The sequence below is a fragment of the Archocentrus centrarchus genome, chromosome 4 (genome assembly GCF_007364275.1).
Source record: "Archocentrus centrarchus isolate MPI-CPG fArcCen1 chromosome 4, fArcCen1, whole genome shotgun sequence".
NCBI classification, from domain to species: Eukaryota; Metazoa; Chordata; class Actinopteri; order Cichliformes; family Cichlidae; genus Archocentrus; species Archocentrus centrarchus.
Window position 1 is genome coordinate 17,578,526 of NC_044349.1, and position 144,179 is coordinate 17,722,704.

The 144,179-nt window shown below is 39.5% G+C and overlaps 4 protein-coding genes across 8 annotated transcripts; 2 read left to right on the plus strand and 2 right to left on the minus strand.

The window, feature by feature from the left end:
* Nucleotides 1-52,351: 52,351 nt before the first annotated feature.
* xxylt1 (xyloside xylosyltransferase 1) lies at nucleotides 52,352-78,910 on the minus strand. Its single transcript, XM_030727678.1, has 5 exons — nucleotides 78,475-78,910; nucleotides 77,229-77,841; nucleotides 71,823-71,970; nucleotides 65,196-65,328; nucleotides 52,352-54,391 (listed from the first exon to the last, which is right to left on the minus strand). The coding sequence occupies exons 2-5, from the start codon at nucleotides 77,748-77,750 to the stop codon at nucleotides 53,995-53,997; spliced, it is 1,200 nt and encodes a 399-aa protein (XP_030583538.1). The 5' UTR covers nucleotides 77,751-77,841; nucleotides 78,475-78,910; the 3' UTR covers nucleotides 52,352-53,994.
* Nucleotides 78,911-82,976: 4,066 nt separating this feature from the next.
* srsf11 (serine and arginine rich splicing factor 11) lies at nucleotides 82,977-90,940 on the plus strand. 3 transcript variants are annotated; one of them, XM_030726832.1, is made up of 12 exons: nucleotides 82,977-83,336; nucleotides 84,513-84,646; nucleotides 87,413-87,522; nucleotides 88,273-88,362; nucleotides 88,457-88,503; nucleotides 88,590-88,720; nucleotides 88,978-89,059; nucleotides 89,177-89,290; nucleotides 89,476-89,565; nucleotides 89,760-89,831; nucleotides 89,914-90,091; nucleotides 90,198-90,940. In XM_030726832.1, exons 1-12 carry the CDS (start codon nucleotides 83,215-83,217, stop codon nucleotides 90,396-90,398), a joined length of 1,371 nt encoding a protein of 456 aa, XP_030582692.1. In that variant the 5' UTR covers nucleotides 82,977-83,214; the 3' UTR covers nucleotides 90,399-90,940. The 3 variants fall into 3 exon arrangements, with proteins under 3 accessions (XP_030582692.1, XP_030582695.1, XP_030582693.1); XM_030726835.1 differs by lacking the exon at nucleotides 82,977-83,336 and adding an exon at nucleotides 87,030-87,149 and having other exon boundaries at nucleotides 84,508-84,646; XM_030726833.1 differs by lacking the exons at nucleotides 82,977-83,336; nucleotides 84,513-84,646 and adding an exon at nucleotides 86,649-87,149.
* A 2,798-nt stretch (nucleotides 90,941-93,738) lies between these two features.
* On the minus strand, nucleotides 93,739-117,747 carry ankrd13c (ankyrin repeat domain 13C). Of its 2 annotated transcripts, XM_030727352.1 has the most exons (13): nucleotides 116,944-117,743; nucleotides 115,128-115,169; nucleotides 109,369-109,473; nucleotides 104,481-104,566; nucleotides 102,647-102,692; nucleotides 101,638-101,704; nucleotides 100,225-100,369; nucleotides 99,729-99,860; nucleotides 98,822-98,983; nucleotides 95,139-95,218; nucleotides 94,853-94,951; nucleotides 94,564-94,664; nucleotides 93,739-94,406 (listed from the first exon to the last, which is right to left on the minus strand). In XM_030727352.1, the coding sequence occupies exons 1-13, from the start codon at nucleotides 117,332-117,334 to the stop codon at nucleotides 94,276-94,278; spliced, it is 1,587 nt and encodes a 528-aa protein (XP_030583212.1). In that variant the 5' UTR covers nucleotides 117,335-117,743; the 3' UTR covers nucleotides 93,739-94,275. The 2 variants fall into 2 exon arrangements, with proteins under 2 accessions (XP_030583212.1, XP_030583213.1); XM_030727353.1 differs by lacking the exon at nucleotides 94,564-94,664 and having other exon boundaries at nucleotides 93,739-94,407; nucleotides 94,871-94,951; nucleotides 116,944-117,747.
* Nucleotides 117,748-124,360: 6,613 nt separating this feature from the next.
* cth (cystathionase (cystathionine gamma-lyase)) lies at nucleotides 124,361-138,197 on the plus strand. 2 transcript variants are annotated; one of them, XM_030727168.1, is made up of 12 exons: nucleotides 124,361-124,649; nucleotides 129,242-129,323; nucleotides 129,522-129,617; nucleotides 129,762-129,871; nucleotides 130,188-130,322; nucleotides 130,459-130,516; nucleotides 130,995-131,072; nucleotides 131,316-131,468; nucleotides 131,989-132,110; nucleotides 133,242-133,294; nucleotides 133,840-133,978; nucleotides 136,039-136,176. In XM_030727168.1, exons 1-12 carry the CDS (start codon nucleotides 124,464-124,466, stop codon nucleotides 136,060-136,062), a joined length of 1,236 nt encoding a protein of 411 aa, XP_030583028.1. In that variant the 5' UTR covers nucleotides 124,361-124,463; the 3' UTR covers nucleotides 136,063-136,176. The 2 variants fall into 2 exon arrangements, with proteins under 2 accessions (XP_030583028.1, XP_030583029.1); XM_030727169.1 differs by lacking the exon at nucleotides 136,039-136,176 and adding an exon at nucleotides 137,932-138,197 and having other exon boundaries at nucleotides 124,464-124,649.
* The last annotated feature ends 5,982 nt before the right edge of the window (nucleotides 138,198-144,179 follow it).

The window sequence follows — 144,179 nt, forward strand, 5'->3', positions numbered from 1 at the left end:
TGCAGGGGCCAAATTAAGAATCGCGATGGTGGAGGCACGAAACCCCAGTGGGGTTCGATTTGATGGCGATGAGTGGGATACATAGTATGCCCCACATAAATAAAGGCTGGCCAAACTGTGCTACAAAATATCTTAATGTCAACAGCCCCCCCCCCCCCCCCCCCCATTTACTTATTTACTTTACTTTCTTACCCCCCCCCCCCCCCCTTTTTTTTTGTTTTGCTTTTTTTTTGTTTTCTGTCTACTGTTTAGTGTGTGTTCTCCATTACTCTCGCTGTGCTGATGTAATTGCTGGTAGATGTTGCCAGCTTACAGCATTTGCAGATAACCCGTCGAAAAAGCTTTTAATGCAGAAGAGGTATCATTTCTATACCTTGAAGTGTAAGGGAACACATATTACAGCCAACATTAATTGAAAACTCTAACTCTCGTGTTTTTCTGTTCAGAAATGTACAAACAGCTTCCATCTGGTCATAGGACAACAAGTTCAGCTCATAATCAAAACATGTTCATCTTACCCAACCATAAATATTAATAATAATAATAATAATGAATGGATGCCAGTATTCCTTTTTGCTGTGTCATAGGAAGGCATGACAGTGAGTCAGCATGCACAAAAGCAGAACCTCCCATAATTAATAGATAGAAGAATAGAATAGAATAGAATGCCTTTATTGTCATTATACAGGATGTACAATGAGATTGGAGGGCCACTCCTGTTCAGTGCCATGTAACAGAAAATCAAACTCTCTAAAATAAAAATATTATAAAAATATTATAATCTAGTATGATCAATATAATCAAGAGATATACAGAAATAAACAATGTGTAAAATATACAAAAAATAGAATGTATAAAAATATATACATACATTGGTGCATCTGTACATTGTAAGAAAAGTAAATATGTGTATACATATAATAATGAAGATGATGAATATTGCACTTGGTGAATGAATATTGCACTAGTGAATGAATACTGGATATTACACAATATAGGAATGTCAGATATTGTTCAGTATGAATAATATAATATTGCACAGTCACAGTGGGTGAGTGTGTGAGTTCAGGGTGGTGATTGCTCTGGCGAAGAAACTGTTCTTGAGTCTGTTTGTTCTGGCTTTGATGCACCTGTAGCGCCTGCCAGAGGGCAGCAGGTCAAACAGGTCAAAGCCAGGGTGTGAGCTGTCCTTGATGATGTTCCTGGCTCTGCTGATGCAGCGGGAGGTGTAGATGTCCATCAGTGAGGGGAGAGGGCAGCCAACGATTCTTTGTGCTGTCTTGACTACCCTCTGAAGCCTGACCCTGTCTGCCTCAGTGCAGCTGCCGTACCATACTGTGATACAGTACGTCAGCAGGCTCTCAATAGATGAGCGGTAGAAGGTCAGCAGCAGGTTTGAGTCCAAGTTGTTCTTCCTGAGGACCCTCAGGAAGTGAAGTCGCTGCTGAGCCTTCTTGATAACAGCTGTGATGTTATCTGACCAAGAGAGATCAGCAGAGATGAGGACACCAAGAAACCTGAAGGTGTGGACCCTCTCCACATGCTCGCCGTTGATGTAGAGGGGAGCTGGGTCAGTCCTGTGCTTCCTGAAGTCGATGATGATCTCTTTGGTTTTCATGGTGTTCAGTACCAGGTTGTTCTCTGAACACCAGGCTGTCAACTTCAAGACCTCCTCTCTGTAAGCTGCCTCATCTCCCTTCGAGATGAGTCCGACCACTGTGGTGTCGTCAGCAAATTTGACGATGAGGTTGTTATTGTGGGCCGGGCTGCAGTCATGGGTGTAGAGGCAGTACAGGAGGGGGCTCAGCACACAGCCCTGTGGGGAGCCAGTGCTCAGTGTGCGGGTGGAGGAGAGATGGGGGCCAAGTCTCACAGTCTGGGGCCGGTTGGTTAAGAAGTCCTTGATCCAGGAACATGTGAGAGGGGGGAGGCCCAGGGTGTGCAGTTTGGTGGTGAGAATGTCCGGGATGATTGTGTTGAACGCTGAGCTGTAATCCACAAAGAGCATGCGAGCGTAGCTCTGCTGCTGCTCCAAGTGGCTCAACACAGAGTGGAGAGCTACAGCGATGGCGTCCTCTGTGGATCTGTTTGCACGATATGCAAACTGATGGGTGTCGAAAGTGGGGGGCAGGTGGTCTTTGATGTGCTGGAGAACCAGCCTCTCAAAGCACTTCATGATTACCGGTGTGAGGGCCACAGGGCGGTAATCATTTAGGCTGGTGACAGATGACCTTTTGGGGACGGGGATGATTGTGGCTGTTTTTAGGCAGGGGGGGATGACTGCTTGGGCCAGGGAGAGGTTGAAAATCCTGGTGAGAATCAGGGTGAGCTGGTGGGCACACGCTCTGATCACCTTGCCAGGTACTCCGTCTGGTCCGGTAGCCTTCCTGGGGTTCACTGCCAGGAGCGCGCGCCGTACCTCATGCTCCTGGACGGTGAGTGGGGTGCAGCCTGGTGGGGGGGGGCAGGACTGGAGCAGATGGGTGGTCCTGAGGCATCTCAAAGCGAGCAAAGAAACAGTTAAGTTCCTCTGCTAGTGACACACTCAGGTCTCCTGCAGTCACATCACAGCCTCTGAAGTTTGTGATGTTCTGAATGCCCTGCCACACCTCCCGTGTGTTATTGCTGGACAGATGGGACTCTATTCTCCTCCTGTAGTCCGTTTTGGCTTTTTTAATTCCTCTTTTCAGGTCAGCTCGAGCAGCACTGTACAGAGCTCTGTCGCCTGACCTGAAGGCAGCATCACGGGTTTTGAGGAGTGAACGGACCTGGCTGTTCATCCAGGGTTTCTGGTTAGGGAAAACCCGGATGTTTTTGCTGACAGTCACATTTCCGATACAGAACTTAATGTAGTCCAGTACCGTCCCTGTGAATGTTTCTAGGTCCTCGTGTTCGAATAAGTCCCAGTCTGTGTATGCAAAGCAGTCCTGTAGGTCGGAGAGTGCGTTTTCAGGCCAGGTTGTAATGGTTTTTACAGTAGGCCTGGCTCTCCGTCTGAGGGGGGTGTATGCTGGGGTGAGCAGCAGGGAAAGATGGTCGGACTGGCCGAGGTGGGGGAGGGGTTTGGCTCTGTAAGCATGCTTAATGTTGGAGTAAACATGGTCAAAGTGTTCTCCCCTCTTGTGGAACATTTGACATGTTGGTGGAATTTCGGGAGTACAGTCTTTAAGTTGGCCTTGTTAAAGTCTCCCGCGATAATAAGAACACCGTCGGGGTGGACCCGCTGCTGTTCGTTAATGGCGTTCAGCAGGAGAGAGAGCGCCATGCTAACGTTAGCATCGGGAGCTATATACACAGCTGTGACGATCACTACTGTTAGCTCTCTGGGTAGAAAAAAGGGCCGACATCTTACAGACATGTACTCGAGGTCTGGGGAACAATGTTTGTCTATGATTGTTCCGTTGTTACACCAGTCCTCATGCACGTAAATACGGAGACCCCCTCCCCTGCCCTTACCAGAGTCCTTGGTCCGATCTCCGCGTAGCAGAGTGCGGCCTGCTAGCTGCACGCTAGCATCGGGAATGTGGGGGTTTAGCCAGGTCTCGGTGATAATCATTACACAGCAGTCACGAACATAGCGATTTACAGCCAGCTCTAACTCTAGGTTGTCCGTTTTATTTACCATGGACCTGGCGTTGGAGAGATACAGGCTCGGCAGAGGAGGCCTGTGTGGTTGGCATTTCAGCTTCAGCATAAAGCCGGACCTGCAACCCCGCTTCTGCTTCCTCTCCCTCCGCCGTCGGCAGCGCCTTCCAGACCCGATAACAATCCACGGAGCCCCCGGCGGTCTCGCTATGTTGTCTGGGATGTTATGAGTGTAGTGAAAATCACTCGATACTGATATCTTGTGCCGGTAGCCAATGTCCACAAGATCCTGGCGTGTGTAGCAGTTGTTTGTGGAGACAAATGCACCAAAACTAACAAATATGAAATACAAGAAGTACACAAAAGAGCACCGAAAGGAAGAGCCGTGAGCCGCTGCGTCTGTGCGCGCCGCCATCTTTAAATCATCTTTAAATCATCTTTAAATCTATTAATGTTCCTATGCCATAACTACTGTGACAAGTCAAAATGTCTGCCATGACAAAGGTCTTTTACAAATGTCAATACAAAAATCCTTTTCATTTTAAATTGAAAAAATATCACACATTGCAGTGCTTAGTTTCCCTAATGGCCTTTTTTAGAGAGAGCTGTTTACTTTTGAGTCATATACCCAAAGGTAATAGCACAACCACAAACCTTAACAATCAAACTCAACAATAGTTGACAAATGCTCTGATGAAGGCTACACAGACGAAACATTAGCATGAGTGTTGGCATGGCTTAATAAATGGGTGTAATTGAGATTTGTCAGTTTGAAGTTTTGTGCTTGTGCTACCTCTTATCTTTGGGTATTTGACATTGGAGTTATATGATTTTAGTTTAGCACATGAACAAATGAATGGGGAAGGAGCATCCTCTTCAGAGACTGAATAGAGCTATTCACGTTTGTTAGTGAAAGAGAAGGATATGATTTTCTTCTGTTGCTCTGTTTATGAATAAACTGGGTGATAAAAAGGAGGTAGCTTAAACTGGGAGCCAAAGATGCTGTGAAACATGCATGTTTATTCACAGAGTATGTTGTCTATCACTCAACCTTAGATGCCAATCAAATGAACATCAAAAGTGTGGAGCAAGAGTTGCCCTATAAAGTAAAAATGGTTACATTGAATGAAACCAGGTAAGGTTTATTGAAAAGATCTCTTGCAAAATGAGCGAAATGTGTATATAGTTACCCATCCATCCATCCAGCCATCCATCCAGCCATCCAATTTATCAGCAAATTACAAACAAATGAAAACAAACAAACCAAAAGCATCACTTCCTAGTTCATCTTATGCACTCCTTTCCATCTCTTCAGCATTTAGCCTGTTTTAGTTTTGTAAAAACACTTCTCTGGATTTAGTACTATTCTTACTATAATCTCACACCAACTCCATGATACTGAGATCACGAATCTGTGGGGGGCATGCCATCTGTTTTGGAACTTCCTGTTCTTGTGGCTGAAGATAGGTCTTTATGTGTGGATGTCTTCATGTGCATGTTTGAGCTGATAGGCATGCTGCAAAGTGAAATGATTCCTCCTAAATTTATGGATGCATTAAAATCTAAATGTCAGACAAGGGTTTGAAACTGTTGCACAATACTACATGTCTTACAATGAAAGTAGATAAAAGAAGCTAGTAAAAAAAATCAGTTTGAATAGAAGATATTTTACATATTCACTGTCATCAGTAAATATCACCTTATTGCAGATATTAGCAAGGCAAGAATAAAGTGTCATATATGTAGTTTACATCATCTTGATTACATTTATATGACGCCAGGTTTTAAATACAACCGCAGGTGAATACGTCTGAATCATTTTTCTTTTATAACAAGTAAAGTTTTACAACACAATGATGTTTGTCAGCCCTCAACTGCCACTGCAGCATAACCCATGTCTGTTTTTATAAATGGTGCATCATACACACACTGAAAGCCCACGTGAAGTTTTCAAATCATCTTTTTCAAGGTCTGAGAACACTTTTATTTTTAAGTGCTGACTGAGAGTGTTCGCTGCCAACTGATTTTAATTTGTGGCAACATGCAGTCTGGATTCACAGTCACATTCACATGTGTTATGATTATGGGTGCCAGACTTGTCACATAAGCCCATTTCATTTTCTATAAAAGCTTATTCATGGTGGTTTATCAGTGGATCCTTGCCAGGTCTGATTTGTGTGTGTGTGTGTGTGTGTGTGTGTGATGATGTCAAGGGGCACAGAGAGGAAGAAAAAAAGCATCTGCTGTTTCTGAAGTTGCAGAAGGCTTGTGCTAGTGTTGCTATACCTACCTACAGTTTCATAAAAACAGAAAATGCTATCAGCTTGAGGTGAAGCAGATTGTTTTTCTATGTTCATGCTGTATAAAATGGAGACTATTTTAATCTAGCAGTTGGAAACTGATGATAATTTTAGGCCTCCTTGAGCTTCTGTGCAAATATGACAGTCAAAAACAAGACAAACATCTAGAAAACAGCAGCTGCTGTGAGGTGCTCCTGGTCTGCAGGGGCAATATTTATCAAAAGTGGTCAAAGGAAGGAACAGTGGTGAACCTGTAACAGGGTCATGAGTGGCCAAGATTCATTGATACACATGGGGAGCAAAGGCTGGTCCGTGTGGTCCGATCCAACAGACGAGCTACTGTAGTTCAAATTGCCCAAAAAAATTCATGCTGGTTCTGATAGAAAAGTGTCAGAATACACAATGCATCACAGTTTGTTGCGTATGGAGCTTCATATCTGCAGACCAGTCAGGGTGCCCATGCTGATCACTGTCCACCCCTGAAAGTGCCAGCAATGGGCATGTGAGCATCAGAATTGCCCTGCGACTACTGTGATAGGCTCCTGAAGTAGATAAGTGGAAGAAAATGGATGGACATGCTAAACGCAATGTTTACCACTTGTTTAAATCTCTTTTTTCCCAGATTGTCTGAGTGACAATCCTGAGCCTGGGTTCTTTGCACTGTCATTAGCACTATTGGCTCACAGCAAAAGGTCCTGGGTTCAAATCCACCATCTAGCGGGGGCTGTTCTGTGTGGAGTTTGTATGTTCTCCCCGTGTCTGCGTGGGTTCTCACCAGACACGGTGATAGCCCACAATCCAAAGACATGCAGTTACTGGGGTTAGGCATAGGTGTAGTAGATGTGAATGTGAGTGTGAATGGTTGTCTGTCTCTCTGTGTTAGCCCTGCAACAGACTGGCGACCTGTCCAGGGTGTACCCAGCTGGGATAGGCTCCAGCCACCCCACAAAATCAGGTTTTTTAATTATTTGAATACTTTGCAACAGGTTTGTGTTTAGAGTTATATTTGAGCCTTTTTGTTTTAGTTTATTCCAAGCTCCCCCAGTTTCCGCTTGTACCTTGTTGTCAAATCTTTGTCTTTGTCTTTCTTAGGTGTTTTGCAGTTTCTGTGTTGCTTTCTGTCTTATTTTTATTTATTCATTTTTAAACGTACTACATGATGGTAAATATCCCTTTCTTTGAAGGTTCTCTGCACACAGTTAACCCCAGATCTCCACCACCAGCAGACATGAATCTCCAGGACTTTAAGGAGCTTGACGGTGGATGTTGTGATGAAACTCCAACAGCCAACCTCCACTGGGCGGACTCTCTCGATCCTCGCTGTTCTGCCTCCACCTTCAGCTCTGTGTAACACAGCATCTTCCTCTCATAGGCCTCATCCGTGGCATCCTCTATAAAGTAAACAGTGTGGAGGATGTTGGACCAGAGTACCAGGTCTGGCCTTAAGGTGGAGGTAACTATTTGTGGTGGAATTGCAAACTGTTGGCCTACGTCCACCAACATTTCCCAGTCCCATGCATCTTCCTTCTGACCTTTCCTGGTCTGCATTGGAATTCTCTGCTGTCCTTGTTCCCCTTTACGGATGAAGGATACTGAGGGGACTGCTGCAGGTGTTCTAAGGGGATTGGCGTTGATGGCTTTTCTTTTCACCTTGATAGATGTGGCCAGGGATAGTTATTTGTATCTTATATCTTGTTTTACTTCCCTGTTATTAGATTTGGCTCAGCTGTGTCTTGTTCCCCAGGTGTTTCCACTCAGCCCTGTTTCTGTCTGTTTGTTGTGCCTCGTTTGCTCAGGAAGATTTTTTCTTTTTGACTGACTTTTGTACTTCATCTAAATAAAGGTTGTTTTTTTTTTGTTTATTAAGTTATATCATGGGAGTACTGCATTTGGTTCCCTTTTCTGCCTCTCATAGAACACACACACACACACACACACACACACACACACACACAAAGCTTGTCTGAATAGACAAATTCACAACTGACTTTAATCAGCTTCAAGTACTGAGAAAGTTTCTACCTCACTGATTCACCTACAGTAACCTCAGTATCTCTTAGCACTATGCCATATCATATTGTCTGCGATAATACAGGTATAAATTCTTACACTATAAAGCGTAAGACTATGATATCAATGAAGGAGCGACACCATGTGTTTATTTTTACTAGTGCGTGCAACAAGGAGACAAGCCTAGAAATGTCTGACAGCAAGAGCCTTTCATCCACCAATAAAGATTTATTGAAAAGGGAGCTACTTTGACAACCTCCAACAAAGCACAATCCGCAAGAAAACTGTTCCTGCTGAAACAAACCTGTTTCACCACTTGAGGAAAAAACATTGTTAAATACAACCAGGCTTTGAGGGAGGCGATGATAGCACCTGGTGATGTGTGACCCAAAAGTAAACAAATGACTCCACCGAGCATCGCTGGAACACTCGGTAGGTGCATATGTCAGGAACGGTGAATAAAAATTACTGATGCAGTTACGTAATGGAAAATCAGGGCTTTAAGCAATTTATCAAAGAGCTTGACCCAAGATAAAACATTCCAGGTAGAAAATATTTTTCAGTTTTATTATGAGACAATATTGTGCTGTTACTTTAGTTACTTAAACTAAAGGTGCTAGGCACTTATTTTTATACAGGGTAAACACTACCTAGGCTACTTTTGTTCTTACATTTGACTTATGCTGTGCCGCTGGTTATAATGCTGTGTCACTAATATTGACATCTTATAATAATACATTCACAGTAGGTCACTGGAAAAGTAGGATGAAAAATGCCATTCATTTAGTTACACTTATAAATGCTGCTGACTGCAAACTGCAAGCAAAATGTTCAGTATTTTTTTTCTATATCATCATTAATATCACAAATTTCCTTGAAATGCCGTGATATAATTTTGAGGCTATATCACCCACCCCTGGTCTCTCTTCAATCCCTTTATCCCTGACTAAATCTTTTGGTGCCATCCATCATTGCTCTACACCCTCAGCCTATTGGCAAGCTGTCAGTCAGCCATGGGTAAATGCAACACCGATTTGATTAATCAAAAAGCAAATCGAGGACAAATGTGTGCAGAGAGGTCATCCCTGCAACTAGATGTGCTTGTCGGTGCAAATGCACCTATCTGAGTTTTGGCATGAGGAAGACTGAAAGACAAAACAAGAGGAAAGAGAATGAAAATACACCGTAATACTAAAAAAATTACTTATATGTAAAGGGTTCACTTGAATGCTAATGAGATCAAAGCAGGTGTCAAAAACTTTAACAATCAAAAATGTGAAACACTAGAATAATAGTTATACCTAAAAAAGAAAAACCCTCAAATTCACTGGCTAAGAATACAAACTGCAACATTAACATGATAATCTAGACTTTGTATGTTTGGGGTGTTTAACAAATAAAGAATGAAACTGAAGCCACCTTGAACTGTACTGTGGATATAAGTATCACAACAGCATGTGCTTAGAACTTTTGAACAGCAAGTTCTTTGTTTAAGCTGCTCTGAAAAAGAATAAGAAGAGCAGACATGATTAGTATTGTGTCCCTGCCTCTGCTCTTTATCAAGGTTCCTGCATTGATCACTAAAAAACCCTTGTCTTTCCTGAGCATAAAAGGACATGGTGAACCTCAGTGGCGTGTGGCAGCATATGGAGTGATAATTGAAATGCTGATGCTTAATGTTAAGGGTAATCTTGAATAGGAAAGCATTAAGTTCCTGCAGGTTTGTATTGGACTGACTTTGGTCAGATGTCTGCCAAATCCAGCTGTACTGAGGAAGCTAACCGTACATCATGTCCTCTGAAGATAACACATTTATTTGCAGTCTGAGAACTCATCATGCAGTCTGTTGAGTTCGTCTCTAAGGCAACGGACAATTTTTTTTTGGCGTGTCCAGTGCCACAAGTTTATCCAGATAGTGGCTTGTCTTCCATCTTGTATTATGTATAAATGCAGATGCATTTTTGAAATATATTTCAAAAATGGTCGATGGTTTTGAGATTCCATCAAATACAATCTGTCCTCTGCTCTGAACCCAAAGTGTTTACAACCAAAGCCTGCTCATGAATGGTCAATAGAAAAAAAAAAAAAAAAAAAAAAGAGAGAGAGAGAGAGAGAGAGAGAGAGAGAGAATAGGAAGCATCTTGCCTAAAAGTTATGGCAATTACACTGGAATTTGCACGTCTCTTTTTTTAAGGGTAATTTTGTTTGTCTTTGTTTAACATTCATCAGAGACCTTTCTTACTTTTGTAAGAATATAAATTCCCCTTTGGTATAGTTATTTGGTAATTTCATATTGTATATTTGTGCAATGATAATTGGACAACACTGTATTTTCTGTTTTAAAATTCTGAAAAAGTAGCAGTACCATCATATTAACACAAACACTGTCTGAAATCCACATGAACATATACAAGTATAAAATTAAATAAATCTTCAAATGTAGTGTCTATACTTTGGGTTGTTTTGTTTGTTTGATTCAGATTAAAGTAAATTACCAACAGAAAGAATTGATAGAAAGAATGCCTGAAGTTGAAGGGACATTCAGAACATCAACACATAATTGCCAGCTTATTATCATATTTTAAAACGAAGCCCTCACGATTCTTCTCTGCCTTGCTCTCTGACACAGTCTGTCCTCCTCTCTCCTCATCACTTTGATGCCAAATTGTCTATTTGAAGTAGTGACTGAGTGCAAGTTAATTATGAGAAAGACTGACAGAGGAAAAGAGGGACAACCGTGACTTGTCTGGCCAAACTCCACTTTTCCCAATTGGATACCAGGCGGAGAGCTGCCCCTGGCTGACTGGAGCACCAATTAACATCCACAAAGAGAGGCATGAGGAAACCTCTCTAACTCAGAGCTTTGACCTGACATTCACCCTGGCAACATTGTATATTTACAGCCTGCCAATGAGGCCATAATCAGATCACACCCAGGCAGGACAGAACTTTGGCACAACATACTGACTGAAACTCTTACATGAGCTTCAGTAAAGTCAATTTTATATTATGGTGCTCACAAAAGTGTAATGCAGGATGAGCATTTTGGCAGGTTGGAACAACAGCCACATGCATACTTCTTTAATGCCACCACAGGATGCATGAGTCTTTTACTTGTACATCTACTGCATGCAGAAAACATAGAAACTCACTAATCTGCTTTCTTTTGAAGCGTTTGGCTGCAGTTTTTCTTTATTGCAAATGTGTCATTTGTTATGTGACTGAGTTTCCAAGTGATATGCAGTCATGTGAAAAAGAAAGTTTTCCCAGGACTCTTGTGCAGTTCTAGGAATTATGATGATAAGTAAAAGCCAAGTGCTGCTAATCAGACACACTTGATTAACAGATCATCAGCAAGTGTGAGCACCTATATAAAAGCAGAAGTTTTGGCAGTTTGCTGGTCTAAAGCATTCAGGTGTGTGTTAACACAATACCAGCAAATTCACCCCAAGTTCAGACTTACTCGAAGGACAGCTTTAATGCCGGAGTCTTCTTAATGATACAAAAACTTGAAATACAAAATCTCAATGAGCAATATCAAACCTGGGAGACAGAAGGGGAAATCACTAAACAAGGAATCACACAGCTATGGGAAACATAGACATTGAAAACACTAGCAACATATACACACACAAGGTAACGAGACAAGAGGAAACAGTTAGGAAGGACAGGTGGACTGAATGACACTAAAGAGACAAGGAAAGCAAAACTGAACACAACACACAGGGAACAGGAGACTGTCAAAATAAAACAGGAAGAGATCAAATATGATACAACTGTAGACTCAACACAGGGAATACAACTAAATATAGAACACACGAGACAAGGGACAATGACACAGAGAAACAAAACAGACACTGAAACATAGAGACGTGGAGAATACAAGAAGAACAAAGGGAAACAGGAATGAAATACAATAACTAAAACTATAACCAACCAAGGATCAAAACCCATAAGCAAACTCAGAAGACAGAAGAAATACATCAATGACAGAACTTCAAAAGAACAAAACACAAATCACTGGGCAAAAAGACCCAGGACCATGACAGATTCTACAATCTACTGAGTCATGGGGTGTACAGAGTTTTTTACAGGACTGCATACAGGACTCAGTCTGTGAAAATAGTTTTTCACATGACTGTAGCCTTATTCACCAAATCAAAACCCTGAAATGAACATTTATAACCTGTAAGCGAATATATGGATTTTTGAACTTTAAAATTAGAGATTGTCTGAGGCTGGCACCATTTTCTTTCTGTTGTTTACTTAAATATTCTCTCCTTTTTGTCATTTATTCCCCTCTTTCTGCCAGAGAATCACAGAAATGTCCTCTACAAAAATAAACATAACTGTTTCAAAGTCATTATGTTTTTCATCTCACTATCTGTGACATTTAGCCAGCACACAACAGATATGATACACTAGCTGCTGTTAGATTCCAGAAGCTAAGAATCTGCCAGAATCCAAACTGTGAGAAACAAACATAGGACACCAGTAGTGATTAGTCAATTAACTTGGGAAACATTACATTCGTCTGTGAGGAGTTGTGAGATGGCTTTTGAAGAAAAAACCTGTAATTGATAATGAAAATACTCATGAGTTCCAAAGTTGTTCCACTTTCTAAAAAGACTTAATGCTCCTGTACTGATGCACACAGACATTCAGGTGTTTCACTCACTTGTTTTTAGGCAACTGTTGTCTAATCATGCTCAAAGGATGGATTAGGTGGATTTAAATGTCTGTCTTTTTAATTCATACAGCATTTGAATCTTTAATCTGCCTACTTTGCATTTACACTACAAATCATAGCAATTGGTTCATAAATCTTGTACAAACATGTAAGACCTCCATAGTTTGAGCCACACCGTAGTTAACACCACCATAAATGACTGCACTAAATACAATCTAAATAACCATGACAGAAAGACAAACAAACAAACAAACAAATAAACAAACAAAAACTGAAGAAATTAGCACCATCAAAAAAAAGGGCAAAATGTACAGATAATGAGACATTAGGGTATTGCTAATCCACAGCACTTGTTAATATTTATTAATTTTGTATTTTATATATTTTATGACTTTGATGCTTCCCATTACACCCCTGGGAGCCCAGCTGAACTGGAGTGTGCACAAAATGCCAGAGCAGTTATGAAAAATAGTTATGCAACTGTTGAATCCACATGAAATGCAGGAAATACTACTGCAGGAATGTGGAGCACTGTTTGATGTTGCAGGTGAAGGTTTCCATTCAGCCTTTTTGAAATGAGAGAGAGAGAGAGAAAGAGAGAGAGAGTTGCTTATTATATGGTGTTGCTCAGTACTGACTGACCTGAAAAATAAGCACAAAGTGTTCCCTCCTGTCTCACCACAGAGATCCATGTCAGCTCAACAGTATGTGGAGATGTGTAAAGATATGGTGCCCCTTTCTTTTGCTTTCCCTCTCTATGCCTCTCTTCTTGTCTTACACCCTCCCCCTTCTATCTTTTCTCTCCCCATTAAAAGACTGAAATTAAAACTTTGGCAAAGCGCCTGCAGTAATCCTGGATTCCAGGACTCTGCACTCAGGTTGATCTCAGACTGACCTCAGTTTATTCTCTTTTCAGCTCACTGTGACTATTTTATTTTCCCCACCTCTTATTGTCATGTACACTAAAGACAGTAACTGAGAGACACAATCTTTTTTTTTTTTTGTCACACCAATCCTATTCATCCATGTATGACAGAAAACTGATGAATCACAGTTTGGTACATTGTTGAAGGGGTTCTTAAGTTTCACTGATACATAATGGCAAACAAATATTAGAAAAACTATCAGAGTGGGAGCAAAATCTTAAACAAAGAGCAAAAAAGGTATTCATTTTCATCCCCTTATTGGGGCTCACGAATTAAGACATATTTCTTACTAGATTATAACTGTATAATATAAATGGGGCAAGGATGCTGTGCTAAAAATTTATGGCAATGCATCAAACTGGAATTGACTCACAGTTCCTTTGACAGATTATGTTAAATGGTGCAAGTTTATATCAGAAGATTATGTCATCTGGTTTAGAGATACTCAGCTTGTGTATTTTTAGCCTCTCACTCAGACAGGAGAAACACTGAATATCGTCTCACTGCTATGAGAACAGATCAGCCCAGGAGACATGTGAAGGCGATAAAGTGGTGCAAAATTCAACGCCACACCAACAAAACTAACCATGACAGCAAAGTCGTGATACAATTTCCTGACACCTTCCATTCTCTCATTCACTTCCAAATACAGCAAAGAAGGAAAAATGTGGTGAAAGTCTTTCGCTTGTTTCCATGTACTGCAGTTTATTACACTCATATTCTTCAGTGACATAAAATTGTTCTACTCCATGTGAAGCATGTCCGTTGTAAATTGTTCAGTATAACTTGCATGTCTGATATAAAGGGAAGGAAAAAAATAAGGTGTGTATATTGCAGTGGAATATTGCAGAGCATGATTTTTGGGGCTTTCTGCATATTTTCCCAGTATGTGAATTTGGCACTTATGCCACACACTGCAAGGCATTTGAGAACTCTGACCTATACTATGCCCACTTGAAAGCATGTCACACTATTTTTTTTAATCACCAGCAACATTTACACAGCTGCTCAAATTGGGTCAAATTCAACAGGCAAGACATTATCAAGGTCAACAATTGTGATTTTTTTTCTTTTAAATACATATAATTGTCCATCTGCAGCAATTTTACTCTATAAGCCCTGTGGCTTTCTAGCTGCTGATTTGGTGAAGTTACAGACTGTAGATAATAGATGGAGATAAGTTAAGTTAAGATTAAGTTCAGAAAAGTTAAGCCCATGTGGAAGTGTCTTGTTCTATAAGATGCATTCCTTCTAATAGCCAGCAGGGGGTGACTCCTCTGGCTAGGAAAAGGCATCCAATTGGAAGTCAGTGTTAAAATAAGTCTCATAATAGTTTTCTATTGTGAGCTCCAGTACATGTGTCTTCTTTGTGGACAAGCTATGGTCAGCTGACCTGTCTGGCCCTGAGGTTCACTCCTTTCAGTGGATTTAGCCAACTATATGAGCAGATGTTACATGAGGCATCATGGCTGTTTTCCAAACCCCAGGCAGTTTAAATGCAGATTTTGGCAGATGCTACTAAAGAACATCAAATTCAAATTGATGACTCTTAACAGTCCTTCTAGAACCATGCCCTGTTACTCAGCAGCCATATTGAAACACAACTCAGCACTTATTCTGGCAATGCTCAAAAATAACTGCTGGAGTTATTTTTAAGCATTGTCTAAAATATAAACTGTACAGAATATCCTGTTAAATCTGATATATAGAGTAGAATTGTGTCAGTTTGACTGTGTGGCAGGCAAAGTAGGACCCAATTGCAGGACTTGGAAGACAAGGAATTAACGTGGAACTCAGTTTTCATTGCTGACAACTCACAGGTAAAGTTAACACATCCACTGCGCAGGGCAGGACCAAAAAAGAAAAGAAAAGAAAACTAAGACTAAAACACAGTGTGCGGGAGGATGTAACAAAAAACAGAGGAAAAGTTAGACAATAAATACAAACACCAAATAACGAGTGGATGGGAAACGGGTGGAAACACAGCTGGGGATAATTAACCACAAAAGACGAGACCAGGGAAATAAAATTAAATACCGAGCACACAAGACAGGAGACTAGCAAACTAAAACAGGAAGTTACTACACATGACTCCCACAGAAACACAGATTTGACATGGAGAACACAGGGGAAACAGGGGAATTGAATACAGATATTCTATAACCAAGACCAGAAAACTGAACTCAGAATGCTTGAAGATATAAATTAAAAAAAAAACAAACAACAACCAGGAAGTGCAAAAGTGCAAAAACCACAGCAAACTAAGAATCAGAGACCTTTGACTTATCCTAACAATTCCACAGTCTCCACTGTAAACTGTTCCACAACACTGCAAACTGGCCAGTTTAGTCTGCACTTACTGTCCAGTTTAATCCTTGGATAACATAAAATTATTATTTTTTGTTGTTGGAGACATTTCTCAATATGAAATAACAAACTTCAACAATACATCATGCACAGATCCACTGTCTGGTTTAAAAAAAAAAGCCAGATGTCACTTGCTGAGCAGTTCTCACCTTTAAAAATAATCTTTCATCTTCCTCTCCTTCTTACATCTTTCTCCATATCTGAGAGAATCACACATTAACCTTTTTTCTTCCTAGAAAATACCACATCTGAAGACCACTGTAGCTAGCAGTCCTGTTTGGTGATATTTATTGAGCTGTCAGAAATGCTGCATTTGAAATTACCTGGTGTTTCTGGGGGAAAAAAAAATACTCTGTTTATGCTTGCTCCTCTTTTGTAGGGCTAGCTCTGAAGTAACACTATATTATTGACATCTACATGCATGAACATGACAAGGATGAGAAAGAAAAAAGAATGTGTGAAAACAGGACTGCATGGCGACTTACGTCTTTGTGGCATCAGCTGGAAAGACATTCAGCCTGCGGCACATGAAATGAAAAATAATCTCACCTGACAGTATTTTGCATTAAACTTCCAGTCAGATTTAATTACTCATTAAGTGAAAGTGCTGAAATGCCATTCGAGGTCATTTGGGCCCACTTTCAATACTTGTGGTTAATAAGTCACCAACAGTGCGGTGTCCCTCACTTTCTCAGTCACCTCCACTCTTCACACATCGCATCTGGTTTCAAAACAGCAAGGTTAGACCTTGCTTACCAGTGGGTGATGTCACTGTGGCTTTGTCCATCTTTTATTCACAGTGTGTGGTTGAAGAGACCTGGAAGCATTTGACTCCATGCTTCCCAAGGCTCCTCCAAAAAGTTGGATTAACCATCCTTCTTTCATGCGAGTTAACAATCTAATATTTTTGACCAAACTGACATGTCATCTGGCCACCTTCAAGACTTACTTTCATAGTATGCCATTGCTGGGGGATACCAAACTGCTAAAAGAATGCACACGAAAAGATTTGTGACGGCTACTATTTGGTTCACAGTTTGGCTCACTGGGTTGCATAAGCTCACTGTTACACACTAGAGCTGGTTTCATCTTCTTACAGTTTTACATTCTCACACACACACTACAGTACATCACGCCAAGTGTAAGGCCATAACACAAACCTTCCTCAGCTCCTCAACTGTCCAAATTCATGTGTAAGAGTACATATACAGCTAGGAATGACTAATAAGATAGACCTCAGAGCTGGTGCTGTGGGGAAAATAAGGACAAAAACTCGCAGCAGCATTAACAGAATAATGACAAAGGGCAACATGCTGAACTGCTTCAGGAAAGTTCCACTGCGCTGTTTTGTAATAGTGTGTGGGCATGAATATAGACGATGAAGCCTGTGTGAAGCAAAAGTAATTATGCGGCACTCAAACAGACATGTGTGAGATTTTACTTGCGACCAGCTGGCTGGAAACTGTTGCTAAGGATTTATAAACAATGCTATATTTTCAAGCCAAAATTCCAAAGAAATTGTTCACATTAAATTCATGTTTACATTTATAAGAGCACCAATGTGATTCATTTAACCTGTTTACCATTATATTATTACAGAACTATACAGACTGCACCTGTAATGTAAAATGAAGCTCATGTGTCAAACAAAACCATATTTGAATCATTACCTTCCTCTCAACAGCTCTTTGCTTTCATTATGTTCTGCTGGCTTAATATGTTTTGTTTCTTGTCTATTTTTTTTAATGCCAGTGTCATATCATAATAAGAACATATGTAGTCTTGCTCACTGAATTAAAGATAAAGAAACCATTGCGCTCATTTTTCAAAACAGCATGCTCTGAAAGGAACTGGTTACAATTGAAATCAAAAAGTGCCGCGTGAACAGGATAAATACTTTATGAACACCCACAGGCAAACAACAAACACTGTCAAGGGCACACAGACAGCTAAGCCAGAGAGATAGGGTGTGTGCATCTGTGAGTGCATGCGTCAGGGTTGTGGTGTGTCGCAGCGGGCACGGCACTAGCACGTGTTACGGCCGCTTGCTGTGGCGTCGTGGTGCCTTGAGGGAAGTGGGGGGAAAGGGCTGATTGATCACCTGCTGCACAGAGAGGCATCAGTCAGCATCACACAGAAAAGGGCAAAAGAATGGAAGTGTAGAGACTGAGATAGGAAAATACTAATCATGAGGGCAGGAATAAAAGAAATAACAAGGAGAGAACAGGATGGAACATTAAGAGAAAAGTGTAAAATTATAGCAACTATAAAGAGCAGGGAGGATAGGAGATTAAACGTGCTGTAAAGGTGTTTTTTCATTGTCAGTTACACCACGTCATGTTCACAGGTTGACTGAATAACTGATGGCTGCACAGGAAAAATGCAAACACTTCAAGGTAGACATAACAGATTAAATTACAAGATACATGGAAATACAGTATAGAAGGCAAAAACAGTTTGTACAATTCTAATGAGCTTGAATGTCAATATTGATGTGATGACCTTTATGCTTCAACACAGCCTGAACTTTCTTGTAATTTCTTTCAGTAGTCTGCAGAAACAGTTTTTCAGGCTTCTTGAAGGACATTCAAAGCTCTTCTTTTGATATTGGCTGCCTTTTTTTCTGTTCTCTGTCAGGATGATCCTGGGCTATGGCAGTGGTTCTCAAATCCAGGCCTCATGGCCCAGTGTCCTGCAGGTTTTAGATGTGTCTCTGCTTCAACACACCTGAATCACATATAGAAGTCATTAGCAGGACTCTGGAGAACTTGACTGCATACTGAGGAGGTATTCCAAACAATTCCTCTGAAAATGGTCAAATACAAGGACTGGACTGAAAAAAGCAGCCAATGTCGAAAAAAACCTTTGAAATAAATTCAGAAAGCCTGAAGAACTACTGCTCAAGATCACTTTTAAAATTACAAAGGTCTGCCTCCTTGGTGGCAAAAAAATGAGGGGTGGATCAAGACTTTTTCACAGCACAGTATTCTGTCACTAGTTGCCAGTACAAACAGATTGAAAAAGGCATGCAAGCTATATCTTCATCTGATTAAGCTGCTCTCCTGCAGATCCACATGGTGTGAGGCAACAGCATGAAGCCACTATAGTATGATGATGAATGCCATTTGTGAAACATTTCCATTGCACAGCTGTAGGTTCTGATACAGATACTGTAAAGCACCGAAAAAGCGCAACTCCAAAAGAACAACATCTCATCTCAGTCAACCAGAAATTTAAATTTGGATGCTTGTGAATACACTTCATTTACATACATTGTAAATTAAGTGTTCAGGTAGGTTGCCACAAAGGCATAATGACACAATAATCAGGCATACACAACCACAAACATCTGCTCCTTAAAAACAATATTGAGATCTGCACTTTCTGTGGAAACTTTGTTATTATTTATTTTATATTTTAGGGTGGCAGGAGGCAGTAGTGAAAATATAAAAATTTTTTTCACAGGCAAAAGTTGCAAACGCAACCACGAACTAGGGAAAAACAGATAATATAAACAGGTGCTGGTCATAAAATTTATTTCAGTAATTCCATTCAAAAAGTGAAACTTGTACATTATATTCATTCATTACACACAGACTGATATATTTCAAATGTTTATTTCTTTTAATTTTGATGATTATAACTGACAACTAATGAAAAGCCCAAATTCAGCAATTCAGCAAAATTAGAATATTGTGAAAAGGTTCAATATTGAAGACACCTGGTGGCCACACTCTAATCAACTAATTAACTCAAAACACCTGCAAAGGCCCTTAAATGGTCTCTCAGTCTAGGTATGTAGGCTACACAATCGTGGGGAAGACTGCTGACTTGACCGTTGTCCAAAAGGTGACCTTTGAAACCTTGCACAAGGAGGGCAAGACACAAAAGGTCACTGCTAAAGAGGCTGGCCGTTCACAGAGCTCCGTGTCCAAGCACATTAATAGAGAGGCGAAGGGAAGGAAAAGATGTGGTAGAAAAAAAGTGTCCAAGCAATAGGGACAACCGCACCCTGGAGAGGATTGTGAAACAAAGCCATTCAAAAATGTCCTGCTGTAAAAAGCTCCTATTATCTCAGTAAGGTGGTGTTAATGATAAGGTGTGTGGGAAGCAGGTGAAACGCTAATGTTAATATTATTAATAATATTTAATTTTGTGTAAGTGTGTATAATGACTAATTTAAGGGAACTGAAGAAAAAGCATTTACATTTTACACCCTTTAGTCGACTAAATCGACTGTAGATTTAGTCGACTATATTCTTATGACAATTCGTTGACTAAAACTAGACTAAAACTATTCAGATGAATAAAACTAAATTACATTTTCATCAAAAGATAATGACTAAAACTAAATCAAAATTTGCTGTCAGAATTAACACTGCAGCCCAGCCAGCACACCATTAGGAGAAGTGAAGGGTGAGAACCAGCTAAGGGGCGGTTGATCCTTTTTTCCCCCTTTTGCTGCTCTGTTGTACAATTGGATAAAAGGCCTCTCAAACCAAGCTCCCGGGCTGAATTTCAACCCCTGCCCGCCCCTGCCAGCACCTGTATATATACATGGGCTATCGGGGAATTAGGCCACACCAGGGAGCACAGCTGAACAGAATCTAACTAACAAGACCAAGAAAGCAAAACTGAATACAGAACCCACGATACAAAGGACTGTCAAAGCAAAACAGGAAATGACTAAATACAGAGACCAGAACTAAGACATGCGAACTTGACCTGATGACAGAAGATAAAGCAGAAAGGAGACAAACTAAACACAGGACACAGAAACAGACAGAAACATCAGGGAGTCAAGAAATATAACATAAGCAGAAACCATGAATGAAAGTAAGAACTAGGAACCAGCATTTCAAAAACCCTGCATCCTAGACCCAGGGACCATGACAAAAACAGAGAAATTTGAGGAAAAATAAATGTGCTTTCATCAGTATTTTTAATTATAAAATTAATTCAAATTATAGTTTATATTGGGAAGGCATAGTGGTATCACTATTCAGAATCATTACCCAACTGGAGCTCATAGCCATTTATTTTTGAATCATTACTTGCTAATATCACAGCTGCTCCTATTAACCATGCAGAAAGGTGTTTTCAGTTTTTTGTTTTGTTTTGTTTTTCAGTAAAAGCTGATAGAAAAGCTTCTATTGGGAATTCGTTAGCCTGGTGTTCAGAAACACGACAGGTGAGTGGTAATGCAAGCTCCTGCATTACTGCTGTGTCCCCTGTGTCTGCTGTGTAACTGCGCAATTACTTAGCATAATGACTGATCCTGATTCTATCAACACTGAAAAAGTCTGCCAAGAGCACCAATGCTCACTAATGAACGTTTGTTTACTTTCTTTGTAGCCAAACACAAATGTAAAAATTACAGTTTCATGATTTAAGGGGAGCTGTGCTTTAATGTGGTCAACATATTGGCTCACTCACTTTTACCACAGTTTTCTGGAATTTTGTGGTCAGTGATATTGCAGTTTGACACAGTCTCTGCCTTTGGTGGGCATCTGTGTGGAGACCTGCCAAACACCTTGTTTAATGTAACTACAACAGTAACGTAGCTGGAGATGCTGCACTGAATTACCAGGGGAATTATAATAATATTGCTGTTTGTCACGACATACTACTGATACTACTGATGAAAATAATGGGATGGCTGAATATCAGCAAAGCACGTGTTACGGACAGAGGATACATAGGAGGTGAAGAGAGCTAAAGAAGAGAGGGAGGCTGCTGTCGTGAATGATGGAAGACTAGAGTCATAAATGTAGGTCACCAATTCACAAATGTATGTCAGTGTGTTAAAAACAAGGGATGCAACCTCAAATAGTAGAGCATGAGACACAGAAACAAAACAGCAAAAAAGAAAGTCTGACAAAAGTAAACAAATGATTAGTTCAGTATTTGAAGGAAGCATTATTAAAGAGAGCCGCAGAGCTAAAGGAACTAAAAGACAAGACAGAAGTAGGTAAAGGAAAAAGAGATACAATTAATTGAAAGAATGTTGTCATACATTATAAGGTAAATCAATTCTCTGTTTAATTATGTATGGCGCCGCATGCGCCAGAGATCACACTGCACAACAATGCAATTAGCAGTCCTGCGGTAGGTCAGCTGTTCAACAATCAATAATGGAAAGTTGCTAAGATATAAAGTTCAGCTGTATACAGACAGAATCAGTTCAAATTTATGCCTTTTGTTACTGCTTCTTTACTGCAGACAATCTTTGTGTTTTAATGCGTGGTTATCAATTTCGTAATGAATGTTTTGCACTGCCTGATGACCTCTGCTCCTTAAAAACTAAAAAACAAGTTCTAATAAACTAGATACTAAGTAAACTACCACAGGTATTCCCAAGTAATAGGCCACAGCATTATACATTTATATTAATATTTATGCTGTTACCTTTTAACAAAGAAGAATTCTGGGGATATACAGTAGGATTAATTGTAATGTTATATAATATGGTAATAGTATCCTAATATTACATAATTTTGTGTATATATATATATATATAGCGAGAGTGATAGATAATTTTATATATATATATATATATATATATATATATATATATATATATATATATATATATATATATATATATATATATATATATATATATAGCGAGAGTGATAGATAATTTTATATATATATATATATATATATATAATAATTATGTAATATATGTGTGTGTGTGTGTATATAGTGAGAGTCCTGCTAATGACTTCTATATGCGAGAGTGATAGATAAATATAGATATATAGATTTTATTGCTAGTGGGTCATTTTCTTACTAATACATAATTAAATTATTATTAATTGGTTTTAACCTCATAGGTATATGTTTGTTTGTGGTGGAGTGAAAAATGACTTATGCTGATATTTTTATAAAAGTAAGTAAGAGAAAAGAGACACTTCATTACAATGGATCAAAGACAACTACACTTCTAGCGCCGGTAGCGCCGGTCTCTGGCTGCATGACCGCAGATGCTCATCTCTGAATGAGTGATTTGGAACGATCATTTCGTTGTGTACCTTGTAGACACAATGACAATGAGTTGAATCTAACATCTAACATCTAACTTCTCAGTGTGAGAGCACAAATTCAGTATACATAAGTAAAATTCAAAAATTTGTATAAAAAGTTAAATGCATACATTTAAATTAAGTGGGGGCATTGTTTGCATTGCCAGTTAATTCACTGTGGGCAAGGCTATCCATTTCATTTCATGGTTTAATTTGTTTTTGTTACAAATGAAATGAAAATCAGGCTAGAAGAGTTTGATACATGCTTGCTGGCTCATTTAAAATCATCGTTGTGAACTGCGGAATCCAAAGCCCTACATCACTTTAAGGAACAAGAAGAAAGTCTTTTAAACAGACAAACAATGGTTAACTGTAATTTCCCCATTGTGGGACTAATAAAGGTATTCGTATTTGTATTCGTATTCATATATAATAGTAATAAATGACAGGCCAGTATAAACCGAAAGTACCTTGTAACCACCAGGTTGGGTATCTGGTCCACATAATCTGCTCTTTAGCTGCTCACCAACAGTCAAACACTGATTACATGGGGTGCACCTTATGGCTGCAGTGGCTTCAGTCAAAGTGTGTGCATACAAATGGATTATCCCATGTCATGAACAGCAACAGTGCTTCCATCAGAGTACAGCAGCGCCTCCGATAGGTGGCCCGAAGGATGTCTGTGGCCTATTTTATCCACTGTGTGAACGGAACACAATGTGCCTATTTATATATCAGTCTGTCTATCAATGAGTGGTTCATAAGATGGATGGATGGATGGATGGATGGATGGATGGATGGATGGATGGATGGATGGATGGATGGATAGACAGATAGATAGATAGATAGATAGATAGATAGATAGATAGATAGATAGATAGATAGATAGATAGATAGATAGATAGATAGATAGATAGATAGATAGATAGATAGATAGATAAAAACTCTGTTTTGAGAAACTTGAAACTAGAGACACCAGCAACCATTGTTGATAGTCTTCCAGGGGCCAGAGCAGGCAACAAAGAAGGAAATCTGAAACTGCTGGCTTTCTAGACCTAGATCTCGTAAAATAATAATTCACGTCAGCAGTAATGACACCCAGTTACACCAACTAAATTTAATATCCAATCAGTGTGTAACTTTGTCAAAACAATGTGGCACTCTGTAGTATTTTTCTTCCCATTTGGACCAGGAGTGACATGTTTGGTCACATGTTCTCCTCAAATTGCTTTCTGTCTGAGTGGTGTCCAAAAAACAATGTGGACTTCATAGATATTTGGGAAACTTTCTGGGGAAAACCTGGTCTTGTTGGGAGAGACAGCATCCATCCCACTTTGGATGGAGTAGGTCTCATTTCTAGAAATCTGGCCAAATTTATTAAACCCCTCAAAACGTGACTATCCAGGGTTGCAGTCTTACACAGCTGTCTGCTGCTTCTCTCCTCCTGTCATTTCCACAAAACCTCATCCCCATAGAGACTGTGTCTGCTCCCAGGCCACCAAAAAAAAAAAAAAAAAATCAGCAAAAAACTATTTAAGCACAAAAATTCACAAAGAAAGAACAAAGCATCCTAGACTGCACCAAAGATAAAATGTGCATTATTAAAGATTAGGTCTCTCGCTTCTTAATCCCTGTTAGTAAATTATTTAATAATTGATCAACATATTTTATTCTGCCTTACAGAGACCTAGTTTCAGCAGAATGAATATGTTAGTTTAAGTGAATCAACACTCCCGAGTCATACTAAAAGTAAAAATCTCTGAAGCACAGGCTGAAGAGGAGGAGTAGCAGCAATCTTTCACTCCAGCATATTAATCAACCAAAGACCCAGGCAGCATTTTAATTAATTTGAAAGCCTGAGTCTTAGCCTTGTACACCCTAAACTCAAAAAATGTTTTTCATCATGTAGTTCTGTGTGGCAGGCAGGATTTGGACCCCAATGCAGCTCTTATTTGCTAGAAGTCATTCAAAGGTCAAAAACCTCACCACAGTTTGTTCATGTTTGCTATACACTGCCAGCTAACTGATACTGTCGCATGCAGTGGCGTCACTGGCTTCCAGGTAACTTCCGGAAATGAAGTTTCACTGAGGTTTGTGATACACAAAGCTAACTTGAAATTTAGACTTATTAATGTCAAATTTTGAGAAAATATCTCCTCTGCAATGGTTTATTTGAAGAGTTTCAGTCTCAGAATTCATCACAGCACAGAAAGAGCATTAGTGAAGCTTACAAATGATCTTCTTATGGCCTCTGACAGTGGACTCATCTCTGCGCTTATCCTGCTAGACATTAGGTTCAAGGTTCGAGGTTTTTATTTGCCATTTGTGCATGAACCAAGGTCTAGGCACATTGGAATTTTTTGTGCAGGGCTCTCTCGCAGTCAACCAAGTATAAAAGTGGAGCAATAAGTATAAGATATAGAACAAAAATATAGAAATTAAAAGCAATATAGAAATAGACAATGTAGAAGTTAAAAATCTCAATAGAATATCAAAACAACTGTTGAAACTATATACAATAAGAGTTAGAAAGTATAGAGGACAAAAATATAGAAATTAAAAACAATATAGAAATAGATAATATAGAAATTAAAAATCTCAATGGCAGAATATCAAAACAACAACTATTGAAACTATATAGAAACTATATATAACTATATAGAAAGTATAGAGGTGTATATTATAAATGATGTACAAAGGCTGGTGATATGCGCGGAGAGGACAATGGTTGGTGACAGTAATAAATAATAATAAATAGACTGGTACTGGGACTGTTTTGGGGGGACAGAAAGAGAGACAGGGATTCTGTGGGAGTATTGCACTGGTAGGATTATTTCACTGATAATTGCAAATGTAAGTAAAGTGAGGTAGTGCAGCGTTTGTAATGTTTTATCACAGAGATTAGAGTATGGCATAGGTATTAAAGGTACTGCGCTGCAGTACCTTTAATACCTATGCAGTTTGTTCATGTCAATGAGGAGTTTTCTTCATACACTGAGGTTAATGATGGAGTTCCACAAGGTTCGGTGCTAGGAACAGTTTTATTTACATTATACATGCTTCCTTTAGGCAGTATTATACATGCTTCCTTTAGGCAGCACATTATACATGCTTCCTTTAGGCAGCATGTATAATGTAGAAGGCCTTGCATACATTTTCAATGCTATGCAGATGATACCCAGCTTTATTTATCCACAAAGCCAGATGACACACACCAAATAGTTAAACTGCAGGAATTTCTTAAAGACATAAAGGCCTGGATGACCTCTTATTTCTTGTTTCTAAATTCAGATAAAACTCAGATTACTGTACTCAGCCCTACAAATCATAGAACCATGGTGTCTAACCAGATACTAACACTGTGAGAAATTCTGTAGTCATTTTTGACCAGGATATGTCCTTCAATGTACATATTAAGCAAATACAGGACTGCTTTCTTGCATTTGCACAATATCTCTAAAATTAAAAAACATCTTGTCTCACAGTGATGCTGAAAAGCTACTGTAGTCTATGCATTCAGCACTTCTAGGCTGGACTGACAGGGACTAGAAAGAGAGAGCATATTTCTCCCATATTGGCTTCTCTTCATTTGCTCCCTGTTAAATCTAGAATAGAATTTAAAATCTTTTTTCTAACATACAAGGTCTTGAATGATCAGGCCCCATCTTATCTTATCCAAGTGCAATATTCATTCACCAAGTGCAATACTCATCATCTTCATTATTATATATATGCACTTATTTTATTTTTTACAACGTATATATTTGTATACATTCTCTTGTTTTCTGTATTTTTTATACATTTTATTTTCAGAATATATTTGTATGCATTCTTTTATTTTCTGTATATTTTATACATATGATTGTAGTTTCTGTATATTTTTATACATTCTTTTATTTTCTGCATATTTTTAGAAGTTCTAATTTATATTTTAGAAAGTCTGACTTTCTACTGCATGGCACTGAACAGGAGTGGCCCTCCAATCTCATTGTATATCCTGTATAATGACAATAAAGGCATTCTATTCTATCTTAAAGACCTCATAGTGCTGTGTCACCACAGTAGAGTGCTCTCAGACTGCTGACTTACTTGTGGTTCTTAGGATAATTAAAAACCCCTTTTCTGTGGAATCAGTTCGCAGTTTGGATTCAGGAGACAGACACCCTCTCTACCTTTAATATTAGGCTTAAAACTTTCCTTTTTGATTAAGCTTATTGTTAGGCTTGGATCATATCACCCCGGCTCTCTTCCGCAGTGTGCCTTTTGTCCTGTCTCCCTCCCCTCACCCCCAGCTGGTCACAGCAGGTGGCTGCTCCCCTGATTCTGCCAGAGGTCTCTTCCTGTCAAAAGGGAGTTTTTTCCTTCCCACTGTCACCAAGCACTTGCTCACAGGGGGCAATTTGATTGTTTTAATTTGATTTAATTTTGATTTAATTTGATTTTCTCTGTATTAATTTAGGGTGTTTACCTTACAACATGAACATCTTGAGGCAATTGTTGTTGTTATTTGGTGCTATATACATTGAATTGAATTGAATTGAATTGAATTGAATTGAATTGAATTGAATTGAATTGAATTGAATTGAATTGAATTGAATTGAATTGAATTGAACAGAAGGACAGATGGATAGATAGCTGTTCAGCCATGTACTGCTACCGAGGCCTTTAGTCCAAACCAAGGCCAAGGCTGGTGGCATACACTAAAGCAGCTGTGATCAAACTGACACTGATGAATGAAACCTATTCTGCAGCAATGGGCATAAAAAAATAAGCCATGACCAAAGTTATCCAATACTATTATCTGGAAGCACAGCAGCAACCATTTACAGTTCCAAGAAGAATCAAACACCTTCACCCTAATAACTGCAGCTTCAGTGTAAGTGACACTGATGAATATGTGTGTATTTCATATATATGTGGGTTTCTGAAGCAGCTCTACATGTTTGCATGTATTCATGTGAGGGGTCTACTGGACAAAGATATTTGAGATCTTTCATATTTCATATTATCTTTCTAGGTTTCAACCAATACTGCATCAGACTACATATAAATATATGTGAATCACACTATGTAGCCAACACAAAGCAAGAAATCTCATTACTGAAAACAAAACGGTGTGTACACAAATCCTTTGCCTCAGAGGAAATTTGTTTGTATATGTCTGCATGGTAAATCAGAGTTTTCATGGCTGGTGTGACTCGAGCCAAAGTCACAGCAGAGATGAGTGTTTGGATCAAGCACTGTGCCAGGGCTGAACTGGCAGCTGCTCTGGGGCAGAAGGAGGAAGTGGCACTGCCATCGGGGTGGCACGGGTGGCTGTACTGCTATTGCTCTGAAATAGAGTGTTTTGAGGCATCACAAAGTGAAAAAGGAAAAAATAATTTATTTTTTTGCATTTTTTTTTAAATCAAAAGATACTCCCTAACAGCACCACATATGCACATAAAAAGTGAGACAAGAGAAAACAGATGCACAAAAACAGAGCAGTAACCACATACTGGACTATATATTTATATATATATATTGTGTTTTTAGTTGCCCCATCACCACCCACAGCTTTAAACTAACAGAAACTGACAACTGGTATTGTCTTGACTACAAAGACATCAGACAACATCTTGATAATATATTAAATGATTGTGATATAAAAAATTTCAGCAGGACACAGGAAAAATTGGACAGCTTGACACTGTACAATATGGTGGACATTTTCACCCAGCACACCTTATATCATCTGTGAAAAAAAGCCAAATATATAGTCACTACCTCCATCAGTGGTGGCAATCAGCACAACTGTAACTAAATTTCCAGTGTTGACCAATAGGCTATTAAACTGCCTGCTCTTTCACAGGTTAGGCATCCCAAAAGTCTAAAATGAATAAATAAAACTATCAATGTTTATTAGCTTTGTTGCATCATAAACTTGTACTGAACCCCCCTTTTCCATGGAATAAATACTCCAGAGATATGGTTTGAAAACTGTGTAAACTTTTTGTCAGTTTGTGAGTAAGAAAGGTAACAGGCTTGCTGGATGACAATTAGCAATGTAACAGTTTGAAAGCTTGTTAGCAAAAACAGAGCCTTCCATCTACTTTAATGAAGAAAATCAATGACAGTACAGTCCTGACACCAAATAACCAGAATGTTTTGACTCTTAGGTCAGGTTGGTTCAGGGGGACTGGTAGGAGTTGCTCCTGCCCTGAGCTACTTTCTCTTTTTCTTTTTTTTTAATGTTGTGTTGGTGTGTCTGCATTGGGACCAATTACATGTGATGACAAGATAATTTTGTTATGCTATTTTTGAAACTATTATGCTATTAGCAGCTTTATCATTAGTATTCTATAATACATTAATGTTTTTAAACCAAACAATATTTATTCTGGTTACTGTAAGGTTTATTATAATTACATAGAGTAATATAATTGGCATTATGTACCTATACCAACCATGGCTTAAAACAGTGTTAAATTTTGCTGAAGTTGTACGTAAAGAAGCACAATTAAGGAGCCAAAAGAGCCTACTCTTACTGCTGAGCTGCAGAGAGAATCTCAAAAAAAAAAAAAAAAAGTCTCACCACTACATGTGAACAAGAAAGGGCAGCAGGTGCTGCTATGACTGAATAGCGGTACCATTTAGCAGCCTGGCTAGTTTGCTAACAGGAAGCTCATCCACTGCAGTGGATCACCAAATAGATTATTCCTGTGAGTAATCACTATGTATTCAATCTCAAAGTATCAAAGACACATGGACACATTAGAACCACTTTGAGTTGTCACTTGTGTTTCACAATACTGTTTTTTGTTCATTACATACAGTACTGTGTGTAAGTCTTGAGCCCCTCTTCATTCTTTTATATTTCTCTTCCAAGGAGCCAGACTTTCTTGTAATTTTTTAAATGATCCTGAGGGGCTTCCAAAGTGGACATTGGCTGCTTTTTCCACTCATTTTCAGTCCAGTCCTTGTAGCTGACCATTTTCACAGGAATGTTATTTTGTTTGTTGAGTCACATAACTTGTAAAGCATTTGGGCATAAAAAAAAGAGATGCCTAACTCAAGGGATGAATCAGTGTGGCATCTTTAAATAACAGACAACTTATCAAAGAACCAATTTTAAATTGTAGCTTTAGGCAGTTTATTACTAGCAGCCTGTCATAAAAAACACATCATTTGTTCCCATTTCTTTAGTTGAATCTATGGAAAATTTCCAAGATAACAGAGTTTGACAGACATAAAATATTATTTTTACACTAACAGTGTGATTTCCAAAGAACTATTTACTAAAAATTTGGCATATCTCAGCATGGTGTGCAGTGTATCCTTGAGGACCTGAGAGATGCATCTGTCCTTTCAGTTGATCCATCTACTGTTCACTGAAGCCTCAGAAAGCCATCAGAAATGGTCTCAATGGGATGGTGGCTGTCAAGAAGCCATTCTTAAGGAAGAGAAACAGGGAGAAAAGGCTGAGGTATGCCAAATTACACAAGAACTGGACTGAAAATCAGTAGCAACGGGTCTTATGGAGTGATGGGTGATGCTCTGTCATTGTTTGGGGCTGCATTTCAGCCAGTGGTATTGGGGATCTTGTCAAAATTTACTTGTCAAAATTTTCAGAATGACAATGATCCCAAACACATTGTCAATGCAGTAAAGGCATAGAAAAACACACAATGGAGCCTCCCCAGAGCCCAGACCTCAACATCATTGAAGCAGTGAGGAATCATCGACGGATAACAGAACAAAAGCCAGCCAGCATCCAAAGAAGAGCTTTGAATATCATTCAAGAAGCCTGGAGAACTATTCCTGAAGACCACTTGAAGAAATTAAAAGAAAGCTTGTCTAAGAGTTCAGGTTGTGTTAAATGATAATGGAAATCACACCAAACTCCTTCATTCATTCATCCTTTCAAGCTCATCCTTTCAAGCTCATTAGAATTGTACAAAATCTCAATTGTACAAAACTCTTTTTCCCTTATATACTGTATTCCATGTGTGTTTCTAGGTTTCAATAAATTGCTGCATTTATTTCCCGTCTTCCTGACAAAACATAAAGAAATGAGGGAAGGCTCAAGAGATTTCACAGTACTGTAGTGCAACATTTTCATTTCCCTTCCTATGGAGCTTGTGAAGTATGGAAAATAAGGTGAGAAGGTGCCCTATCTTACCTATTTGTTTATTGACAATGTGCAGTTAACACAAATAGGTAAAATAGACCTTAGTGCAATGATCAAATTGAATTAAATAAACTATTCTGTTTCAGGGCCTGAAGTATACCAGACAAAGTTGTAAGGATGGCTAAATCTGCTTATTATAGCAAATTTCTGTCTTTCTGAGGGTCCGGGGATGAAAAGAAAATTGTAACCTGGTCAGCTACAGTTTTCCTCTGATATTGGTTCAGAGTAGTGAGCAATTGAGCCATCATGAAGCACACATTATGGATAAATCTGTGGAGTAAAGTAACAGCTGTTGATGGATCTTACAGCTGGAACATGACTTTAGGTATAAAACAAGTCTGTGTCTGGATGCGATTGAAGAAAAATGTGTAGCACCACGTGCATGTCAGGTTACATTCACACTGGGGTTTGAGATGCTAATACACACACACATTTTCTTATACACACAAACACAAGGGCACTCTGTTGCCTTAAACTGCAAGCAGCACGGGCTGATTCCATCATATGCAACAAGGTCGCCTGTGTCGAAGAAAGTCATATTAAAGCCCCTTTGGGCTTACTTAAGTTCAAACAGGTAGCCTTGTCAATTACAACAAATTGAAAAAATAATTTCTTCCTCCCCTCCTAATTTCAAAGGTTTTACGCCGATGTGGAACAAAATGTTCTGAGCACACCACTGATGACACATTTGAAGCAGTGTCAGTATTTTCCACGTCACCTTGCTGTTTTCCAAAGCACCTTCCAAAGGAGAGGAATCATTTTCATTAGTCATCCCTCTTTTTAAATGACAGGCTCATTTCTGAGAGAAGAAATAAAAACAACAAAGAGTGGAGTGAGACTGAAGCAGTATGGGGCATCTGTTTGTTGTTTGGATGCAGAATGTGGGTCAAACTGGTGGAAGGCAACACTTTTCACCAGCAGTGTCTACAGAACACCCTTCTGCATGCCAGGAGTGATTATTCTGTAGCCTTTACAGCTTGGGGTGTTCGGTCTGTGTATTTCTCACACAGACATTTCATTTTGCATCTTTTTATCTTCAGCCTGAGAGATTTAATCAGTCAGATGCACACCTCAGTGTATCCTCCCTTGTCATTTTCTTCTTCTTTTTTTGCACTCTGCATCTGCATCAGGTATAATGTCAATCTTTGCCTTTTTCTTTCATCCCTGGTGTTCATCATTTTTCTTTCCTCATACATGGCAAGCGTGTTTAAAATCACAATATTCCCATAAGAAAATAGAAATCTTAAGTGAGTACCATGACCTACATTATTGTGTAACCCCTCTTTGACACCTGATAGAAAAGAGAAATGAAACAGCATGTGGATGAACACTTATATAAAAAACTATGTTTTAGATGCAAACATAGATAAAACTGGAGTAATACAGGACAACAGGCAGATATGTGTACTTTTTTTTTTTTTCCATCACGCAGCATAAAAAACTGATAACAACATCTCAGCGGGTGTAATGCTATTGAACATAGATGAATGTGGAAACAGGCTGAGCTGAGCTGCCAAATGATCACCACCTGGTGGTGAGTTGGATCAGGTGGCGGGGGAGGATGCTAGACAGTCTGGCGCACATAAAAGTATTATGAGGGTGTGCTGGGAATGCCTTACAGAGGCCCCAGCCCATAAAATCCTCAACTCCCACCTCCGGCAGAACTTCAACATCATTCTGAGGGAGGCTGAGGACATTGAGTCCGAATGGACCATGTTCCGCACCTCCACTGTTGATGATGCTGCACAGAGTTGTGGCTGCAAGGTGGCTGGTGCCTGTCATGGTGGTAATCGTCAAACCATATGACTTGGTTAGCCTATGGGACTTTGGAGGCAGCTGCTGGGTACTGGCAGGCCAAGGAGAATGCAGCTTGGGTGGTGGCTAGAGCAAAAATTTAGGTCTGAGAGGAGTTTGGTGAGGCTACGGAAAAAGACTTTCAGACTACCTCAAAGCAATTCTGGCAATCTGTCAGGTGACTCAGGAGGGGAAAGTGGTGCTCTACTTACACACTGTATAGTGTGGGTGGGGCACTGCTGACTTCAACTGAGGATGTAGTTGAGAGGTGGAAGGAATACTTCAAGGGCCTCCTTAATCCCACTGGCACACCTTCTGTAGAGGAAGCACAGTCTCTGGATGGTTGGGACGACTTGCCCATCACTGGGGGTGAGGTAACTGAGGTGGTTAGACAACTCCTTGGAACTAGGGCCCCTGGGGTGGATGAGAGTCCCCCTGAGTTCCCGAAAGCTCTTTATGTTGTAGGACCATCTTGGTTGACAGAGATTAGACCTCTCCAGCTCGGGTGCTTGGTTGGACTGGGGACGCCTTGGTGTTCCCCCAATAAGCTGGAGGAGGTGGCTGGGGACAACGAGGTCTGGGTTTCTCTGCTTGGGCTGCTGCCCCAGATAACCAGAAGAAAATGGATGGATGGATGGATGGATGGATGGATGGATGGATGGATGGATGGATGGATGGATGGATGGATGTTTTCCTTTTCTGCCCACTAGCAACATATTATTCAGGTCACTGGACATCAGACTAATGCTTACTCATCAGAATTTTTTTTTTGCAAGGCTCAGTCATAGAAATGAAGCAGAGGGAAAGAAATAGAAAATAGCTGACAAAATGAAAAAGAAAGTCTACTGTACATCCACCATGGATGACCTTTAATGTCTACACTTCCTATTGCATGTATAAAACATTTCAGGGTTTTTTTGAGCTTTTTGGTTTTTAAGCCACGTCCATCAACCATTTCCAGCTGTTTTTAGAAGTTCAGGTTTTACATTCTCAATCTTTATATAATTTTAACTGTGACATTTAGAAATATTCATTTGACATTTAGTCACGTTCCCCACATGCCTTCAATTCCAGCTTGCTGCCTTCTCTCTTTTCTTCTCTCTACCTCTCTTGCTAAGTGTGTGTATATGAACAGTTTCCTTTGTATTTGTATGTAGTCTACACACTGGTACCAGGATCTCTAGCAGCCACATCTCGTCTTCATCACCTAATAATTCATAGTAGTATTGTTGCAGCACTCATGCTTGTAGAAACTGTTTGTTGTTATATAAATAAAATTTAATTCAATTTCATTCATGGCCCTGGTTGCTTTTCTGGTTATTTGGTCATACCTATAATACTACTTTTGCCCTAGACCTCCTTTGGGTTACATTAATCTTTCTGGAAACTCACTAGTTCATTATTTTCTTTGTGTCAACATCTTGCATTTGACTCTGCCAGTTGACAGGCCTGCAGGATTTGGTCTTACTCAGGTAACTTCAGGGTTAACCCTGGATTTTCTGTACTACGAAGATGGTTCACGTCTTACCAGGGTGTATCACCATGGTAATTTACACTGTGAACCTAACCTGCTGCAGAGCAGGTCATGAAATCACCACCTACTGACCAATCAATTCTCCAGAAATAGTGTCACCATTCCTGGAAGATCCCTCAGATGTCTGTGGATGGATTGTAGGAGGGTCTACAGTTATTTAAAAGCATATAAAGTCTTTGTGTTTCCCTGTGTACAATAATTTTATTGTTCTATAAACATTAATATAGGATCTTAAAACAGGATGCCTGTCTGTACTTGTGGACCTTGTATCAAATTTGCACACAGACGAAGCCTATCATTGAATTCTGTTGTTTTATAGTCTATTTAGCTAAAAGAATAAAAACTAAAACAGTCTTTTAAACATTAATTTCATGAAATATTTGATCATAACCCAACAGATTCTCTTGTGTCTTAATGAGAATGATATTAATAAGTCTGTTAACTTGTACAGTCTGGCTTTCTTTCCTGGCTTCAAATAAGCTAAAAGTAATCAATTATACAGTTGCTCTTTTCCAGTCTTACTGACCAAAGTGCATAAAGTGCTCACACATTCATGCAGCGCTTTTAATACTAAACTACTGTACAGTGCTTCTCCTCTCTCACACACTCATGCAACTGCTTTATCTGCAGCAGCTATCAGTCTGTATTATGTGTTTAATTTCTTTATATTTTTCCCATAGTATACTTTTATCTTTTTAAAATCATTTGCTTGTCTATAACCTTTCCGTGAATTATCCATAAAAGTGAATCATTTTTTTTTTCCAGAAACCCTTTGACAGCCTGCACCATGAAACCCTATGGAAGATCCTAAGATCCTATGGACTACCTTGTAAGATAGTGACCTTGATAAGGTTGTTTTACCATCACTTTGAGTGCAGCGTCAAACTTCATGGAAAGCTGTCCGATTGGTTCCTGGTAAAGTCTGGTGTTAGACAAGGCTGTATCATCTCTTCCATCTTATTCCTAGTTGCCATCGACTGGATCATGCAAAAGACCACAGCAGACAAACCAAGAGGCATCCAGTGGACTCTAGTTTCCCATCTTGAGAATCTTGATTTCGCTGATGATCTTGCTGTCCTGTCCTCAAAAGTGAGCCATCTACAGTAAAAGACAAACAGACTGCACTGCTTTGCTCAACAGACAGGCCTGAACATTAGTACCACCAAAACCCAAGTCATGTGTATCAACCCAACATCAGACGCACCTGTCACTGTGGATGACAAACCACTCGAAGTCGTTCAGGAGTTTTCCTACCTTGGAAGTCTTATAAGCACTGACAACGCAGCCGGCAAAGACATTTCAGCACGGTTGGGAAAAGCCCGTGTCACTATTGCCAGACTTCAGCCTATCTGGAAGTCAAAGCAATAACACCTCAAAACCAAGCTGAGGCTGTACAATAGTAATGTGAAATCTGTTTTGCTGTATGGTTCAGAGTGTTGGAGAGTAACATAGACTGACATGAGAAAACTGGATGTCTTTCACAACAGCTGTTTGAGGAGAATATGTGGTACATTCTGGCCCATGAGAATAACAAATGACGATCTATATCAGAAGACCAAGTGTGAAAGTTTGAGGGTGGATATAAAACGCCGTCGTCTCAAATGGCTGGGGCATGTACTTAGGATGGATAGTCAGCGTATCCCTAAAGTAGCATTGCGATGGACACCACCTGGTAAAAGGAAGCAGGGAAGGCCAAGAACAACATGGTGAAGGACGGTGACATCAGAGCTGCAGGAGATGAACCTTACCTGGGGTGAAGTGCAACATGTGGCCAATGACAGGAACAAATGTAGGCAGCTGATAGTGGCCTTATGTCCCAAAACAAAGGAAGAGGACTAAGTAAGTAATCCATAAAAGTGCTGCCCTGTTCATGTGAACGTGCAGGGGAAACCCTGGGTCAGCTTTGTGTGACTGCTTACCCTGACTACTGACGTTAGGGTAAGTTCAATTAAATTTTATTTTATTTATACAGCGCCAAATCAAAACAAACAGTCGTCTCAAGGCATATTAAGTAAATCCAGATAACTTAAAGATAACCTTGCAAAGCGTATCATCTTGATGGTTCATTCACACATTCATCAGTTAAAAGAATAAACAGAGGGTTCAAGCTAAACAAGATAAACTAGAACAAGGTACAGTTAGTATCAGTGTTTGGCAGTCTTCAGTCCTCCTGCAAGTCTGGGGCAGAGGCTGCTGTCAAGTTGGTCATGACTAGTAGGGGACAGACTCAGGTACAGACTGAGGGAAAAGTTCACAAGTTTATTTACACCGAAGTAAGCAAGAAGCCAAAAATAAATCCAGTTCCACCAGTAGAGGCTCGGGTGTCAGCGTGGCCACGCTCCAATATTAAGCAAAATATTAAGCAAAAAACACTTCCTCTCCGCAGTCCTCTCAGCTCTCTCAGGGTTTCCAGCGCAGAGGAGAACAGAAGATGAGGGAAAGCAAACACAGAAGCAGCTATTGAAGCACAATCTACCCTACTGTAGTAGGTGCAATGACCCAGCATCGACTAAAGGTCTCCTCCTCATCTAAATAGGGCTTCCATAATTAGCTGATGGTCACCAGGTGAGTAACTAGGAAGGCAGGCCAGAGGTTGGTTCTGACCCTGAAACACAAGGTGAGATAAAGAAAAGCACATATGATAGAGAGGAGGGAGAGAGGAACTGAGAGGAGAAAAAAGAAAGAAAAAGGGTGGATCAGCCCAAGAGGAACAGAGGGCCATGATATCGATTGACATCGCGTCAAACAGGTGATATCAAGGATGGGATTGGTCTTTAAATATGACTCTTCTACTGAGGCACCAAGGTCTGAATAAGTCCTTCAGATAGGGCAGTGAGCAACAAATTTTGGGGGTGGAAATAATGAATAATGACCCTTTGAAAGGTCATACTCCCCCTGCAGCTGGCATATCTTTTGTTTTTGAGATTGTTTTCATTATTGCTCACCGTTGTCTCCAGCAAATGCCCTCCTGACCTTAAAAACTCAGAGTTTCTAATCAAAGTCAGATGTGATGAATAAGAATTGACTATGGGGCTTGAATGGATTTCTGCTGAGAAATTTCTGAGAAATTCCTCACTCTGAAGCCTCTGACTCTGCGACCATTATGTATGACTTCAGGTGGTTCATGAATGTGAAATTTGAGGTTGTGAATATAAAATAGATGATTTCTCTAAATACAAGATAATTCATTATTTAACATTTACCATGTCTATTGTGGATGTAGCTGCAACCTACAATGTACTCTCACTTTTCACTAATATAAGATATCAACTAAGATTAATGTAGATATTCTGTACATGTATACATGCACGTTATTTACGCCACATATTGGCATTTATGCAGTGTGTAATTCAAGTCATTGCTTATTTGAGTTATTTTTGTATACTGTGTCAAAATAATTCATATAATAAAATCTGATTTTAATAATGAAGGAGTTTGTTTAAGAGTCATTTCACCACGTTGCGGTGCGGGCGGCGTGGGTTCAAGTCCCGACCTGTCGCCATTTTGCCCGCGTGTCTTCCACTGCATCTTTCCCTCATTTCCTGTCTCTCTCCACTACTGATAAAAGCCACTGTGGCCAAAAAATGCAAAAAAAAAAAAAAAAATCACACCATGACTAAAGTCCATGGTCATATCTTCCATTTGGTGTCCTGCACATAGGCAGAACTTATGATTAACATGCTTCCATAGCAGCGATGTCAGTCCAACAACAGCATGTTTACCAGCTCAGAAGGCTTTGACTATTTGACTCCATAAATGCCAGTGAGTCACCACCACTGTTTTGGCAGAGATGGAGGCTGTGGACACTAGCCATCTGGGCCAAGGAATCAGGACAGACCCTTTGAGCATATGGCCCTTTGGTGGTGGCTTATAATGATGTTCCAGACAACAGAGACTGCCCTTATTGAAACGTTACAGCATGATTGTTTGTCAAAGCAATGTTGACTGTTTCTACAAACCATCTTATTCAGTTGATAATTGATTTGCTGATAAGCACTTCTTTACCAGGATGATTGTTAACTACATGTGAGCACATTCCAGACATCTCATTAAAGCATGACAATGACTGCGGTATCTGGTTGTTATTTCTGCTGAGCTGCAGAAAAACGGGTGGGGCAGAAAGGCTGTGTCAGGGAGGACTGATTGACACAACTGCTCCACATTGACTAGCCACTGCTCCCGTCTTACGCAGTAGCATACTGGGACCTCGAGAACTCTTGTGCACAGACTGGATGATGTAGTCATGCCAAGCTGTGTGGCCTGGTCAAGCCAGAAGGGTTTAGTTATCATGATTTGCATGTGCTCCACTGTGCCAGGCAATTTAGGGGTGTGCATAGCATTTCTGATCTTCATATGCTGTTTGTGAGCAACTGTGTGTGAATAAAGAGTGTCTGAGTTAAATTTGGGTTTATGCTGGGGAACCTTACAGGCCTGCGGACTTTTGGGAGAGGAATTTTGTCCCATTCTTGTCTGATATAGTCCACTTTATCATATTTCTTGTTTTATGATGCTCCAATGTTTTCAGCTGTTGAAAGGTCAGTTCAGCGCCCAGGCTCTGCTGCTACAAATCTATGCTGTTGTAATAGATGCAGTATGTAGTTTAGCAGTGTCTTGCTGAAATATGCAAGGCTTTCCATGAAAAAGAAGTCATCTGGACAGGAGCAGGGTTTTGAACTGAGCATCGATAACAAGTTTGATAGTCCCTCTCCTCTTTTCAAATTTTATGTGACCACAGAACCGTTTTTCTCTTTGCCTCAGTCCATTTTAAATGAGGTTTGGCTCAGAGAAGATGGCTGCATTTCTGGATCATGTATGGCTTCTTCTTTGTATGATAGAGCATTAACCTGTATTTGTGCATGGCACAATGAACTGTGTTCACAGAGAGTGGTTCTGGAAGTGTTCCTGAGCCTGTGCAGTGACTTCATGCCCTCAGCAGCTTCAACTTTAGCATACAGAGTAACCAAATTTGTTATGCTGAAGTTTTATATGTCTCATTCAGCATGTTGGTGAACTACCAATGGCATGCTCCAGCATCCCTCAGATGTGCCTTTACTTTTCTGAAATAATTACTTTAGTGAACTCTGTGACATCTGTGGCAACATCCACTCAGAAATCATTTGACACTGGATTTCAATATTAGCATCACATTTCTGGAAAAACTCCGTAATTGTGTCATTGTATCTGTAAATGTAGGTGATTTCATACTAAACTTGCTTAAAACATTGATTATGAGTCCATTATATATAAGTGCAATGATATTTATTTCATATTAAGTCATTCCTTTAGCCTATGTGATTGCCCTTTCACACGCAACATTGCAGTGGTGGTGGTTCCAGAATGACAGCACTTGCGCTGGGAGATCAGCTCAATTTCTGAGTCACTGTCTCCATCTGCTCATTGTGCCAACCTGCAGCCCATTGAAGAATTTTAAGCTTCGATTTGATTAAAAAAAAGCAAAACAGACCAGCAGATCTGTGATGAACTACCCGCAGATGGTCTTCTGACAGTGACCTCAATACCTTTGTCCTGTTACAATGATTGCCAATTTTGTAATACGTGCAATGACTGGCTGTTAATCACTCCTGGAGCTTCTCCACTGCTAACCTGTTGCATGTTCTGCAGCACACTGACCTACATACGGTATGAGGTCTGCTTTTTGTGTTTTTTATCAAGCCTGACATTTTGCGTCAAGGGCCAATATATAAAGGCTTCATTATCACAACCTTTCAGCCAGCTTGTGTAAGGTAAATGGTATGCGTATGTGTATGATTACATGTGCCAGAGTATGTGTGTGTGTGTGTGTGAATTCAATGGCTCCATTATATATGTGACCAAGAACGCTGTGCAGTCCCAGTGTTTTTAAATCAGTAGAGTCACATCAAGGTTGTTCTGTAATTATCTTTTAGCACTGACTGACTTCCTGCTAGACAGAAATGCTCCCAGAAATCTTATGATCTCTTCAGAAGTCACCCGTATGTCCTCAGTAAGCACTGGACTTTATGTTACCAACATATGCCACAAAATGGGGTCAACATTTTCTGTCTTGTCATGTAACCAATACATGAAGTTTTGAATTATCTGAGAAGCTCAAACTATCGAGATGGCAGTTCTCAGCATGCACGCACGCACACACACACACACACACACACACGTACACACACACACAGTGGATTAACTTGGTATATAACCATAAGAGAATTATCTCAGACAGCTCTCACTCTTTCAGAGCTAGCTAGATGTAGTGTTTGCTCTCTGTGGTTGTTTCAACACTCATCCCAGACTTCATCAGCTCTGGTGGTCAGTCGTCTCGGGCATTTTAACATTTGGGTCATTCATATTCTGATGCCTTACTGGAGTTGTAAAGGTCATATTACAATCTTATTAAATTGTTTTGTTGAGTTTTACAATTAAAGTAAATACATTTTAAATTGTCTCTGATAAAACTAGTGGGAGATTCATTGTCTGTTTAGTCAGAGTAATCATCCACAGAACAGACAGAACCTAACAGAGTTTAGTCACCATAGAAGAAATGGGTCATATAAACAGTTATCATCACTTTCATGTTAAAATCAAGTGTGTTTTTTTAATAACCGCACATCTCAAATTCTCCAGAATCCTAAAAACAGCACTTTCATCTGTTTTTAAAGGAAAAATGATACTAAAGCAGACTAAAGTACAGCACTTAACAAAATTATTAGACCGCCACCCATTTATGCCACAGCTCCCTGAAATTAACAATATTGGTAATTACCAAAACCATTTTTTATGTTTCTGAAATGGTTAATCAACCAGCATGCAAAAGTTCTTTAATCAAAATATTTGTAACGCTAAAATATAATTATGTTATTCATGAATTTTCAAATGTACTGTTTCGCTAAAAAGCAGTAAAATAATAAAGCATATTGTTTTATCTTTATTTTTTTAAAGCTATTTCCTTGCATTCCTGAACAAAAAAAAATCAATTTTAGTGGTCGAATGTGAGGCTTGATTAATACCTCACTGCTCAGGGAAGTGAGCCAGTGTGCCGGCTCAAATTTTTGTGTGTTTCTTTAGCTGTTTTTATGACAGATGGTCTAATAAATTTGTTAAGCACCATATGTCCCTGTATTACCAATGAAATGCATTAATAAATGGCAGTACAGGGAACCAGGTAGGCGTAGCTGGCAAGCAACGGGTGAAAAGGAAGTCAATTAAATTACTAACATTAAATCTGAGTTAAATCAGGTATATGAAAGCTCAGCACAGAAGCTGGAGTGTGGGGTGGTAAAGGCGCTGGCATGAGTGTATTATTAACATTAGTGGCCATGCTGTACTGCATATAATGAAATGTAACCAGTCTGCTATTAGCCACAATGAATGAGCCACTGATGCTGAAGCCTGAATGTAGCACCTTTGCAAATAGAACTTTATTGTATTCTGCATTATCAAAGTCAGGCAGTAACACTTTACTTTATTAGTGTAATGAAATTACATTTTGTAATGAGAAGTTTAAGGGTTTAAAATGAGAAATTTAGCAATCACATGAACTAATTCCAAACTGCTGATCTGCTGCCACAGTACCTTTTTTTAAAAATTTTTTTTATGTGTTATTCGCAACATGTGAGGTGTCACTGTTAAAGTGTTACTACAGTTACTTTGGCCTACTCCCTTATTCACAAGGGGTTGCCACAGCAGCTAGTTTCACATGCAAATATTTTATACCAGATATTTTTCCTGGTGCAGCCCCCAAGGGATTTGCATCCCCTCCTGGAATCGAAACAGGGATCTCTCACTTGTTAGACAAATATGTAAACCACTTCACTGTAGACTAGAGGTGATGAGTAACTATTAAAGAAAGCTTTTGGCTTTTAGCTGTTCCCTTATTTAAAAGGAATCGCCACAGCAGGTAGCTCTGCACGTTTGATTTTGGCAGTTTTTATGCTGGAATCCCTTCCTGATGCAACCTCAAAGGGAAGTTTCTCTCCTCCCGGGATCAAACCAGGGATCTTTTGCTTGTTAAATGATGTGTAATGAATAACTGCTAAATTAATATGTTTACTTTACCATTTTCAAGGAACTCGCTCAGCACATTTTTACCTAATGATGCCTGTGCAGGGAAAGTCAAAAATCTCTGAATGTCTGTACAAAAAATGACATCCTGCAGTCCCACTTACACCCTCAACACTTACACCCTGAACAAAGATCCTTCTGATCTTTGTTTAGGGTGCTAATGTAAATAAAGTTGGGGTTGCAGAAATTGCTTTTTTTTTTTTAGGTCTCTGTTCTCCGGTGTTTCCCATGTTCTTCTGATCTGTCTTTGTTCCTGTGTCTGCTTTGTTTCTCTGTGTCTTAGTCCCTTGATAAACTGTCAGTATTTGTAGATAGTGGTAGTATAAAGTGTTTTAGCCTAGAATCTGCGCCCTTCTCGGGAGGGGAGTCACAGCCAGCTGCTTGGATGACCTGTGATTTCCTGAATCGAGAGTGCCCATGTACATGTGATATCTTCTGATTCTTTAATATATTAAATGTTTTAATTTTAAACTAAAGTTATTTAAATGTCTTCCTTCACAAATAAAAAAAAAAACACAACTTATTTTTGCCAGTCTCCTGTTACATGTGTGTTGTGTTTAGTTTTCCTTCCTTTGTCTCATTAGTGTAATTTTGTTCAACTGTTCTCTCCTCTCGTTACCTCCTGCGTATATATATTGTCTGCATTTCCCCTTGTTCCTTGTCGCGTCCTTGCTGTTGGCTTCCCTGTTGTGTGCCCTTATGTCCATGTCTGAGTTCATGATAAAGTTAGTTTAGAGTTTTTGTGCTGCTGGCTCCTGACCAGCCTTGTTATGTCCTTTGTTCTGGCTAATATGCTGAAGCCTAAATTTAGCTTTTGTCTCCTGAGTCCTGCGTTGGGGTAAAATCCTGCTGGCCACAGCAGTACATGACTCTCACTAAATTCTTCCTTTTACACTAACTTCATATTGTCCAGGAGTTGAAAATCAGCCCTGACAGCTCATGTAAGATCTGCCTATGTCTTGAATTCAGATGGCTCAGAGCAGCAACACAAGTCAGCGGATCACAGCCGGCACACAAAGAAAAGTCTATCGGTGCTCACAGTACAAGTTATTGTAACTTATTTCTAAGTGATTCTTTTCCCCACCCCTCCACTACTACACCCAGTCTTGGAGTTTTCCCACCTGCCAAATCCCACTTTAAACCCAGAGGTTAAGCCAAAGTCTGCAGGTTCATGCAGATGACCATGTTTGTATGAAATAATGTATTAATAGCAAGGCATCCACTAGTTAATTTAGATTTTTATCCAGAACAAACTCATGTAAGTCATATGAGCCTTATCAGATTAATATACAAGCTAAATGGCTTGCATGCAGCATTATGGTGCTATGGGTTTCTTATAAAACAGAATTGTTAGAATTTTGTACTTAATCACTTTTTATAGTCATTTTGAGTTTGTGTTTTTTGTCCAGTTTCATTTTGGTCAGTTGCCAGACTGGATTTGCTTATTTCACTTTAGTTTTAATTGTTTAGATGATTCAGAATTACAGATATTACAAGAAAAACACTTTTTGAAGGCAGTTGTCATGCAGAAAATAAACAAATGCACCAAAGTCTCATCATGAAGGTTGTGATAACAGATTGAAACTCAAGACATTTCCTATGTGCTTTTATTGAATTTAAATTAGTTTTATGAATACAAATATTGTTCTAGTTAGTTCTTGTTTTTATTTCAAAAGTATTGTTTTAATTTCGGTTGACTAAAATATGTTTTCACACTTCTTTTAAGTTTCATTTTAGCTTAGAATTTGTACTGAAACACTTAAAAAATGATATTTCTTTCCAACAAAATAATCCAACTGTCTCTTGACTTAGTTCAATAAACTGGACCTAAAGTGAATTGCACTGAAGATAAGTTCAGTCCGTATGACCTCAACATGAAGGGAGTAGTGTGTCACCTCAGAGTGTAAATCAGATTCTGCAGTTGAATACAAGATTAGAAGTCAGTGTGGACACATCTCCCGGTGGAGAAGTAGGGCGACACAGAGACCTAATTTCAGCTAGACAGAGTCATATATTATATGGGTCAGCCTCCCGGCCAGTGTTCACAGTTTGCATCCTTCCAGAAGGCATTGTGATTCCATATCTTGTCTATTAATGGCTGTAATATGTCTAGGTGTAGCTATTGAGACAGGGAGCTAAAGTATCCCACTGTCTGCCCATTGTGAGATGTTGTATTCCCTGTGGTTTGTGACGCATCTCCCAAATGACTCAATCCCCTGTTCCCAACTGAAAATTCACATGAAGGAAAACTTTGAAAACACATCAGGTTTCAATGGAAAAAAAAATTATGCTGGATATCTATACTGATATGGACTGGATAATGTGTAAGGAATAAAAGCCACATAGATTGATGAAAATGAAAATTATCAATCTACAGAGGGCTGAATTCAAAGACACCCTGAAAATCAAAGTGAAAAAATTATGTGGCAAACTAGTCCATTTAGCCAAAATTTAATTGCAGCAACTCAAAATGGTACTCAGAAATTTGTATGGCTTGTATGAATGCCTGACAATGTTGGGGCATGCTTCTAATGAGACAATCATTACTGGATAGGAGCTCCTTGGCAGTACTGGATGGACTGAAAAATAATGTCCCAGAGGTGTGTTATTGTAGGGTCTTTACCCACAATACAAAGCGCCTTGAGGCGACAGTTTGTTGTGATTTGGCGCTATATAAATAAAATTGAATTGAATTGAATTGAATTGTTCTATTTGATTTAGGTCAGGCAAATGTCAGCCAGTCAATGGACCACCAGCATAGGGTCCGACAATTGGTCCAAGGATTTCATCCCAGTACCTAATGGCAGTCTGTGTGCCATTGCCTAGCCTGTAAAGGTATGTCCATCCCTCCATGGACCCACCACAAAACTGGTCATGCTGAATGAATGATGTTACAAACAACATAATGTTCTCCAAGCAGCTGAAACTGATGAATAACCCCCTCTGCTACTTAACTGACCAGATCAACATCCCAGAAGTTTAACTGACTTGATGTTATACTCTGATTAAAACATGTTCCTTTAAATTTTTGTTTTGTTTTGTTTTTTGTTTTTTGAGCAGTATAGAGGAAAAAACAGTCAGTCCCCTACAAGCAAGCACAGAAGGCCACTGGCAACAGTGGAAAGAAGGAACTTACTTTCAACTCACTTTTCCAGCTGAACCAGGTTCAGAAGGGGCAGCCATCTCCTGTGACCAGGCTGTGTGACACACACACACTTTTTATGGATTTAGCCAACTGAATTCAACAAGCTATAAGCTAATGTTGCACAAGCTATCACGCATGTGAGAATTCAGTAAATGACTCTAATCAGCACCATCACCTGAAATTTAATTTACTGCTACTTTTGATGTAACTCAACACTGATCACGAACACCACCGCTGCTCTGCACCAGTCCAGCACAGTGCATCAATGTAAACTTGTAAAACCGGTGCAGCCTGCACTAAAATGCCAAGCAGTTTCATGCAACCTGTGAATACCACAAAGTTCGTATGTTTGAAGGTGTTTTGCAGGATGTTTCACAAGATAAACAACATAACCTCAGTAACACATCATGTAGGTTATAAATCTAATATCTGTTAAAAACAAACTCTAAAATAATAATAAGCTTTAAATTTTCAGTCTATCAAATGTCACTAAGTCATTACCTTTGAAATAATCTCTCTTCCTCCTCTCCTGTCTTACATCTTTCTACATTTCTGACATTATCACATTGTTTTTACTGGGAAATCTATGTCATCAGCAAGTGTCAGATAGGACAATAGCTCTTTACCTTACTGTGTAGACAAGATGAGTTTTAATATTGCACAGCTCAAATCTGCTGTTTACCTAATCTAATGAGCCACTGAAATGGTGTTGACAGTCCATGGCCCAATTTCGGGTGGTGTCATTCACACTGATGTTTCATCTGTTGTGATTCATGCAATGATCCTCTGCTGTCATCATAATCTTCCCTCTTGTTTAGAAGTTACAGCTGTTGTGACATCGAGAGGCTGAAAACAGGGCGATCTCCAAAGGCCACAGATGGCGGTGGCGTGTGTGAGCGCATGTTAATTTGTGTCCTGTTATGCATATGCAAAACCTTGAGTGCCAAGATAGGAGCATGATGAAAAATAGTAATGGAGAGAGAGAAAGAAGGAGAGGGAAGAATACATGCATAATTTGCATATGGAGCATTGTCCTCTCTTGCTATTGTTCTTGTCTGAAGGTTTCGTCTGTTTAATAATCCACAAAAAATCGATATTTCATTTGCCAAGGAAGGAGCCAAGCTGGAGGTGTTTGATCATGTCATTTATTTGTCTCTTGGTCTGTTTGTTAGCAACATTATGGAAGACCTACATACCCCAAAATTTTAGGAAACTTGTTGGAGCGATAAAACATGTCCAAAGGAGAAATGTGTTTAATGTTGGTGCTGTTTTGGATTACTTTGTTTAAACCTGGTAAATTTGGGCCTTGGTATTTAAGTCTTCTGGGCTAAGTTAGGTGTGAAATAGTAAGTCTGAGTTTGATGAGAATCTGAATGAAACCACAGGATTCACAATCACGTTGGAGCTTTTTTTTTTTTTATGAGAGAGCAGCTACATTTAATGTTGTTCATTATTTACACTCACCTTGAGACTGACTATTGTTAGAAATTGTTGGAGTTATCACAGAACAATAAGAGTTCAGCAGCTTTTGTGGCAGTCCTCTGAATGAAACTCTTTTGTGCATATGAAGGTGAGTCAGATGCACTTGTAAAGCACAGCGCTGTTGTAGGAACTTACACACAGCATCAGACAACCATTGAAGGGTACGTGAAATTAATTGAAATATGGTATGTTCACTCTAATTGTGCTTCTAACATGAAGCAATAGCTATGTGATGGACTTGCTACAAAAGAAAACATGGGATGAAAATTTCAGGATGCTTTTGTGAGACAGCAGAGAGTGTAAAGATCTTCCAGGGAGGGGAAAGGGCATCCAATAATCTTCTGGGCGGAAGTGATGACCATCTGGAGCATTTTCCTCTCTGCCATTCTACAGCTGGCACACCACACACTATTGAGTATGTCAATATACTCTCTATGGACCAGTGAGAGAAGGACACAAGCAGTTTTTGGCTAAGGTGGTTCTTCCTGAGGATCCTCAGGAAGTGAAGTCTCTGCTGTCTATATTATTGCTGTGGTGTCAGTCCTCCAGGTCAGGTCCTCCTTGATGTGCACACCCGGAAGTCCAAAACCCTCTCCACACATTCCCTGCTGATGAAAATGGACTGAATGTCTGTTTTCTTCCCCCTGTAATCAATAATCCGTTCCTCAATCTTAGTGGTGTTAAGGATCAGGTTATTATCCCTAAATCAATCAGACAGCTACTTCACCTCATCCCACTAAGGAGGCTCATCCCTCCCTTGAGATGAGGGCCACTACGGTGGTGTCATCTGCAAATCTGATGATGCTGTTGCTGGAGTGGATGGGGATAAATAAAAATAAATAAAGAGTGTGAAGAATAGAGGGATCATCACAAAGCCCTGTGGGAAGTGAGTCCTGAGACTGAGGGCTGAGGAGATGTGGCGGCTTACTCTCACCCTCTGGGAGCATTCAAACAGGAAGTCTTTTATTCCGAGGCAGATGGAGAGAGACAGTCGTAGGTCTGTCAGTTTGGTCACCAGTTTGCGAGGGAGAATGGTATTGAATGCTGTGCTAAAGTCCCCATTATCTTAACATTGCACACATGCACAGAGTGTACATAATGCAGATTTGTATTTACTTCATTGTACCATTCATGTAGGTTGCCTGTTGTGTTTTGCCTCCAGTCTTTGTCGGAGATTTTATTAATATCAATTCTGGGTAAAAGAATAAAAACTAAACAAATGTTACCCTGCATACTGAGTTCTACAATTATGGAGTGAGGGTGAGCAAAGACGAGTACAGAACAAACTGTACAGATGGATGAAGGCCACTTATTGTTCAGCTGTTTAGTGGGCAGGATGCCTGGTTTATGGGTGGGAGAGATACTAGAGAGAAAGTGGGTGAGGGAGAGAGAATGTGGAGGAGCTATCAGGAAGGTACTGGCCTACATTTTTTATTCAAGTGGAGCATCGTGCCAGCTACACTCTCATACACATAAACAATCACACACAGGTTAAAGTAAAACTACTCCACGTACACAGATTTACGTACAGAATGCTGTCACATGGGTCATGTGGAGCTTCTGTCAGCTAAATGTGTTTCAGAAGCAGCAAAGGCAATATAGTTTTGATTCAATATGGTCTGAATGTTCAAATTGGACAGACTGTCAACCAAGTCTGCTGAATTTCAGTTACTTGTCTCTTTCTACGAACACAGCTGTCAACATAAGTCAGCAGTGTAAACGTTCAGTGCTAATCACACATGTACATTAGCTTGTATTTTCAATCATACAATCAAGTGTTGGTGTGAAGCTGACTGGAGAAAAGGATTCAATGATTTTTCGTGGTGGCCGTCTGTCCCCCTCTGATGAGAGTTGAGTATATCAAACAACAAGCAAGAAGCACTGAAGGTCCACAACCGCTGCAGCCTTCTTTGTGCTCGAGCTCATTTAAGCTGGACTGAGGTGGAGTGGAAAACTGTCCTGCCATTTGAATCAAAATGAGAAAATCTTGGGGAACAGCTTGCTTGTTACCAGCTTAGAGTTCAAAACCAGCATTTGTGGTGGTATGGAGGTGCATTCGTGCACGTGGCATGGCCATTTGACAATCTGTGAAGGCACCATTAACACTGAACACACTGAAAACATTTGGCTGCTCGAAAAGCAAAATGCAAAATGCAAAAAAAAAAAAAAAGGGTGTCCCCACACTACTGTCTGCATTCAATTCGAAGAGAGCAGAATTTAAAAAAAAAACAAGTTTCAACCTAAGGTATGCTGTCTTCACACTTTTTTAAATTAAATGCAGCATTTAAATTTGCAAGTCACTGGGGTCTTATTATCACTGCAATCTCTGCTGTCAGTTTAAATTCTATAAAAAGCAAAAGAATGAACCTGTCATCTCCTCACCGATTGTCACATTAACACAACAGGATGGCTACAATACACTGCACCCTGTTGTATGACAAAATATCATTCAAAAGAATGCAGATGTTTACAAGGACATCAATGAAAACTGTCACTGAGGACAAAGATAACATCACATTCCTGCAAATCTTTTGCCTATGGAGCTTTAACTGACTGTGTTGGCAAATTTGAGTGACAGAAATAGGTCGTGTCTGGCTTGCAGCAGATAAACAAGAGCACAGACATGAGCTGTTGTAATGACATAAGTGAGGTTGCTCTATTATCATATGCACATGCTTTTTACCTTTAAGTGAGCAAAAACATCCTTTTTGTGGTGGCAGCGTTCCCTCCTACACACACAATAACGTAACAATAACTATAAGGACAAAAAATAACAACAGCATAAAATTTTATTTAGGAAAGGGAAACACAAATGTAACAACATTTAAAAAAAAATGAGAATGTATTTCTGTCACGGGAAAACTTTAAATGAAAAGAGCATGTAAAGCTTCTTTCTCATTGTAGTTATGGTAAGTACAGTGATAGCACATTAATCCCACACACAGAAATCATTTGTACTCTTCTACATCTCAACCAGAATGTCAAAGATGTAGCAGCTCATCCGTCTCACACTCCTTCACAACTTACAGATGTGTGAAGTACAGAAAAGAAAGTTATAGGATTTGTTGTCACTGCTTGGCTGTACCTGCACAAACTAATGAGAATTAACATCCACTGAGAGATCGAGGAGGCTCGCAAACAGGGACAGATGACGGATGCCTCACCACTGCACGGCCAGATGAGCTAAAAATGTTTTATACAAAATTTGAAGGGGCCAACAAAAACAGAAAAATGGCAACGGATGCATATAATACAGAAATAAATACATGATAACACCAGAGATGCACTGATTGACCGACCAGGGACCAGAATCAACTGACTGCCAGTGTTCTCTGCCCTGACCAGTGATCTGCTGGTTAGCCTTCCGTTGTCCGGTCTGTTTCATTCATGTTCAACACACGGACAGCGGTGCAGGCAAGCAGTCACACACACACTCACTGCCACATGTTAACAAGCCGTTAATGTGGAAGTTCTTCACTGAGTGAACACACAAAGTTCACCAAAGTAAACCGCAGGGGGAGGGGGGAGGGGGGGGGGGGGGGGGGGGGGCGCACCACGAAGACGTTCATACCAACAGAGCGAATTAGACACTTCAATCACCTTCATCCAGCTGAACATGGACATTTTAAAGAAGATAACAATGGTAAATTGGCTAAAGCTAAAGCTATCCAGATCTCAGAGCCAGCATCCTTGGTATGAGCCTCAATAGGAGCAAAGGATCAAAGCAGTTACGGGAAAGTTGTGGAAATGAGGAAAAAAAAGGGTCAATGTCTTGTTATTTATGTATATGCAGTCAGGTATAGTCCTTAGAAAGAAAATCAGAATTGGCAAAAACTGGTATCAAGGGGTCACGCTTACAAAATCAGAAATTGGAACCGACCGAGAAAACTGCAATCAATGAATCTCTGCATGATACAGAAATAACATTTTTTTCTGAGGAAGATACCAAAAGCTTTGGATGTTTTAGCTAATTGGCAACAATAAATTGATATTTTACAATGATGCCAACAGGCAACTTTTTAGATCACACACAGCCATCCATCACATGGACAAAAACATAAGAATGTGTGCTTTACTATTATATTACAGTACAGTTGTTATTGGTTGCAAAAGCAATGACAGAAGAATCTTCTCCTCTACAGCATGTTTTCATACCACAATCTTATCCAGTTCCCTGTTTTATAGCAGCAGTGACTTTATACTGATTTCCTCTTGAACATGTGGTTTCACTGATATCCTTAATTATCTATCCTTTCTGGTACATAAGTGTACTTCAAAAATTTGATATGTTCTCTAACAGATTATTAATATCAAGCACTTCTGTCATTTTAAACACTGCAATGCACTGAAAGAAGTTGTTAATCAGCCTGATGTACAGATGATAGTGGCATAATAATAAGTCCATTAAAACTAATGTAATCAGCATTTAGCCAATAAAGTAATTAATGATAAAACATCTGTTTCAAGGTCAAAAAAGCTGTTGAGAACTGACATTTTTCATAGTCTTTTTACACTATTCCTTTTCTCCTCTGCAACATGTCCCAGTGCAAAATAAAGTGATTCAGTTTCTGATTAATACTGAGCGTTGACATTTCTTTGAATCTAAGCATGACTTCAGAGAGCACAGCAAGAAAATTCAAAAGTGGGTCAGTGTCTGCAGTCACGCTTATGGCCGTAATACTCCTTCAGAAACGTGTGTCTGAATGAAGTGCGTCTGTTTGGCCTCAGCTACACTGCAAATACAGGGCACAAACAACAGCCTTCAGTGCCATCATTGCTAATCGTTATCTCTCCAATCCCAGTGGCCACCTTGTGAATGTGGCCTCCCAGCCCTCTGCTTTTCATCCTGCAAAGATGCGTTTCAAAGGAACTGTGGCAGTAAAAAATGATCCCTCCGGTTGTAAAAAATAAAAAAAATATAACCCTCAGTTCTTCTGCAAGTCACTTAGGCAGAAAGTAAATGGCACGGATTAGCCCTCACCTGGTGTAGTGTGATGCAGGGTGAACTTGGGCCACTGATGGAAAGTCTGAGGTGTTGGAGAATGAAGTGAGCCAAGGTCAATCAATGCATTTGCTAAGTTCATTTCATAAAAATTTCAAAATTATTTCATGATTTTGGAGTTACTGTGTTGAAAATACTGTACACTACTGCTATACTTGATACTCTTGTTTTTCCAGTTTGTTAAAAAAACATTCTGAAATTGAATATATATATATATATATATATATATATATATATATATATATATATATATAAAATAATTACTTCACAACAGCACCATGAGCATTTTCATGGCAGAGTAGGTTTTTTAGAACGCTGATTTTTTTCTTTTTTTTGTCACAAACATAAAACACTTGAGGTTTCTCATGTGACGTCATGCGCACATTGCTTAAGAGTTGTCTACCGTATGGGATGCGATACAACCACCGGTTTCTAAATGTATATTCCCCAACAAGTTGGCAGTGGTTCCTGGAGGTTGCTGGCTCTCACTGGAGCCCCTTTTCCATTGACACGGTGCTGGTTCCAAGTTCTCGAACCGTTCAGAGCTTTTTCTACAGCAAACTCACTTGGTGCTCAGCCAAAAAATAGGTTCTGTAAATCTGGTCTGGAACCATGGAATGTGTGACGCAAGTGGCAGAAGGGCTATTCTTCTCTCTGCCATCTCGACGTAAAGTTTTCCACCGCCATTTCACCGTAGGGTGTGTATTACACGAGAAAAGTGATGTGATTTTCACGACCATGAATTAGGTTCAGCCCTGAGGCTGAACTTGCTGCTTTGTATCAGTTCATATCAGATAAAAGGAAGTAAAGTGCATACTTGTCTTGCTCGTAATCACTGTCTGTGACTATCTCTCTGTGGCCGCTTTTCCACCGACGGGGTTCCAGTGTCGGTGCCAGTATTTGAACCAGTATTGCTTTGGTTGCTACCAGATTTCCACTTTTTTTGTGTGTTTGTCTTCAAACACCTGCTAACTACTAGCCAAGCTGTAATAAAAATTGAAAAAGTGCATGGCAAACTAGAAATGGAGATGATTCGCCTTCAAAGTAAGAGATGTGCCTCAGCGCTGCCGCCAACGTGTTTTAAAAGGAAAACATTTCACACACTTTTACTAGAGCTCGGAGAAATAGCAGATCAGTGTTTACAGACATCTTCATCACTTCCACGCAAACTACAGGTGACAATATGTTAGTGACCAAAGCAATCACAAGGAGGTTTTTGCCATCTGGTCAGGGAATACACAGTTTTGCCTAGGGACAAGTGGGTTGCTAGGGAAACATGGGGGGTCACTGACCAGTCTCTATGCTTGTGCGGCTGGGGCATTTTCCCAGTGATTGCCATCAACCTCCAGCAACCACTCACAATTGGTCAGGGAATACTCATTTTTCCCTTGCAAACAGATGGTCACGGAGTTTTCTCTAAGCCCGTGAGACTGGGGCCTTATTCACGTGATGTTTGTTACATCCAAAACGGCTGACAAATTAATGCCATGCGTCTGCAAAACCTCTATAAAGTGGTAAAATCCTGATAATGGTAGGAACCATTCTGCAGTGCTTGGCTCAAATGAATGGATCTCATATGGAACTGTATAAATTACGGGGTATTCATAATCTCATCTGTGTAGTACCTGAACAAACAAGCTCCAGCTAATACACTACTCTGTACTGCTGTTTTCACCCCTAATGCCCACTTACGCTAAAATGACTTCCACAAACACCACATATTGTCTGAGATGGCTTTTCAGTAACCCCTTGGCCAGCAGGGGGGCAGGGTATGTGACTGTTGTCATAAAAGGAAACTGCCACAAAAGTAAAAAATTCTTCCTCCCAATACACATAAGAAGAAATTCCCTTAAACAATATCATAGACGTCACAAAGTCTTTTTTCAGCAGCAGCATCAGGCCAGTCTGAATCTCAGTCCTCTGGTATAGGGGTATTACAGTTTCCATGATAGATATAGACAGGTCCATCACAACGATAATACAACTGAAATATGTCTCCATATCCGTGATCCCTCCACCAGGTGCACAGCTGCCGGTTCCAGCCACAGGCCAAGGAATAAAACAGTTCAGGATGCTCCATGCCGATCATGCTAAAGAAGTCTTGATCACCCAGATGGCCTCTAAAGCGATACTGGTCTGCTAGTTTGGCCACATTGCTGGGCTCCAACAGCTTATTGTAAAGAGCTGAGGCCCTCATAGCACGTAGGTCCAACAACATCACACCACTGTTGAAGCCTGGGAGGCCGTCGGGAGGAGGTTCTCCTACTTTGGTCTCAGGGTTCTCCTTACGGTACTGCCAGAAAGTGTGTCTGAGGAAAGAAGAAAAGGTGTCAGGATAAGATCTGATCTGTATGTCAAAGTGCCTTTGGACAAGATACGGAACCTCAAATTGCATGTAAGAGTCTAAGTGATAGTTAAAACACTTAAAATGTAAAGAATAAATGGTATATGAATGCATGAATGTGGCCGTTGTTTACCATTTACACACAAATGCAGCTCACACTACACTTCCTCTGTAGACATGCTGGAGGGTTGGGGTAAGGGATAGCTGCCTTTTTTTTTTTTTTTTATTAAACTTAAGTGTTTGTGTTTGGCTGCCTGTTGAACTGAGTTTATTTCATTTGAAGGAAAAAAAATATGTAGTCATGACCTTTTGTTTTTTTTTTCTCCCATGTATCTGTCTGGAAAAGTATTGCTGTGGTTTAAGCTTCCCTATCAAATTTAGGGAGATCATGATTTTTATGGTGTGCTTGTACCATTTTTATTTTTAGGGAGTGGGGGTGGGGATGAAGCGTTCGCTTCAAGAAAGTACAAAATGCTCCTTCCGTGTACTGACAGCTGGTGCAAAGATGTTTCATGCCAATTGAAGACGAGGGCGAAGGGAAATTTACTCTTACTTGCATGCTCGTGTACACGTACATGCTGGTGTAGCTTATTCTTAGCTTGGGCCAAAGTGGAGGAAAGCTACAGTAGAGGAAACAATAATAGAGAAATGTGCTTAAACATGTGGTGATAGAAAAACAGAGCTGTTGAAGTGAGGTCAGTGTTGTTAAAAAAAAAATAGCCAATCACTTCATCTGTGCACTGCCCGACTTCTTGGATAAATCAATACACATCGGGGGAGAGAGAAAGAAAAAACACACACACACACACACACACACACACACACACACACACACACACACACACACACACACACACACACACACAGTATACATCCGTCTTTCCCTCCCTGTGTGTGGAGTTTGATCAAATCTTGGGGGAGCAGCAGATTCTGAGTCACGCTTTCATATTATTACTGACCTATATTCAGCAGCTGTAGCTTATCCTCACAGTTTTATAGTCTGTCGGTTAGTGGTTGGGGACTTGGGGCCCCTGTGGAGCATTTATCATTTTAAAGACATTCACTGGGTCTACGTGCACTGAGATGCATGCAGTGTAAACATGGTCAAGTAAGGGAACATGTACACAGACTTCTCCATTCAGCTGCTTTGACAGAAGTATGCATTAAGTGGAATACATAAGTTAAATAAATTGCATTTACTTCAGAATCATGATGGCCAGAAATATATGACTGTCACCATACTTGTTATAGATAGGATACAGTCATTTATTTAGGGTGAAAAATGCATTACAGAGTTTGTGTGATTTGGCTTCAGCAGCTTGAGCTAGTCAAATTTTCCTGTTCTTAGCTGTTGGCCAAGACCAGGAAAGCTGAGGCTACAGTTTGCTTGGGATCATCAATATTGGACAATAGAACATTGGAAAAACATTGCCTGGTCTGATTAGTCTCAACTTCTGCTGCACCATTGGAATGGCAGAGTCAGAATTTGGCATAAACAATATGAAAGCATGGATCCTGAACTAACAGTTCAGGGTAGTGATGGTATACCCATCCTTTGGTGGTTGCTTCCAGGAAGATAAATGCCACAAAGCTTAAATCATCTCAAACTGGTTTCTTGAACATGACAGTGAGTTCACTGTACTCAAATGACCTCCACAGTCACCAGATCTAAGTCCAATAGCGCACCTTTGGGTTGTGGTGGAATCATCATGGATCTGCAGCCAGCAAACCTCTAGCAACTGTGTGATGCTATCATGTCAAAATGGACTAAATGGACTACTCCTCTGAGGAATGTGCACAGCACCTTGTTGAATCTATGCCATGCAAAATCTAGGCACATCTGAAGGCAAAAAGGGGGTCCAACCAGGTACTAGCAAAGTGTACTAAGACATGGTTTTGGAAAAGGTTAGAAAATTGAGCAAATGATAGAATTAAGGTGTACTCTGTGTCACAAAGACTCTCTCCCTTTGTACCAGTACACTCAAACCACATTCAAAGTGAGCAAATAACCTTGTAGCTTAGATCAGGGCTCCTGCTCTGTTAGTTCTCACCTCCATCCTCTCCTGCCCTGAATTTTCACTGCCAACCTTTCAAGTCAAGTGTCTCTCTCACTTGTAAAAGAATGACAAACAGTAGCTGGTGACAAGGGCAGTCTGTGCTGCCATTCCATCCAATTGCATGCTTCAATTTCTTCAGGATATGAAACGGCCTGGTGTCTGATAACTGTAAAAAGCTCTCACTGACAGAAGGGACTCTGGTTCTTGGGTGCACAAATGAAAAGTGTGGCCTTTTAACATCTGTAGTTCAGATGCACAAAAACAATCAATTCTGAGCACTGATGTAAACGAGGAGCTTTAAAAAAGAAATCATAGACCGTAAACTTAACATCAAAGGATATAGAGTCTTTACTAAGCATGATTAAAATCATTTAGGGCTTGACTTGTTAAACATGGTTTATTCTAGTCTTTTGAAGATTATGTTAAGTGACTGAAGGTATTATGGTAGACATACTGTTCTTGCTGATGATGCTGACTACCAGGTGCAAAATCTGATTTTTTTAAGAATAATGACAAAGTGTCTCAATGACTGCACTACATTAGTCATTATTTCATATTAACCATTCAACATCATCTTTCAGCAAAAAGTGGAAATATGTGGGATGTATCACACAATGGAGACTCAAAACACAAAACATAAGGAGAGCAATTTCCTTGTTGCTCATTGTGTGTGCTCGTGGCTATGACACTTATGTAAGTATGCCTCCTGGGCTTTAAAACATTACAAAGACAGCTGCAAGGGAAGAGACACAGGGTTTTCTTTTTTTCAATAATAAACTTTTCAAGGGCAGGATGTGCTCTCAGTGTGGCTGGTGGGAGGACGCATTCTCCTGCATAATGCTTGGTCCATTAGCACCAAAACACAGTGTGAGCTGAGAGCCCTCTCTACTCAGCACAGGAAAACACTCCAGTGGAGAGGATGCACACTGTGCTTCGCTAATAGCAAGTCTGAAAAATTTAAATATTATCAAGTCCATTAGCTAACAGCCAATTAACAGGGCAGCATACAGGAATAAACTAATTACAGATTACAGATACAGTTTCTCAAATGTCCACCCTGTCCGGGTTACATTTTTAATAAAAGGCTCCTTTCTTTTGGGCTGCTAAGTGGATGGTACTCATTTAATTTGCAGGTTGTATCCTGACATTACACTGGACATGACCAGCCACTACAATTTGTGCATAAATCCTCCAAAAAACAAACAAAAATAAAATAGGATTCTCTGATTTTTTTTTTTTTTTTATTAATCTCAGCCAGTAGCTATAGCAATATCCTTCAGAATTTCAGTGACGTAAAACACAAGTGCTGTCAACGCTTTTTAATTTCCTTTAAAAAGGAAAGAAGAAAAATCAATTGCAGGTCAGGGAATGTGCTTTGAAACCCTCAAGTCTTTCATACCACTCCAAAACTTCGGATACACAAAAACATATCATCACATGTCAATGCACACGACTGCCTGTGTACAAAGACAGATGCTCAACTTATGTGGAAATTTTTTACTTGTTGAGACACGATTTCTTCCTAGTCTGCTGTCCTATTCAAATAGGTTCATGGGACAACATTAGCAGGGATTCCCAGGGTTGGTGAACCACTGAGCCGATGCACCGCCAGAGCAGAGATACAGATCTGTTTGGAGAAGCTGAGGCAACAGCAGCAAGGCAGAAAAACTGCAGAACGACTGACGTTCAAACCTTATTCAAACAAACGCAACATTACTTACAGTACATAAGTTAGGAACAACAAATGTAGAAGTAGTAACACATTTGTTACAGGAGAATACTATAACACAAATTCAACATGGCTTGGAGTGGGCTGTTAAAAGCAATTCAAGTTGCAGAGAAGATATACTCAATATCACATGCACTTGAACTTCTCAAAATTTTAATAACTTCATGTTGATAAGATTTTCTGTACTTTATCATACACGAGCAATCTATGTAAGATATGAAGAATTTTCTCAAAACAAGACTGAGAAATAAGGCTCCTGGCAAATGAAATGAAGAAAACAGTTTAAAAACAGTACAAAAAAAACAAACTATGACTTATTATCCTTACTTGGCTTCTCACGAAAATCAAACACTTTCCGATTAATTGTTTCATTCATACAGTCTTTAAGAGCCCAAAGGAAACCACCTGCCTGTGTGTTTGTACCAGTATCGCAGCTGCTACATGAAACTTCCCACCTGGCCTTGCCTCATTTAGTTTTAGTGTCACACACACACAACATTGACACACACATACACACAGTGACGTCCTGTTTTGATGCTGCGCTGGGGTGGAAAACAGTGAGGCTGTCTAAACGGACCTGGTGTGTTTGTTTTATTATCTTGGAGAGAGACAGAAAAATCAGCTGAGGAACAAAGAGCTTGAAAGTTGGGGGCTCTTGTTTACGTGTATACTTGTTCTCACACACACACACACACACACACACACACACACACACACACACACACACACACACACACACACACACACACACACACACACACACACACACACACAGTTGTGTTTCCATCACTTCAGAGAACAGTGCCTGATGTCTGATTTACAGTGCTGAATTAAATCTATGGCTTAGCATACAGAGCTGTGCCACAATTTGATATGTACCTTCCCAGAAATGTAATTACACTTTGCAGAATTTTTTCTTTGCAGATTGTGATTGGTCAGTTTGGTAGTAATATGCAGTAGTACAATATAGTGATTAGCGCAAAGATTATACCTCTGTGAAACAAAGTAATTATAGGCTGTAATTGTGTCTTACTTGCTCATTATGCTAGGCAACAGCCAGTATTCAGCCAGTGTATATGCATTTTTCTAGTTTCCCTAGTTCTGACAATCCATGTATACTTTCAGTGGATTCTGAAGTCTTCTCTCCTTCATGTTTCCCTAAAAGTAACTGATTTATTAGCTCCCAGTCCAGCACAAACCGCTCAGTTTCACTTGTGATGGTACAGACACCAGTGCATAAGTTACAAACCTAAGCACTGATGTCACCCATTATGGCAGAGATTCAGCGCAGTGCTATAAATTACAATTTACATTCATTACATTATTCTAACCATGACGAAAAGCACTACTTGTCCAATCCAGACTGATAAAAGAAGGCCTACTTTGTAAAAAGGATTATCTTAACTGCCAAAAGACATTATCAGCTGACATGAGACATTTGCCAATCTGTATCTGCATTTATAATAACTGATAAAATCAAGTACCAAAGAAACACCCTTCAATTATGTTGTCTAGTTTGTCCACTGGAGGGCGCTCTGCAACTTCCCTGTTGGCAACACATGTATTTGGATCACCACAAATGCAGCAACCAGTGAGTAAATAAATAACTACATATAGCAATTGTTAGGGAAATCTGTTTATGTTTTGTGTGTCTGAAAGGACAAAAAGTACATATACATGGGCTGATTTTTAGATCACTCAGTACTAGCCTTATAAATCCTATATTGGTCCGGCTCTGTTCTCTCTATTTTCAACTTCTTGGTAACTTCTGATCTCTGCATCAATGCTGCTCACTGTATCATCAAGCAGCAGCTCAAAAACGTCTCATTCATAAAATTCAGAACTGCCACTAAAAGAAAGCTGGTTGAAGAATCCTGGAAAGAATCTGACCAGACATCTGTTTAGGGCTGCAACCATTCCTTGAGAAACTCAAATAATTGGATTATAAAAAAAATCCTCGACACAAATTTGTTGCTTCGATGCTTCATTTAAACTCTGCAATGCTCAGGTGTCACCGTGTAAGCAGAGCGTTTCATCCACATTAGCAGCATTAAAGTTCTCTGTTGCTGCGACGGACTTCCATCTTGGAAAAAAATGACCCTTTAACACGGAGTGGATCATCGCCACACGTTTTTCCATGCCTCCACTGCTCTCTACACCCTTGTGTGTATGTTGTGCTGAGAATTTCAGCTGTTATTTTTATTCTTTATTTCGGCTGTTAGCTACCAGACAGATCGCTATAATCACAGTTTGCTAGCTGGCGCTGCCATTAGCAATAGCGCTTGTTTGGTAATAGAAGGACCCCCCTCCCCCCAGTACTTATTTAATCCCTGATTAGCGACAACATTACGCCCGTGCAGCCCCCAGTTTTTCAACAAAAACACAGATAACACAACAGCAGCAGTTGTTTTACATGCAGTCTGTCTGCACATGCGCAGGAAGCACAAAGAAGCCGAGCTGTTATCAAGACGGTGAGTTTAGGTAGAGCAAAAGGAAATGTTTTTCTAGCGTCCAAAGCAGCAGCGCTTTTTTCTGTAACCATTAAACCTTTACTGGGAAACAGCTGAAGGAGCCCTTCATCAACTACCTGATCTGCAAGTGAACTTCGAGAGCTGCTCCATCACCACTGTTTTTTTCACACAGCAAAAAACTGCTGTAAAGCTATGAAAGTTAAAATATGCAGATGAACTTTTAATACAACAAAAAAAATTCTCATCCGATTAATCGATGGAACAATCGATAGAATACTTGATTACTAAAATAAATCGATAGTTGCACCCCTACATGTGTTAACCAGTTGCTTTGGTGCTTGTTTTGTTGTGACACCTTTGTATGCATGTCAATAAAATATGATCAGCTTTTAATGAAAATACAAACAAGTTGACGACCACCCAGACAGTTTTGTACTGTATGGATCCCATTGGTGTGTTGTTTACTGTTGCTGTCGTTGTTGTTTGTTTACTCCTGGTAGATCCGACAAAGGAGATAAATATGAATTACAGGAGCATTCCTTAACAGGTGACTCATCTTGGTTCCTGCCAAATAGTTATTTTTCTGCTATGAAGATTTCAAAATAACATTTTCAGTCATAACTTGGGGCTCCGAGTCTGACCTCATAGTTACAGAATCTCGTCTTAATCTGGTTATAAATCTGGCTCCACAGCTCCATTCAGGAGCAGGTGTAAAGCCATAATCTAGGTTATTTCTCAACAGTATCACGTAACTTTTAAACAAGCCAGATTTTAGAAAGGACAGAGTTTTTAGGGCAGGATATATACAGCAATGAGAAGCAGACTGTGAGGCTAAAAAACAGTTGGACTAACTTAGTAAAGAGCTCTTACCACATGTGGAGTTTGTGTTAGAGGAACACCAAGCAGTCGCTTTGCACTGTAAATCCTTTCCAAAAAATTCATTTAAATTTTTGTATACTGGTGTTTTTAAAAGAAGGACCCCTGCTGGTTTGATTGATTTCTTTTTTTTCAATGAAACATGCTTCTTTTCCCTCCTCTGAAGTTTTTTTTTTTTTTTTGCATTTGTTTTTAAATCGTTTTCTGAATCTCGGTTGTGAAGTGACAACAATTATTTATGAACTGTGTTGTTTCTTTCCAGTTCAATTGCTGTTTCTTGTTTATCTTATTGGACTGCCAGTCATTGTTTAACTTTCAGATTTCAGCATCGGTAAAACGGTCTTTTCTTTTTCTTCAATTCTCCAGAGTTGATGCCATCACAAAGGGCAAATCAGCACCAAGTCTTGCTGAGTGGCAGAACTTGCTTCGAGAAATAAATCCATTTTCATGAACTCAGGCGTGGGCCGCTGGTCTGGTTGGTTCAACTGAAGTAAAGTCCAGCACTCTTAGTAAAGACCAGTTATGCAACTAATGCCTGAGTTTCAAGTTTCATTTGAAGACTAGATGGGGATGTAAAAATAATATACTTGCAACACAATGCCGAAACTGTTAACGTTCAAAGGGATTCAACTTGGAAAGGATGCAAAAAGCTTAAGCATACTAGGATGATGCTGACATGACAGAGGTGAAATGTGTTTCTCTACAGACATGAGAGCCCTGTGTTACTGTATAAACAGAGAAAGTCTGTCTCAAGCTTCCAGCAAATCAAGTTCTTCTATATCTCCCAAACACATAACACATCTCTTTTTCAAGAACCTGAAAAACCTTGATGCAGTCTCATAGATCATACCCACCTTTGAAAACTACTTCAGATTCTGCAGATACTTCACTTTGTGTAGATATTTTACAAGTTTGGCATTTCCCTTACCATAAAATTCCTGAAACTACAATCAGAAGGGCCACTTGTTTTCTGTTAAAGGCTGCATTACAACTTTTTAATTTCTGCTTGTATCTGAGAAAGACCAACAGCATTTAGGTTCCTGTGAATCAGTCTGGACAACAGACTTCTGATGTTCCTTCTCACTTAGGAACTGTGAGAGATGCTAACTGTGAATATGCAAGCGAAGTGCAAAAAAAAGCTTAAATCCATCTGGGGTCAACAAGAGTGACTGAGATTTGAACAGTGGGTTTAACCTGTTATTAATATTACATTAAAAATAGGATATTTACACTCACACCCCTTTCACACATGTATGTATGATGCAGATCAATTCAAGGTTGCTTGTAATTGTTTGAGACTTTACACTAAATTTGACGGAACAATCACCAGATGAAGATGAGCAACCCATTTGTCTCTCTGTCTGTTCCCTCTCTTGACTGACCATGTGCACATGCTTTCTATTTCTGTCCCTTACTTTTTCAGGCCAGTGGGTTAAATGATGTCAATATCAGCATCATGGACTTTTCCATATTTCTGTATCAGTTGAAAGGGGTACTCGTGACCAAAACAAATGTACAACAGGATTTGATATGTATGTGAGTTAAGCAATGAGGCCTTAGTCACTCACAACAGCACTTAGTATTTGCTGTCACTACTGCTGATGTACTGTCATGGAAAAAAGAAATTCTAAGGGTTCTTTTTCTAAGGTTTTCCATATCATGATCTATTAACAAAAATCATCTGGTTCTAAAATTAGGTAAATGCAACTTAAAATGAACAACAACAGATGATATTACACTGTGTAAAATGTCAGGCTTTTCTGTCAAATTGTTTAACAAAAAAGCCGAAATGCAGAAGCAGTGTGTGAATAAACTAAGCGTGATTCAGTAGCTTGTAGAACCACCTTTAGCAGCAGTACCTTGAAGTAATCATTTCTGTATGACTTTATCAGTCTCTCACAATGTTGTAGAGGAGTTTTCTTCTACTCCTCTTGACAGTGTTGATTCAGTTAATTGAGGTTAATGGGCATTTGTTTATGCATGGCTCTCTTAAAGCCCTGCTACAGCATTTCAATCAGTTAGACGTCTGGACTCTGACTGGGCCATTGCAGCACCTTGATTCTTTTTTAGCTGTTGTAGATTTGCTGCTGTGCTGTTGCATGACCGAGTTTGGGCAAGTTTTAGCTGTTGGACAGACGGCTGCACATTCTAGAATACTTTAGTATACAGAGGAGTTCATGGTTGACTCAGTGATTGCAAGGTGTCCAGTTACTGTGGCTGGAAAATAAATCCGAATCATTACCCCTCCACCACCGTTCTTGACAGTTGGTATGAAGTGTTTGTGCTGATACGCTGTATTTTTGCCAAACGTGGTGCTGTGCATTATGGCCAAACGCTCTTGTCTGTCCGAAGGACATTGTTCCAGGAGTCTTGTGGTTCGCTCAGATGCAACTTTGCAAGCCTAAGCCACGCTGACATGCTTTATGAGGGGGTTTTTGGGTTGGTTTTTTTTGTTTGTTTTGTTTTTGCTTTTTAGACAGAAGAGGCTTTCTCCTGGTAACCCATCCAAACAAGCCACACTTGTTCAGTTTTTTTTCTAACTGTACTGTCATGAACTTTAGCATTTAACATGCTAACTGAGGCCTGTAGAGCAGGGGTGCCCAAACTTGGCCTGTGGGCCGCTTCCGGCCCTGCCCCTACTTCTGGTCCGTGAATTGCTGTCAAAAATACTGTACAATTTGGCCCTTTGAGTTACTTTTTTGACATTTCGCCTTCCCCTCCAATTAAGCAAAATGTCAAAAAAATAACTTAAAGGGCCAAATTGTATGTTACTTTTGACATCAATTTGTGGACCAGAAGGGGGCAGGACCAGGAGTTTGGGCACCCCTGCTGTACAGTCTGAGATGTAGTGCTTGTGAGATTTTCTGTTTTTTTCTTTTGTAGTTTCTCTGAGCATTGCATGGTCTGACGTTGGGGTGAATTCGCTGGAACGTCCAGTCCTGTGAAGGCTGGCAATTGTCTGAATAATCTTTCTCACTTCAAATTGTTTGGAAATGGCCTTATGACCCTTCCCAGATTGATGGGCAGCAACAATAGCTTCTCTAACATCATTGCTGACGTCTTTCCTCCTTGGCATTGTCTGAATGGCCCAGACCAGCAAAATGCCAAAACTCCTCAATTAATCAAGAGCACCAGGCTGTTACTTACCGTCTTAATTAGTTTTTGTTAAATACATAATGACACAGTATATGTTGGGTGCTGTTGTTAATCTGAGGTTGTACTAATTCATTTTAAGACTTGCCAAGGACCAGATTAATTTTTTTAGGTCTACAGTCTAATGCTGAAGACAAATGTCAATTTAATTTCTCATGAACGGAACCTAAGTCTGAATTTTACTTTGACACAATTTAAAAACAAAGTGAGTGCTTTCTCGCTGAAAGCAGTTGAGCAGTTGAGTCTTTTCTCATGACAGACGATAGCCTTTGATCTAGCCTGAGCTGGAAATTTCACTGCCATACCGAGAGAACACTTGAAAGCAAGAGCACCAAAGTAAAAGCAGAAAGTGTCACTTTGATTCATGTGCATGTCAAGATGCAGTAGACTGGTGTCAGTCCGAAGCTTCCCAAGATTGGAAGGTTCAGATTTTAATATCCTGCTTGCATCATTAGTAGGTGATTTGTAGTAATGCACAGTTACCTGTATACTGGCTGCATCTCTCTCGCGATCCCTATTACCGCTCCTGGAGGAAACCGGTCAAACTCTTGAAAAAGGTCCCTGATGTTGGTCCTGTATTTCAGGTCCAAATCGAGCTGCACTATGTGTGTAAGACCTGAAAGAGGAGCACAAAACACTATGTGACATGATGGCTGATGACTGACAAAGAATCTTTGTTCATCCTGAGATTTATTTTTTTTAACTAAGTTTAACAGACAACGGAAATAAGTTGTCTATTTTTAAAATGATGCCAAGAAAATGTACTTCTGAGTAAAATCTCACTGGAGGATCCATTTCCGTGACCACTAGCACATCATCCAGCTTGGATAATAACATTTAGCGAGAAAACGGGTCCTTCCAGGAATACTGTGTTAGTGGAAATAGGCCAAATGAGCCACTGCGGACACTGACAGCGTTTGAACTCTGCAGTGGCTCATTTAGCCTTTATTTTTTTTAATGCTACCACTGACCTAAAAGCAAGAAACATGCCATAGGAAGAAAATGTGATCAGAAATATGATGAAACTTGAGTACAGTGTTAATTCTTAACACCGTACCTTGTGGTCTGGGAAAGAACCTGTAATAACAGTAACCAGGATATTCAGGCCCTCATCAGTTCATTGTTTCAGCTTCCTATATTATTCTGGTTGGCATAGTGATGAAAGGATGGGAAATAGTCAGGAATGAGGCACTGTGGTCACAACACTATTACAAACTGATGAAAACTTTGATCTATGTCAACTTCACATGTAAAGTCAACTATGACCACCTATAGGCTGCTGATTTAAGAAGAGTCGATGGACTGAAAAGACGTGCTGACTTAAAAAAATAATGAGTGACATTATTTAGCCAGCTGGCATTTATTAATAACACAAGTTCACAAACCTTTTTTCAGTCAGTTATTATCTTATCTGAGATCCAGCATACTACAGATGTATATTTTTTTGGGTCTCTGGGCACTGCTTCTCAGTCTTACTAATGCAAATGTGTAAAGTAAGACAGCTGCCTTTTTCTTTAAATTAAGGTTGCTCAAGTCATATCAGCAGTGTGTTGTCTAATTTCACTCAGCTAGGTCAAAAAATAAATAACAAATAAAACCCCAACATATTTAAGTGCTGCTGTCTGTCAAATTAAGTAACATGAAAAGACGGCTGAGCAATGTGGTAGCAACCTGTTTTCTGTGCTCTCCAAACAAGGAAGCTGCCCATTACAATGCCCTCATATACTGTAGCAACACAGAGCGGCTAGGACGCATAATCTCTGCATTGTCAGCACTGTTGTTTGTACTAACAAGACTTAACTTGTGAGAGTGTAACAGGAAGAGGGCCTTCAGTTCTTACATCACTGTAATGTGGTGGGTTTGATGTTGGACCAATAATTCCACACAAAGTCCTGTGAAGGTGAAAGTGGAGATGGTGTCTTTAATCAATATATTTTTATATTAGTCAGTAATGACAACACAAATAAACCTGTTGTAGCACCTACATCTTTATATGTCTTTGTATTCATTCTGTGAACAGTACCGGATGTTATCTTTATTTACAATTAGGCTTTAATTTTGCTTCTAATTATGCTCTTTGTTTTTGTTTATGTTCTCTTCCTGTTTTGTAATTATGTTTTTCCTAATTGTTTTACTGATTGTTGTGCAGCGCTTTGCTCAGCATATGTTGAGCTTAAATATGCTATATACACTGCTTTTATTAAAAAGGAATCATTGATTAAACTACTTTTCACCTGTATTTACAAATCTCTCTCAGCACATTGAAGAGAGCACATCTTTAATGATGGAGGCCTTATCTGAATTCGAAATCATGGAACATGTGAAATTAAACGCACTTAAAAAGACAGAGTAGGAAACTACTGTAGAACGTAGACAGTAGATGAACAGCATATTTGTTAGTTTATTTTTTTTTAAAAAGTCTATAATAGATATAAGATGTTTTGAAAAGAATGAGCCCATGTGTGACGAAAAAGTAGAAAGCTTGCATATTTTTCAAAAAAACAAAAAACGGTTAAACGGAAAATATGTGAGTTGAGGTCAAGCTCAGCCAGGTGTGTGGGTGCTGTATTTACTTACTGCAGGAATAATGTTATTAGTGTGGCTTAGAGCTCGCCTGAGGCCCTGGTTAGAGCTGGTCAAACCTTAATTCAGGCATGGCAGCAAAACAACGGGAACACTGTTATCTAACACAATTTTATTTATTTATTTCAAGCATGAAAGTGGGTCAACCTCATTAAGCTGTAATAATAGTCTTGATGTGAGCACTTATAGCTTATTTGTATGGGACATTGTTTTCTTCTTTTACCAACATTCATTAGAAAATACCACAAAAACAGTGCATTTCCTGACTCAGTATGAACTGCAAGGTCCTACAGTCGTAGTCACGAACAGTACACATAAAAGAGGAAAACAAGAAAATAAATACACCTCAGATAAGAAAGCAACTGTATTGTGTTTCACAAGTCTAAGTGACAATTTTTCAGGCTTGTAAATATGGGGTCCGTCATCTTTGGGCAGGAACGTTGTCTTTTAATTCATGCGCAGTATGACGTTCGATCGTTAAGAGATTTGTACTCGTAAATTTGTGATTTGTACTTGTATTGTTGCAAAGTTGTAACTTTGTAGCTTGTATTCGTAACTTGTAAACTTGTATTCCTCAGAGAAAAAACCTCGGATTTCACATGTATGTATGAGTTGGAAAACAGAACAAATACAAATCTTAAATTTATGCACATTTATTGACTTACATTTACAAAATTAGACTCCTACATACTTTTTTTTGACAGTTATCTTACCCCATATGTAAACTGCAAAACTTTATAGACTTGAAACTAATTCCTGAATGTTACTATCTACCAGTACGATGCTAATGAGGTCAACATTTTATCTAAAATTGATGAAAATGTTGTGGCTAGCAACCATTTAAACCTAAACTTATGCGGTGGACACTTAAGTCAGTTTTCTTGACTACAAACAGTAAACAGAGCTGATACTGTTAATGTGACAATACAGTTCAATTTAGAGGCCTTCCAGATATCACAGACTGCACTGAAACTAAGTAACATGATCATAGACAAAAACTGCCCATATCATTAACTACAAAAGGCATTAAAATGTAGCTTCAGTGATTGTGGTCATTGTGCCAATGAAAAAAATTTTTGAAGTCAAGAAATTTAAATTTATAGTCAGTCAATTTATAGTCAGTAAGTATGATAAGGGCACCTCCTAAAATACTTCCAGTTAGGTAATTAAAGACAGAACCTTAAACTTAATAAAACTGGCATATATCTGGGATATACAGTACTGTGCAAAAGTCTTGAGCCACCCTTCATTTCTTTATATTTTACTAGGAATATGAAAAGTGCAGCAATTTATTGAAACTTGTGCAGACATACATGAAATACAGTATATAAGGCAAAAACAGAGTTTGTACATTTCTAACAAACTTGCAAGTCGATAGTTGGTATGCCCACCACCTTTATTAATCAACGCAGCCTGAACTCTCTTTGGCAAGTTTTCTTTTAATTTCTTTAAGTAATCTTCAGGAATAGTTCTCCAGGTTTCTTTAAAGACACTGAAAACTCTCTTTGGATGCTGGCTGACCCCCCCCCCCCCCCCCCCCCCCCATTCTCTGTCAAAATGATCCCACACCACTTCAACAATATTGAGGTCTGAGTTCTTGGGAGGCCAATCCATGACTGATAGTGTTCCACTGTGTATTTTTCTATCCAGGTATGCTTTTACCACATTGGCAGTGTGTTTAGGATCGTTGTCATGCTGAAAATGGCGCTGTTGTCAATTAGATACTTTTCAGATGGTATTGCCCTGTGGATCAATAATCTGTCTATACATTTCTGCATACATAGTTCCATCAATATTGACAAGACCTCCAACACCACTGGCTCAAATGGAGCCCAAACCATGACAGAGCTTCCACTGCATTTTACAGATGGCTGTAGACACTCACTGTTGTACCTCTCTCCTGACCTCCTCTGTACATATTGATGATGATGTGAAGCAAAATTTTCAAATTTGGATTCATCACTCTATCAGACCTGTTTCCATTGATTTTCAGTCCAGTTCTTGTGTACTCTGCCACACCTCAGCCTTTCCCCCATTTCCCTTCCTTAAAAGTGACTTCTTGACAGCCATTCTTCCACTGAGACCATTTGTGATGAGGCTTCCGTGAACAGTAGATGGATTAACCCAAGGGTCACGTGCATCTCTCAGGTCCTGTGTCAGGTCTTTGCTGGATTTTTTTTTCCCTATTTCTCAAGGACATGACTTTTAAATACTGTTCATCTGCTGTAGAGAGTTTTTCAGGCCTGAAACTGCTTCTTTTATTCCCCACTTGTCCAGTTTCCTCAAATCTTTCAACAACACACTGCACACCATGCTGAGATATGCCAGGTTTTCAGCTAATAGCTCTTTGGGAATCACCTTGTTGGTGGAAACACACTATTTTATGCCTGCCAAACTGTTATCTTTTTCATTTTTCATAGATTCAACTTAAGAAATGGGAACTAATTATGTGTTCATGGAACAGGATGCTCGTAACAAAGTGCCTAAAGATACAATTTAAAATGTATTCTTTGCCAAGTTGTTATTTGTGGACACAACACTAGTTCATCCCTTGAGTAAGATGCCTTTTTATGCTGGGATGATTCATAGGTCAGTGTTAAGTGTCTTAAACAAAAAAAGAAGGAATAAAGAAAACAATCTTGTGAAAATGGTCAGCTACAAGGACTGCACTGAAAATGATCCACTCAGCAGGTGCTATTGCTCAACACCACTTTATAAAATGCTTTATTAAAAAAAATTACAAGAAAGTCTGGCTCCTTGGAAGTAAAATATAAAGAAATGAGAGGGGGCTCAAAACCTTTGCATAGTACTGTAATTTGAACAGAAAACTGATCAACTCCTTCCTGACACACATCTTTGTCGCGTTTGCAAAGCAGTTCACACATTAACGCTGTCACTTTTCCCCTGTGTGGAAAATAAAAGATGAGGTTGTAGTAGAGACTCAAGTAGCAGCATGTTTACCTCTCAAGAGGGTACAAAAACACGTAACACCTTTCCCCTAACAGAATGAGTGTTTAGGAACCTTGTCATTAATTAACAGCTTTCCATTGTGCAATTTTATTTCTCTTCCACTCTCTTAGGACAAAGAATACGGAGATCTGTTTTCAAGACATTTAATGACTTACATGCTTTTTTTTTTTTGTACTGTAAGCTGTTAAGTGCGACTCTTACAAGGACAATATGCAATATGGTTATCATGTTCCAATGAAATCTAGTGCAGGATCAACATGTCCATGACCTGCACCTAAATTAATCCAAATAAAATAAAGACCTCAAAAACATTTTCATTTCCCATAAACGCCTTCCTGTTCAGGCTGCGTATAGGAAAGTATAATAGTGCTGACAACTTCTATGAATTCTCTTCTGACATCAACAATGTAAACCATTGTTTAATAAAACTTCCATCCTTCTCACTTGCAGGTGCCTTTCACTGTGTCATTAATCAGAAATTTCTTTGTCTGCTACTCATCTCGCTGAATGACGAGACTTTTTCAGAGAGATGGTTACATCAAAGAATGGCGCTTAGAAAAAAACACTGCTGTAGCTTTGTGCATCACATGCTCTCATCCCCCACCTCTCCCCAAACTACCACATTATGCCCTTTCTAGATAAAAGCATTCTTTAAATAGAAATGTGTGACCACTTGGACACACAGAGCAGACAGGCAACAGATGGTTGATCAATAAGCGCTTTAAGGACACAACTGTGGATACCCTGATCCTTTTTTTTACCCCTTTCAGTTCTGATATATAATATAGATACCTTGTCTCATGCAGTGGTGAAGTGGCAAGTAAGCCAAGCTCCAGCATTAAACCAATTCTCCAGTGGGATTTTAATTCTGTTCTAAACCAACAACCAACGTCTCTTAAAATTGCTAAAAGGGTCATCTCTTCAGCTTTCCCCTGAACAACTGCCATCCACAACCAAAAAGCTGAAGATGCTTCAGCTTCATCCCCTGTTATTGATGTTAGGATCATTTTAAAAATGGAATTGGAAAATGTAAGTAGTTCTCTAATTTTCTGTACTGCATACCCCATGCTGCGCATCCACTGAAGTGATCCACAACAGTCCACAACAGAAGAGATCGCTGCCCACAGTCAGCACCCACACAGGAGGCACCGGTATGGACAGCAATGACAGATCCTTCCTTCCTCACTCCCCAGGGCCTCTGCAGTATGCCACGTGTATGTTAGATACCTGCCCAACCTGCTTTTTCCAGCTGTGCACAAGCAGTGCTAAATTAGAAAAGCAAGCGCCCGAGTGAATTTAAAGTATGCCGTATGCCAGAGAACTAAAGCAGAATATTTTGACATATTACAAAATATTTTTGTCAGCCAAAAGCAAATTTGGGGTTGCAGTGTTAAAGATTTCCTCCCACAACAGCTTGGAAACTGTATGCGAGAAAGTATCTGTTACGTACAGTTCTCTCCCCAATCAGAGGAACAAATTAATCACTGTGGCGACAGTTGCTGTCAGAAAGGATCAGAACTAAAGTGACTAAATGGGATAAAATTTTGCACGTCTTACTTTCAGGCATGATGTGATGCATAGCTACGGAGAGAAAGAAGATGGCGTCACTGTAATAGGCTCCAGAGCCAGCGCTGAAATACTTCTGCATGGCCTCCACAATAGGGAAGAGCTTCTGGGTGAGCGCTACGACATCATGAAACACCACCTGCAGGGAAAATGGACAAAATGCAGTCATAAAGAAAAGCAGGGGAAATTTTTTTTGTTTTAGACGACTGGTGCAGCTTTCTAGATTGGATAAGTTTAGTGGTCAAATCAACTTTAACTAAAACCCTTTTTCCCCACTTACCATGTGGGTTATTGTCTTCTTAAGGAACAGATACTCATTATTAAAAGACAAGCATGATATACAGAAATATATTTACAGCACACTATTTGGTCAAAATTATGACAAGTACTTTAAGTAGTGAGCAATGGCGAGATACACATGGTGAAAAGAGTCAGGGGTCCATGAAAATCTGGATTTAACCTAATGTGAGGTAAACAAATGCAGCAGCTGTCTATTTGCGTGCCCCACCAAAGCAAATTTGTACTCCACCATGGAAATTCTCTGTAAAATCAAGGCTCACAAGCAGCAATGAAAGTCTACATTTGAACCAACCAGCCTTGTTTGGTTGCTGAAGCGTCAGATTGAGAATATATGTCCATTTAAAATTTTGAAAATCTTTCCGTTCCTTTATGTGATTTCAGTTCATAATGATGGCTGAATAGAGTTGTACCAGTCCACGACCCAAATTCCATTAAGTGCCGCCTTCTTGTGTCCAAGTTTCCTGCCTCTCATGCTGCCTCTGTGAGCTTCAAATCCCACAACAGCTGTGAGGCAGCAGTTTCTGCTCTGATCTCGTACAGTAGATATCTCTACAGATTAGGGCAAGAGGATTTAAAAAAATACACTAAGTAGTGATTATCATTAAAGTTTTCTTGCAGGAGGAAAAATAAATAAGTCGCTTTGGGTTGGGTTATTTTCTGTTAAGGCCAGGCACGTGCCAGTGTGTACATTAGCATCAGCAGGACTTCATTACTCAGAAAATTTGAGCGTCTTATACAGCATAATTACAGACAAGCACAATCTGACTAAACCATAGTTAATCAATCAATGAATCAACCGATATCTCTCTCTCCCATAGCGTGCCTTTTGTCTTGTCTCTCTGCTCCATCCCAGCAGATGGCTACCCCTCCCTGAGCCTGGTTCTTCAGAGGTTTCTTCCTATTAAAGGGAGTTTCTCCTTCCCGCTGTCACCAAATGCTTGCTCGTAGAGGGTCATCTGATTGTTTTTGTTTTTTCCTTTCTAATATTTTAGGGACTTTACCCTACAATACCCTACAATATAAAGCACATTGAGGCAACTGTTGTTGTGAACTGATGCTATATAAATAAAACTGAATTGAAATGAATTGAATCTGATGCTAGTCCACTGGTTAGTGACATTTCATTTTACAGGCTCGAGTTGAACATTTTATCTGTCGACATTTTGCTGTTTTGAAACTGAACAAGGCAAACACAGAGGGGCCCAAAAAAAAAAAAAAGAGAGAGAAACTATTTATTTACACGGTTCCAACTGATGGGCAAGTTGGAACCGTTAGCCTGGCCTGCTTTATCAACCTTTTTGCTTCTCGTGGGGGAACATAATTTGTAAAATGAACACGATGTTACATTGCATAAGATGTGAAAGTCGTGACAGGTACCTTAAACCTATGAGTATTTACTGAGGTCACAGATTAAGGGAGAAGTAAGGAGTTTTCCCATCAGAGGGGTTGCTGGTTTAAGGCATTAAAAAAAAAAAAGAGCATAAAAATTAAAAGCCCAGATAACCTAAAGTGGTACAGGAAAAGCTTAACAATGCACAGTCCAGGCTTATGTGGAAGTATTAAAATACTATGGCCCGGCTGTCAACTTTAAAGAAACAGTAATTATTTTTGCAACACACCCAGTTCCAGCTTTCAAAGCCCCAAAAACTTCACACTGTCGTGTGCATTTTTTTTACTTTCACACACATCCATATAATCTTACCTGTGGACACCCTCACCCATTCATATGTGTGAGTGTGTCCAAACTTTTGACTGGTACTGTAAATGGAAAGCCTGGCAGTTTTTGTTTTTGTTTGACTGACAAAACCAGACACAGAGACTTGAGCACTTGAGCTCTGATGCTTTAAAATATCAGTTGTTCAAGTAATATTAGAAGTGGACTTGAAAGGCTGGACATGTTTGGCAGTCGTCGTGTTGCTTTTGAAGGCATGCCAGTACTGAGCAAAATCTCCTTTTTTGACTTCTGTGGTCTGACTTGATCAGCGCTCCCTCTGGAGCAATAGAGTTTGAAAGGTAAAAACTGAGAACATTCGGACTTAGCACTTGCTTAATGAGCATATTAATGATACAAACAACTTTTTGAATAACATGTTAGAGAAATGATGGATATACATAACCTAAACATGGAGGACAGATGCTTAAAAAGTAGATTTAATAATATGGGCAAAAGAGTCTATGTCAGCATGACATTAACTTCAGAGGATCTCCAGGAATACAAGATACTAACCTGCTCCTTTAACCTGAACTTTACTGGATAAACATGGTTCAATAGCCTCAAAAAGCCTTCATGACTTTTATTAAATCTATTCTATGAGCTGAGAGCCGTTGTTGTATTTGCTCGTCTCCCAAATGACTTATTGCTTTTTGTCTGCTCTTATCAGCAACAGAATACTCAGAGTGGATATTAACCCAGGAATTATATCACAACACTTCTTAATTCCTGTGAACTATTAGCACTACAGGACACACTCCTCAAGTGAGCTTAATGAAGTATGGTCTGGGAGTAAAGAGGGTAGCCTCTGGGCAGCGTGACTGCAGGCTCTCTGTGGCAAATATCAAGTGGGTCATTTAATGTGCTGCCGCTAGAAAGTAATGGAGGCTAAAACACACACTTATTTAATCCTCGTGCTCCTTAAAGTTAAATCATTAAAAGGAATGAGTCTCCAGATGAGCAGACAAGGATGCCAACGCTGCCTCTGTCAGACCCTGAGGAGTCTTTGTTCCAGCTAAACTAGTGGCATGCACGTCCGCCGCTGTTTCTAAGCAGGAAAAAGCGGCTGTGCTCGTTTCAGTGACGGCAGAAGGCTGTTTTAATGATTCATGACCTAGAAACATGTTTAAAAATTGCCAGTCTGTAATGATACTATGAGAGACTGGTTAAAAACCTTTGAATTTATGGAGCATTTAAGTTAAATTTAAAAAAAAAAAAAAAAAGCACTGTCAAGATGAGTCTATGTCAGAATAAAGGTGACGGAGTATTGCAGTACAGAAAGCTACTGTGGGTCATTTAGTGTCTTACGGCGAGAGCTTACTGAGCGGAAACCAGGGGAGAGGGAGGCATGAAACAACATTTGTGGTAGGCCAAAGATGTTTGAGATAATTACAGATTTTGAGTCTAGGCCATTGCACACACAAAATGTGACACAGACATAACCTTCCAGACTCGCACATGACTCACTCCAGTTTTCTCCCAAATGATAAAAATGCAACAACTGCAACTGCTGGAAAAGCAAAAGAGGATGAAAAGTATAGGAGCTTCACCATTTAAATATAAAAACCCAATTGTCCAGAAAACTAAAGTGTGACCTGTGACGTTTTGATGCCATGACTTCATGGATAGAACTCTGACAGGTATAAAATATTTTTTTGCACCAACAAAGTGATTCCAAAAGAGCTATAAGCTGAAAAACTGGCATATCTCAGCATCGTGTGCAGTGTGTCGTTAAAAAAAATATTCAACAACTATTCTTGAAGACTACTTAAAGAAATTACAAGAAAACTGCCAAAGAGAGTTCAGGCTATGTTGAAGGATAAAGGTGATCATAAAAAATATTGAATTGTATAAACTCAGTTTTTTTGCCTTCTAAACTGTATTTCCATGTATGTTTACACATGCTTCAATGAACTGCTTTCCCATTTTAAATAATGCATGGTGGCCCAAAACCTTTGCACAGTACTGTACATGAACAGTACGAGGACATACCTTCCTGACAGAAACAGTAAATCAATATAGCTATAAATGTAAAAGAAAAAAAAAATCCCAAACAAGCAAAAGTGGGGTTCTGGTATGTAAATATTTGCAAAGCATTTCCACAGCAACACAGAGGAACTCTTGTCTGACCAAATTCTTGCTAATGCTTTAAGCAAATATCACCAAAAATGTGTTTGACTCAACATTTTTTATATTCATGCAGCAGATCTCTGAGGACAGTAAACTTGTCCACTACTTGCACTTCAGCTGTGTGCCTGGAAAAGTCTAAGTACGGTCTGATTGCAAAAGACTTAAACAAATGGGATGCAATCCAACCTGCAGCCACAAAACTGCCAAGATGCCAAGCTGAGCAGATCCTTGACCAATCTCAGCGGGAATGTGATCAGCCTAAGATAAAAGAGCGCTGGAACATCCACAGCAGATGTTTTATAAGATGAGACATTCCTGAGAAAAGAGGCGATGCCTGTTGAGCAAGATTTGAAAAGGGAGACGTAATTTGTAAACGAGTTTATGATGGTGTGCTCTGTGAGAAATACAAAAGAGGAGAAAGTGGGTAGGACAGGCATGCAACAGAAAGAGCACAAGAGAGGGGGAAATAATCCTGTTTTTTGGCAGGAAGAACATAGTAAGGGAGGGATATTCCCATGAGTGAGGCATCAATTTACCAGGCAAACACTGCCCCCTTGTGTTTCAACTTTAAACAGCAAGTACAGAACCATTTTGATTAAGATTAAATGGTCAGGTAGCTTCATATTAAGTACTTCTCAAACCAAATAGAACCAACTCTATTTAGTGATTAGTCAAGGTCCCACACAAGGTCCCTTTTTTTATATAATCTTTACTCATCTTTTCAATGTAAGACTATGAATACCTTCCCACAAATTGTGTGCCTTTGCCCTTATTTTAGGAGACTACTGACTTTTGCTGCTGTCAGTCTTAGTATATCAAGGCATTTGTCTTCCAATGTGTTACCTAAGTAAGAGGATTTTCTCATTTCTGGGGTCAGGTGTACTTTGGGCTCTAAAATGGGATCACAGTGTCATGTATCTGTTTCCAAATGAAGAATTTATATAATATCTACAGTTGTTAAAATATTTTTCCCTATCTTATTCCTCCCTCTTGTCTATCAGTGAGTGTTTATCTGCATAAATCATTTACCCCTTTGTGTTAATAACATATTAACAAAATAAATATATACTTGGTCAGAAACACAGACTCTGTTACTAGTCTGTCACATGAACCTGTGCTATTTAAATATAAGATAGAAAAGAAAATAGCTAACAGATGACATTAATGGTAAAGATGTAACGAGAATCAATACTAAATATCTTGATGCATACTTTTTCCTGTAATCAGCAGTTACTGGAGACAGGGTCAAGAAATACCTCATATTTAAATGTTGCGTCGAGGACAAATTCCTGCAGCATCCTCTTGCCCAGTTCTTGGCTGGCCTGGTCACTCACAAAGTGGAGAACTAACACCTCTCCTTCCAAGAACTGTCCGTGTTTCACCATGGACAGCATGGCCACTCGGAATTTATCCTGCAGGCTCCGGCTCTTGTCCACTTTGGTGAACATCATTAGCACATGATAATTGTGGTAACCAGCCTCACTGTCCGCTTTCCTGGATCTCAGAGGGTTGCTCTCTCCTTCTAAACCTCGCTCTTCTGGCTCATCTGGGTGTGAGAGCCTCGTGTCCACGGTGAGGTCCGCATCGTTTCTGTTGGTGTTGTGGCTGGCCTGGGTTTGCTTGATCCTCTTTGTGGTGCTGGAGAAATTCTGCCTCTCTGAGCCAAAGTAGTAAAAAGCTGCAACAGCAAGCGCAGCAGCCAGGAGAAGCACCAGCTGATAGGACCTGAATGTACTTATCCTACCCATGATTCTGGCTACCACCCTTAAAAAGCCCATATCTCCCTGCTGGTGTCATGAGAATGGGAGTGTAAGCAGGAAAACATTCACCATTTCATGTTCTTTAACTTCACTGATTTCCAGCATATTCCTGCAAATAAATAAATGTTTTAGTTTTAAACAATGGTGCATCCCACAAAGAGCTGAAAGACTTTAAGATGCCACATTTATTTTGTATACTGGATATGTTTTTGTTTACCTGGCACAGAAAATAGAATAAATGACAGAAAACCCAAATATGAATCAAACAAAATAACTGGTTTAAACAGCCAAACTGTTTTTTATTTTTTAAAGAAATCTAAGTATCATAATGATTAATGATCTATCATTAAAAGATGTTCCTTCAATGCTCTTACAAGTACACCTTTAGATATTTTTCATGCTGTTGTCATCCTTTTACTAAATACTAAGTTGACAAAACAGCTGATTTATGGTTAATAATTACACTTCATATGAATATTTTTACTGAATATTGTCCATTCAGATTTTGGTTAAACCTGCATTTCTGTTGGCTCACTTTTTAACATCTTAAGACAATGTTACAAGCAAGTGTCCTCACTTTAACATGTTATTGTTTGGATCAGGGTGTAGTAATATAGAGCAAATTACTCAAATCAAATGTTATTATAGGGCAACCGGTGACTACATGCAACACAAACACCAACTGTTACCAAGCACAAAAATAAATCGGACTTTGGTAGAGCACAGGGGTGCATCTGCTTGCCTGTATCATGATCCTGATCTTTGTGGTTCCACCTTAATCAGCTCATCCTCGGTGTAAACTATCCTGAGATCCCCGGGTTTATGTAGCAGGTTCTGCCAGTGCTTCATTTACTAAATTTCCTCCTCTCGTTCTGAAAGATGAAACTAAGGCAAACACTACGGAAACCTGCTGACATCCCGCCTAAGAACGGGGCTAAGCTAGCAAGCAACGAATTTGCGCCTAGATGTGAGTCGTTGACCAGCCCCTCCGGCAATGATTATTTAGCACACCCAAGGACAGAACTAAACTGGGTTTGCTTGTTAAAACTGCCTTTGTATGTGTGCATACCACTGTCGTTTTAAAAACCGCCCCAGTGCGTGTATAATAGCGTACTTTCAGTGAGGAAAAAAAGCACTAACATCATTTGAAGGAGCCACCAGCTAACAGCCTAGCAACAAGATCATGTGACACAACCTTAAACACACCCACTCGGTTTCCGCCGTATTCTGACTCACGTTTGCTTTACGTGCTGTCGGAAAAATAGATATTTACGCTCCTCAGCTCATTTATCTACTTTTAGCTTTATCTGATCATAATTTTATGCATTTTAAAGTACTTTAGTCAAGTCAAGTTTATTTATATAGCAAATTTAAGCACAAAAGACATTGACAGTAAGTACCTCAAGATGAGGTAGGCTACAGTACAACTTTGGCTGCTCATTATGATCATTAATACAATCATTAACTTCTGAGATGTAAATTCAACTACTGGCTTCCAATGAAAGCATCAAAGGGAAATCTTTGCTTTTTTTACCCATCATTTACTTTGCCAACAACATCAGGCTGTGTGTATTTATAAAAATCTATATAGAGTTTGAGACTTTTAGTACCAGAGTTAATTACACTATGGGAAATATAAATTTACTCCACCTTGTAAAGATCACCTTAAACGTAAGGGTTGAAGCAATACTATGGTCCTTTTAGCAGTTGTGTTCAGAAGTTTAATACACTCATTATAGGAAAGAATGTCATGGTAATTGGGAATTTTAATTATTATTTTTAAAGTTCTTTTTCCAGGGTGCAATGGTTGTACAGCATACATCTTTAATGACTTTGAAAGACAAGAATTGGCTGCACACATTGGAATTTATTTTTGATTTTCTCTAATCCACACAGGGTCAAACGTATTGCACCATTCTCTTCCGCTTATCCTTTTTTTCAGGGTCGGGGGGGCTGGAGATATATACATTATATCTCTTAATAAGTGATGCTTCAATGTCTTTTAACTTGACAAGGCCAAGGCCTGTTAACTTCTCATTAGTGATCATGACTGACTACAACTGGCAGTTTCTCATTGCCAGCATAACAAGGATTTGTTTGACAGCACTGATTAGATTGACTGATACTCAGAACAATGAGAAAGTCCAAGGAACTCAGTGAAGATCTGAGAAGAAGGATTGTAGATTTACACAAGTTGCAAAGGTCTCTTGGGGGTCATTTCTAAACAACTGCAGATTCTAAGATCATCAGTTCAAACAACTGTACCCAGGGGCATAGGAATGAGTTTCCTATTGGGGGGGGACACATATCGGAAACCTGACAGATCTATAAATACTCTGAGAAACGCATTTAAAAAATGCTATTTGATCTTTTACTTTCTTATTTTTCAAATGTTTCTTGGAAAAATAGTGTTGTGTACACTTATATGATTGCATGTATAATTTACATATGTATATGTTTTATAATCGTAGGACGTGGGCAAACTGGCTTGATCACAGATAAATGTTACCAGTGCATAGATAAATGTTACCAGTGCACAGATAAATGTTACCATTGCACAGATAATTGTTACCAATGCACAGATAAATGTTACCAATGCACAGATAAATGATACCAATGCACAGATAAATGTTACCAGTGCACAGATAAATGTTACCAGTGCACAGATAATTGTTACCAGTGCACAGATAAATGTTACTAATGCACAGATAAATGTTACCAGTGCACAGATAAATGTTACCAATGGACAGATAAATGTTACTAATGCACAGACAAATGTTACCAGTCCACAGTGCACAGATAAATGTTAACAATGCACAGATAAATGTTACCAGTGCACAGATAAATGTTAACAATGCACAGATAAATGTTACCAGTGCACAGATAAATGATACCAATTCACAGATAAATGTTACCAGTGCACAGATAAATGTTAACAATGCACAGATAAATGTTACCATTGCACAGATAAATGATACCAATTCACAGATAAATGTTACCAGTGCACAGATAAATGTTAACAATGCACAGATAAATGTTACCAGTGCACAGATAAATGTTACCAGTGCACAGATAAATGATACCAATGCACAGATAAATGTTACCATTGCACAGTGCACAGATAAATATTAACAATGCACAGATAAATGTTACCAGTGCACAGAGAAATGTTACCAATACACAGATAAATCGTCACCAATACACAGATAAATCGTCCCCTTAGAATTATAAGGTTCAGACATTTTTGACGAAACTGAGTTATTGTCATATACTTATTTTGCTGACCACTTATGAACAATATGATACATAATAATATACACATATAGGGTGTGTTTCATAATCATGTGTCAACAAGACTTATTCCATGTGTAATTTTTGCTATACAGAGTGCAAAACTTTAAAGCTCAATATCTCAAAACTGCTCAGAACGTAGATAGAACCTTATAATTCTAAGGGGACAAAATGTTACCAGTGCACAGATAATTGTTACCAGTGCACAGATAAATGTTACCAGTGCACAGATAAATGTTACCAGTGCACAGATAAATGTTACCAGTGCACAGATAATTGTTACCAGTGCACAGATAAATGTTACCAGTGCACAGATAATTGTTACCAGTGCACAGATAAATGTTACCAGTGCACAGATAATTGTTACCAGTGCACAGATAAATGTTACCAATGCACAGATAAATGTTACCAGTGCACAGATAAATGTTACCAGTGCACAGATAATTGTTACCAATGCACAGATAAATGTTACCAATGCACAGATAAATGATACCAATGCACAGATAAATGTTACCAGTGCACAGATAATTGTTACCAGTGCACAGATAATTGTTACCAATGCACAGATAATTGTTACCAGTGCATAGACAAATGTTACCAGTGCACTAGCATAAAGTTTCATTACAAATGTATGTGAGCTTGGGGGCCCCCTGGTGGTGGTAGCCGCATATGTCACCTATGCCTCAGTCCGGCTCTGTTCATGGCAACGATCCCGAAAGACTGTTTTACCTCATTCAAGAGTTTCTGACTCCTGCCGCTGTCTCCCACCTCCCAAACACTCAGAGCCGTTCAGAGAAAGGGGGGGAGCGCATGTTGTGTCTTCAAAATAAAAGCACGTGAGTTAAAGATTTCAAAATCAAGTATTTTTCTCCTCTGCTGTGTAATTTTTGGTTGGGACAAATGCGCCTGTCTCCAATATTTGGGGGGACACATCCCCTCCATCCCCCCCGGTTCCTACGCCTATGACTGTACCTAAGTTCAAGTTATTTGGATGTGTCACCACTTTGCCAAGGTCTGGAAAAAGACCCAAACTGTCAATCATAATTGAGAGAAAATTAGTTAGGATGTTCAGGAACAACTGAGGAAAGCTGAAATTTGCAGCTATACACATGGACAAGCCAAATGCCTTCTGGAGAGAAGTTTTATGGTCAGGTGAGACAAAGAGCTATTTGGCCTCATTGACAAGAGGTATGTTTGGAGTAGTAAAGGTGAGACTTTCAAACCGAAGAACCCTGTACCAGCTGTCAAACATGGTGGTGGTATCATCATGCTCTAGGGCTGTTTTGCTGCCAGTGGTATTGGTACATTGCAAAAAGTGGATAGAATAATGAAGAATGAGGACTACCTCCAAATTTTTCAACTTCACCTCAAACAGCTAGACAGTTGAAACTTGGACCCAGTTGGGTGTTTTAACAGGACGGTGATCCCAAACACATATCAAAGCTGGTTTTGGAATGGCTAACATTAAGTTTCTATTGAAAATGTGTGGACTATGCTTAAAAGTTGGATCCATACCAGGAAACCAGCTAATTTAAATGAACACTCCCATTAACTCTGCCAAGAAGAGTGTCAAATATCCAGCAAGAATTATGTCAGAAGCTTGTTGATCGATACCAAAAGTATCTGGTTAATTGCTAAGAGACATTTAACCAATTATTAGTGAGGGTGTATGTGTATATTTTAGCCTGTATGTATACCTCTGACCCTGTGTGGATTAGAGAAAATCCAAAATAAAATTCAAACTTGTGTACCCAATTCTTGTTTTTAAAAACGATTAAAGATGTATGCTGTACAATCATTCCTATCTGGAAAAAGTTCAAAGAAATCATTAGAAGCCCGAAATTATCATGACATTCATGCCCATGATGAGTTTATGTAAACTGACAACTGTTTACGGAGGGGGAGGTCTCGCAAGAACGAGCCTACAAACTGTACCTGAAGTGGGCATAGCAGCCTCACGACAGTTTGGGCAGCGGCATTGTTGTTCTCTGCTCACGGCTATTGGGTTGTCTGCAGTAAAAAAAAACAAAAGAACAAAAAACAACCACCACCTTCTTTCTGTGGAAAGAATGCTAGCTTATGTGCTCGCCTGATGTTTTTCTGGTTGTGAACGTTCAGGGATTTTTCTTTTCTTTTTTAAATTCGGGGACGCTGCTAGCATACAGCTAGCTACATTATAGCACTCGCGAAAATGAATTCCAGCACGCACGTTATCCAGGTGACAAATGTTTCACCGAGCACGACGTCCGAACAGATGAGGACTCTGTTCGGATTCCTCGGAACCATAGAGGAGCTCAAACTGTTCCCGCCCGAGTGAGTATTGTGAACTATGAACTGGTAAAATGTCCTCTCCTCCAAAGTCTCTCGCGGTTAACGCTGAGGCCTACATCTGCGAGCAGGCCTCGCTGCACGGCGGTGCTAATGCTAACGTCCCGCGTCTTTAGTGAACGCGGCTCTGGTAGCTTCACTCGGTTTTACCGCACTAGACACATATTTAACAATGCTTCAATCGCTCATCCTTTATATAAGATATAACATGTGTATTTTGTTCCGTAACAGTTGATTAATCATTCGGGAAAAAAAAATGTGATCGTTTGTGTAACGCAGTTATCTAACACACACATGGCAGCTAAACATCCTGTTTGTCGATTCATCCGTAATCTACCTGTTGATTCAACATTACAAAAGAAATGCCTTGTCAAAAAAATTAAGTAATTAAACTTTTACACATGAGAAATTATTACAAATGGTTTAATTCAGTCATTTGGTAGCCTGTGGGATTTAAAGTGGGACTTTTGTACAGGTTTTCGTACAAAAGAAGCTGACAGTATCAGATTGTTCAAATGTCACATACTAAATCAGCAACAGAGTAAAGGAACATCAGGTTCTGACTTTTATTGAGCAGTGGAAATGTTGGTTGCGTGCCTGGATGAGCTAAATTGGAATATTTTCTTATGTGGGTGCCTTTATTTAGGTGGTAAGACACATAAATTAAATTTCACTAATTTCTCTTTCGTAAGCCTGATCCACAGTGGACGTTAATGAGCTGTAATTAACAATACACAGTGTTTTCTTACCTTAATTCTCTCTGTGTTGTTTTCTCTGTCCGTGACTACTGGACAGGTAGGAAATGTTAAGGAGGTGCTTTTCCGGATAGATGTAGTCACAGCAATGTAGTTACTGTCTTAAAGTTTACTCGCCACCAGTCTTAACTACTCCGGGGCTGGGGGTGGATTGATAGCATTAGTGATTTGAGTTTTATTCTCATACTGTGATGCTAAGTGTACAATAGGCTCAGAATAAGAAGGCTTTATTTCACCTCTGGGTGATGCTGTGTTGTGCTATGCCGAGGCTGCAGGGAATGAGAGTCACTCCTGTGCTTATATTATTAGCTTGCTTGTCCCTGTGGACGCAGACAGAGTTTGAAGAAGGCATTGTTGTCTCTCTTTGTTTGTATTCTTTGCACAACATATCTGTATTTTCTTCCAGTGACTCTCCCTTGCCTGTGACTTCACGTGTCTGTTTTGTAAAATTCCTTGAGGCTGAGTCCGTGGGAGTTTCTCAGCACCTGACGAACACAGTCTTCGTGGACAGAGCCTTGATCGTGGTCCCTTTTGCTGAAGGTGGGTGTCTGTTTTATTCCATTGGCTGTGGTCGTCTCTGAACATACATCACAATGTGTAGGTGTATTTGATAGACTTGCAAGCACTGTCTGAGACACTGAGTTTTTTTTCCCTCTACTGACCAAATTTAAAAAAAAAACACACACACACAAAAAAAGGCTAAGCTTTTTAGTGCTTGGCATTTCTAGGTATGTAAAAGGGAAATGTACATTTGTGTCTGTGTCTTACAATCTAGCTGTAAACTTCTCTCTCTGTTATTTGTGTTGTGGTTTTCATAGTGGACAAGTCATTTGCAGAGAGCCCCTTCCTTGCTGGCTGAAAGTGGTCCTCTGATGCCATCAGGAGATTAGAAAAAATAATGGCACCAGGCTCGCAAGCCCCTTCTCTCTCTTGTTCTGCAGTAAAATATTAACTTTTTTTTCCCCCTCTCTGTTCAAGGCATCTTTTCTTTAAAAAAATAACCTCACAACTCCTTAATCAAATTAGGGGATGGGGAAGAAAGGGTGCAGGGCAGTCTCATTTCCTCACATGTTCAAAGGATTTTAATATTTTCAGATAAAATGTGAGTCATTTAGTAGGCATGCGCCAATTAAGGGATACCCCGAGCAAGTGGAACATTGTCATGGCAATCCAAGCATATTTGAACCATTTCTGATCCTCTATTTATATTTTAACTGTTTGCAATCTGCTGACCAGATGTTAAAACTTGGCAGTACGGGGTAATCAGTATTGTCTGACGTACTTTGAAATGGCTTGCTGCCTCATCAGATTCACAGTGACATTCCTCTGTGCAGTCACAAAGCATTAAATGCACTGCATGTACACACAGGTGTTTTGGCTACTGGTTGATTTGACCATGTTTTTAGGATCAGGTTGGGTGGGGCTGTGATGGTTGGGTCAGCAGACTCCAGGAGTAAGTTGCCCCACTGCAGTAGTTGCAAGAAATAGGAATAGAGTTGGGGTGAGGTCACTCGTGCACAGTGCAATGAATCCACAGAGTCCTGAGAACAGGTCTGATCAGCTTAATAAGTGAAAATACCTGTGTGGGTATTTTGAGTCAGTCCCCTTCATACACACACAAACAAAAATGGCTGAATTGGACTGGCTTTTTTTTCTTTCTTTTTTTTAATTTAAATGTAAACGTGTTTGGCTGGGAATTTATCATGCAGTTACATTACAAGGAAAATATAAATACTGGATCAAGACTTGGTCTGTTATTAATATCTGATTGGGCACCCAAAAAAAAGTGTTCGGGACATCCCTACACCAGCACAAAGCATGCAAGATAGATGAACTAATCAGCTGTGCATGCTAGACTAGATTTTAAAGGTGTTTGCCATCATCTACTGAGTTTTGGCCAGCAGGTGTTGTGGAAGTTAATTTTAATTTGCCTTTTAATCATAATAAGCACAGGAAGTGCCCTTGGCATTTACTGGCTTAATTTCCCAAGGCCTTTTGTTGTTGTTGTTATTATTGTTGTTATGATTATTACACTGTGAATTTGTATTCCCCAACTTTCACTAACATACAAGAGATAAAAGTACTTTTAAGACTCTTGATGTTGCAGTAGAAATGCATTTATATTAAATTTTTTTATTGACCCTTTCCAAACATGACTCTGAACGAGTTGAGTGAATCTCACGTTTAACAGTGGTGTTTCTTTTGTTGTTGTGTTTTACAGTTCTTTTTCCTGGTTCAGCCAGCCCTATTTACCAGGCCCTGCTGAAAATGCCACCAACAGTTTTGTCTTCTGCAGCCTTATCCTGTTTCTCAAGTGTCCTTTCTGTTGTGTGTGTGTGTGTGTGTGTGTGGGTGTGGGCGCATGTCTCCTCTCTCTCTCTCCCCCTCTCTCTCTCTCTCTCCCCCCTTTAAAATGTAAAAAAAAAAAAAAAGAAGAAAAAATCATGTCAGATTAAAAATAGCCTGTTTTCAGATTGCACAGCTATGGATGGTCATCTCTGATGAGATTTTTTTTTTTTTTTTTTCTGTGATTTCTTTTTTTTTTTTTTTTTTTTTACCGTTTGGTTCTCTTCAGCTTTGGGAATATTTTTCATGATTTTTATCACTACCTTTGCTGGCAATAGCCTGTAACTGTACAGTGCAGATTATTGTATAGTTTTTTTTTGTTGTTGTTGTTTTTTGTGTGTTGGCTAAAACCTAGCAGTACTGTATCTGATTATCAGTACTTTACCTGGTTACTAAGTGTTTTTTGTGGTGGGGTTGTACAAAATGACCACCAGCAAAAGACCAGAAAAGGTAAAATGACTAAGCCTTTTCTGTTTTTGTATTGGTAATGGTAAGTGATGTTAATATGTACCCTTGTCTCTACACCCAAATCATGAACTTTGTTTTCTGTATCTCAATGTTTTTGTGTGCTTTATAGCGAAGCAGCCGGCGCGAGTCGCTTGTTCATAAAACATCTAATGAAAGTTGAGAGCACATCCCACGGGACAACTGGCTGTGCTTGCTTACGTTTGGTTCATGACTTAAAAAACAAGTACAGGTGATAAAATCTTGGCAGTGTTGACCACAGTGTGTATTGTGACTTTGAAACTCATAGCTGCTAATCCTACAATCATACTTTGACAACAAAACAAAAACAAAGTCAGGGATCAAGATTTACAGACAAGACAAAAAGTGGATTTTTGTTTTTCATTTCTTTACTACAGAGTAGTTAGACTGAGGTGGCTTGTCTGCAAGTCTTGTCTGAGTGTTGTCGATGTCGTCTTGGAACGTGAACTGAAATATTCTTGGTTTTTCCTCTAGGAGTCATTCCCGATGAATCGAAAGCTATGTCGCTGCTGGCTCCAGCCAATGCTGTGGCAGGAATGATGCCTGGGGGAGGCCTTCTTCCAACACCCAATCCTCTGGCATCTGTGAGTTTTTACATTTTCATGTAAATATATCATAAAATATTAATGTATTTTGGCCTTCTCTTTCCCATTTCTAAGTATTATTAAATCTTGATGATTTTCCGAAGCTACCTCTACCTTCTATGCAGCCGTCACTCTGAGCAAAGTTTTTATGGTCAAGTAAACACTATGTCATTGTGGTCCATCCTCTGGTGTAGCTGTAGAGGCCAACTATGAAAACACCACGCTGTCAATTGTATTATTGCTACATAAAAATCAGAATCTGACTGAAATTGGCATAAATCTCCCTCATTGCAGTAAAAGAAGACATGCCTGGCTTTTTTCTCCTTTATTGAGGGAATTTGGTAACAAACGCAATAATTCATTTAAACAGAACAAGCTGCTGATGGTTTAGAGTTAGTAATGCCTCCATTTTAACAGATTAAGTTATTAAACCACAAAATTTGAATGTGGCATGCTGAACACAGTTTTCTGTGATCTGTCACACAGCCTGAGGCGCAGTTACAATCACCGTCTTCTTTCTAAAGCACAAATCACTGGAAATGAGAGAGAGTACATCTAAAAGCATCCTATAAAAGCCCCCCACCCCCTAATTAATATATATATATATATATATATATATATATATATATATATATATATATATATATATATATATATATATATATATATATATATATATATATATATATATATATAAAAAATATGGTATGCTGCGCTTTTAGCTCTGAATATCTATGTTCAACATTTCAGATGGGAGGGACGCCATTTGGAGGTCTTGGAGCTCCCAGCATTGAGCAAATGGCTGCTATGGGAATGCCTGGACCTAATATGAACCCTCAGGTAAGGATCACTTACCTTCATAGCAGAATTATGTTGAAGCAGAAAAATTCTTTCTGAAAATAATAGCAATATTTTTGCCTTCCTTGTTTTCCAGGCTCTTTCTGCAGATTTCCTGAAGCTCATGCAATCCATGGACCCAAAGTAAGAGAACTACACACTCAAACAGGGTGTGCAGTCCAGTCAGCATACATATTTATTTGAGTTTAAATAATTGATGTCACTTGCAGATTGAATCTTGCGGCCGGATTGAACTTGAATCCAGGGCTGAAGGCTGACGCATCAAATAAAGAGATTGAAGAGGCCATGAAGAGAGTCCGCGAGGCCCAGTCTCTCATTTCTGCAGCTATTGAACCAGGAAGTGAGTATTTGTTCAGCATGCTCTTCACCTAAAACTCACTGGTTCAGTCCTCAAGACTGTAGGGACCAGGCCTGCTTGTTTCATAGAGCAGTTTGTGTATTTTCAGAAATGAAATTCCAATTAAATTTACCTGTGTACTGATGTTCAGTGAGCTTTGAAATTTTTTATTTTATTTTTTAAAATATTTTATTTTTTATTTTTTTATCATGTGAGCAGTAAGTTACTACTGCCTCATAATTGTGTCTTTATTGTTGCAGGTAAGAAAGATGACAAGCGCAAACATTCCCGCTCCCGCTCCCGTTCCCGACGTAGGCGATCCAGATCTCGTTCAAGACACAGGTACTGTAGAGGCGAATCTATGACTGTGTTGGATAAAGCAAAATTAACAGTTCTGGTTTCATGATTAGTGTATTTGTAGTAATTGTTGTAAAATGTGCTGCTGCTTGTTTTGAACAGACGTTCGAAGAGCAGATCTCGGCGTAGGTCTCATTCGAGGAGCAGGCGGCGGTCCAAGAGCCCACGAAGGAGGAGGTCCTACTCCCGGGATAGAAACCGTCGCAGTAGATCTAGGTCAGCAACGCCACTGTTATCTCAAAGAGCAAAATGATTGTTCTGACCATATGTTGATCATTGCAAAAATGTTGGCAATATACGTCTCCAATGTTCTTATGTGTTCCTCACTGGCACTGTTAGGAGGCTGCTTTTCCCTGTTGCCTGTTGTTTGGTAATGTTTTGTTTGCTTTCATCTTGTACAGGGACAGGAGGAAGGAGGAAAAGTCCAAGAAAAGATCCAAGACTCCCCCAAAAAGCTACAGCAGTGCCCGGAGGTCTCGGAGCATTAGTCGGTGAGTAGTCTGGATACAGTGTGATGATGATGATGGAATGCAGGTGATAGGCACAGCCGTAGACTCTGAAAAGGTGGATAAAGTCAGCGTGACAACACGGTTTGTGATGTAAAAATGTAGCTGCTGCTACATTTTTAAAAATTAACTTTATTTTTAATGAAACCAAATGTGTTTGCTCCTCTTGTGTGTCTCAGGAGGCACAGGCGAAGTCGTAGTGCTTCTCGGTCCCCTAAGAGAAGGGTCTCCAGGTCTCCGTCTCCCAGACGGTGAGTTTTCCCCATTTAATGTACAGTTAAATATAGTTTATTTTGAGTGCTAAGGCTAAAAATGTTTTTATTATCTTTACAGCCACAAGAAGGAAAAAAAGAAGGACAAGGACCGCGAGAAGGAACGGGATAGAGACAGGCGAGAGGACAGGGACCGGAGCAGAGACGAACGAGAACGCTCCACCAGTAAGAAGAAAAAAAGCAAAGATAAAGAACGAGATCGGGACCGCAAGTCCGACAGTGAGAAAGGAGATGTTAAGGTACACCCAGAGCAGGGAATTTCTTACCGACAGTTGGCTAGATGCATTACTCAATACCATCTTGAGCATGTAGAAATTTTAATTAACATGATTAAATGTGACACAGGTGACCCGGGACTATGACGAGGAGGAGCAAGGTTATGATAGTGAAAAAGGAGAGGAGGAGGAGGATGAGAGGAAGAGCGACTCTGACTCCGTCTCATCCCCCAAAAGCCAGGAGATGGAGAGGTCTGAGGGCCAAATCCCGAAAAAGTCCAAACTGAATGGAGACGATCACCATCAAGAAGATATGGAAATGAGCGACTAAGAACATCCGAACCAGATAGCATCATCTTTCCACTGTCCTTTTTATATTTTTAATATAGGCCACAATATGTCTGTGCCTGATCGCTCAAAGTTACAGATTTTGTCTTAACCGTAGAAACACTGCGAAGGAGGGGGGGGGTGAATTTTTGTAAAGTTATAAGAAACCAATTACTAAAATATGAAGAACATGAAACTTGGTTTTAAATTGTCATTGCTGTACTTTTTAAAGGTTTTGTTATTGTTGGGATTTCTGTTTGTCTTCCTGACAGTAGGATACAGTGTTTTCCTCTAAAACGCTGGATCTGTACATATTTTACTGGTTGGGATTTTGTCCTTATTTAGACTGTTAGTTGTTTTCCACCCACCATTTTCAAATGAACCGTTTTGCTTCAACTGTAACGCACCCAGCTGTGTTTCATCTCTGCTGACCTATTTACAACCCTTTATTATTGTACATTGTAGGTTGAAATGTGTTGTGGCAATGAAATATGTTGTCTGCAATAGATTTTCCAGAGGAAACAAATAAAATTGGGTTAAACTGTTTTGGGTTTTGTTATTTCAACAATAACATTTATTCAGTGGTTATTTCTCTTTAAATGTAAAATTGTTGGGTACCTGTGAACTGCTCACAAATATCCCTCAGCCAACTGCCTAAAAATGACCCGTTGTCCTTGTCTTTGGTGTCCACATTCATGGAGTTTTCACTGTGAAGGGCTCAAATGCATGAGGACTCTCGAGGGACAGCGGTATATTTCAGCCAGTGGTGTTGGGGATCTTGTCAAAATTGATTGGATTATGAACATAGACAAGTGTCATCAGATTTTGGTCCTCCATGCAATACCATCTGGGAAGTGTCCTATTGGCAGTGGCTTCAAACACACTTCCAGTGCAGTAAAAGCATACCTGGATATACAATAGAGCACTAATCAGTCATAGATTGGCTCCCCAGAACCCAAACCTCAACATTATTGAAGCAGTGTGGGATCATCCTGACACAATGAAACAAAATGCAAAGAGAGCTTTGAATGTCCTGGTGAACTATTCCTAAAGAAATTACAAGAAAGCTGCCTAAGAGAGTTCAGGCTGTGCTGAAGAATAAAGGTGATAATATTGACTTTAAGCGCATTCGAATAGTACAAACTCTTTTTGCTTTATATACTGTATTTCCATGTCTGCTTCTGATTTTCCTAACAAAAAAGAAATGAGAAATAAAGAAATGAAGGGTTCCACTGTAGTACTCTCAACCACTTTTACTTTGCAGTAGTTTGAACTGTTGTCAGAATTATTTGTAAATAAAGCCCCTCCCACCACAGGTACGAGTGCCTGTGCATCAAAACTAAAGGTTTCAGGCCAGATTCAAACTCCACTCTCTCATATGAGTTTGCTTCTTACACAACGTGCCCAATTATGTATCATTTCAGCTCAGGTGGCCTGAAAGCACTTGAATAACAGTCTTCTTAAAGGTCACTATGGATTTTCTATTCTACCCAGCCAAAAACTATCCTGCCTACCTCAGTTTCATTTTTAACAAAAAATCCCCCCAAAACAATCAATTGAATGTTGTGGCTGATCAGTGAATTTGCCTATTAGAAAACATGGAGTCCAAACTCTGTTAGATATGTGGCTTTTTATTTCAGTACATTTTATATGAAAATAGTGTCGCAGACTTATACAACAGTTTTTGCTGTACAATTGACATTTAGACATGGATGAATAATTTCCTACAGAAAACGTCAAATTCAAGCAGCTGAAGTCAGGAAGGAGCATCAAATAAATGTAAAGCATAATGTCAGTAAAGAGGCACACTTCCACTCGCTGCACCTGAACTATGGAATGTAATGTGAAAAGTCAAACTGCATCAGGTTATACTAAATATGCATATAATATGGTGTTTCAATAGGATGCTGAACAACTCTGAGCCACCAGTACAATAGCAACATCCTGCAGAAAGCTGTCTGTATCAACATTAAGAGCTCGTGAACCATAGCAGCACCTACGATAACTCCTTACACTGTAACCTTTCCTTCCTTCCTTTTTTTTAGCATCCACCTTTTGGCTTTTTACAGAGCGATTTTGAGCTTTTCAGACAGCTGAAAGGTTACTGGTTCCACGCATCTCTATTGTGGTTCACCCCCCCCCCCCCCCCCCCCAAAAAAAAAAACTAACAAAAGAATTAAGAGATTCATTTTTTTTTTCTTATGTTTTGTTAAAACAACATATGTACAAAAAAAAAAAGCAACTGTTGCCATTTACAAACCAACAGTCTCAAATTATGTCACATGATGCTACATGGAAAAAAAATACACAACTCTTCTTGTAGAAAATGTCAGAAAGCCATCAACACAGGATAAAAAAAAAAAAAAAGAAAGTAAAAGACTAATCAGCAACTCAAACATTTATACAGAGCACAGGGAAAAGCCTGGTTTTTAAAAAAAAGGATGCTGTACCTGCTCTTTCCCAAACACCTACTCACTATACAATCCACAGTTTTTCTCTTTTAGAGGGACTGTACAGTTTGTTCCGTGGTTTAAAAAACAAAGGAAAAAAAAAAAAAAAAAAAAGGTGAAGTAACAAACAAAAGGCTTTATTAGCATAACTTGCACTGCCCTGCCACTCAGACTTTGCAGTACCGTTAAAATCTGCAGCACTGCCGCGTTTAAATGTCCATATTTCAAATGCAGGATTAAAGATTCAGTTTCACAAAATGAGTGTCTAAGGAGTCGGCTGGAAGGCGAGTAGGTGTAGTGGATCTAAATAGTGCCCCGAACGTTCAGTGACTCCATGCCAATAAAAAAAACAAAACAGTAAACACACTCACACACACGCGCGCGCACACACACATTCACACACAATTTAAAATGTGCACAGTTAAAGTGGAATTCTACAGAAAACTGATTTTTAGGTTTTTGATCTACAAAAGCACTCAGCCTTTTACAAAACAAACTTCTCAAAGGATTATTGGGGCCACATTATGGCGAAAAAAATCATTTCACATTTTGAGAAAGAGTTCAAGAATCTGAGTAAAACATACTCATAAAAAGTCAGGCTTATTCTTTCAAATTTATTCTCAAAACATAAAATGCCAAATCTTGAATTTTTCTTTAACTTAATGTGGCCCTTATAATCCAGTGTACGCTTTTCAAAATTTTAAACTAACATTTTTTTGTAACAATTCGACCACTTTTGATAACTAAATTTCATCCTTATAAGAATAATTTAGTGTTCTTTAGTAGAGTTCTTTTACAGACTTGCAACATAGATTACACATAACAATTTTGTCTTAACGACCCTAAACCTAAGATCATAAAATTAAAAAATGATTGATGAGTTTGTTTTTTTTTAATCTAATTTGTTTGAGTAAGAAGAAAAAGCATCTCAAAATCGATTTCGAGTGGAATTCCTCTCCAGCGTCTCACACAGTTATCTCAGTGCTTTACTACAGGTCAGTTTAAAACAGTCCCTTTATGAACGTTACTTACATACTTAAATACAAAGCATCAGCTGAACGGCTCTTTTTCCTACTCATACCTAATATACAGACAATTCACGTACTCTGTTTCTCATATTAACTTCAATGCCCTTTCAGTGGTGAGATGATTAAATTCTCAGTTACCTGTACTTCCTGCCTCGGATATTGCGTTACATCAAACCTGCGACACAAAGACATGTCGACCAGCCCGTCGCCTCTTTTTTGCTTTCTGCGTGTTGGGCTGTTTTGTTGCTGTTCTGTATTCAGAGTCGGGGTGGATGAGGGGATTCATAAATTGTCACAAAACTTTTTTTTTTTTCCTTTTTTTGCCTCATGATTTTTGTAATTCAAAAAGTACCCTCTGTAGCATAACGTTGCTTGTTTGCTGTTCAATGTCCAGTGCGCGAGGTTAAAGGTCAGGGAAGCGGCTAGGGTCTTCTTTATAATCGTTGGGAATGGTAAAAATTGAGTCCTCAAACTCATCGTAGCGAAACTCCTGAAATGTCACCGTAGCTGTGATCGTTGGAAACACGGGGATGTCTGCAGGGAGGCAAGAGCACAATTAGGAATTCCTGATTTAAATCTCTTAGAGACAACTTACAATCTTAGATACATAAAGAAAACATGAAAAGGAAAAAGTAATCCCCATCAATTTAGCAGACTGCTATTTGCCATGCCATATTAAATCTCTGCTTACCAAGCTTGACAGGAAAGCCAGGGGGGAGCTTCATCTGAACAAACTCCCTGAGTTTATTAAAGTGCTTGAAGGGTGCAATCACCTCCAGAACATTCAGTAACCTGAGGGAGACAGGAAACCAAATCAACTAACAAAACAAAGTCTACTTCACTAAAGCATTTAGATTTCAACAAATTAATAATTTCCCTCTTTATCACCACTAAACACAAACCCGGGAAAATTCCATTAGAGAATTGTGCTGCCTACATTTTAATAACCATCTGCGGGGCAGCTTAAAGTCAAGACTTACGATTCGATGCTCAGAGGGAAGTCTTGACTCATGGCTATCGTGGCTTTGAAGTTTTTCTTGCTCTCTTTGCACACCAGCTCTCTTCCTAGATGAGGAGCTCTGAGATAGAACATTTTAGCTCATGATGAACACAGTTCAGTGTGGAAGAGCTCACACTACATTAATGCACACGTGGCAAACTACAAGTATTTTTCCAATAACCAAAACACGTTTAGCTTTGCAAATACTGCATTTGACACACATGAAATTCCTGCATTATTTATTCCTAAACACTTTAGACACCTACTTTCCATTGTCAGCAGTTATGTATTCTTCCCAGGATATAGTGTTGGGTAAAGGGGGAGTAAGAGATTGCCTTCTTGCCGGCTAAAAGTCAGGAAAAAAAAAGTTATGATTAGATATAAAGAGCAAAATACTCCAAGGTCACACTTAGAAACAGCATGCGATGACACTAAAACAAAATGTTAGAACTGATAATCAAGCAGTCAAAATCCATATCTGTGAGCTGCCAACTTCTGAGCAGCTGCCAGTCTGATAAGTCAAAACCTCAATAAGTTTTTTTTTGTTCCACATTAGTCCTTCAATTTTTCCCCACAGAGAAATGACATGCACAGCAACCACCACTAGAGGGCCCCAATGCATCACTAAGCAGTATACTTTATTGTGTAGTTTACTTTTGTTCAAGTTGTCACATACTAACAGCCATCCAAACCACAGAATAAAGTGAATTCATACCATAAGCTGCATAGAAACATACTATAAAATATAAGAATCAGTAATGTATTAAGGATATGACATCTGGAATAAAAGGTATGTTAAATCTTTATTTAATTCAGAGGGTGAGTTCACAGAGAACAAACTAAAAACATGAATTAAAACTCATTTTAAATAAATCCTACTGTTGTGCTGGCCTTTATTTAAGTAAAATTTAAATTAGAGCCTATGTTAATGTTAATGAATGGTAAAAACTGTGGGGCATGCCAGGAAAAGTTTAACTGAATAAATGGGAGCTGTACAGTGAGCAGCCTTCAAATGTTAAACAGTCATGCTTTGTTGAAATTCAGCTGTACCGCTGCTGTATCAGATTCATTCACCAGATCATTTTTATCAGCACAAGTGAGTTAATCTTCCCACCGGCAAGGACGCATCAAAGTGAACTTTCATCAAAACCCTGCAGATAAAAAACATGCAGAAACTTCCAGCTCATAATAATTTATCTAAGATTGTTAAGGAAAACGTTGGTGCTTGATTTAATGTTCTCTTTCAGTGTCAGTTTATATTAAGACTGTACAAGCTGTTCAGACTGACCCCGAACTGCAAGTTGCTTTGCCATTCTGTTATTCTTAAAAATTAAAATTGTTCCTGATTTGAAAGATTTGAAAATTTGTTATTAAACCAGCCGATCGCATTTTTTTGTAAGCTGTACAACAACTAGGGCAGAACAATTTGGAAAATGGTTCTGGATGACGAGACACCTCGCTGTGCCAAGAGACGGCTGAAATGAGGTGAGCAAAAAAAAAAAAAAGACAACATATTAGCTAGACTGTGGTCATTGCACCGGTTTTGTGGCATTTCCTTCCCTGCAGCCTTGTTATGCACTCGCTCTCACACCGTGTACCAGCCCTGGCATGTTGTTGTGATGAGGACAGAGTACACACAGGCTCTGCTGGTATGCTGGAACTGCTCCCCCATCATTCCATAGCACGGCGGGGGGGGGGGGGGTCATCTGTGTGATCAGTAGCGTCCAGCTCTGTTCCAAAGCTTCCCACGCTCGCCCATGTCCACAGACTGACTTCCCCCGCTGGAGTAAACATAGTTGCATCACAGCAGCTCCTTATCTCACCTACTTCCCATCTATCACTTTACACAGGTGTGGAGGAGAAACTATTTTCATATCAACACTAAAAACAAAACAAAAAAAACAAAACAAAACAAACAAAAAAACACAAAACAAAAGTCCCTCAAAGCAGTTTTTTTTTTGCACTTCACACTTTAAACAAGTGCAGGCACTAATTCATGTCAGCAGAAAGGATTGACAGACAACAGAGGACACTTTGATGAGACAAAGCCCAGCACAGAACACAAGAGAGTCAACACAAAAAAAAATAGAAAAAACCCAAAAAAACAGTGAGCATCCATTGTGTGTTGAGAGGCTTTGTGTTCACTGAGTGGCCGGCTTTATGCTCAGTGTTTAGGCCTTCCTAAGCAAACTCTCGAACATACTATAGTGAGGGGACAGTGGGTGAGTGAGAAACAGCTTTGTAGCTTTCACCACTGGGGGGCAGTGCTAGAATTTAAATCCATGCATAGTGACTGAAGGGGCATCTTTTCATTTGGTCTTCAAACAAATAAAACATCAAAGGAACATCAGTGGGGACCCAGACAGGAATTTTTCAATAAACCGTACAAAGTGGCTCAACGGAGTCTGTCAGGAAGTCCGTGGTGTTTCTATGGGATTTATCTTTGTATGGATGCAGGAGTGAAGAAGTACTGTGAGGTTTATTTTGTCTGAGAGACTCATGTCCTACCCCAAGGTTCCAGCGGGACAGGACAGTTTCAGGACTGGACTGATGACGATGCTGCAGGTATAAGTAAAGATGATATTAACTGAAGTGTGTAGTGTTCCAACTGGTCACCTTAATGTGAGCTTTTGCTAGAGGTGTACAAGTGTACTCCATGTACTGCTCTATTGTATTTTTCCTGAGAAAACATCCAAACTTTTTCTCAAGACGAGGATCCATGATGCTGGCAGATGTGTCAAAAATAAATGGCCCCAAAGGCAACTTAAAACCCTGCAACACAAATTTAACTACTTTAACCGGTACTACTAAACTTAATCCCTGAATGAGAACCCGTAGGACAATGAACCAGAGGGGGAAATGTAATTTAAGTACATTTCAGTGAATGTATCAAACCTGTAGTACTTGTATCTCACATGTTAAAATGAAAAATGGCTAAAGAAACTAAGCTGGCATTAGCCAAGTATCAATAATTTGTTTTTTAAACCAATTTTGTTTCTGAATGTCTAAAAGTTTGCACTATAGGGAGCATGGCCACTTTGATGGCTAGATGCCACCACAGGCAGCTGTAGCCACTAGCTGTCTGCTAGACTTCATGTCTCCTAGTTCAAGTCACTGAACTAGACCTCTCAACCATGATTGTAGTGTTTGTGTATTTTGGCTTGAGTTGTGGTTAACTCTACAAACAGCCTGTCCAAAAAGTCTGCTGTGGCTTTGGTGAATGAAATTCTAGCAGGTTATTTGTGTGTTAGTTAACTGTCATTGTGTATTGCTTCTATATAAACAAAAGTGAACTAAATGGAACTACAACGTTGCTTAGCACTCCCCATCTGTATGTGCAATGTACACATACAGTTTATGGATGCAGCTTGCTAACCAAGATTTTTAGCCTTAGCTGATAACTTAGCAGTCCACCCTCATGTCTAAATATGGTCTAAGTACGGCTCTAAACAACCAACATGGTGACGGCTAAAATGCTAAAGTTAAGGCTTCAAAACAGGGCTTCACAAATCAGTAATCTTGCTGTGGCTATGTCTATTTTTATCTAGAGTTTAAGGTTATAAAACATTAATAAATAGCCATAAATCCCAATCCTAAAAATACAAATCAAGATGGTGAAAAAGTATAATAAAACTGATTAAAGTGATCAGAAAGTCTTTACAAAGCTATGGTCTGTGAGATGTCAAAGATGCACTGTAGGAGTCAGTAAAGTTTCAATGTAAGGATAACAAGGTGTAAGCCATATGAATTGCTTTTTACACATTCACAAAAGAAGTATCTGACAAAATCCCAAAATACTGCATTGCAATGACTGGAAGGAGAGACACTGCTGAAACACACACCAGTTTAGACTGAAGCTTTGAGTGCTAATCCTTCAGCTTAACAGCCTTTCTTCTGTATAAATACATCATCCTGCTGAAATTATTCATGTCAGTGATGTGTGACTCGCCTCAAAGTTCTGCTCTATGAGGTTCCCTCCTTTGCTCAGACTCTCCATGATGGCTTTGTTCCTCAAGATGTCCTCCTCGCTCAGATGCTCTCTCCTCTTCCTGGACTCGAGCACCAGGCCGTTCACAGAGTAGAAATCCGCCAGAAAGTTTCCCACGCGCTCCTGGAGATTTAAAGAAAAACAGATAAGTCCCCCTTATCTGTTTAATACCCTCAATATCTCGTTCACTACCTCCACACCGCAAGCACTGTCTGTGTTGTTTTTAACCCCAAGCCTATCACCTATGGTTCTTTCCTGGGGTTATCACTGCTGCTCCTCTGATTTATTTACCGTCTTTCCTTCCTAGTGTGGGGATTACAGCAGGAAATATGATTGGGAGGGAGGGGGATTTACATCACACAAAAGTCATATTATAACAGAGAAAATAAACTATGAATCATTTTAAAAGGTTGTATTTGCCAATTTGTAACTACTCTTGCATGTTTTTCTTAATTATTGTGCATAATATATAATGTATCCTTTTTTATGTAGCTGTTTGTCTCAATTTTTGTTTATGTTTTTTCTTGGTACACAGATTTCTAAATCACCAAATATTAGTATCGTCTTAAAAATCTTATATTAATTGGGCTCTAGATCCAACTTTTTTAAAAGGTTGTTGATGGTGTTTTCAGGTCAGTTCTTCAGTTCACTTGAAGAAAAACCACTAAGAAACATCAAATATTGCAATCAGTGACACATTACACACTGATACATCTGTGCAATGAACCAGAAGTAAAGTTTAATTTCATCTTCTTTCCCATTTGCCAAGAATTGACTATGGTTTTTATGACTATGTCAACCAGAACTGAATTTCTAAAAGCTGAGATAATGAGAGTAATAATACTACATTATGACAAATGACACCCACGGTCTTGTCTTCTCTGAACAGCCAACCAGTCTGCGCCCTGGAGAACGTGATGGACTTGGTGGATAGTGTGGCGGAGTATACGTCGCTGCTCATCAGAATGTCCACTTCTTCTTCTGTCTCCATCTCTGACTCCTGACAATGTAAAAGAATAAAAATAAATACAGCTCCACATTATGAATCATGCATAGTATAGCACAGAACAGGCCCACTGAAAAAGAGATGTAAATTTGATCGATCTCTATCTATCTATCTATCTATATATACACACTTTTGACTGGTACTGTATATTTTTTTATAACATATCACAATGCTGTCAGGGAATGGACCACTTCAAATTGAATAGTCTTTAATGTAGAATCACAAACTGGCATTTTCCAAACCACTGACAAGGCCTTGAGCATGGCTAAAATGCCACTTTGTTCTTCCTTCCAACAATAACTTACTAATGTGAGCTGTAATAGAAATCACAAATTGTATGGCCACTACGGTTTCACACCTCATGGTGTATCCGCTGGTAGACTTTCTGTTCATTATCCAGCACAACAAAAGACTCGGAGGGAACAGCACTGCCATTGAAGATGAAACTGAGGTCACCACGTTGGCATTTCATGTCAGTGAAGTCTATCAGTGTTGTATCCAATCTGGGAAAACACATTATGAACATAAATTAAGGAGATAAAAAAGGCAAATGAGCACGAGAAAGGCAACAAACGAGCTTAAGTTAAGTTGACTTTTGGCCACGTTCAGGCCAATAGCACAACGGTGTCAAAACTGTGAGCGAAAACAAAACTGTGCTGGACTTGAAACACACTTGAAAGGTCAGAGACAATGTGTATGGTAATCACTGCCATGGGAGTCCAACAGCACTTTTCAAAATTTTCTTTGTGTTGTCAGAGTGGGTAGTCCTGAAATAAAGCATGACAGCAAAGAGAATAAGCGAGCTGCTTCTGAAGACCAGGCACAAAGTGGTAGGTGCTATGGGTAGGTATGATAGGCCTGACACACCGTGGAGCTAGAATGTAAATGAACTTGCTGTGACAGTTTTTTTTTTTTCCCTTTCACCCACTCCGTCTCTCACGCTCCCTTTTTTCTCCCTACAACTTCGCCATAATAAGAGGGCATTTTGAATACCAAATTAGACAGCCAGGAGCAGTTTCACAGAATAATGACAAGCTCCACATCAAGGATACCTCACAAGGAAGAGCTCACACGCATGCACACTTTTATGAACTCAATTTAATCCTCAAATAGATTTTGCTGATATAAACCCAAATGCAGAGGCGTCTGTTTATGTGCATGATAAAGGGGTGGCATGGTTTGTCATACATATAAGAATATATGTGCATGTGCTGTAGGTGTGGAAGCTCCAGGCTGCATAGTGTTAGAGTTTTCCCTGAAAGGCAATGAAGCACAGCGACATATATTCCTACTATAGATTCACTGTTGAGACTGTGTGTCAGCATGTGGCAGGCTGTGACGAATTTCTGCTGATGCTCTTTGTAAGCGAGCTAGTCAGCATGGCAGAGTGTACAGTAACTTCATCTATGAGACTGTGATTTAAAGTGAAACACAGAAGGAACAGTTTTGCACGCAGAGGCATCGCCGTTCAGCTTCCTCATACTGCAGGCACTGATTTCACACTCTACTTAACAAAACAGAGAAATGGGAAGCACCGAAGAGAAAGAAGAGAGGCTGCTGTGTACAACACACCAATTACAAATAAATCAGTAAGCCTTGAAAGCAACAAAGTGCACAAACATCAGGCTTTCTCTGGGAATTGTTTAACAAGACAGGGTTTGCATAGGTTGCTCTTCTTGTTTACTTTAGCGGGCAGCTTTAGAAGTGACTTTCTTAGTCTTTAAATGTCAAAATTTTATTTAAATGAAAAACATCTGTTGACAGGACTTGCCTGATGTTGATGCCTTGTTTGTAGATCTTGCAGGCATCTGAAGGCAGGATTCTGGAGAGCAAAGGCACTGCAACATGAAAAGATATAGTAAGGGTGTGTAAAAATGTGTAAATTTAGAAAGCGCGCTCAAAAAATAAAAACACTACTGACTTCAAAGCTTTGGTGGCATATAAACCTGGAAACTAGAGTGCCATATACCAGAAGTAGTTCAGCACCTAAATATTTAATAACTCACAGTCCCTACTAGATTAAATAACTGAAGGAATGATACTCTACTCGCTGTTCTGGAGGTGTCATTTAATAGTTCTGCATTAAAAAAAAAAAAAAAACTATCTGGAAATAAAGAAGCTCTCCATGTCCATCTGATAGGCTGTGTTCATGTAACTCTGGCTCTTCTCTGACATATAAATATTATAAATATAATTTTCCCCTTGACTTTCAACTTTACACCATCTCCACTTACAAAAATACATCCTTATGCAACAATTTTACATTTGTTACTATCATGTGTGCATTACATAACCATGTTCACGTTGTCAATAATTCACAAAGATACAGTGAGCACGCAGAAATCCGCTCAGGCCTACAGTCCTCGGTTTGGTCTTTTGCAAGCTAAGTAAATGCTGATGCCTGAGTTCTAGCGAACGCATTTTGCCTATTGCCACACACTGTGCTCCATCTGTGAGGTCTGGCATTACGGTGTTTTACCAGATGAAGTGCTGAGTACACATATGAGATCGTTAAAGGTGAGACATCCGCATTAAAGGATGGCGTATCAGCTCGTGTCAAGCAGGAGGAGTTATTTTCAGTCTGAGGTCACTCAAGGTCCCTCATGATACAAGATAATCAATCAGTAACCATGTGAACACCGACTGAATCCATCACATTTTTTTTTCTCTCCAACTCCTTAATGTTGGTTTTTCAGAATGCTGAGACACGTGGTTAGTTTCCATAATGGATGATATTTAAGAAACCATCAGCAGACAGAGAAATCTGGAATCTGACTCACCCCAACTTTGGAAGTCCCAGTGAAGCTCCAAATAAAAGTCTCCAAGCTGAACAAAGATAAAGAAATATCAATAAGTAAAGCTACTTGTGTGCGCTACTGATTATTATTCCACAAATCTGTTGAAAAGGCCAAAACCAACAATGTCTTAGTCTGTCTCTCAAGTCTGTGCCTCTTACCCTAAATCACATATTACAATGAAGATGCAAGTCAAACACAAAAATACAATCCTGTTGAAAAAAAAAAATATCTGAGTAATAACTTTACTAATGACATTGATAATGAAGGAACAATTCACCCACCTACTGGTATGCTTTTAATAGTAACAGAGCTCTATGCAACAGAAAAGTAAGTAAAACCACCCAATATTTGCACATGGGATCAATTTTATTTCAACTTCTGATTAGATTTAAGGAGTAGTGAGCAAGCTTTTCACTACACAGGAACTTGAATCTAGCTCAGCTTCTGTGTCTTTCCATTGCAAATCCCACCTCAGTACAGTCCAATTATTTTTATAAGGCTTGGATCACCATTCACGACTGGTGGTCTCAATCCATACGTCAGTAATGATGTCAGGCTGACTGAGGATCACCACTTCCCAGAGCTTTATAATCTCTCAGAGATGATGACACAGAGAAATTGCCTGTCTCACCATGTCAGGGAAAATACAGGCTTCAGGGGCCTGTCAAGCACTTGAGACATTAAAACTTTTACAGTGAGGCAGAAGGTCAGGTAATGTGGTACAACCTCTTTAAACACAATAAGACTTTTATTTGCTTAAATAAAAGTTCTTGACTGTCTTGGCATTCTTGCACAGGTGACCTCGACGCTAAAATCTCCAAATGAGTTTGGCTCCATAACTTAATGTTTAGCAATAACAAATTTTGAAGAGATTCTCACTCTAATAAACATGCATGTCAGCCTGTGTATGTCTAAATATTTAGAGCATGTATTTAAATATGACTTAAAAGGCACAAAAGGGATAAATTCAACCTGAGCAACATGTCTGCAAGTAGTTACATGTTTACAGTGTGTACAGATGATTTCATACCAGACACATGAGCATTATGAGCCTTCAATTACCATTAAGATCTTCCACTCTCACTGTTTGATAATATGTCTGTATTTGTCCCTCCTGCCTCTACTATGTAATGACAGTAATTTGTGAATGACAAACTTGACTGAGGTCTAAAGATGCGCTTGCAAAATAGAGGGATGGATGAAGATCCAGATGGAAACAAAACAAACAAACAAACAAACAAAAAAAAACAGGACAGAATTAAATGAGAGCACACAGAGGTAAAAAGATCAGATGACCATAAAACCAGATACATCATTAAAAGGTCAGGAGCAGCAAGGACTATCAGAGACATTATAGAAGAGAGAAATGGTATTCAAAGAATGCTGAACAGAAATGAATAGGACAAATCTGTAACAGCAAAGACACAACTACAATTTCAGTTGTGTGGTGGCAGGCATATCTACTCATTACCATAAAAAAAAGATGGCAGTTAATATTTTTATTGGCTTACTGAATTAATTAGCATTGCATTAGTGCTCTGGTAAAAGTCATTGATGGTGTCAGCAGTCTGGATTGAGACATTAATGAAGCCATACAAGTATAACTTGAAGGGGAAAAGGCTTTTTAGAACCTTAATTTGGGCAAATGTCTTTTTTTAATGTCCCATTGAGCATTTAAATTAAACTTGTGGTTCTATCCTAAATCATTTACAGTAGGGGGTTCAAAATAAAGGCCCAAGAAACGGCCTTGAAGCATTACCAAGATGGCTGTGGAGTGGCCAAACTGGCTTCTAGAAGCACTTTAGGACTACGTTACCTCTTTGAGGGCTTTCAGCAGTTTGGGCCTTTTGTCCTCCACGCTCTCCCTGGACTGTTGCTTCAGTTTCCTCAGCAGCGCTGTAACTGAGAGAGGATGACGAGAGATAAGAAAAAAAAAAACCGGGGAGAAAGTGCCTCACAAGCTTTTTCCACACAAAATAATATTTAAAAGTTTATTGGACGACATGTAATTTTTTCCACAAACACTGAACATTTTTTAATAGCCCTCTGTTTTATTGGCTCTGATCCCGCCGCTTAACTTCATCGACTCAGTAGAATATTTATTAACTATATTAAAAAACTAATTTCAACACCATGTTTTGGCAAATTTGAATATTTTCTCCACATGCCCTGAAAGACAGCCTGTCCTTAATCATGATTACTTGAACATCTCTCAAATTAAGGGTGCTATGCTCCACTTCCATATGGGCATCTTTCGAGAGCGCCTGCAGTCTGAGTGCCTTGCAGAACATTCTCAGTTTTATTAGCATACAGGCGGTGATGGGAATGACAGTAACTGTGCTTCATTCAGCCATCAAAGCTAAATTCATACGAAAATGTCAGCTTGTACGCTGCACTACTGTATCACCACAGAGGACAGCGAATGAGATTCCGCACCCACGGCATAGCACAAGGTAGTCTTGGATTGTTGTTAAGGTTAAAGTTTACAGGAGGCTTTCAGCTTGATGGTTTCTCTACGCAAATCTTGTCAACAATGAAAAATGCTAAAGGCTACAGTAATTTTTACTCAGATTTACCAACTTACTGGAGCCAAATGGGACACTCCCAGCACCATCCCTGGTATACAGCCTGCAGGGATCAAACGGTTCCAGGAAGTTCAAAGGCAGCAGCAATGGCAGATATAGAGCTGCCTGTAAATGAGCTACTCTTTTTAACCTCCTTAATGAACTAGCGGGAGGGGGAATGCTTACAGGGGACTTTTAGCCATGATGGGTCACATTAACAAGCATTCACAGCTCTGGCTGCAACAGACTTGACTGTTTATGCAAAAGAAAATTGTTCCACACCAAGCATTTATTTAGATGTTATATGATACTTATTAGGGAGTGGGACCATCAGTTGCTCACTGACATTACTGTGGTGCTTTGATGAAGCCAAGAAGGGAATAAATGACAACATAACTATTCCAGTGATTAAGTCATGGAAACCATTATAAAAAAGAAAATGTTTGGCCTCCGAGAACCCGACCGTCCTACATTTTAATAGGACTAAAAGCAGCAGTGCGCATATGGCATAATCATTAGCCTGACTACCTCCAGCGCACTCCTCTATGTCCACGTGGCGAGTCAACATACACAAACATGTTGTTCATATTGTCTAACTGGTGCTCCCCATGCAGCAGCACAGAGGGGGCAGAGGGCTCACAGTAAAACTAGGCCAAATGAGACGATAAGCACGCACATACACCAACCGACACAGACAGCTACAGGATGAGGGTGTCTTTGTGGCCTGGCTGCCTAATGAGTGTAGACAAGTTCTGGATGGGGCTCCTCCTGATCCTCACCGCCTCTCAGCAGGACAAGGAAGGGAGTAAAATCTCACCATCTGGCCACAGACCACCCAGCCAACACAGACTGAGAAACCGATGCGGACCGCTTCAACACTAAACCAAACTGACTCTCCATGCTGGCACTAATTCTCAGAGATACTGATCAGGGCACTTTCCTAGCACTAATTAGCTGAGTGATCTCAGCAGTTTCACCGCCGCACACTAATAAAAAGAGACAGAGTCAAGACAATTTTGCCTTTACATCACCGCAAACGGCTACTATTTAACAAGTGATGCACGTGGACGACTGCTGCTGGCAGGTCTCCAAGAATGTGGGAAAAGTTCAAACTGACACAGGCCAGAATATTAAATGGATGCATAAACTTGCTGAGGTCAATTAATTTTGCAAACTAACTCAAACAGCCCAGTTAACTGAAGATGACACATCACATGTTGGGGGCTTTGATTCAATTTAGTTTTATTTAAAACAGCGCTGAATCACATTAGGGAAATTTAATCTTTATACATAATAAATAATTACAAGCTGAAAGAGAGCTCACTTGTGCTTTATCACTGGAGAAGCTAAAGCCTGTGCAGACATATTTTTATATGCACAATTTCTGTTCTACATTAATTGTCAGAGGTGTTGTTACTATCAAACTTGATACGGAGGGATAAATGCAGATGTAAACAACCGTCACTGCTTCTGAGAGAACTAAATGTAGACAAACTCACAAGGCACAAACTAAAATCAAACCATGGCAGGTTATAATTAATAAATAAGAAAATAAAATTTACAGAAAGTGAACACTTACACTTGACTAAGACATTAAAAGGGCTTTTCTTCCTTCTAATACTTCAGCTACATCAAGTATCACCCCAACATTCTGTGAAAAATGCCATTCAGTCAAAATAATAATAACCAGAATTTTTTTTAAATTTATTTTTATGTTTTAACCCTGGTTATTTATAAAATACTCCTAATTGTGCTTTAATTTGTGAATACAGGAAGAAACAATGTGAGAAAAAAATCTGCAAACTTGTGCTTATTAAAAGAAACAGACCAAGCAAATCATCTTCTTCAGCCAAACTTCTTCAAGTAAACTTTTCAGCAGTCCATTTTTGCCAAGTCTGGTTGTTTATTCAAGCTAGCAAGACCACTGCTGCCTGACACCCACATGAAAAAGCAGCTCCCTGCCTAATATACACTAATATGACTGAAACAGTCTTTGAACAAGCCCCCGAAGCTGACAACACAGCTGTGTGGCAGAAAGGCGAGTGAGGACAGAAATAACTCTTCCTGAACAAAACGATGACAAAATCTATTTCGGAGCCACATTTTGTCTCCTCACTCAAAAGAAAAACCAAACACTCAGGTGACAAATGCACCAAGTCACAACAAAAGTGGGCTGATATCAATAGTAATTTGTCATAGCATCGGATAAAAATAATAGCCAAGCAAAATTAGGATTTTTTTTTTTAATGAATCACATTCAATTTGCTTAGAAAAGGAAGAGATGATGGAACAAAACCCATGAAAAGCTACTGAAATCCATTTTCTGGTAACTAGATCAAAATATTATCCTGTTCTCAGCACTATCCAGGCCATGATGTTTGCCACATTGCAAAACAAACAAAAGTTTCCAGGTCTCCACTTTCTTCTCAAAGTCCTGACAAACGCTGAGTCAGCTCACTCAGGCTTAGCAAAGCTCTGCCTGTGAAACACAGGCAGAGCTTTGCTAAGCCTGTGAAACACATTTATTGCACTGTACAGAGAAAAAAAAGTAAGTTCCCTTCAGCACCTTTCTCCTTTATATCATCATGACAGCCAGATAAGGTTCTAGATATCACAACCCAAGTGTGGCTTTTTTAAATATATATATTTTTTTGTGTGTGTGTGTGTGTGTGGAGTCAGCCTTTTGTAGCCGTCACAGCAGTAGCATTGCCCTGCACTTTGAATTTACATTAAAAGACCTCAAGTAGGCAAAGCAAGTCAAACAGTCCTTCTCTGTGGTTACATTTTTGATTCAGCGTGAAAGAAGCTGAAGTGCCTCATGGCTCTCCGAACCTGTCGGTTGATTCAGGTAGTCAGCAGACTGACCTGACCCAGGAGTTTAAAATCCTGCTGAGTTTTGTGTTTCCCTGAGTGCTGTTCTAAAAGAGAAGCTGGCCTAAAGTCTTGCTGTATGTGTACACAGAAAATGAACGTTAACTGTACCAGCAGAAAAACAGCAAGGCTTTTAAAGAAGTACAAAATAAAGAGCTACGTCCTTCTCAAAAACCGCACTGCATCATGTAACTGCATGGTGGTCTGTACCAGAAACCTGTCAGCGGTAAGATGAAATGTGAGAGTTCATTAGAGGTTTCCGTCAACAGACGTACTTGTAGTAATGTAAGTGGCACTAGACAGTTCATTAGAGGAAGCAGTCGATGGAGGAACTTAAAGCTGCCTCGCTTTATAATCACTCAACATCAGTGCAGAGTGGCTGTGCTTTTCATTCCTACAAGATGTTTTAGAGAACTCTGCATAAAACTACATTTCCAGCTAATATTTAGTAGGTTAGCAAACTCATTATGGATCTGGAACACATTTAATTAAATTTAATCTCCAAATACTGTACTTTAGATGTTTCAATATTTGAGAATAAAATCGGCCCTTCAACACCTCACATGGTAGTTTTGTGGCATTAATGATGGCTTGTAAATTCATTTTCATACATTCATCACTGCTACAGAGCCCACCATGCCAAACAAACCTCAAGCCTTCCTGTTTGACATCAAAATACGAAAGGCTCTAAATAGATTGACAATATCTGCAAACCTCTAACTGTTCTCATTCTATCCATTTACACCCAATCATTGCAAAAATCTAACGTGACAGGTTCCACTTCCATGTCAATGCCTGTTTTGTACACTGCCACGGGCACTTGTAATAGTGAAATAATAGAAAACATTCTTCCCATTACAAAGAAAAGTTTTGGCCACTATATAACGTGGGAGGAAAACATGTGCGATATGAGCTTGAGCTTGAGGAATGAGGGAAATATCTAATGAATTGCCTTTCACTGGAATACAAAAGCCAGAGGGCCTTGAGGAATGTCCCCCTCGCTGAAGGACAAAAGAGCCAGAACCATGTGGTGGCCTCACTGTGAAGCAGCAGTGTGGAAGAATGTGCAGAGCCATTTGTTGATTGGCATTCTGTTGATGGAAACTTTTCTCTCTTTCTCCCACTGGTGTTTCACACATGAAAACCTGATGCCTCACTGAGGCCACAACAAATTTAGTAAATGAGTTCACTGACCAACATCACTTCAAAACCACTGCATGACTGTTTTATAAAGCAATGCCAGCTAGTCAGTGAATCAGAGACACTTACTCATCTGTCGGTCTCCGTAGCTAATGGCCTCGGCAAGGGGGCTCCATCCCTGAGCGTTCTTCACCTTCACTGGTGCATTGTGGGCCAGCAGCAGATGGGCACACTCTGCAAGGAGGACAGTTAATCACTAAACACCAAAAGACAAACAGAAGCACAAACTGAAAACCCAAGAAGGCATACGGTACGTGCTTACCAAACTCACTACCACAGTAAAGACCTGATTGTTATCAGTTTCACATCTAAGATTGACTATGGACTGATGTACGAATTCCTGACCAGAACATAACATGACTTTGCATAGATATTAGGAAATAAATGTTTCGTTGCCTAATGATAAACATATACAGAGAAGTACCTGGACAGAAAAAGGTGTTTTGGTATATATTTTGTTTTAATTTGTCTTCATTTGACATCCCATTTCTATGATGCAAACATTGAATAAAGTGTATTTTGAAAACAAGACAAAAAAAAAATATTTTAACCACATTTCATATATTTTTGCCATCATGTTTGATATTGTTATGGTGACTGCTTAATACACACACACACACACACAAAAAAAAATCTGCTTACAGCTCTAATCATGTGTTCAAACTTCAAACCACAGAGGAACCAAACAAAAATGAGATGTAAAGTTAAACAGTTTTATTTCTCTCGTTCTGCCTGTTCCTGCTGTAATGCTGCTGCATCTTTCCCATTTTATCTGATGCCCTGACCTTAAACTGAGCACTCTACAGTACATTCTGATACAGGTGTTGACTTTTAGATAGAACATGTCTAATGCAAACTGCAGGCATTTTCTGAAGCATCAAATAATCCAGGCTGTACAGATGGATAACTTATCTACAGAACTAAGATGACAGTTTATCCTTTAACCAACAAGCGATATGGGACCTAGAATTATGCAAGACTTGGGATCCTTCCTTTTAAGGCTACATTGCAATAAATTAAAGAGGAATTCTTAGAAATAAAATTCTGAACCACAGAAAAGGACATCCCTTGGTACCGTGTAGTCACCCTCAGAGCTGTGGCTTGAATTCCAACACCTGGAAAACAGCCAAAGAGCCTCATCTCTTTTCTGTGGCGAGATCAGCAGTAAGTGCAGCACAAAAAACCCTCCACTCTCTGGGCAGCTTGTCAACAAACTGCAGCCAGCCAAAACTGAATCCTGTTGTTCCGGCTCAGCTGTCAGTTTTGTTGTGACATCACTCATTATAATGTTGGCATCTGTACAGCCCTATCCCAGCACTGGCCAGGAGAAGTCATAGTCTTGTGAGCAGCTAACTGCACAGATGCAAAGCAGGGGCTAAGTACTAACAGTCCACTGAGTGGATAATGCAGGACTTTTATTTGTCGGAGCCGGATGTTAAAGTTGTTTTACCAGCCTTTTTAGTCATCGTTGTGTTATGTGAACTCATTCAAAATTGGCCCTCCTGTTCAAACTCATTTTTCCTGCTGGGGTCAATCTTAATAACAGCTACAGTACCTAATACATCACAAAACCACATCCACCATCTACATACTCACCATGTTTCATTAATGAGAAAGAGGCCAGGGTATCATACATTCTTAATGACAGAGAGGAATAAATTTTGAAACTCTTCCTTATTAGACACATTAGCCAAACAACAAAGAGGAGTGTATCCCAGGAGTGCCGTTACAGAGAAATAAAAGGGCACGCTCTGACAGCAACCTGAGTCATTAAACTATATTCTCCTCAAAAGCAGTTAACAGCAACACCAGTTAAGTAGAGTAAAGCTGACTTCCAGATGGAAGCATGGCAAAGAAAATCAAGACAAACAAAGACACAGCACTGGGAAGTCATTATGGTCACACTAGAGTTTCAAAGACTTGGCTCATTACTAGTTTTAACAGGTTTTCTTGGTAAATTTCTGTCGAGATGCCGAGTATTGTCCAAAAGCTGACCACTTTAAAAAGATTGCCTAATATTGTTCATATTGCATGCTTTAATTAAATAAAGTAGCTGCGTTGGCAGCAAGAAGGCAACTGAAAAGTGCATGCCAAACAATGCAACATCAGCCGACAACACAGCAGACCCCAGTTTTTACGCATTAGTTCAAACTGCGACTGGGCTCCAGGACATAGCAGCTGATAACAGAGGTTGATATCGAGGTAATGCAGGCAGACAAATGGACGAGCGCTTGCTTTCTGATGTAAGCTTTGAATTCCCTCAAGCCTTTGACCTATATATCCCTCTGCTAAATCCAATGATTGTGTAATGATAACAACATTTAGCAGATATGCATTATATAACCATGACGAGAACAGCCAGGCCATGTGTCCCGAGCTGCACACCTGCTAGCTTCAAGTCTGAGTTTTTTTGCTTCAGATACAATATGCAGTGTGTAGTTTGGCTTTGTGGATACACTGTTTTAAGCACATGAAACACGAGTTTTATACCAGTTATTTTTGAAGTGAATTAAATGCAGAAACTAAGTTAATCACCTCACATTTTGAGCCAGAAACTACAAACACTTGCCATTTGAGGACGAAATCTGATAAATTTCAATTACCTGTGAGGCCAAGCAGGACATCACAGCATGCTGATAGCTACATCACATTGAGTCTTTTGTATCAAATGTGATGGGCTACAACAGCAACAGCAAAGATATGTGGTTATTCCACTGGCATCACATTACTTGGCTAAAGGGTTTATTTAAAATTGAACATCTAGAGAAGCATTCACAATTCCAGGTTCAAGCATTTGTCTCCTGTTTGCACTTATTGGTCAAATAATGGCATTGGTGACACGTTTTGGTTGTCATTACAGTTAAATAAAGACTGAGCTATGATATCGTACCATAGTTTACTGTAGGTGAAACAGCAGCTGATGAGGATTAGTCTAAAAGCAGGTCATGATGAAAAGGGAAGCATGTCTGTTTGTGGCAGGCCACTATTTGGTTTCAAGGACAGTTTCTGAATCATCCTCAAAACATTATTTTCTCAGAAAGAGACACACTGCACCATGACAGTAACATCCACTTATTGCTGATAAAAATGCATGTGAAACTCTTGCAACAGGAGAAAGAGAGCTCAGTTTTCTTATGGGAACAAAGTAATATGCTTGACCTTTTAAATGACCTTTGAGTTTACCTTGGTTATGGTTTTCAGGAGGGCAGATACAAAGAAATACTGTTTTTCATTGGTCGCTATAAAGTCAAGGACACACACTTCCTTTCCTGCATCTTCCATTCCTTTTGCTCCCTCCAAAAGTATTCCTAATTACCTGATCATTCTGCAAGATTCCTAACAAATTACTTTGTAATCAAATGTTTCTGATTAGTATTTAGTTATTAGTAGTAATCAAATCATATTGACCAATTAATAAGGTATGCATTTTTTCTGTAGAATGTGGCAGTCTACCATTCAAGAATTTTCACCTCTGAATTTATACCACTGTAATCAAATCTAACAAATTTGTGACCACTGATCCTCATTTGGTCAGCAGCACTTCTGCACGTTACAGCTATAATGTATTGACTTGTATATATTATAGTGCTTATGTGTTAGCGTTTAAAATATTTTTAAACATGAGCTGACTGGATCCATTGACATTTAGGCTCTAACTCATTAGCCACAGTTTGCTGTCCTGTTCAATCTAATATGCACTTGTGAGAGCACTGATAAAGGAAAACTCCCTGCGGGCTGCTGGGCTGATTGCATGTGCATCAGCTGCGCAGAAGTCCTGCTCAAGTCACATTCAACTCAGGAGTGTGGGAGCAGGATGGTGAGTTAAAGCACTTATCTAATGCTACTCTCTGTACGCTGGCTACAGATGGGGCTTTTGTAGAGAGGATCTATAAGTTGTTAAAGCTCCCTACCTTTACCATCCAGTTCTGATTAAGTCTGAGTACATTTTAAATGCTGCCTTGGCTTTTTTTTTTTGCCATTATTCACATACTCAGCAGCTCAAACAGGAAATTTAAAACGAAGAAATGATTACTGAGACAAAACTAAAACAATTTTCTTTTCCTATTTCACTCAAAAGCACTATTTTTAAATCAAAAATATAAACTCTTAAAATACCCCATGAAATGCGCATGTGTGCCATTTTAGAGTATATTTTTTCAGGCCAGGCTGGCCCACTAATGTCAAACAGAACTGTAATCATCTATCTTCCAAACCCATTTTTAAAATCTCACCATTTTAGATTTTGTGGCCGGATCACGTTTCATTCACAAACACTACACAAATGGAAAAAAAAAAAAAGTGTTCATTTTCTGAAAGAATAAGTCAGGCAGCAGGTTCCAGGCAAACACTGTCTTACTCCTCTGACAATGACGTCAGCTGTCAGGACTGCATTATGCTCTGCTTTGGGTTTTCTTCCTCTTTTACATGAAATTTTCCACCTGCACAACTGTCCCAGTCATGCAAACTATCAAACAGCAGACTGCTGATATGCACAACTGTCATTATCACTGATAGAAAAACATGCAGAAAAGCTATAAACAAAGAAAGCCTTGTCCTCTGCATCCCACCAGAGCAGCCACACCCAGGCTGTGATCTCATGCTGTAGCCTTCAGCCTGTCTGGCCTGAGAATCCCTGGAGGACTGGGCAGCAGCTCAGGCAACAGAAAGGCAACCTCATTAGCAAAATCAATTCCATGGCGTCCCATCCACTACAACACTTCGGCACTCCGCTATCTGAATTACCGGTAGGTAGTGGCAGAGCCATCACTCTGACAGGAACTGAACTATGTGAATGTGAAATCAATTGAAACCCATGCTTCAGTGGCAGCCACCACAAATGACAATGTGCAGCACGGGTAACCCTATGCCTGAATTGTTGATTGAGAGCCTACTGCAAAAAAGGGTAAATTAATTTTTCAGAAGCATGTTCTGATGTTTCCTTGTCATATTAAAATGCAGGCATTGAGTCTCAAAGGGACAGCGCCTTAATGTTTCATGTGCATGCTTTCAGTCCAGCCAGTGCAATTCATTCTAAAAACAAATTCATGTAAAGATTTCTACAAAGCCTTGATACATCATGACATATTCATTATATACTGCCAACTCAGTGTTATTCTAGGATGCCCTACACTGACGCGCAATTTGTAATACTTTTACAGTTCTGAGAAAATGCCCAGTGTTGTAGCCTGTCAAACGCACTCGCCTGTTTTTCACAACCCAATTCAAACCTATCACAAAACCAAAGTAACCTCTTCAGTGCGAGAGGCTCTGGCAGATAACTAAAAATAGCAGACTAAGCAAATATTATGGGATCTGAAAATTACATCTCTTATCTCAACAAATTGCGCCCTGTTCCAGCTTCAAATTTAAGTCTTTCTAGTTGGCAGTGTTACATCAATCATAACAAGACTAACTATGAGAGGCTCCTAATTCCTGCACTGTCATCATTATTCAGTACTCACTGATTAAATGTGATATAATAATCCTTTGTCAATCTATAAAGTTGGAGAATAAATGCTTTTAACATAGAGAAGGAAAGGTTTCTTGCTCCATTCTGAATTTGACCAGGAGAAAATCCATTAACACAACCTCTTTATTCATGCATGAGCATCTTGCCTTCTGGGATCTGTGTGCTGATCTGTGACAAATGTCTGGTGGTGCTGAGCCTGACAAATGCACACACAAAGGGAGGAAAATAAACTGAAACACACACAAATAAAAGATATGCAGGCCCACAGAGAGGTTTGTTTAACAAGCCAGGGAGACAGAGAGATAAGGAGAGAAATGAAAATAAACCACGTGAAGGTGAATGTTTCAACAGTACTCACCTTTATGTCCCATCATGACAGCGAGATGCAACGGTGTGTTTCCTGAAGAAAGGAAAGACACACACAAAAAAAACCACTGAATTTGTATACTGCCTTTGATAATAACAAAAACAGGCAAGAGACTGTGACAAGCACTTTGCTTCAAGCACTGTCACAGCTGGAGTGAATTAGATATTTCATTTTAGAGTAAGAATCTGCTAAATTCCAAATTATATACTAAGCTACCATAGATACTACCATAATGGCAATACCACTGATTAATACCCAATTGCGCCACGAAACTAGCTAGATTTTAGAGGCAGGGACACCACCTGTTAATAGACAATGTATGCAGCACATGGTAAGCAAATCAGTCAAAAATGACATTTGTGTCAGGTGTGCAGAAGCCTCTACCCAGGATGTAAAACGTGTCTAATAACAGATCAGAGTAGGCCCAACTCCTTTAGGCTTCTCTTACAGAGAAAGAGAGAGGTGGATAACCATCTACAAAAGAGCACTGATATGCATAACAACAGGGGTTTAGCTAAAAGTCGCAATGAACTGCTGGGTACAAAAGGATGTAATGCTTATTTGAGCTCGCTCACAATCACCGCCGGTGGCATCTTTCCATGAAGATGGTTTCCCGTTTAAAATGAAATTCAGAACTTTTTTCTACCACCAACCCAAATTTAACAGCGGCGAATGAAGTTTAATCTGTAATCAGTTACATTTTAACTCGTCAACAATGTGGCATTACGAAACTACCATCTGGAGTCACTGGGACTATTTCCTCCCTCTTAATATTACAAAAGCACTTGGACAAAAAATAATAAAAATAACTCTTTAAGGGTATTTCTTTAAACAACTAAAAGTAATTCATTCTTTAAATATTTTCTGGAGAAAAAAACAACTTATTGGCACATAATACCAATACAGATTCCAAGAACTGTTTCTAATAACAGTACATGTTAAAACAATGTTGTGAGGTGAAACGATGAAATATTTATGCTTTATAAACATTCACTATGTTTTGTATTTCGATAATATACACACAAAAAAATATACATATCAGACAAAGTACTTAATTTCAGTGACCTGATGGTTCAGGTTCTACTTACATGCACTATTATGGGAGTAAAACCACAATTTTAAGATAATGAGCCCTATTAACCATCATCAGAGAAGGCAAAAAGGCAACATCACCAAAGCAGATGTTCTGTCTGGTATGTTGCTTCGTTACACCATGTCAGTGCTTTGAAGACAGACCACATTCCACCGCTGACACTAAGCACTGCCCGTCTTTTTTCTTTACATGGGAACCGGAACAAACCAACCTTTTTGAGCTGTCAGTTAAGAAAGGGTTTATTTGGAAAATGCGGCGTTATCTGAGCAGACTTTGCCCTGCAGATGAGTTGCGGTCAAGTCTGGGAATCCCAAAGTTTCCCACAACACGCCTCGATGTGTCACACAAAGGCCTTGAACAAACTTATCATTCAGTGTTTAAAATGACTCATGTCATAAGGAGTATGTGATGAATTTGAAATGTAGAAATGTTACTGTTGTAGGCTGAAAGGCCACTGGGACCTCTGAGGGGCAATCACTTTGTTATGCTGGGTTGAAAGAAGGGGGTTCGAAAACATTACAGGGTACTGACACTCAACTGCTCCTCAGTTTGGATATCAGTTATCCGGGCCTTGGCAAGGAGAAACCTCGCCCACGTCTAACGCTGCCGGAGACTGATGGCCTATTAGCTGAAACTAAGCTTCGTTGGACCTTGAAATTGGTAGATCATTACTGGCTTTTTGAGGCAGCTGCGATAGGCAGTCGGTAAACTCACCATGGACGTCTTTTTGGGCGATATTCTGCGTCCGTATGAGCGAAGACAGTCGTCGGACATCTCCTTTAAATACACATTCGTGCACCGGAAAGTCCTGCCCAGTTCGAATAATGGGGTTTTTGTTGTTGTCATCGACAACATCGGATGTTGACAGTGTGTTGGTGTTAGCATTAATCTGCGACTGTTGGTTCTGCTCTTGCTGCTGATGCTGTTGTGTGGATGAAGACTTGATTAACTTGTGGTTGCTGAAAATTTTACTCGCTCTGCTCTTGTTGTTCGTCCTGGAGGCTGTGAACGTCCCGGTTGCAGCCTCTTCGTCCGGCTCCAATAAGTCCTCGTCCTTGCTCGGCCTGTGGTCCTTGCGCAGGGAGCGGATCTTCTCTCCGGTCATTTTCTAAACGGTCGACGCTGACGGAGCAGAGGGTGTCGTCGCTGACGATGACCCTCCGGGCGAACTGATGCGATTCGCCAGTTGGAAGTCTTCGCGCAAACACTGGGAATTGCACAACATGAAAACACTTAATTCTCCCACGGGCACGCACAAACGAGAGTTTGTTCAAAGCCGAACAAGTAACAGCCCCCGTTTGCCGGTTTGTAATGAAAACAAACAGTCCACTCTCCTCCTATCGCCCCAAACTGTCGACGGTTGCAGCGCAACATAAGCGGCTCCAGTTGACTAGTACCAGAGCCCTCGAGTAAGTCACAGTCGCGTCATTTCCGTTCACTCCAATGAACATTTTTTTTTTTTTTACAGCAATGGCGGATCCCCGATCCTCGCAGTAGTTGCCGGAAGTTAGCAACATACGCTAGCCGTGACACACACACACACACACACACACACACACAAAGTACCAGTCAAAAGTTTGGATACACTGTGTCTAAACTTTTGATTGGTACTGTATATAAACCTCCCTGTATTCTTTTTGTGTACAAATCCAGCAGATTCGCTTCTGAGTCCAGTAAATCTGTTACGAACAATGCATAACTGTCAAACCAGTTTCTCTTAAATAATGACTTAAATAATTAACCGTTATAAAGCTATTAAGATATAGCAACACAAGTTGGAGATAGTGGTTTGAACCATACAGGACCAGCACTGCCAATACGATACTGATTCTTTTAAATTGTAAAGGCAGCTTATATAGAGGAGAGCAGTGTGTAATGATTTATGAGATGAATCAAAATCAATTTGCCAAATTCTGAACACATTTTAATGACCACTGAATCACCGTGATTTTTACTTTCCACGATAATTAATTAACACAATAAAACACACCTTTCAGAGAAAAACAGTTTTTTTTGGAGACCCGTAATGTAAATGTGTCTGCCATTAAAGCGCTTTTGGTCGACTTCTGTTGTTTAAATGTGCTATATAAACAAAACAAACATGACAGTCAACACAGAGGGTCATTATTTTCAGGTTGTACTGCTGTCTTATGGTTGGTATTTAGAAATGTGTACTGCCATTACCTTATGAAATGCAGTTTGGTGTTTAAGTGTTTTATTTTGTGTTTAAATGAAGTTTGTTTTTAAAGAAATGCTTGTGTATTTAATTTTTGGGGTGACCACACTGTAATACTATGCTAGCCCAACTTACTGTCAGAGAAGAACACTGAGTGGGATTAACAACTGCAAAAAAAAAAAAAGAGCTATCTTCACATTTTGAATAGTATAAACCCAGATGCCAAAGATCCAGCTGACCCAGTTATTAAGTTGACCCAACAACTAAATAAAGTGTGATAACTCAATATCTTAACTTAACCCAGGAGAGCTAACTTATAAGTCTGAATTCTAAAGTTCTGTCAACTTAATATTTTGAACTGTGTATATGTTGTGCTGATGAAAAGGCAACATAAAGTCTTGTTTTCCCAGCATTTTTTTAATGAAGTTGAGTACACTCAAAAAAACCCAAAACGGTGCAACTTCTTATTTAACTTTTTTTATACTGACCCAACAGATTTTTTTTTATTTTTTATTTTTTAACAGTGTGTACAGTCTCGAGATGTGCAAAAAACTCTCATAGGGAAATAGCTCAAACCCAAGAGGAAGTCAGCCGTATTGAATTTAAAGTGTAATTTGACCATTTTCAGGCCTTGTACTTTAACAGACTCCTTCTAGGGATTTCATCGGGTCAATATGATCTTGGGTGAGTGCAATCTAAAGACCTTGGAGATGTTAAATTGTTTTTGAGTTTACATGAAAGGGTGTGTTCATGGGAGCATGCTGAATTTTTATAATTCGCCACAAGGCACGAAATTTTATATCTCAAGCATAGATGGTCCAGTCTATCCCAAACTTCACATTCTTGATTGGAGTCTGTGTCTGGAAACATCTATATGTGCCAACATTAGTGAACACTTACGGCATCAGGAAATCAGCAATAGGTGATCATTTTAATTAGTGATACAGTTAAAACCATGCTGATGTACAGTACCAGTCAAAAGTTTGGACACACTCACATGAGTATATCATGATATACCTCAGCATGACATATGGTTAGTGGGTATTCTCCTTTTAGTGGGCATAGGAGGTGTTCAGTAGCTAGATTATACACACAGAGAGCATCATACCTACGCCGCACTGAGTGGGTCGGCCCGTTGCTGTGATATATCAGTTCATCCGCCATTTTGGATGTGGTAGATATGTGGTGTAACCTAATATAAGTAAATGGACTGAACTTCATAAAGTGCATTTCTACAAAGTTCTTTAAGTCAATGCCTCATTCACTCACTTGTGTGCTAATATCTACTGGGAAACTAACAGGCCCCCAAAATAACGTAACTTTCTCTGATAATTATAAATGTTAAACGTATGTTTAGGGTACAGGCACCAAACCAACATATGTACTGAGTGTTTACAGCTACCAGTGTTTGTAACGCTGTTACTGTGATGATAAATGTCTATGATAACCAGATCCTGACAAATCACAGGGGGCTGGAGCCCATCCCTGCTATCAGAGGGCAAGAGGCAGAGTACACCCTGGACAGGTCACCAGCCTGTTGCAGGGCTCCACTATGCATTTCTTTGGACTGTGGGAGGAAACCAGAGGACCCAGAGAAACCCACACAAACAGGTCGCAGCCAAGTTGGATTCAAACCCAGACCTTCTTGCTGTGAGGCAATAGTGCCACACCACTGTGCTACCCACTTTTAATGGATCGATTAATTCAATTTGCTCTATAAAGATCAAAGCTTTGACAAGGAGTGTTTGACCCTTAAACACAGCTTAAAAGTAGATTTTGGGTGATGTGTGTCCTTGGTTTTAACACAGACCATAAGCATAATTATAGCACTTCAAAAATTGTATCTGGGTGAAAAAATAGATTAGAATCCATTATAGGTGAAGGAAGTATCATGTTTTTATTTTAATGTATTAGTATAGCCCTGGGACGGATATACCCCTGATGTTAAGGTTCACTTTGATTTCCCACTTTGGAAAAGATATTTGAATTCAAATGTCTGAAAATGTAAGACTATGACAGGGGTTTTGGATTTATTAGTCACCCCCTTCCACTGATGACATTCAGATAGAAGTAGAACAAACAATGACAAACCTGATCAGACACCCTGCCCTGGGTAACAAAGCGCTCGCAGTTCCTCTTCAGCATGTGGTAAGACACCTCCTGACCAAAAAGGTCTTGTGCCTGGATGAAGGGGTGTGTGACACAGTAGGAGTCAGTTCCCACTACCTCCATCAGAATCTGCATGTGTACCACTGCCCTCCTTTTATTATATATATATATATATATATATATATATATATATATATATATATATATATATATATATATATATATATATATATATATATATATATATATATATATATATCTCACAATTTCGTCAAGTACTTGGGTTTGATGACAATAAAGGCTTCTGATTCTGCTACACTAGCATGAGGCATAAGTGCACACTTAATAGTGAGACTGCACGGCTGTACCCTCTACACCTCAGACTTCAACTACAACTCCACCCTCTGTTATCTGCAGAAATTCTCTGATGACACTGCCATTGTTGGTTGTGTGTCGGAGGAGAACAAGCTGGAGTACAGAGGGGTCATCTCAGACTTTGTGGATTGGTGTCAAGCATAACCACCTGATCCTGAAGAACAGCAAGACCAAGCAGCTTGTAATTAATTTCCTAAGAAAGCCTTCCCCTCACATAGTGGTGAACATCCAGGGCTTGGTGATTGAGACAGTAGACTCGCTTAACTACCTGGGTGATAAACTGGACTAGACAGAAAATACTGATACCCTGTACAGGAAGGGCCAGAGTCAACTACACCTGCTGAGGAGACTGAGCTCATTCAGTGTGCGCAAGGCTCTATTTCAGACATTTTGTGATACTGAGTTGGCTTCTACAGTGTTTTATACCATAGTTTGATTGGGAGGGGGCAGCACAGAAAGAGACAGAATGAGGCTGGACGAACTGGTTAAGAAAGAATAGAATAGAATAGAATAGAACTTTATTGTCATTATACATACAACGAAATTAATCATTATACAATGAGTTATATAATGTCATTCCGTCATTATTTCTCTGTCCTTGTGTGCCGACTGAACTCTATCAAAGAGGTGGTGGAGAGAAGGATGCTAGCCAAGCTGACATCTATGGTGGTCAATCCCTCCCACCCCCTGCACCACATAGTAAAATCCCCGAGCAGCTCTTTCAGCAAAAGACTTCCCCAGTGCAGGAAGAAGTGCTACCACAGATCATTCCTGCCCACAGCCATCAGATTATATAATCAATGATGTCCATAGAAATGAAAGAAACCAAATCATGTGTCAGTGTGTAATATTTTTGTTATTTTTTTGCACTTCTTTACTGCTGCTGTATCACGTGAATTTAGCCACTGTGGGATTAATCATGTCCTGTCTTATTTGATTTAAACAACTCTGCTGTCCACTTTTTGTGTAACAGGCAGGAATTTCTCTGTATGTGGAAAAAAAAAAATCTTCTAAATTAGAACATCAACACATCAGTGCTAGGCAGGTTACTGTATACTATGTCAGGCTTGTTTCTTATTACAGTAAGAGACTTTAGTGGTTTTAATGGATATTGATATATTTCACGATATTTCTGTTTATTCACATACAAACACGTGTTTTGACTTTTACCCAGTACATCATTAATTAATTCACTATGTAAATCTCTAATAAAAATGAATAGCATGTCAGTTTCTGTCCTTTCCCCACTGTTATCTTTGTATACAGTCTCCCCTGTAGCGTGTAGAGATATGATTGTACAGTCATCCACTGACCCCAAGAGGAAAGAAACAGCTTGCTTAATTTAAAAAGAGTAGTCCCACTATAAGTGCAGTTTACAGCAACAAATATGTAAATGAATCAAACTAAATTTCTTTTAAACTTTAACCTTCTTACAAAGACCAGACCACTGAGAAGCTTAATATTTTGTTTATTAAAAATAAGAAGTAATTCTTGAAAATCACAGGGAGTTAGGTAGTCAGGCTCCAGCACATCTTATGGTTTTTCAACAGTGCTTACACAGATAGAGAAAGATGTGTTAGACACACCTGTGCAGGCTTGAACTGGTAAATGTATTAGAAAAAGAAGTTGTAGGTTTTGTTACCTTATTTATGTTCTGGAAATTCATTACTTTTTGAAGCTGAACTGTGCCAAGTGTCATCTGTTACCATAAATTTGTATAAATAATAAACCCTAATACTGTCATACATGCTTGGTGTTGTATACACTACAGCTGTATAAAGGTATTTATTTTTCAAAGCAGGTGGCATATTTTAAACTTGATTGTATTTTCAGTCTCATTAGGGTCCCCTTCACTCTGCTTTTACCATCATCTGAGAAGCAACCAAATACAAAAGGTAACAGTAGACACACAAAGCCTAAAAACACTATTTGCTGTCTTTTTATTCTCAGTTTAAAATATGTTTAAAAATTGTTATCATACTCCCAGTGGATACACTTGTTTAAACAAGCTAAAAAACTACATCCCATAATGCCGCTTAACATGCAAGACCAGTCTTGTTTTTTAGCATCTTTTAAAACTGCATCACAAACTTCTGCGACTAAAATTCTGAAAAGCATTAATTTAAAATTGTGCGATTGTGATTTTTATATAAATAAAAAAATCTGCAGTGCACTGTTTGTAGATGTACTACAAGTATACTTGTTACTCATAAAATGGAGCTCATTACACTTATTGGACTTTTAAATTTTATACCGGATTACTGTGTCTTCAGCATTTTGCTGATGTCTTGCATCAGTGTGTAATCTACACATTTGACCTGCAACATATATTCTATGATAAATTAAACATAACATATATTTTATTCAGCAGCTCATATTTTAGGATTAGTTCTAATCCTACACTTTGAGTACAAAAAACCTACACACTACAACATACACAATGACAAAAGAAGTTCTACATTATAATGACCACATAACATATCAACTAACTAACTAAATGATTTTATATGTGTCAATTTCAGCCATAGCTGCAATGACCCAGTCAGAGTCCAGACCTCAACCTGATTGAAATGCTGTGGTGGGACCTTAAGAGAGCTGTGTGTAAACAAATGCCCACAAACCTCAATGACCTGAAGCAACACTGTAAAGAAGAATGGAGCAAAATTCCTCTGTGACGATATGAGAGACTGATATAATTATACAGAAAATGATTGCTTCAAATTATTCCTGCTAAATTTGGTTCTACAAGCTACTGAATCATGGAATACTCATTTTTTCCACAGGACTGTGAAAACTTTCTGTTTCACATAACGTTTTAAACTTTCCCTTACAGAGTGCACCCTCTGTCTATGGGATAAAAATAATTTCCATACATAAAGAACTCATAAAAAACGAATACTGCAAACTGAAAAGCTGGAGATAATATAGCAAAGCAGTCATTATAGAACATTTCCTCCCCCTGTAGTTCACGAATGGAAACACAGTTGCAGAAACAAAAAAGATGATAGATAGATAGATAGATAGATAGATAGATAGATAGATAGATAGATAGATAGATAGATAGATAGATAGATAATCATGTGGCCAATACAAAAGCTTTTATTGTAGTTGCTGAGAAGTTTAGTAGTTTACAAAGCAGGTTAAAAAGAAGCCCCCCCCCCCCCCCCCCCCCCCCCCCCCCCCCCCCCGTGTTATTGTAAACCGACTTTGTTGCTTTACAAAACAATTACTGCTTCAGGGCAAATACATGAATCATTAACTCGGCTAAAATAACGTGGAGTAGTACACCCATAATAAAATTAGACACCATGTTTTAAAGAGGACTGCCGATCCTGACTTAAAAAGCAGGAAACATTGCATCACAGCAGACAGCGCAAACAACGTGCAGCGTCACGTGGTTGGACGCCCACTAACCCCCAGCAAATCAACACCACTCCCTGATTCCTGGCGAGCGCTGATTGGTCCGAGCGACAAGCGCAGCGCAGAGTTTCGTTAAATGGCTTTTACCAGTACTGGGTAGTGGTAATGCCTACTCATCTTTATTCTACCGTGGTTATTGTTGGAGCGCACTGCCATGAGTAACACGGACAAAAAAGGAGAAGAAAGCGACATATTCGCCGGTTTCCACACCGCTTATAAATCTTTTGCAACAGATGCCATACACGTCGGTCAGGAGCCGGAGCAATGGAAATCAATGGCCGTAGTACCGCCGATTTCCCTTTCTACGACTTTCAAGCAACACGCTCCAGGAAACCACGCTGTAAGTTACTGTGTGTGATCGATCTATGTGCAGTAACACAGGTTAGGTAAATTCTATTCAGCGTCATGCGTAGGGACGCTGAATAGCTGAATGTTTGTTTGTTTATATATATATATATATATATATATATATATATATATATATATATAAACTTCTCTGTTTCCTCTCCTGTCCTCTTTCTTACATCTTTCGCCATCTCTGAGTGAACTTCTCTTTCATTCTTTTTTCTCCCTGGAAATACAACAGCTGGACCTTTTAACTAGCAGACACACTGTGTGATAAACTGCAGACAGTTTGCTGATATTTGTTGAGCATTTAGAAATGTTGCATTTAAAATTAGCTGCCACAACATGTTACTCCCTTTATTTTCACTTCTCTTCAGTATTGCTGGCTAGACACTGAAGTACAGCGGGCACAATTTACAGACATCTGCCCTCAGTCTGGCCCACTGTAACCCCTGATTATAGCACTATGAATGATAAATTATATGGTTTTGCCGCTTTAATCTCTTTGTATGCGATAAGCACCGGTGATGGAGGATACGCCAGTAAGATTGTCTCTTATAAGATAAGATAAGATTGATTAAAACTTTAATGATCCCACAACAAGTACAAAGAAGAAGGATGAAATAAAATAAAATAGAATAAAAATAGAGAACACTATATACATCCAATATATAACAATACACATATACACACAAATGCTATATACTGATATCATGTGTATGATATTATGTGTATTGTTCCTCCATTTAAGCTCAGATTGATTTGATCCTTGATGGTGCAGTAACTGGAAATGAAAACTTCCCTCAAATATCTGAAACCTAAAGTAAGGAGCCTGTTTTGAAAATGTAAGGAGTAGAAAATACAGATATTTGTGTAAAAGTAAAAAGTTGTCAGAAAAATAAATAAAGTCAAGTAAAGTACAGATACCTGAAAATTCTATTTAAGTACAGTAATGAAGTATTTGTACTTCATTACTTCCCACCACTGGGAATGACAGCAAATCAGTTATACAGAGGTGGGAAGTAACGAAGTACAAATACTTCGTTACTGTACTTAAGTAGATTTTTTAGGTATCTGTACTTTACTTGAGTATTTATTTTTCTGAGTACTTTTTACTTTTACTCCCTACATTTTTACACAAGTATCTGTACTTTCTACTTCTTACATTTTCAAAACAGACTCGTTACTTTTTAACACGTCAGGGAGAAGTTTGCGTTTCCGGTCAGTGCGCTGTCAGTCATCAAGCGATCTGAGCCTAAACGGAGGAATATTAACATATAAGAGACAATCGTACTGGCGTATCCTCCAATCACCGGGGCTTATCGGGTACAAAGGGATTAAATACACAAACCCATGTAATTAATGTCTCATTTATAGCGCTATAATCAGGGGTTACAGCGGGCCGGACCGAATCCGTAAGTTGTGCTCGCGGGACATAAACAGCTTAGCTAGCGCTACTGAAGAGGAGCGAGCATGAAGGGAGTAACGTGTGGCAGGTAAATGCAACGTTTTTAAATGCTCAACAAATATCAGCAAACACACAAAGTGTGTGCAGTTTGTCACACAGTGTGTCTGCTAGCTAAAAGAAGAGCTGCTGCATTTCAGGGAGAGCAAAGAGAGAGAAGTTCACTCAGAGATGGAGAAAGGGGACAGGAGAGGAAGAAGAGAGGCTAGAATTAAAGGTAAGGACTGGAAAATAAACTGAAGTATGCTGACTTTGTGTTATTCAAAGATTGTATGAAAATACTGCAGTTTAGTACGTAATAAACAGGTTATCTTGTACTGTATTTACAGTAAAGCTCTGTGTTGGTGCACTTTGTGTTCATGGTCAGAGTTACAGGTTACATCAGTGCAGCAGAGATGAGTTTGAATCAAAGCTGCTGATGCTGAGATTCATTCACTGAATCCAACATTTCTACAGCCTGTATGCTGTCAGTGTAGGGGATGGAGATCAGCTCAGATAGCTGTGAAATACTGGGTTACATCTTTGTGAGTTCAGTTCATCCACACAGAGCAGTAAACCTCAGAGCAGCAGCAGCAGGTCAGCTGATCACAGCCTGCACACCAACATCATTTACTGCAGCTCACAATAGAAAGCTGTGATTCTTCTCCCCATGCAGAGCCACTACAGCTGATCTTAGGATTCCTCCACCTTCTGAATCCCACTGTAACCCCTGAGTATCCTCATGTTTGTGTTTAGGTGGAGGCACAGTCACCCTCTGCTATGGAGGACACAGAGAATAGAGCTGTGTTTAAATTCACTTTCACAGTTTGTGATTCAAGCTGAGTACATTCATTAGAATTAAAATTTAGATTGGAATAACGTTTGTGTTCTCATGTATTATTTTATATTATTACAATAATATGTAATAAGGTTCAGTTAGCTTTACACAAAAATAGCAGGTAGAAACGTCCTCCAAAGAGCTACTTTTACTTTCTTACTTTGAGTAAATTTCAGAGCCTGTACTTTTTTACTTTTACTTAAGTAGAGAAGTTGAACCAGTACTTCGACTTTTACCAAAGTATTTTTTTACACAAGTACTTGTACTTCTACTTAAGTACAGAATGTCAGTACTTTTGCCACCTCTGGTTATGAAGTGGTAGGCCACGTAAAATGACAGTGGGGTCAGCGGCTGCTGAGGCGCATAGTTCGTAGAGCTCACTAACTTCCTGCAGAGTCAGTCGCTACAGATTTCCAAACTTACATCACCAAGTGCAATGCAATGTGTCGGATGCAGTTGTGTAAAGGACACCGCCACCGGACTCTAGAGCAGTGGAGACGTGTTCTCTGGAGTGACAAATCACACTTCTTTGTGTGGCAATCCGGTGGATGAGTCTGGGTTTGGTGATTGCCAGGAGAACAGCACTTGTCTGACTGCATTGTGCCAAGCTTAAAGTTTGGTGGAGGGGGGGTCATGCTGTGGGCTTTTTTTTTTTTTCCAGGAGTTGGACTTGGCTCCTTAGTTCCAGTGAAAAGAACTCTCAATGCTTCAGCATACAAGACATTTTGGACAATTTGATGTTCCTAACTTTGTGGGAACAGTTTGGGGATGGCCCCTTCCTGTTCCAACATGACTGCACACCAGTGCACAAAGCAAGGACCATGAAGACATGGATGAGCGAGTTTGGTGTGGAATAACCTGACTGGCCTGCACAGAGCCCTAACCTCAAGCCAACAGAACACCTTTGGGATGAATTATTGCAGAGACTGACAGCCAGGCCTTTTCGTCCATCATCAGTGTCTGACCTCACAAATGCACTTGTGGAAGAATGGTCAAAAATTCCCATAAACACTCCTAAACCTTGTAGAAAGCCTTCCCAGAAAAGTTGAAGCTGTTATAGTTGCAAAGGGTGGGCCAGCATCATGTTAAACCCTGTGGATTAAGAATGGCATGTCACTCAATTTCATATTTGTGTGTGAAGGCAGATGATTGAATACTTTTGGCAATATAGTGTAAGTCCAAGTCCAGTTACAGTTTTGCACAGGCATGCATATACAAGAAGTCTTTAGGTAAGTAAAACTAAAGGATAATAATTTATTCAAATGTTTTAAACCCATGGTGTGTGACTGTACTTCCTGTTAAATATGAAACTACCCTCTCTGTGGGTTGGCTGAGAGAGCCGCAGAGAGGGTAGCTCGACAAAGCTCGACTTTTGTCGTATATCCTTCCTCCATGTGATAACAAGCCCATGGCCATTACTGGGAGTTCAGACTAAAAGTAGACTGTGCCAGATAAATATTTGTTTGCTTTCACTTTAGCAAAACATTTCTTTCAGATAGTAAAGTAGTTTTGCCCTGCTAACCACTTCTCTCAGTGATTGGCTTACAGATTTCTCAGAGTACACTGACACAGAGGGGCGGTGCGTGACACACAAATACATTCTTAAGAGCAGAGGTCACTGGTGTCATTTTTCACTGCTTAATGTTTCACAGTTGAAAAACACATCTCTTATGTAATGCATTACCAGTCAAAACTTTCAAAGTCCACCAAGTTATTGCACACACAGATCAGATGTAACCCTCACAAAGTTCTGACTAGGCTCACAGTGTCTCTCTACCACAACTCTGTGTATAACTTAATTCTTTCATAGAGGAGTAAACCTGTCATGCCAGAATCTAATCTATATGCCTGCACCAACTGGTTTACTCTGAAATGCAACACCTCCCTAATGCATTTCCCAACCAGCTCAGTTCTTCTATTTGAACTGGTAAATGATCACTAGAAACTAAACATAAACCTACAGCTGAAGTGCAGCAGCTGGGAGCAGGGCATTACATGGAAAAGACGTCTTTCTTCACACAAATCACACAAACCCTTTGTTCAAAGCATTCATTTTATTCCATAGGAAACTACTGTGTCTCATTAACAGATAAAAACATACATTTATATGTTTTTGTAGAAGCACAAACTGTTATTTTACTTAACATTTACTGGATTAATAAAACAAAACAAAAAAAAAAAAAACAGGTTTACTCAAGCTACTGAGCTCATGTAACAACCCACAGTATTCAGCAGTATGGAAGGAAAATTGTTGGACTTTTAAAGGTGATCGACAAATGCTGACAAAAATCATGTGTTTCTGTAGGGGTTTGAATACAGCCGGAGCGGAAATCCCACCAGAAACTGCCTTGAAAAAGCTGTAGCAGCACTGGATGGGGCAAAGTACTGTACGTAAACCAATTTGTTCATTATGACACATTTCACAGCAGTGCAGTAAGTTTAAACAGCGTGCTAACATTTTTGAATAACGTTGATATACTTCAGAAATGAGCGGGCCTTCCAGTTTTAGGTTCCTCTGACATGATGATTAAAATAATTCCTGGTGTGGGCAACTTGGACAACTTCTGCCACGTTTTCCTCTGCAGGCCTTGCTCTCGCTTCAGGACTGGCAGCCACGGTGACTATCACTCACATGCTCAAGGCAGGTGAAGGAATCGTCTGCATGGATGACGTGTATGGAGGTGAGAAAACATATGGTAACTTGGCCAAATGTGTAAAACAAACTCGGTGAGCTATGAGACGTTTCTTTACAGCATGCAGTGCCTAGATTACGGACTTGAGTTGATTTTGTGGCTCTAATGGTGCTTCACTTTTGTAATTACAAGGCACAAACCGCTACTTCCAAAGAATCGCAGCTGAAGTCGGCCTGGATGTGTCTTTTGCTGACTGTACAAATCCAGAACTGCTCAAGGCTGCTCTGAAGCCAAATACTAAGGTATGTCAAAGAGAAATCAGATTACCGTGCATGCTGTTATTTGTTTACGATTGGACGTACCTTTTAGTAGACGCTGTCATTTTATGTGCAAAATAAACACATGCTTACATGTTGTTGCACTAGTGTCTGGTTTAACTAGTGTTGCGCCAATGGGGTGTGTTTGTTTGCTTTGTGCTAACTGGAATAGTCATTACGAAACAGCAGTTTGGCTGATTTTTTTTTTTCCCCTCTTTTTTCCATGTTAAATACTCGTAGTTGTGTTTTTGCCACATGTTTGACTGCTGTAAGTGAAATAAAATCCTCTTTGCTTGCGTAGCTGGTGTGGATCGAAACACCCACCAACCCCATGATGAAGGTGGTCGATATCAAGGCCTGTTCTGATTTGGTCCACGAGCACAACAAAGACATAGTGGTGGTTGTGGACAACACCTTCATGTCGGCCTATTTCCAGGTGAGACTGACAGATTGTGCATTTTGTACTCTGTTGATTGTGTAACTGCAGTTTAATAACTTCCTGCATTCAAATTCCAGTCCAGTTGGAATAACTCGCCGAATGATTAACTCTTGTTTGTCTCGTGCACCTTTAGCGCCCCTTGGCTTTGGGAGCTGATATCTGCATGTACTCAGCCACCAAATACATGAATGGTAAAGTGCGTTTTCCCATTTTACTGACTTAACATTTGCATTAACATTTAATTAAAACCATTTTGTGATATTATTCACATAATCTCTTGTACACTGGAATGGTTTAGTTGCATTAATACCAAAAACTTTTCCAAAATGGATCAAAGTAAGACTGAAGTAAGATCAATGATTTGTTCAGGCTCTTAGATGAATAATAATTGTAGGTAGTAAAGCGTTGCTAAAATGTCTATGTTACCTACACACTCTGATAGTGAAGCAACATGGTATATAGAAATAAAGCAGCATATACAGTGATTGCCAGTGAAGTTATAACTTCACACACACACACACACACACACACACACACACACACACACACACACACACACACACACACACACACACACACACACACACACACACCCCTCAAAGCAACATATTCTCTTCCAGTATAAAATCTGTTTGGGATTTCTCTTTATTGTTGTCATTTCTTTGGCAGGTCACAGTGATGTGGTGATGGGTATGGTCTCCGTAAACAGGGACGATCTGTATGAGCGACTGAAGTTTTTGCAGAATGGTGATTTATTTTTACTGAAATAGAAAGCAAACGACTTGATATTAACTTACTGTCCTGCCGTGCCACTCATTGTGTTTGAGCTTATTGTTTGAACCTGACCTAGATTCACTAACTGGGCAGCTAAAGTTCTGACCAGTTTAAACTCTTCAATAGGAAAGTGTTTGTTGATCTGGATTTTTGGGAGGCTTTGTTTGTAACCTCTTTGGATTTTCCTTTATTCATGCGATCCTGCTTTTGCTTCAGCACTGGGTGGTGTACCGTCTCCTTTTGACTGTTTCCTGTGTAACCGTGGATTGAAGACACTCCACTTGAGAATGGAGCGGCACTTTAAGAATGCCATGGCTGTTGCCAAGTTTCTGGAGGCTGATCCGAGGGTGGAGCGTGTCCTCTACCCAGGTGACATACTATAAATGTTGTAAAATCCCACATGCTGTAGTCAAGTCTTGTCAAGACATGCCACAGTAGGCTGCAAGGCACATAGTTTGTCTGCACATTGCCACTGTGGGTCATTTGTGTTCACGTTGCCACATTGGTGACTCTTCCTCACTAAAATAGTGGTTTTCCCTGCAACTTAGGTGGTCATACCTGGTAAATAAAGAAGTCTGACTTTTTTTTTTGTTTGTTTGTTTATATGTCAGTTATGTACAACTGCTGGATTTAAGATGTCAAGTAGCCTATTTTCTTATTTAGATTCACTTCTACATTTGGGAGTTTTTCTTCATTGTTGCTTTCAGTGACATCTGCTACCAGCTATCTGAATAACACTTAACCAAAAGAGTTTGAATCTAAACATATAACCGGTAGTTTATGGCACTCAAATTCATACAAGCATTGCAAATGTGTGGGTTGGCTATTAAGGTATTGGGTTGGTCTACTTCAGACACTGGTTTTTCATGTTTTTCTTCTTTTGTTACAGGCCTGCCGTCTCACCCCCAGTACGAAGTGATGAAGAGACAATGTACTGGGTGTCCAGGGATGATCGCCTTCAACATTAAAGGGAAACTTGAGCATGCTACCACCTTCCTCAGCAGCCTCAAAGTAATTTGACTGAAAGTTTTATTTATTCTGCTCTGTTTGATTTTGTGTTTAACTAGCAGGTGGCATTGTTGGGTTGTAGGAAGATTATGCAAAGCACGCTGTGAAAAACTAAGTACACCCTTACTGCTTCTGTAGGAATTAAGAGAATAAGTAGCAGCCATGTTCTGCTTATGAAATGCACTTGATTAACTTATCGTCAGCAAGTGTTTACCCCTGCTATAAAAGCAGGAGTTTTGTCAGTCTGCTTGTCTGGAGTGTTCAAGTGGATGTTAACACAATGCCAGAATCTTCCCAGGAGTAGATGTCCCAGCAAATTCACCCCAAGATCAGACTGTGCAAAATGCAAAAAAATCTAGGAGCAACATCTCAGACTGTCCAGGCCTCAGTTAGCATGTTAAGTGTTAAAGTTCATGACAGTACAATTAGAAAAAGACTGAACAGGCCATAACCATAAACTCCTCTGTATAGCAAAGTATTCTAGAGTCAAATGCGAGGACATCTGTCTGGCAGCTAAAACCTGTCCCAAACTGGGTCATGCCACAGGACAGTAATCCCAAACACAGCAGTAAACCAACAATAGAATGGCTGAAAATAAAAAGAATCAAGGTGTGACAGTGGCCCAGTCAAAATCCAGACCTCAACCCAGTTGAACTGCTATGGTGGGACTTTGAGAGATGTGAAGTGAAGCAATGTTGGAAAGAAGAGTGGGCCACAATTCCTCCACAATAATGTGAAAGAATGAAAGTCGTGGAAAAAAGTTTACATCAAGTTGTTGCTTCTAAAGGTGGTCTTCAAGCTACTGAATCATGGGGTGTACTTAGTTTTTCTCATGACATCACTGTATCTGGATCAGATTCCCACACTGACTTGCACACGCACACAAAAATACTTCAGTACCACAAATACAATAATGCTTTAAAATATAAGAATTCCAGTTTGTAAGCATTTTTGTAGTGGGGCTTTCAGACTTGATGTGTAGAAGAACAAATTTTCAGAGTTAATAATATTTCACTCAAAAGGTGCCACATGATAATGGCCACAATTGAGTTAGTTTTTGTTTTGTTTTTTTAAATTAGTGATACTAGTTTATAGTTTCACTTCATCTTCATGCCCTCCGTTGTCTTATTTCAGATGTTTGCAATTGCCGAAAGTCTTGGTGGATATGAAAGTTTAGCAGAACACCCGTAAGTATCATTGCAGTGTTTTATTTTTAATGCTGTTTAAAAATAAACTCTTCTGTAAATAGTTTACTGTAAACTATGCTGCAATTCAACATAAACCACCACAAGGGGGCAGCAGAGACCAAGAGGAAATCTATCAGACTCAAACTAGAAGAAAGAAAGAAGAAGAAAGAGCTTTATTTGTCACATACATATACATGCAGTGAGATTCATTCTCTGCATTTAACCCATCACACACATGGAGTATGTAGTACACACAGCACAGCATGGAGCAGGGGGCAGCCAAAGGGCGCCCGGGGAGCAACCTGGGGGGGTGGGCTTGCTCAGGGACCCACAGTGATGCCAGCCCGAGGATTTGAACCAGGGTCCTCTCAGTGATGAACCCTCTTCTCCCCTAGGCCACCACTAATTTCTTTATTTCCATTATGAAGTTGTCTCTGCTCTCCATTATAATCTCAGGATATCATTCTGCACACACAGCTTATAATAATAATAATAATAATAATAATAATAAAGCTTATGTATTTGTCCTCTATTGCATCATTCAGGGCGATTATGACCCATGCATCAGTGCCAGAAAATGAGAGGAATTTGCTGGGCATCAGTGACACGCTGATCCGGCTCTCTGTTGGACTGGAAGATGAAGCCGACATCATTGAAGACCTGGAACAGGCTCTGGCTGCTGCTGTAAGTATCAAACATAGTTTTTTTCCTTGTTATAGTGGTGGGATCAGGTTTGTAGGAGACCTGAGGACATAAAATGTTTTCTCCTTTCCCAGAAGAAAACCGACTAGTTGAAAAGGTTGTGCTTACAGTCTGGACACTAACCAGTTTACACATTTTCAGGGAGAAAGCTAGAGAACAACAAGATTTAAGTTTATTCAGATTTGCCTTCTCTCCTTTTCCTGGTACAATTTAATGCCTCCAAAACAATTATGCAGTTGAAATGTAAACTAAAGCAACTTTTTAAACAAGTTGGACTTTTTGTAATTGTTGAAAATGTCACATCCTCTGCCTCATGGCTGCAGTTGTCCTTTTACTTTGATTGAATGCGCTCCATACATTCAGAGGCCCGTCTAAGGGTTCGCTTATCACAGTGCTTCTCAATTATTTTGTTATGCCCCCCTAGGAAGAAGAAAACCTTTCGCGCGCTCCCCCCTCTCCGGTGCGACTATAAATAGTCGCGGCGGAACCCGCTCTGTGAGTAGGCAAAAAAAAAAAAAAACCAAGACCATAGAGCTGTTACTTAATGCGCACACTCTGACAATGAGGGCACCACTGCCACCTACTGTTGTGGATGTGCAATTACAATTTATTCTAGTACGGCAAAAAATGATGTTCCCGGGGTCAGACGTGCCACCCCTGGTAGCGCACCACTATTTGAGAAGCATTAGCTTATCGGGGTTTTTTAGTGCACAGAGTGGGCCTTAAGTGGGTACCACACCACATCAGGGTGATTGGTTGATGTATAGTAAAGGTAACGAGTCACCGTTACCCCATTAGACATTTTCATGCTGGTTCTGACCATGCTGTAAATGAATGCCCATTATGCTTTAATAAATACCTAATTAACACTATTTGATGATGATTTAATGTTGGTGATCTTCCCCTTGTCATACAGGCAAAACCCTGCTTAAGTATTCATCTAGTAATGTAACACTAATGTGAGCTTTGTAACACTATCACTCTCACTTTCACGTGGATGAAAATGTCCCAGATTTGGTGTTCTCGGGTTAATGATCCACGCTCTCTCTGCTCAGCACAGTTCGCTCCACAGCCTGAGGCTAATGGTTTAAATGCTGAGGAGGTACTACACATGTGACTCACTAATGATTGATCAAATGGCATATGGACCTGTGGCTTTGTGTACTTTACAAGTATGAGTTTATATTAATCACTGAGCAGCGCAGGATGTTGAATGAGTCACAACCACTGGTAAAACTTAATGTAATGTGTAAGATCCAAGAAACCAGTCCCACTGTTTATCTTCAGGCCCATTTCCAAGCACTCAGTAAACTACAAACCCAATTCTGAAAAAAATTGTGATGCTGTGTAAATAAAAACAGAACACAATGATTTGCATATCCCATAAACCCATATTTTATAAACAATAGACTGTGAACGAACATTTTACTATTTCATGAAAAATACTGCCTCATTTGAAATTTTATGGCAGCAACACTGGAAACGTAAGTGAAGGAACATTTTGCAACTAATTATGTCGACTGGCAACAGGTCACTAACATGACTGGGTATAAAAAGAGCATCTCAGAGAGGCAGAGTTTCTCAGAAGTAAAGGTTCACCAATCTGCAAAAAAAAAAGAGCTACAGCTACAAATTGTATTGTAATTCCAGAATAATGTTACTGAACATAAAATGGTGAAGACTTTGAATAGCTCATTATCTACAGTACATAATATCAACAAAAGTTTCAGAGATTCTGAAGAAATTGAAAAATTAGATGCCTGTGATCCTCAGGCCCTCAGGTGGCACATGAGTGTGCCATGGAAATCACTGCATGGACTCAGGAACACTTCCAGAAATCACTGAAAATTCATGGTGCCATCCACAAATGCAGGTTAAAACTCATGTCATGCAAAGAAGAAGCCATACTTGTGTACATTCCACCTAAAGCAACAGTCGAAGTTCCATATGAAGTTCTCCATGAAAGTGATGCTAGGATACAGACTAAACATCCAGTGTCACTCTTCACAATTTCCAATCATGTTTCTCTCTCCTCCCACCCGACTGCACGAAAGCTGGATCTGTAATTGGAGCCAGATTGCACGGTGTTGGCGGTAGTGAGGAATTGCTCAATTAAGATGTTAGAAGCCATTCTGAGCAACAAATAGATGAGTGTTGTCAGACATATGAATTTCCCTATGATATCAATAAAGTTATGTTAACATGATCCAGAGATGCTGCCATCTTCTTTGGGCCAAAGCACATAAAAAATGGACTGAGGCAAAATGGAAAACTGTTCTGTAGTCAGACTAGTCAAAATTTGAAATTCTTTTTGAAAACACGAATACCATCTTCCTGAAGAGGAAGGAGACCGGCTGGCTTTTTAATCACTGCTCAGTTCCAGATGCTACACAGTGGTAAACGGAGCAATATCAGCTTTTTTTTGAGACGTGTTGCTAACATCAAATTCAAAATGAGCTACAATTTTTCTTAAAATGGTATATTTTCTCATTTTAAACATTCAATATGTTTTTTGTGTTCTATATAGTAAATAAAAATGAGATTTGCAAATCCCTGCATTCTGTTTTTACTTTTTTTTTTTTTTCTTTCTTCCCTCCAGCACAAGTTTAGTCAGGAATAGCAGCTGTCTAAATAAGAAAAGCAAACCTCTTGGAAAATGAGATCATCACTTGCATTGATGTGTTGTCAGTGTCTTTCAATAATACAACAGACGCTTTTTAATTTGACACACCTCATATGTATATATGAGATCAAAACTGATTGCGTTTGTTTTCTATAAGACTCTAGGATTAATTATTCACGCATCCCATAAACTCCCTTTCCGTTTCATCGTGCCCTCTGTGGTTTCTCTACCAAAGCTGTGTTTGGGGTAAGATCCCCTCTCATAAAATGGATATTTGCACTTCCTCAATTTATATTCAAAAGTTGTTTTTGTCTTGTGAGTTGGCTCACCAGAAACACTGCAGTGTTCCCAGAATCCACTTCATTACTCAAGTTCAGCCTGTCTCACCACAGTGCAGCACTGTGGTCCATCGCTCTCAGATCTGGCAGGCTGTGTCTAGACATCTGTATTTTTATCACATCTCTTCTTCGGAAGGCTGGTGTCGACATCTGAGGTTTTAGTACGCCTCTGTCACTCTCTCTGCCCTGGCACAGTGGCTGAGGGTTTATTAAATGCATTTTTCTCTGATTTATTGTTCTGGTTGGTTTCGTTTTAGGGATGTGATTTCCGGTGTATTTTATGAGTGGATCCATTACAAGGCAAAACAAAACAGCAACAGCTCGTTTAGATTTCCTTTCACCCAAATTGGTTGCGATTCTGTCACATTAAACCTCTGAGCTCTAGTGTGCCCGTTCTGGATGATTCACCACCAATTCCCACCTACTGACTTACACTGCCATCAGCGGTGTTGAATTTCCTAAAACCTTTATCATCTCATTCAGTTGTGTCCTACATGGCACTCTGCACCTCCTGTCCTCAGCATTCGGATAATGTTGCTGTATCCTTCTGCTGCTCATCTGTAGAAAATGGATACCAAATGGAGACAAATATCTCTAATGACTGTCTGTGGTCCAGGGAAAAAGGCACCTCTGATTTGTGAAGCGTTTAATTGGATAGGATGGCAGGTCAGATGGGGGCAGATGGGTAAATTTCCAGTTGAGTTTCATCATGAAGTTGGCTTTGAATTGCAAATGTGGATATTTGTTAGTCATTTTAGTGTTTATGATGATGCATTTCTGGAAGATGCTGGGTTTTGAGGTTTTATTATCCCGTCTTAGCCCATCAAGCAAAAGCAAGTGATTTTTACAAATCCTCTTGAGAAATTGCGCCCTCCCGAAAACTGTAGCTTCATGTCTGTCTGCTGCTACTGGATGTACAGAATATTAAATTTTGGTCTTTTTTTTCCCCCCCTGTTTTCTGATGTCTTTAATAGCATCCAAAGAAATGAAATGTCTTCAGATGACATCCTCGAGGGTGGAGGAATCACATTTGGGATGGAAGACCCGAGTTACCTGAAGTCTTGAACCTTTGCAGATCAACATGTGGGACCTCAGTTCAGTGAGATTCACCTGTCAGGGAACAGCTTGTTCTTGGTGGGGGAAAAAACAGCCAAAAAACCCCCCCTAAATAAATCATATTTGTGATTAATTGCAACAGTTTTTACATGAGAACAACTCTAATGCTTTTACTAGAGCATCTTCCTTTTTTTTTTTTTTTTTTTTTTTATTATTATGCTGATTTTTCTCTGTTTTCATGTTAATTCTGTGCTTCGTTTTAATTAGCATTTTTGGAAGGCTTTAATCCAGCAAAGTCCTGCTCAGTTAAGATTGAAGCACGAATTACTGCTGGAACAATGTCAAGCTTTTTTCTAAATAACCTCGCTTATAAAATTGCACCTCCAATTCACAACATAAGTAAGCCACCTCAGGGCACTTTAGATGCCAAGGTAAAAATCGTTACAGTACTGGAGGCCCTCATGAAGTGCAAGAACAACCTGGAGCTCAGCTACCACCTAATGAACAACAGTCAGAAATAGTTGCAGCGCTCAGAAGTTTGAGAAATTTCTTTTTACCACGCAGAACAAATGTGAAAAAGGATGAGTGGTGACATATTTTACTTACAGAGGAACACTAAACGGAACAAGAAATATTGCATGCCATTTTTGTTTGGCCAAAACGTGATATAAATATTATAAATTGTAACGAAGATAGGAAGCGGCTCAAAATATTTGCTACTAAGCGTGGGAGGGTTTGGTATAAACATGCCTTTTTAAGAGAGGAATTTCCCAGCAGTGACTTCAGTTAAGGTCTGTGTAGAAACAGCTGAATGTTTTACAGGAATATCTGAGAATTATGCTTGATGAAGAGCTGTGTGTGTGTTTTAAAGTGGGGTTAAGGCATGTCAGGATTCTCACTGGGTTTTCATCTGTGCAGAAACACAGACACTCGCTGTTTGTGTAGTCCACTGTAGTCCCACATCACAGCTCATCAGTTGTTTACTGTAACTGAAAAATCAATTAAAATCAGTCAATGTGTAAGTCTGTGCGTCTCTCACTTCTGTCCAACCATCCCGCTGTATAAGCACAAGTGTAATTGTGAGTTCAGCATCAGGATTGTGGGCGGGTGCACAGTTGGGTTTTAGCTGATGGAGCAGATGAGCTAGTTGGCATCCCAGTGACCAGACTAGTAATGTAATTTCCAACAGGATCCGTTATCATCCTTGAGTTTTTTTTTTTTTGCATTTTTTTTTTAACACCTGTGAACATGTCATTTCTGCATCAGCCACTGAGCTACAGGCCCTGCTACCTTGTTTAAAATCAGCCAAAGTGGTTTGAATTTGCTGAACTCCAGGAAACCTGGCATGTCCCATTAGCTCTACCTTTGTGGATTAAATGTGGTCAAAATGAAAAGGGGCCTGGAAAACAGGCTTTGAATTAAAAGTAGAAGAGCTACTGAAGTGTTTGAAACCCTTTTATCCAAGACTTTACTTGGATCTGTCACTCAGTGAGCAATTAAGGTGGAAAACTAAAGTACACAGCTGTAGTTTTCAGCTTCATTTCCCCTCACTCAGACAGAACCTTTTTTGGATAAATATTTATCACTTCCACTTAAAGCATGAATAATAACCCGTTACTACAGTGGAAACCTGTTATTTCTGTGTGGCTTTGGGTGTTTATTTAACAGACTCCCTACTAAATATAGTGCGTACTGTCAGAATTTTAAACAAAGAGCAACTGAAAATGTGACAAAAGTCTTCACTATAAACAAAAAATGACTGCTCTGACTTCCACAGGGTGCTTTTAATTTGTCCCACCACTTACGTGTCTTATCCGGAGGCCGTCTGCTCTCCATCACGTCTGAAGTCACACGTTACTTTCATATACACAAAAAGATGGAAATAAAAGACTTCGAGTTCAGAGGCCAACTTGCTCTTGTTTGAAATATCGACTCCAGTTCCGAGAAACTGGCTACAAACTGCTGGTCAGTTTGCTTGTTGCTGTGTTACTGAGAGATATCAAAGAGATGAGAGAAGCAGAAAGAGACAAGAACTGTTGGTTTATTTTTCTCTAGTTAAATTTCATATTTCCCACTCTTTGGTAGATTCTTTTCACCTCAAACCAGTAGTCTTTGAACGTGACACCAATGTTTAAACCTGGACCATTAAATGTGCAACCAAGAGTCAATCTTGATATGCTTCAGTTATATATAAGCATTGTTGTTATATTTAATCTTTAAGTAGGATTTAATTACATTTAACGTTACCATTCTGTTCAGGCTGCCAAAAAATACAGTAGTGACTTTAAACCAGACATCCAGATCACGTTTGACCTGCATATCACCCATTAATTTCTGCATAATGATGATGAGACTCAGGTGGTGTGTGCCTCAAAAACAGTCTACATCAGGTTAGCGGTCTGTCTGGTCTAACACTGAGACATACTTTAACTCCCAAGTAAACCAGTTTGTTTGTATGATGCATATGTTGTGTTCTGCTCCCCATTTGAATTACTGTGGACAAATGAGCATGCTAGCAAAAACTGTTTTGTGTTTAATTAAAGCTTCATCTGTTTCCAATATCAGCCAAGAGCTGCACTGAAGAATAACTGCTCAGCTCTGGTATTTTCTGCCCTGACAAACTGTCTCACTCTAGACAGATTTCTAGGAAAACAAAACTGGGTAGGACATGGGAATAATTTCCACACATTAGTCTTCAGTATTTCCAATAAGAATTATTGCCTTCATAGCACAGAAGGTTTGTATAAAGAGTATTTCCAGGGAGGCTTAAGTATCCACCTTTTTAAACAATTTAAAAAACAATGACCTTTCTTTTTTGTGAAGGTTACATTTATTTTTAGGTCTAAAGCAACAAAAAGAACCTAACTGAAGTAATATTGGCAGTCTCTTTAGAAAGGAATCATTACATGTCTGAAGGGTTTGTAGTCACCATTCATTTATCAACCTCTATTAGAGAGGGAAGAACATAATTACTCCTGTATTGATTTTAAATGATGTCAATTGCATCCTTGTTCTGGGAAAACCAGAAGTAGCAGCAGTTGTTGATCTTATAGGTGGTTAGTTATGTATGTCATGCTCACAACTGAACTGTAGCCAAGGTTAGTGATCTCAAAAAATAGCCATTTTAAGAGATTTCTTTCATCAATATCACTTACATACATTGTATGTCTGCTGAAACCCGGCATACGATATGGGCAGAAAGGAAACCATGCAGCCTGAAGGTAAGATGAAATGCACACACAAACAGCTCTCCCCAGTATTTTATCTTACAGATTAAATTTAAACACTTACTTTTGAAACCACAGATGTAATTAAAGGGTGAGCAGCTAAGAGCCTTCAGATGTCTGTATCCTTGTTACAGTAGATATCAATCAGGCCAACAGCATGGTCTGGTAGGTCTGAATAAAAAAAGTCACAAATGATTCAGGCAGGAAGCCAACAGAATAGCGCTGACACATGCACCATTTGGCTGAAGCTTCTCTGCACTGTGCAGAGACTTCATAAATTTATGCTGAGGCCATTTCAAAGCCAACAGCAGACAGTATTATGACTTGGTCTTTTTTTCTCCATCCATCCATCCATCCATCCATCCATCCTTCCTTCCTTCCTTCCTTCCTTCCTTCCTTCCTTCCTTCCTTCCTTCCTTCCTTTTTGAAAATTTCTTTGTTCATTTCATGGTCATGCAGATAGTAAGAACTAAATAAGAACCATCTAAATCAAATTTTTGACTTGTATTCTTATATATTTAAAATGTAAATATAAACAAATTGCAGTGAGTTGCAAATCCCATAAATCCACATTTTAACCACAACAGAATAAAGAAAACCTCTCAAATGTCTAAACTGAAAAATTTTTACTATTTCATGAAAAGATATTTTAAAAAGGCAGAGTTTCTCAGAAATATATTGACTGTGAACATCACAGCTGCTCTGCACCACAGTACAGTGAAGCCTGCACTATTTGCACTTTATTACTTCTCACATCTGTGGACAAATGGTGATTTGGGCTTATTTTGGAGCCACCTGGGCACCTTGTAGTCACTGAGCCAACCATGAACTCCTCTGTACACCAACGTATTCTAGAGCCAAACAGAGGCCATCTGTCTGACAGCTAAAGCTTGGATGAAAATGGGTCATGCAACAGGAAAATGATCCCAGACACAACATCAAATCTACATCAGCATGGCTGAAAAAGAAAAGAATCAAGGTGTTAAAATTGCCCAGTCAAAGTCCAACCTCAACCTGACTGAAATACTGTGGTGGGATCTTATGAGAGGTATGCATAAACAAATTGTGACCCAATATCTAAAAAGCTAAACAAACAATGTTTTTGTAAGGACCCATTATTATGTTGATAGGAGGAGTCATCACATGACAGAGCAGTTACTCCTATAAAATTACTGTTAAAGAAGGAAATAAGTTGTCAGCGTTAACATGGAGGAGATGGATGTATTGGTGGGCTGAGTTGGAAAAAGTTGTTTTCCCTCTCCTGACCTCGTTGAAGAGAGGCATCCTATCAATTATTCACACGCAGAGGTGGGTGGGTGAGCAGAACAGAGCAGCTTCTTTCTTTGGCTCTGGCTCGATGCGCTGTTTCATTTGTTTCCCAGAAGTCCTTAAAATTCATCATCCTGTAAAAAGAGGGGTGCCGTTTCAGTAAATGGCGCCCCTCCCCGTCCTCAAAGATGAGTTTTACTTAACTTTCTCCACTCTGTGCTGCAAATATTAAGTATTTGGTATCAGTATTTCTCTTGGCTGTCAGATTTATTCTCACTTAAGTACAGTCCATAGCTTTAAACAAGCTATGGACTGTCAATAATAGGATGCATAGCAACTATCCAAACATGCAAAACAAAACAAAAGCTTAACTCTAAATCTCTCCTTTTCTGAAAACATAAAAGGTGGATTAGAAACACAAAATATCCTTAAAATGTATTATCTGGCAAATCAACAGCAAAATTTATACATTGGGTGCAATATTGGGTGGCTGTAGCTCATCAGATAGAGCAGGTCATCTGGTGGTTTGAACTGTATAAAATAGTTTTCATGGAACCAGTTCTTTCCACCTTGAACCTTCTTGAAAATGGTTCCTTAAAGAACCACTAACTGGAGGGTGGGGTTTGGAGGTGGGAGTCCTTAAAGAATCATTTGCTGAATTGGTTCTTTAAAGAATCTCTTGCAAAAATGTTCCTTGTGGAACTACAAATGTACGTGTCTCCTTCATGTCATTCAAGGTTGGGCCAGTCTAGAAAGACAGAACCAGGGACCAGCAGTGTTTTCAACATATAACACAAGTTACACAGATCACATGAAACTTGTATTTCATACAGATAGCTCCGTATATTACCCCCAAATCAAATTTCGCCAGGATATTTCTACCTCTCCCACATCTGATTTGTAAATGGATATCTACAAAAACACATTTACATTACAATAAACTCAAAATCACTCAAAACTAAAAAGGTCTAATGGGATTAGTTGACACAGATATCTGCTCACACTGCGCTATGTCTGTCAGAGACCTTCATGTCCACCAGTTCAGATGTTTTGGGTGATAGCAAATATTACTGCTCTTAATAAAATCTTCCTCGTCAGCATGTCCTCCTGTCAGTGTCCCATGTCTCTTTAATGTCTTGTCTTGTACTGTTTGACAATCATGGCTTTTTTTTTTTTCTAATATAATTTTGCAGGCCACTTTGTACATTAGTCTTGGTTTAAGCTTCAGAACTCTTGCTACTTTTTCAAACTATAGCCTAAGCAAGTATTTTGGCTTCCAGGGGCTGAGGTGAGTTTTGGTCCTGATGTGCTGTGTGGAAGGGTCACTGGACTGTGTGCGATCGTGGCATGAACCCTGGCTTTCCTTGCTTATATGTTTGAGGTCTCTTCCTATTTAAAAGAAGTTCTTCATTCCCATTATTGCCAAGTGTTTATTTGTAGGGGATCTTCTGCTTGTTAGAGTTTTCTCTCTAACATGTGCCTAGTATCTTTACCTTACAAAAGAAAGTGCCTTGAGGTAACTGTTGTTATGAACTGGTGCTATATAAATAAAACAGAATTGAACTGAACTAGATTGGACTGAAATGATTATGATTCTCCTTGCACAAGACTTTGTGAATTTAGATTTTACATCTACTGTGCCTGAAGAGCACCTGTCAGATCAGTTATCA

Coding starts and splice junctions, on each gene's coding strand:
- xxylt1 (XM_030727678.1), bottom strand. CDS start 77,750: ATGGGCTTTTTAAGGGTGGTAGCCAGAATCATGGGTAGGATAAGTACA. Junction 71,971..77,228: donor ACGCAACATTTAAATATGAG/GTATTTCTTGAC, acceptor TTTTCCCTGCAG/GTGGTGTTTCATGATGTCGT. Junction 54,392..65,195: donor GAGATGCAGCCAGTATACAG/GTAACTGTGCAT, acceptor TTCTTTCCTCAG/ACACACTTTCTGGCAGTACC.
- srsf11 (XM_030726832.1), top strand. CDS start 83,215: ATGAATTCCAGCACGCACGTTATCCAGGTGACAAATGTTTCACCGAGC. Junction 89,060..89,176: donor AGATCTCGTTCAAGACACAG/GTACTGTAGAGG, acceptor TGTTTTGAACAG/ACGTTCGAAGAGCAGATCTC. Junction 89,832..89,913: donor AGGTCTCCGTCTCCCAGACG/GTGAGTTTTCCC, acceptor TTATCTTTACAG/CCACAAGAAGGAAAAAAAGA.
- ankrd13c (XM_030727352.1), bottom strand. CDS start 117,334: ATGACCGGAGAGAAGATCCGCTCCCTGCGCAAGGACCACAGGCCGAGC. Junction 109,474..115,127: donor TGTCATGATGGGACATAAAG/GTGAGTACTGTT, acceptor TCCTCCTTGCAG/AGTGTGCCCATCTGCTGCTG. Junction 102,693..104,480: donor TGCTGAAAGCCCTCAAAGAG/GTAACGTAGTCC, acceptor ATCTTTGTTCAG/CTTGGAGACTTTTATTTGGA.
- cth (XM_030727168.1), top strand. CDS start 124,464: ATGAGTAACACGGACAAAAAAGGAGAAGAAAGCGACATATTCGCCGGT. Junction 129,324..129,521: donor ACTGGATGGGGCAAAGTACT/GTACGTAAACCA, acceptor TTTCCTCTGCAG/GCCTTGCTCTCGCTTCAGGA. Junction 129,872..130,187: donor CTCTGAAGCCAAATACTAAG/GTATGTCAAAGA, acceptor TTGCTTGCGTAG/CTGGTGTGGATCGAAACACC.